Source organism: Siphateles boraxobius, unplaced genomic scaffold, assembly GCF_051911475.1.
Source record: "Siphateles boraxobius isolate OS27281-9 unplaced genomic scaffold, OSU_SipBor_1 66, whole genome shotgun sequence".
Lineage (NCBI taxonomy): Eukaryota > Metazoa > Chordata > Actinopteri > Cypriniformes > Leuciscidae > Siphateles > Siphateles boraxobius.
In genome coordinates, this window is record NW_027509193.1 from 24,752,501 (window position 1) to 24,865,578 (window position 113,078).

Genomic DNA, 113,078 nt, shown 5'->3' on the forward strand with positions numbered 1-113,078 from the left:
CATACCGTATGCCTCCATCAGTGTCTCACAAGGTGTTATTTCAACTGTTAATCACATACTTCTCACACACAGACACCCTTCAGAGAGATAAGTACTTGTTGCAGCCCTCCACAGAAATAGCATGGCAAGTGTTCCAAGCCATCAGACAAAAAATCATAAACTTTGTGTGTGTCTAATTTTGTCCTGATTACACACTTAATTTGTTACAGGAAATACATTTGATTGCGGGCGTGACTGGTTAAGACAAATGTAAATACACCATTCAGGGGTTTCGGAGGTGAGAGAGTGTCTGTGTGGGTTTCACTGTCGTGGTTCTCACCCACAGTAATAAGTGTCAGCATGGCACTCTCCTGTTCTCCTCCTCTCTTCCTTCATTACCATCCTATCAACCGTCCTTCACTCCCTAGGGAAGCACAGAGACAGAGCACACACACATACACGCACAACACTTAACAGCCATCTCCACGTCCCACTAATGTAACACTCAATACACAGTCTGCTTCATAATACAGCAGTAAATTACCACAAAACCTGTGCTATTTATTTTCCGCTGGAGAAATTGGTATTCACCATGCATCCTTTTTCTCAGATTTTTGTCTTCCCAAAATATCTTGGTTTTTTTTTTTTTTTTCAATTACATTTCAACTAGTTGTTATACAAAAATGTGTTGATTTGCTGCTCATTAAACATTTCTCATGTTTCTAATATCTCAACAAACAAAAAAATAATGTCGAAAACAGTGCAGCTTAATTTTGTGGAAACTGTGATATACGTTTTTTTTTTTTTTTTTTTTATTCTCATGAATAGAAAGTTCAAAAGAACAGCGTTTGTTTGAAATTGAAATCTTTTCAAACATTAAAAAATGTCTTTACTGTCACCTTTGATCAATTTAATACAACCATGCTAATCAAAATTATTAATTTCTTTAAAAAAAATTGTCACCATTATGTTCAGTTTATCTATAGTTTCATATTCATGTGATATATGAATTTCATCTCTTTGTTGCGTCTGCCTGTGTTCCTGTTTGCACGTCATTAATCAGTTGTCATGGTGATTCATTATGTTCCTAATTAGAGCACACCTGTTTATCATTTGAGTTCAATCACCCTGTGTATTTAAGTTCCTCCTTTTCATTCAGTTGTTGCCTGGTATTGTTTGTGTATCACACATGCTGTTACTGTGTCTTGCTATTGGATTACCTCAGTTGAGGAAACTTGTTTGAACCTTTTTCATCATCTTCATCTAAACCTGATCGAGACAGCAACCACTTCAGATTACAAGAAGTTGTTAAAAGTACCTGTGAATATGAACAAGCCTTCAGAACTTTACTCTTTACTCACCATCATGTGGCACAAAACATTCTCTCATGGTTCGCAAAGGTCTATGGCATTCACTCACAAATGAGTTAAACAAACTGACTCACAAGCGTTTTTTTACCTTCTATCATATAGCACACAAATAAAATGGACCACTTTTCTGAAGCATTTGTGTCGTATTTATTGTAATTGCATAGGCAGCCAGTACATTCTTAAAAATATCGTATCCACAGAAGAAAGCCATAGAGGTAAGTCAGACTACAACAACATGAGGGTGAGTAAATGATGACAAATTCTTCATTTTTGGATGAATGTTCCCTTTAAAAATGGAAATATGAGAACAAAAAAATGGAAATCCTTTTGTTTAATGACTGCAGTTCATAGTCAATACTCATCAGGCTGGCGTTGTATTTAATCAGAGAATGACACTGTTTCTCACTGTATGTGGTTTTTCTAATACATGAGAATCACATGGGTTAAACAGAACGACAGGATTCTTAAATCAACGTGTCACTAAATTTCAAACGGGTTTCCTGGGTGTATCAGATTGTAATTTCCTATAAGTCTCCTGTGTATAGCTCAATTCCAGTTCATGCATAAGTAGGAAGTGACAGGAAGTCCACAAACCTCTGCATTGTAAATTTCACATTTTTAAGATGTGCTCTTGTAATACATTAATCCAAATCCCAGAGGGTTACGTGCAGTACATTTGGTTCTCTCGACTCGCACACCATGTGATCTACAGTAATATCAATATTTACTTGATCTATAATCATCTAAAACATTATTACTGGAATAAATGCATGAAAAGACCTGCGCTCATGCACAATCACTCCCTTGGCGTGGCTAATTTGTTTGCCTGTCTTTGTCAACATGGCAATATTTCAGCAGAGTATACATGTGTGCGGCTGAATGTTAGTGTGCATCGGGTCTGTTTGAACACCTTTTAGATTAGAGTCATCGCACACACATGCACGTATTTGCAGATCCATGTGTACACACAAAACACAGTTTATCAGCCAACCAATTTTAGGAAACAAAGAAGAGACGGGATGTAATTTCAGTCCAGTCCATAAATCGACATTGTCGTGATTGGTTGACTGTCTGGAGCTCTGCCGCATGTTTAACTATAATGAAAGCCAGCTATAATTCAGCACGGAATAGCTGAGGTAATGCAGTTTAGTCTTTGATTATGATAATATATGTACATATTTCTGCAGCTGATTAAGAGAAGAAATGTGCGACGCCCGACACGGTCAAAAGCATTTAACATGGCTAATTTCCATGGAAAAGGGGGTTGTGTGTGTTGAGGGAAGGTTGCTTTGGTCTTCTACACAGGGGTGACAGGTTAAGATTCAGGATTTAGTAGCCTGAAGGTTGCTGGTTCGATTCTCAAAAGGAATCACCATTGTATCACTGCATACTTAAAGCCAGTTCATGATGCAGAAAACATTAGTGAGTGGTCATGTAGAGATAATAATGGAATTGTACCATCAGTCTAGAATAATACATTGGTATTAAACTTTGTGATGAAATTCAACACTTTTATACTATAACAGCTAATTGGCTAGTTGGTGATCATTGCTAATCATGCCCAAGTCAAAGTCTAAGTCAAAGAAACCCAAGGAAGAAAATGATAGTGAGTCTGAAGAGTTCAATCCTGCTACAAAGAAATCCAAGAGAGATGATGGGGTCAAATCAAAAGACCATGGTCCTGAAAATTGTATTTTACATGTACATGGCTTTGAGCATGCAGATTTCACACCACTTAGTAAGATTAAAGGGTCTGCTACTGACAGCTGGCTTTGCTACACAGCATTCGTGATAGACGTCTCCAAGAAGCTCTTGATTCGGCGTTTCGCATGGATCATGTCTGTAATCTCATTCCAGAGAGTCTTGTAGGTGCCAATTTAGAAACAACTGGCTATCATCGAGCTTGCTACCAAAAGTTTACAAAGAACCAGGGACGCTTACAGGAAAGACCTACTGTTACATCTCAGCAAGCTTCAACATCACGCTCACCACATAAATGTGGGTCCTCCTCAGCTAAGCAGCTGTTCCCCCCAGAGTGTATCTTCTGTGGAAAGCTGGAAGTGAAAGTATTGGGAAAGACCGAACGATGCATCAAGTTCCCAGTATATAAGGCTAAGGACAGAGCATTGAAGGAGCCTACATGGAAACAGATTACGCCTCAAGCCTATGAACTTGGACTTCACCGTCTACATCGCATGGTGCAAGGTGAGGACCTTTTTGCGAGAGAAGCAAATTACCATCAGTCATGTCGCAAGTCATTCAACCTGAAATATGCAAACCATATCACATCTCGAGGTAAAGCCCTTGCTTCCAACCCTGTCAGTGAAACAGAGCAGACTACCATGGCTGCTGCACATCAGATGTCATTTAATGCTGTACTTGATGTCATTAAAGATCAAGTGATAATACAGAACAAGATTGTGCGGCTTGCATCACTGCGTCTTGTCTACACCCAAGAGTTGGAGAGAAATGGCTTCCCCAATCCCGAGTACAGAAGTGAGAAACTGAAGAGAAAACTTGAGAAGTATGAGGGGATTGGCATTTCTATGGTCACAGCAGATTTGAAGGGTTGCATCACCCATAGCTTTATATTCAGTGCTAGCTTATCCATCTCAGATGCAGTGAAAATGCATATGAGATGGGGAGCACGGACAAGTATGAAGATGTGGCCCTTCTTCTTCGTGGTACAATCAAGAAGACATACAGAGAGTCAAATTCTCTTCCTTGGCCTCCCACAGCTGATGATCTGGTCATGTCCTTGGATGACCTCCTCCCATCTAATCTCATGAGGTTCCTGACCCTCATGATTTCTGGTGATGCTGACTTGGAGAAGAGTGAGAAGACAAGACGCCTTGTGCTGTCTATAAGTCAGGTACGACAACTCTCCACTTTGGTATATTTTTCAATATTGCATATGTTTTATTTTGTGTACACTATAGTTGCTTGAACACTTCAATGCTAATTGCTTTCTTTATTATTTCAGGACATCTGCCGTGCTGTGACAAAGGGAGAGTGGAAGTTGCCCAAGCATATCCTCCTCTGTACCACTATACGTCACCTTTATCGCAGTAAACTACTGACTACTATTCTTAGTAGGCTAGGTCACTGTGAAACTTACGACTTTGGCTTGGAACTTGAGACCGCTCTAATCACGGCCCTCAATGAGGTTTCCATCTCTCTCTGTCCACAAATTATTACTGGTGAGGGAAACTATGTGTTTCATCTCGAGTGGGACAATCTGAACAAAATAACGACAAACATTCATGGCTCAAATGTGGTGAACTGGACCGGTGGGATCATGATACAGGAGGTGAAACCTGGATTTGATGCCCCCAACTCTCTGGAAAATCCACGAATGCTCCCACTCTACGAGCGGAACATGACACGCTCTCTTAAGGTAGACATACCTGAGACCCTAAACACCGTCCATATCTATTGCCGAGTCGGCCCCAAATTTCCTGAGGGAGCAGTTTTTACTCCACCCACAGCAAACAACAAAATCTACTCAAACTGCATCCAAGAGTATCGTGTCTGGCTAATTGTCCGAGTGGTGGGAAGCAGTGGATCAAAGCAACTTGTTGCAGGGTTTGCTGGCTTTGTATCAGCCACTGGTTACAAGACCTCTCGAAGATCTACCATCGACTACTTCACCCCAATCAACCAACCTTTTACAGAGTACTCAGTCATAAAGGAGCTGCTAAAACAGTCTGAGGAGGCCACCATGGAGGTGGGTCAGGAGTACGTCCTCAACACCTTTGATCTCGGTGGTTGCATGAAGGCCCAGCCTCTCATTTGGAAATTTCCAGATGAGTATGAAAAGCATGTGGTCACCCCAGGACCCTTCCACACTGGGATGAACTACATGGGCATGGTGACAGCCCACAAATCCAAGGGCTCAGGCTACGCTGAAATCCTCATCGAGGCAGAACTTGTCACTAGTGGCTGTCTCGAAGGTGTCCTGAAGGGGAAGGCATATGCAAAAGCTCTGTTCAAATGATGAGAACAAGACACAACTCTGTAAACTGCTACTTGAGGTGTGGGGCAGCAAAGCATCTGCATCACGGCTGGAGAAATGTGGAACAGCAGTGGTAGTCGTTGAAGGCAAAGCATATCATTTGGAGTCATCGGGTGGCAATGTGACTATTTTGACAGTCTTTCTCACTATTCTTCTTTATTAGAAACTTTTGGAAAATATTTAGCCAAGCCCAGTTATACACGAGAAACTGATAAAATGGTGTCTTACTATATACTATCACACCTTACTCATAACTTGTTTCAGGTGACCACATGTGAGATACCTCAGCTGGAGTCAACCCAGGAAGAAACTGACACCCGGGTTGTTCTGTACCTGCTGTATGCTGCTCAACTGGGGCACAAGGTGGCTGTGGTGAGGACTCCAGACACAGACATTTTCTTGACATTTTCTTGACACAGACATCCTCCTGCACCACGCAAAATCCGTCCCGCTGACCATCTACGTCGACATTGGGACCGGAAAGCACAGGCGGATCCTAAATGTCAGCGAACTGTCAGAATGTAAGAGGCCAGACTACTGCACAACAATACTCGGCCTATACGTCTTCACAGGGGAAGACGTTACAAGTACCTTTAGAGGCAAAGGGAAGGTTGGGCCTCTGAAAAAGCTGCAGAGTAATCCAAAGTACCATGCAGCCTTCAAGTGAGTATTTTTTAGTCAGATATTCTGTAGCATCTAATGGCAATTAATGCTGAACATAGGTATTGATACAATGTGACTTTGTAATACTATAATTATTAATGTCCTCAGAAAACTTGGTGATCAGTGGTCTGTGGAGCCAGATATGGTGGAGGACATCGAGGCATTTACATGTGTAATGTATGGCCAGGCCCGTGAAAAATCTGTGAACAACGTGCGCAGCATCATGCTGAAAAAAATGATTGGAGAGGATAATACGCTTACCACCAGATCCAAGGTGGATCTGTCCCGGCTTCCGCCCTGCAAAGACAACCTGGTCCCACACATCAACCGTGTCAACCACCGTCTGGCCATCTACAAGAGAGCAGCCACACCAATATTCTGGTGTCCCAAGCCCCATGATCCTGGACAAGGCTGGGAAAAGACTGAAGAGGGTACCCTGGAACCAGTGTGGTCTTGTGGACCTATCCTCCCTACTTCACTCACTGACTTGCTGGAGGAAACAGTCGAGGAGATGGATGGAGATGGTGAAGAAGATGAAGAGCAAGAGATTGATTATGAAGACCTGCTGGATGATGAATAGACATCATTCCCCTTGACCTTTTGACCTTTGATTAGAATCACTTTTTTCTATTTCAGTTTATTCTAATGGGGATTTGTTATACCCTATATATACTGTACACATATTTGACTATATGAGTGGTTTTCTGTTTTGTTTCAATAAATATAATACCAATATAACGGTTTGAATAGTAACTCCTTATTATGGGAGATGTTCATTTGGACCAACATGTGACAATATTTCAGGTGGGGATCATCAACATTTGCTTCTTAAACATCTTAAAGACTGTAAAAATACAAAAGTTAGAAAACATATATCAATAGGGTCCATAGGGGAGGAGTTCCAGTGATCCAATGTCACAATTTTTTTACATTTTTTGGTGTTTATTTGAGTTTTTATGCACTATACATCATCTAATCATGACAATCCTCATATCAATCAATTCCTCATGCAAAGACGAAGAGAAAATGGGGTGGATTGTGTCTGTAGGATGTATTGTTCAGATTTTATGTGGATTTAAAGTTTTAATTTTCCGCAGTCGAAAATCAAGCACGGACACAAAAGATGTTACAAAAAATCACATATGGGACAATAATATGCGTGGGGAACATCAAAATTCCTTTTCTAGACACAATAAGGATTATAAAAAAATAGGTTAAAAAAATATACCTTTCGGGTGCAGGTGAACCCCCCCCCCCCCCCCTTCCTACCCTACTACAAGGACCCCCTTCCTAAAATATAAAGCTAGCTACATATATACTCATTTTATACTGAGAAAAATAAGTGCGATATTGTAAAGATAGCATTTTGTTTAAAAATGACATTACCATTCAAAATATTTTAATGTTTTGTTCAAGTCTGCATTTATATGATAAAACAGTAATATTACAATTCAAAATAACTGTTCTCTATTTTAATGGATTTAATTTATTTCTGTGATGGCAAAGCTTAATGTTTCACGATCCTTCCAAAATCATTCTAATATGCTAATGTGCAGCTCAAGAAAACTTTTTTGATAAATTTTTAAAACAGCTGTACTGCGTAATATTTTTGTGGAAACCAAATTTATGCTGCACATTAGCATTTTAGAATGATTAAAGCTGTCAAAAACAAAAAACAAAAAAAAAAAACACAGATTGGCCACTTTCAGGTGGACCAGCATCTCTGTAGGAAACTATTTTAGGAAGTGTTTAAGAAACTCCTGAAAGATGAGGTGTTGTGGTTATCTGTCCAATTCACACTTCACGAAGGTGAGAAGAGAAGAGGAAAAAACGTATGAGACAGACAAGCTATCACATGCACACCACCCCCCTCATCGGAGAGTAAGGGAAACAGTACGGTTGTCATAGGAACGCTGATGAGGCGTACCGATCCTAACAGGCACACAGTGCACCTTATCTCCAAAGCAACTAAGAGCGGACACACGTGTGAAGTGGGTGACAAGGCACTGGTGTGTGGATCTGCAGCCCTCCAGCAATGCCATCTGTCCACACACATCACACCAGCCCTAATGAGGCAGATAAAGGTCAGCTCAACACCGCTCCAGTCAGGAATGCCCTCGGCCAGCCCAAGGGACATACAGATGTCCTGATTACAAAGGGCCACTGGATTAGAAAAAGTGCTAACTGGTGCAATACCTGGATCAGTACCCTGTTGGAGAAAAAAAGTCGGAAAGAATATACTGGATATTTAAACCCTCATGTACTGGTTGACTGTTTTTAATATCTTAAAACCTGCTTAATCAACCCAAATTTCTCAGTTGACAGTTCCTGACCTTATGAGAACAAATCTTAAGCGAAAATGTACATTAAACATCCTCCATGAAAAAAAAGGAATCACAAAAACCCATGTATGAAACAAAAATAAATTGCTGCTTCTTTTTTTACACACATTTTAGATGTTCACTCCTGCTACTGGATTTATTTTGAAAACTATGGATATGTTCGAAATGGCATAACATCATACTATATTATTGTGGTATCATTTAGTTTACATTTGTCAATGTATAGCTAACATGAAAGAACAATGAGCAAAACATTTTTTACTGTATTTATTAATCTTTGTTAAAATTAGCCAGCTGTTCATTGATGGTTAATTTTCGTTCACAGAAAATTAACTAATATTAACAAATACAACTTTTTATTTGAATAATGTATTAGTAAATGTTGTCATTAACATTAAGATTAATAAATGCTGTAGAAGTACTGTTAGCAAAAATAACATAGCAAAATGACCCAACATGCTTGACCCTATTAAAAAACCCTGAGTTCCCATATGATCCCAAAATGCAGTTTACCTCTTTCTCTGCCCATTATTTGACTGGAAAGCCAGAAGTTTTAAAAAGACATGCACAATTACCTACTTTTAATACACAATTAAAAACTGCACAATAACCTTCCTCTCTCTGTCTCTGCATGCTTCCTTTCCTCAGTCATTCACAATTGAAAGTTCACAGTTGAACTCTCACACTTCACACATTCACACTTTCACAATTGAAAGTAATGCATGCTTCTAGAAGGATCAGTACAGGACTCAGATGAACCCTCCAGTAGAAAAGAATCCTGAGCACCAGACGTTGTGATGAAGACTTTAGGGATGAAAAAAACAAATGAAAAAAAAAACAATTTTCCTCCAGCACCAAGAGCCCCTGGGACCATGACAAATTGAAGTCTGTCGGTCATGAATCTTCAATTAAAGGGAGTATTTGGAAATATATTACTCTTCAACTTTGCAGCAGCTGTCACAAAGGGAGATCAGCCATGCTAATGACTTCGAGCCATCAGGAATAGAAATATTCATAAAATAATTGGATGTCAAATGAACTGGTTTCATTACTTTCATCACTTTCACGTCTCCAACTTCACTTGCCTCACATGGCCACAATGCATTATTATGCTCTACATGGAATTAAATTAACTAGAGAGAAAAAAATCCTTTAGCTGAACTGAATTTAATTTAATACAGTGGTTCCACAGATCGGAAATGGGTTTATTATTTTAACATTAAGTTAAACTGTGGACTTCAGTGAATTGATACAATATGATTGCATGTCAAAGTAAGCAAGAATATCTAATGAAGCTATAACTACTAGGGAACCACAGTACACATTAGTAGCCTATGCTAAATACATCAATTTCTATCCTATGGTGCTGGTGACAGGAAACATGGAGAGACAAAATGAGTCTCTCTCAGCATTTGCACAGTAATGCTTGCACAGAAACATACTCTTCAGCTATTCATCAATCTCCTGAACACAAGTTCCACTCTTCAACTCAATGATAATCCCCCCGAAAACCCCAATATAACAAAAATTATTCTCAATTCGAACATAGTAACACTTTAAACACTAACTGGTCTCCCCCATTCATCATTTTGGCATGGTGGGAATTGTAAATCAACTGCTCGAACCAAGGACACAAGGCTTGACTAGTTAGCACCACCCTGCTGGCATGTTGTAACCACACCATCTAGTTCCAGAGTTGTTATTGTTAAAGCTGCAGTCCGTAACTTTTTTTGTGTTCAAAATATACAAATATTATATAATGAGTGACTAAATCATGAATCCATTTTCCATTCTTATCCTTAATCACTACGGTACACCTATAATAATTGTTTATATCCAGACTATTTTAGAGTGGTATGGGTCGTACCACTGCGGAGTAGCTCAGTACCTGTGTGACTCGTCATCACGGCCGTCGCTAGTGGGGTGAAAGGTCGGGTACTGTCACTTTTCATTATCGGTGTGCACCACAGTCGACTGAATGATTACGTGTTCAAAATCCCTGTCTTTTTACACTATTGTAAATAGAGTTAAAAAATTGACAAGAGTCACGACGCATTGCATTATGCACATGACCTGCCGGCTGATTATGTATTTTATTACATCAAGAAAACACAAATACAACACACTGCACTTGGATGAATAAATGTGTTAGCTTTATTTAATAATATATTACCAGTTCCATATTATATTTATTTAAAATGAATAAAACAATAAATAATTTTATTTTTCAAATTTGACAACATTCTTGTCAATTTCTAAATGTTTACTTTTTGATTTATGAATTATAACAGACTGACGGGGAAAAAACAAATTATTTTGCTGTTACTTTTTTTAATTGGTTTTATTATTATTTAACAATTTCTTGCTTTTTGTTAGTTTTTATACTAACAAAAAGCAACCTTTTAAATAAAGGTTTTACAACAACATCACCATCTTCTGTGTTATGTGGGCCTCAATGTTGTACAGTGCGATATTGGTGGAGGGTGCTGGGGGCCCACATCAATATTTTTTCAGGGGGCCCCGAATCCTCTAGCTACGGCCCTGCTCGTCATAGACGTAAACAGGGAGAAGTAGCTCCGGCTACAATGTTCTTCCACAAGACGAATGCAGTTCTGTTTATTAACCACTAGAGCGCCAAAAGTTACGGACTGCAGCTTTAACTAAAACTATTAAAATACTGTACACATTTTCATTAATTGAAATAAAATGACAAACTTAAACTTAAAAAAAAAGCTTGACAAACTGAAATATTTTTTTTAATTTGATGTACTAATACTACTAAAAATAAAACTGAAATAAATATAAAATGAAAGCATACTAAATATATATATATATATATATATATATATATATATATATATATATATATATATATATAAATTCTATTGAAAATTACAAAAGCAAATATTGCTTAAACTTAACCTAAAATTAATATGAAAGCTGAAAAGAATTGTGCTCCATTAGGTCATAATAAAAAATTTAAAAAAACTGAGCAAGCAGAAAAAATATTTTCTGAGAGCACAGTCCATTACATTGTATCTTTATTTTACTCATAAGGCAAAGAGAGCAATAAAGCAACTTTATTTGACTTACAACTGTATTCGATAGCTCGCTCCATTATAAGCATTATAAGCTACCATTTTAAGTACTTGAAAACGACTCGGTTACTAACGTAACCTCGGTTCCCTGAGAGGAGGGAACGAGTATTGCGTAAGTAGCTTACGCTATGGGAAAACTCCTTTTCTCGAGAATACTGAAGTCTTTATGTAAAACGCATTGCAGCTGCACAGCTGACAGCAGTGAACGAAGGAAGCTCGGTCATTGGCTGTGCTGCGGCAACTTGCTCGAACCAATGACGGGGCGACTCTGAATGCGCGACCAATGAGCGCGCTTCGCGGCCGCGCGCGTCAGAGCCCGCCAAGATGGGCGTGGCCAAGAGCTATTTATTGGGCGCCCCGTCATGAGAGTTCTTTAGGTTAAAACGACTGAAGCGAACTAACCAAGCACAAGCACGGCAGCTTACGCAATACTCGTTCCCTCCTCTCAGGGAACCGAGGTTACGTTAGTAACCGAGTCGTTCCCTTTCGAGAGGTCTCTCCTATTGCGTGAGTAGCTTACGCTATGGGAACACCATGCAAAACGCCGTGCATGCTGAACTTCGCCTTATGATAGCCAGAGGCAGGTGCCTGAGCTGAAAAGCAAAGTTATCATCCAACTAGCCGGCAGAGGCGAGCTTTATACGTGGGAAAAAATACAGAGCGGCTAGAAGGCGCTCAGTGTGACACAAGCACATACATAATCTAGATACGAACTCGTAGTTCAACTAGCATCATGCTGATAGTACATTGGAATGCAATGTCGGGACCTGTAGGTTGTAGAACCTGATAAATGTGGACGGTGAGGCCCAGCCTGCCGCCGCACAAATATCCTCGATCGGTATCCCGCTCGACCATGCCCAGGAAGAAGCCACACTCCTGGTGGAGTGTGCTTTGACTCCCCAGGGGCATTGAAGTCCCTTAGCTTCATAAGCCAGTGCTATAGCCTCAACTATCCAGTGAGAGATTCTCTGCTTTGAAACGGCGGAACCTTTCGTACGGCCGCCAAAGCATACAAACAGTTGTTCTGTCTGTTTGAATAGGGCAGAACACTCCAAATACACTCTGAGAGCCCTAACGGGGCAGAGTAGATTAGCGTCGTGTTCGTCTGCTGGAGACGACAGCGCAGTTAGGGAGATAACCTGTGCTCTGAAGGGAGTGGTGAGCACTTTAGGAATATACCCGTGTTTCGGTCTAAGGACGACCCTGCAGTCGTTAGGTCCGAATTCTAGGCAGGCAGCGCTTGTCGAAAGCGTGTGCAGGTCGCCCACTCTCTTGACCGAGGCGAGTGCCAGCAAGAGCGCAGTCTTAAGCAAGAGCTGTTTAAGGTGCACGGTTCGGAGTGGTTCGAACGGGGCCCTTTAAGAGCGTCTAGGACAGTAGCTAGGTCCCAGATCGGCACTGAGGGGAGGCGTGAAGGGTTCATCCTCCTAGCGCCCCTTAGGAAACGAATAATTAGGTCGTTTCTTCCCAATGGACGTTCCATTACAGGGTCGTGTGACGCTGTGATGGCCGCCACATATACTTTGAGTGTGGAGGGGGTGCGGCCGGCCTCCAGAAGCCCTTGTAGAAAAGCGAGTACGTTCGTAATCTCGCGCGCTGAGCAGCTGAGTGAATGGGCGCGTGTGTGATTACAACAGCGCGCGCTGTGTCTGTAAAACTCACAGCCTGAGCTGGGGTTGTGTTTGACACTGTAAGGACAGTGTTTATAAGTGGGGGTGCATAAACATTGGTAGGCACACTCGTCACTTTTATAATGTTTCCCGCTTTTACTGGGGGTGAATTTATAACTGTGTGAACAGTGCTTGTGTGTAGTGGTGCGTACATGACCGTAGGCACGTGATCTACATTCATGGGGCGCGCAGCCTGAGCTGGGAATGAATTTGGCACTGTTTTGACAGTATCTGGGAATGCACACTTTGTGGACATGTGAACCCTTAGTGACACAGGCAGAAAAAAGACTCTTTTTGTGTTTTCTGTGCGTCGCCGTAAAAACGGCTTTTGTTTGCAGGTGAGCGAGCTCTTTGACTGGCCCATTGACTGCTGTATAGACATATCCAGCCGCCTGTAAGGGGACTGGGTAATGTTTGAGCTTTTGCAGAGAGAGTAGTCCGGCTTTTGAGAGACACGCACTCTCTCTTCTCATTCCTGTGGCTAGGACGGCTTTCGAGGCTCAGGGTTCAGCACAATCTTGGGCCGAGGACCCCGTCGCTCAGACGGCGGCTTGCGGTTGTGAGAGCGCGAGCGGCGTCGAGTGTCAGCCTGAGGCGCGGGCTGAGAGACGGTGGGAGCTGTTCTAGCCCGCTGCGGCTGTAGCGGTCTCTGTCTGCTCTGCGATGAGCTGGAGCGCTTGGGCAGGAAATGGCGCATAGCTTGTGAAGCGTTCTGGGCCTCAGTGAAGCGTTCGGCGAAACCCTTAACCGCCGGTCCAAACAGCCCGCTGGTGGAGATAGGCGCGTCGAGAAATGGCGCCTTATCCGCGTCCTTCATCTCCGTCAGAGTTAACCACAGATGGCGCTCGAGAACAGTCAAATTAGCCATGGCAAGGCCAATAGACTGGGCGGTGGCCGTCGTGGCTCGCAGAGCTATATCAGTTGCGCTGCGTAGGTCCCTGAAGGCTTCGGGTTCGGGGCCAGACTCGTCCATAGAGCGGAGAAGTTTGGCTTGGAACACTTGAAGTACCGCCACTGAGTGAAGCGCTGATGCAGCTTGGCCGGCGGCGGCGTAGGCGTGACCGGCGAGAGCAGAAGTAGTGCGGCAGGGCTTCGAGGGGTGGGAAGCTTTGGCTTTCCATCCGGTGGTGGAGGGCGGGCAGAGGGCGGGCATACAATTGATTGGCCACGGCCTCCTCGAGGGGCGGTGTTCCCTCGTAGCCTCTTTCCTTCGCGCCGTCCACAGAGGAGAGCGAAGAAGAAAAAGAAGGCTTTAAGCGCGCAGAGTGGGGGGCTTTCCACGACTTGGTGAGTTCGTCGTGAACTTCCGGGAAGAAGGGAGAAGGCCTTTGCCGAGGGGCCTGCTGGCGCCCCTGCAGAAACCACTCATCCAATCGGCTCCGGTTGGTTCTTCGGGAGAAGACCAATCGAGCCCGAGGTCTTCCACGGCCTTAGAGAGGACACGGATAATCTCGGTATCCATGGTGGAGCCCCTGCTCGTGCTAGCTAGCGTCGATGGGGCGGGGTCGAGAGTGGAGCCCGGCCAGTCGTCCGATGCAGCGTCGATGGACAAGCTGTCATCTATTCCCCCATCGTCCTCGGACGCGCCGAAAGTCACAAGGCCCACCGCTCTGCTAGAGGGGTGTAGGTCCGGCTGGGTGAACTGAACCGGCGGTGGGGAAGGCAAGAGCGGCGGTGAAGCACGCGGAGACTGGCTCGGCGTGACGTCACTGAGCTCAGGTTCAGGAAGCCTCTGTGAGCGGCGCTTTTTCTTAGTATGCGGCTCAAACAGAGGGGTGGCGGCGATGGAGAGACCCAGGTCATCACATTCCGGGCATCCGCCCTTGGTCAAAGCAGCTTCTGCGTGGTCCCGGCCCAGGCAGCGAGCGCAGATGATGTGACGATCCCCGTCCGGGAGAAGGTCTCTGCACGACGCGCAGGAAGGCATTTGAAACAACGCCTCAGAAATTTGCTCTTTTACAAGTGTCGCGGGGCGAACAGATGTAAAGATACTTGCGTGTGTGGCACGCCGGATGGCTCAGTAGGATGGCGTTCGAAGGCGGCTGAAGGTGCCGACGTCCTCGTAGCAATCCTACTGGTATGCTTTTCAACGGCGGCGAAGGCTTCAATAATCCGGAGGATCCAGCGAAGAAGGTCGCGCATTCAGAGTCGCCCCGTCATTGGTTCGAGCAAGTTGCCGCAGCACAGCCAATGACCGAGCTTCCTTCGTTCATTGCTGTCAGCTGTGCAGCTGCAATGCGTTTTACATAAAGACTTCAGTATTCTCGAGAAAAGGAGTTTTCCCATAGCGTAAGCTACTTACGCAATAGGAGAGACCTCTCGAAAGGGAACTGTATTTTATTTTTCAAAAGGCATTTATTTAAATTGCTTAAAATCAGCATGAATCTGTTATATGTGAAATCAGTTAAAAAGTATGAACAAAGTTTAAATGTGGCTAACTGTGGAACAAGATTCAATCAGTTAAAATATATGAGACTGAAACAAACTGGATTTGTATATAATAAATATATAAACCTGGTTGTTAAACCTGGTAGTTTATTAGCTTATTTTAAAAACTGATGGATTGATATATACTCTCAAAATACAAACAAATTTAGCCCTATTTTTTCAGTTATGTTTATTTAAAGGCGCAAAGCACATGCATCTTTACTCAAGTTTCACAATAACTATGGCACACTGTTTCCTTGCAACATTTCAGTGAGAAAGTAATGACAGGGAAGAGAAAGTAAATGGAAGAGATGAAAGCCTGCAGGAAAGTGTAAGGCACAGGTGAGATCCAATGAGAGTGATTATTGACCTCTGTCCCTCAGGACTCCGGTGGGGTGTAAGAATGAACTGAGACCCTCATCACGGATATATTAGCCTGCTCTTAGACAGAGAGATAGCAGGAGAGTGAGAGATGGACACTACTGATGAAGGTGGAAGAGGCAAAACCCTATTACAGCCCCGGACGACTGACACATGTTCCATAATCAAGTGAAAAATGTTGTGTGTGGCCATACAGCAAAATTACCTTCTGCTTCTGCCTGTGAAATATTACAGCATGTGTGAGACTGACAGATATGTAAGAGGTGTTAAGAGTAATAGCAAACAAACTTCACACACTCCAGACGTCATCCGCGCAGACATGCACATATACAACGTGAGACGCACTGAGAATGTCTAATCCTCTTCTTGACCTCAGATCTCCCTCACATGTGTGAAAAACCCAGTCCCACAGCGCCACAGTAAATGTTAGCATTAGCATTTTGGCATTTCAAGTGTGTTTGCAACACTGACTCTCTCTCTCTCTGTGTGTGTGTGTGTGTGTGTGTGTGTGTGTGTGTGTGTGTGTGTGTGTGTGTGTGTGTGTGTGTGTGTGTGTGTGTGTGTGTGTGTGTGTGTGTGTGTGTGTGTGTGTGTATCAACAAAGAACATTTTTTCCCATCGCCTTATTCACACTCGTTGACCTCTGTGACCCTAGCTCACTAAAGCACAAAGGGGTGTGTGGTCTGGGATGGGGTGGGGTGGGGTGGGGTGGGGTGGGGTTGGGGGGGGATGAGGGGAACAGTGTATTAATTTTTGGTTTCTGATGTGAATATACTGTAGGTGTGGTTTAGACTGGGGAGTGTTGTAACAGATTTAGTGTTGGTGACTGTGACTTCGTTTTGCTTTTCTCCGTATTGTGACTTTTTATCTCACAATAGTGCATTTTTCCTCACAACACAAGTGACTTTTTATCTCACAATAGTGCATTTTTCCTCACAACACAAGTGACTTTTTATCTCACAATAGTGACTTTTTATCTCACAATATCTTACAATTTGAGTTAGTTCTTATAATTGTGACTTTTTATCTCAAAATAGTGACTATATCTCACAATTTGACCTTTATGTCTTCTAATTGTGACTTAATATTTCACAGTACTGACATTATAGTATCTCCCAGTTAGAATTTATATCAATCAATCATGACTGTCTCTCATTAGAGTGACTTAATATCGCAAAATATAACTTTTTATCTTGTTCTGCAGCAATGTGACTATTCATTCATTTAAACCTTATCTCACTTCTTTTTTCTTTCTTTTTTGTTTTGCGAAAATGGGCTTCATTATTATTCCCATTTTTATCTGATACAATTTAATTTAATGTATTGATTACTTATCCCTAAATGGTGTAAATAATGCTAAAAACAAAAAGGACTGTTGTTACAACCCAATGTACCCCATTACAGGAGTGAGTTGTAATAGGTTAACATTAGTTCAAATTAATTGCGAATTTATCATGGTGATATACGTGGTCATTCTTTTTTTATTGTAAATGAGCACTTTAAGTTTCTAGATGTGCCTACAAGATGATCTTTAAATGCTGTCTTAAATTCTTGCAGAAAGAGATGTGACAGAATGAATGGAAAACAAGATAAATATCATAGCTTTTGGGGTTTTTTTTTTTTCCCTAACATAAAGGTCTATTCATAACATCACCCACACACAAAAAAGCATGCTGGGAATAACCTTTAACCGAGGTTGCTGCTATTGCCGTGTGTAAGTGTGAGTGCATATACATGTGTGTTATTGCGTAAACCAGTGTAGCAATTATTTCTATTAGAAATTTCTAACAATGTCAGTCTATCATGGTGGGATTTTCTCAATCTGACAATTCCACACAATGGAGGCTAAAGGTTTTATCACAGCACACGTCAGGGATATAATTAAACTGTCCTGTGTACACCCATCGCTTGGGCTAGCATATCAGCTGAAGTGGCACTTTAAGCAAGACAAGTACATAATGGCTAGTTTTATCATTTCATGGTTAATGTAGTATGGTTCCATGCCTTGTACACTACAGCACAATAAATTCATGTATCCGAGTGCAATTTGTTACTGAAGTGTAACATCAACTGATTGATTCGTTCTTAATGCTAAGCAGTGTGTGTGTATTTGTGTGAATGACGAAAGCGAAAACCCATTAAATGATTTGACGAATGCAGTTTTCTTCCCTATATTGACATATTTCCTATTGAAACAAGATGTTAAAGCAGGACATATCATACTTAAATAGCCATTAGACTTCAGTTTAACTTTTTGTCACTGTATGTACAATACTTGCAAATAGGGGGAGGGACATTCTTATAAGATAGCATTTGATTGGACAAAAATGTCAGTCCTCTAATTTGTTTGGCCGAGAGACATTCCAAGAAATCTGATGTTTAGTACGATAGCTGAATATTTTGGTAAAGTGTTCTGTGGACTGGACTTGTGTATACCTCCTCCCTTGTTTCGACTCAACTGCCTTTGTCTCTCTGTTTAGAACCAAATATGTCCTTGTGTGTATGTTTATCATTGTGTGCGAGTGCTCCAAATACGTTTCATCTGCCAGCTGTCGAGTCTATGACAGCCAAACTGGAAACTCTTTGAAGTGTGAAACGCCGGAGCTGAGCTGCATTCAATTATGTGTAAAATGACCTATACAAACACACACATATACAATAAAAACACCCAATTTCACTGTGTGCTGGGTTCATTGAAGAATAGGTTTCAAAATTAGTCATATAGCCTGCATCAGTGGTTCCCAACCTTTTTTTGTCTGAGACTCTTTTTCCCAAGAAAATATTTTAGGGCCCCCCTTCACATTTAATAATATTCTCGCTCTTGTCAGCTTGCAGCAAGGATGACTAAATGTTTTGTTTTTAAACAAACAATATGTTTATTACTATTACTAGATATGTTTATGCACAAATAATACTGTATAATATTGAAAATACTATAACAAAAACATCAGTAGGCCGTTTGTAATTTAAAAATGTAAGCCTGGGAGTAGCCTATTAATTGGCCCTATTTGAAATGCAATAACAAAAATATCAGTATTCAAAGTGGTGTTTAGGAAAAAAAGAATTAATATAGGCTATCATTAAATGACTGGTGTCTGAGACCTCAATACTTGCATGTTATTTGTGAGGCTTTATCAATCAGTGTGAGGATTGTGTCATTGTGTCTATGATGAGTCACGCAGGCACTGGGCTACACCGCAGTGGTACGACCCGAACCACTGTAAAATAGTCCCAATATAAACACTTATTATAGGTGTATCATAGTGAAAAAAACACGGTTTGGAAAATGGATTCATGATGTACTCGCTCATTATATAAATTTGGTAAATTTTGAAGATAAAAAAAGTTACGGACTGCTGCTTTAATGCTCACTTTTTAACTCTTTTCAAAATATGACACGACCCCCTAAAGAGCTCGCTGAGGCCCCCTTGTGGGCCGAGACCCCCCTGTTGGGAACCGATGGCCTACATCATAAACCCACAATTACTGATTAGGCTTATAAACTATGTTGAGTGAAACAAGCACTTAACATGAAACTGCACATACAGTGGGGTCTTAAAGTCTGAGACAAATACTGAACAATTCTGTATGCTTTTCTAAATTCTTAATGCTATTCTTTTGATCTGCACTGTAAAAAATAAATAAATAAATTTTATTTATTTAAACACCGGAAAATGTACTGGTCATTTTCTGCGAGTACATTATCCATTAATTTAAACGCTATCTCGCAACCAATTCGTACGAGTGATTAAAAGGTGGCTAATTCGTACGAATTTGTACGACCTTACTCGTACAAATTCATAACATTTCCATTGACCCTTAAAACATAACTTAATTCAATGAGTAATTCAAAATACAGGTAAAACACCTGTATAAAAAAAACAGTAATTTTAAATTGTTATAATATTTATAACAATTAATAATATAACTGTTTTACTGTATTGTAGATCAAATAAATACAATCGTGCTGAGCATATAAGACTTATCAAAAACCTTTAAAATTCTTACCGACCCAAAAACCTTTGTGCAGGATCACTTTTGACAGTAGTGTATATTATCAGCATCACACACGCACATACACCAGTGCAATACACATACACAGATTCATATAAATATGCAAAAATGTGTTTGTCTGTGTCCTGAGTTGCATGTATGATAAACAAACAAAAAACCCATTCGCCCTGACCCTCATCAGCTAATCGTCAGAGGAATGCAACACAACAACAGTCCAATCAGACGGTGAGGACGTAACGGTAGCACAGAGGTGAGAAAACAAATCAGCATTAAGAATCATCATGTTCTCCAACATACACATGCAGATGTGATTACAGGGTCTAAGGGCCAAACGACTGCATCGTCCTCGAATGGCTGAAAACAGTGAAACTGCACATTTTACTGCAGTCTCTACACTACAAAGACCAAACACACTGATTGGAGGGCAACATTGAATGTTTAATTATTTTTTGTATATTTAACATTATTGCAGCACCTCTCTTTCCTGTCAGTCAGTAACACAATTTAGTCCCGGTCTCTATGAAGCCCCTCCTTCCAAAATGCGTAATGTGCTCTGATTGGCCGACTTGACCAGTGTGCTGTAATTGGTCAACCACTTTGAGCATGTTTTGGAAATGCCACGCCCCTTACCATTAGAGAATTTCAACCACAATACTAACACAACTCAGGAATGGGCAGGAATTATTCAGAAAAGTAATATTGTGATGGAAACTGTGAGTTCAGAAATTATGCTTATGATATAGAGAATAACTCCCTTTGGAGTGATTTTGTAACTTTAAAGAACTTTTTCATGCTCTAACCGCAAGATTACACACTAAAGAAAGTTGAAAATGTAAAAAAGTATAATAGGTCCTCTTTAACTCTGTGCTTCTGCTGCAAACCCAGCCGCGAAGAGCAAGCTAAACAAGTCTTTTGCCCTGAAACGAAGTGTGTTGCAATACTTGTGATGTGCCTTATGAAAAGAAAACATTTAGCCCACTATGTAGGAAATATTGAGATATAAATTTTGTATCGTCATTCAGCCAAACAATACAGAGATAGGAATTAGTCTATTTTACCCAACCCTAATATCATGGTAGCCTACAGTACACTACATATCCAAAAAACAAGACCAATAGTATTTTTTGCTACTTATAGTAACAAATTGCTTTTTACTCACCCCTTAAGTTTTTTTTTTGTTTTTTGTTTTTATCTCTCTAGGTGTGTTAGCTTACTGTCCTTCACATACTGTGCAAAGTCACTGTTAGTTAAGATTAACTATTACATGTCTTATTTGATGTCTTCATCCTGCACCATCTGGCTTTCCATTTGATCCGAGTACTTTTTCTGTAAGACCCACTGTGGGGTCATTCGGATAGGGTCACGTTGCCTCATTTGGCTTAATTCGGTTTTAATAGGGTGCTGTCAAGCAGAATTCTATACCACATGAAACATACTGTATACTGCACCATCAAATAGCTGCACATGTATTTGAAGCTAAGCATCAAATACAGTCACAAGGAACACAACAAATGCTCACGAAATCATAGTAAGGTGGATCAAAACCAGCCTGGGGTATCTTGTGCGACTGTGTATCCCCTGGGTTTTGTTTCAGGCCTGTTTAAGCTAGCCAGCATCAGGAGAGCATGCATGAAGTGGTTAGCTTCTCTTCAGTAGATCCCCTCAGAGAGAGAGAGAGAGAGAGAGAGAGAGAGAGAGAGAGAGAGAGAGAGAGAGAGAGAGAGAGAGAGAGAGAGAGAAAGAGTGAGTGTGCATCTGGGGATCTGGCTTACTTATCACACACTGGCAGGACAGAACGCTCACCACAGGGACCTACAATCATTACGCTTAGTAACTCAGCATATCTCCAGCTATAAAAACAAATACTCACAAACTGAAGACACATACAAATACAGAAACACACTAGCATGATGATCATTTCAATATTACTCTACACTCTTAAATATCAAGGTTACGTATTGGCATCTGTGGTTCCTTTACCATAAATAGAACCTTTCCAATGCACAAAAGGTTCTTTATGCAGGTTATTCAGGTTATGGAAATATTCTTCACACTAAGAAAAACATGGTTCTTATAAGAACTGTTAACAGAAAGGTTCTTTAGGGAACCCAGAATGGTTCTTTTATTGCATCGCTACGAAAACCATCTTTTAGAATCTTTATCTTTAAGGCCTTTCTGTGAAAAGGTTATAATGAATTGCATTTATTGACGGGCAGCATCTTAAAGCGACAGTTCAAATTATAGCTGTTGTAATTATAATGGTGTATCACTGTTTCCACAAAATAAGCAGCACAACTGTTTTCAACATATGGGAAATATTTCTTAAGGATCAATTCAGCAATATTAGAATGGATTCTGAATGATCAGGCGACACTAAAATGCTGCTGAACAAAAAAATCAGCTTTGCTATGAGAGGAATAAATTATATATAAAAAAAAAAATATATATATATATATATATATATATATTTTTTTTTTTTTACAAATTACTGTTTTACTGTATTTTTGATCAGGTAAATACAGCTTAATGAGCACATGAGACATTTAAAAATCTTACAGACCCCAAACTTTTGAACAGTAGTATGTTTTTTTTTTAAATCCTGATTTTTTTTTTGCATTGGTCATTATAAAATGTTATTAAATTAAACATTTATATACATTTATATATGCAGCTATTTATTTTCTTAGAGTACAGCAAAATTGACTGAAAATTGGAAGTTCAGTAGACTCAGTGAGCTGCATTTTTTTAAACTATTTTTTCCATAATAAACACATTGCATTGACATAACTGTATCTTTTATAAATGTATATATAATTGTATCTGCTGTAAAACCTATTAAATAATAGTCCGTCCATGACACAAATCTAAAACATGGCCTCAGAAGACTTTAGCATTTCTCCTTTTGTGTTCATGGACAAATTAACAAACTAAATTTCGGAACGACCTGAGCAAATATATTCCTTTAAAACAGGCATCCAGACAAACACACAAATAGTGGCTCTCCAGAAGCAACAGCTGTTTGTAAATGCAAGGGCAGAGTGGACTGATTTAATACTGTATCCACAAGCTTATCAAATGACTGCGATAGTGTAGCAGAGGAACTTTACTGTAATCCAGCCCTGTAGATGCACACACTCACCTCTGAATGTGATTAGCATTGAACCAATGCACCACACAAGAAAAGTAATTAGTTTCTTTGAATAGAAGATTAATGGTTAGCGTTTAATCATTCTGGTACGGGTCAGGGCTTTTCATGTTGCTTAGTGCTGGAATCAGTATCAGTATCTTACTAATTGAGAAGCCATGTTGCGAATCTCTGTTGTGTAATAGATCTTCATCAGCCCAGCCTTGGACAGTCTCTCGTGACAGAGGAGACACAGAGAGAGAGAGATATTAATGCTCATGAAGAAACTGCTGACATGTGAAATTGGATTACACAATCTCTATTTGCTGTGATGTTGTGTGTGCGTAACTGAATAAAGTTCAGTTTTATATCTATACCTGTATGTGGCATGTCTTCTTAATTGCATGATTTGTGTGCATGTGTGTATGACTGCGAGTGAGAGTATGAGGGATTATATTTCTGAAACTAAATCAAACACCCTTGCCTGTGCTGTAGGCAACATCCCGCTGTGTGCAAATCATTGAGATAGACCTCTGAAAGTAAACCTAGAGAGTAACTCTAGACCTTTTGGAATGAGAAGTTTAACAAAAGCTAGAGAAATTTGCATAATTTACAGAATATTATTAAAAATCATACATAGAATATTAAATATTAAATTAGACTTTTACATGCAGTATACAGTTAATACTTGCTTTTACTCTATATCTTGCGAAATGGGTGAAAATAAACAGACACATTTCAGAATATATACAAAAACCCCAAGGTATTTTCTTAAAATATACACTTCATTAATTTGTATAAATGCCAACGTAAATGTGAAACAAACTAAGCAAACTAAGAAATTTTTACACTGGATTGCACACTTTGTGTAATTTCTAAAACTAATATGATGTTGCCATGAATCGAGTCTGATTCAGATACCACTGTGACTACATTCCTTTCTTGAAGGGGAGTGGAAATGAATGATCTCATCTCTCCGGTCCAGTGATCAAGACTGATCCTGCATGGGGAGTATTTCAGGGATATATCTGAATCACCATCTTCAGCCTGGACATCAGAGCTGAGTCAATGGGAAACGTCTCTTCCTTTAAGTCCAACATAGGTGTCAGTCTCGTCAAACTAAAATACATCAGTGAATAAATGGGAATATCAGAGAACATTAAAGGGATATGATTTAGTCTAGAGTGCTTGTGTCATGACCCTGTCAATCGCCAAAGTGTCATTATGACCAAAGCCTCAAGAGTTCAATCAATCCAGATTCTACATCTTATCAATTCATCAGTGTCAGTGAACTGCGATTTTCATGCACTTGGACATAAGTGATCTGTTGCGAAAATGTCCCGAATAATGGATATTTGCTCAGCAAAGATACTAGCTCACAGATTTTAGCCTTAAAATAAAGAGACAGAATTAGAGAAGCTTGTTTACATAAATATTACATCCATCCCTGTGTCCCTCTCCTCTCTTTTTTATGCTTTTTTCCATAGTTTTTCCATCTGTCTCATTGGCTTCATGCCTCTTTTTTACACTCTTGCCCTCATTCCTTCCTTCTTTCCCTCATCTTCACACCATCTATGGCTCCAGGGCACCGTCTACCAGAGGGAGGGACACGACTACAGGAAATTGGGAGGGTGACTCGATAAGGCTGGACATTAATCTCAAATAGGATTCCTAAGCAACCTACTCGCCCAGTAAAGAAATAAAAGTAAGATAAATAGTATGAGATTAGGGAGAAAAGGTGCAACCCAGGGGCGTCATGTTAACTAAATAAGTCTAAGATGTGTTGGTCTAATGCTAAAGGTTTTCTTTGGTGACTCAGGTACAATTCGTGACCTAATAACTTTTGTCACATGACATGAGTGTGTGTATGATGACAGAAGTTTCTCTGTCTTTTCTCACGCAGCATTTCAGATTAACACTTTTTTTCTAACAAGGTTTGATTCGTTAACATTAGTTAATGCATTAGATACATACAGTTCAAATTTCGGGCTCAGTAAGATTTGTGTTTATTAAAAGAAATTAATAATTTTATTAAGGAAGGATAGAATAAATTGATAAAAATGTTGCAGTAAATACATTATAATGTTACAAAAGATTTATAAATCAAATGCTGTTATTGTTTGTTCATCAAATAATCCTAAAAAATATAAAGCAGCACAAATGCTTTCAACATTGATTCTAATAACTATTGTTTATTGCGCATAAAAATAAAAGTCAATTACAGTTTTTCTCGATTGCTTAAACATATGTCTTGAATCTATGCCGCATATTCTCAACAGTAAACACAAATACACAACGCCTCGCCCAATTCCCCAAACATCCTATTTTCAGGTCAAAACGAAGCTCTACACTCAAAACCATACACTCTAGCTGAAAAACCAAACTTTTCCCTCAGACATCACACACAAGCCCTCACAAACACACAAAGAGTACAGCCTAATTTGAGCAGGTACACTGTAGCATCCACCAACCGGACTTTCCGAAATTAGAATAGGTAAGAAATCTACTCTCACTAGAAAATTGCAGTACTGCATATCAATACAGTACTCAATGAGTACAGTAGTACAGTATTGCCTCTGGACTGTTCTGTAGGACTGTAAAAATAAAGTATGTTTCAAGTATTTGGGAAACGTATTCCTACTTTTTATTCCTACTTAGTATTTACAGTATTTTACTATTTGTTTGGCAGAACAGAAAGATTACCAACACAAAGTGGTCGGGAACGTGTTCTGTCTCCTGAACAGGAAACTGAAATCATGAACATGGTCCTAGAAAATTACGCCATAACATTACGGCAAATACAAAGAAAAATAATAGAAAACAAAGAGATATTTCAAAATATTGATAGGGTAAGCTTATCAACACTGGACCGTGTCTTGCGCAGAAATAATCTGAGGATGAAGCAGGTCTACAGGGTGCCATTTGAACGCAATTCAGAAAGAGTCAAAGAATTGCGATATAACCATGTGCAAGTGAGTTCCATACAATCCCACACATGATGCATACTCTCAACACTGTATAAATTATACATATTTCAGTATTGTAATCACAATGATTGTGCTTCACAACAGTGACCACTCCATGTCTATTTCTGATATTGTCATGTGTGTTTCAGAGAGTCTTTGAGCAATAGGTCGCTGCAGTGGAGCACCAGTTCATCTTCATTGATGAGGTTGGATTCAACCTCACAAAAAGACGAAAGAGGGGAAGGAATATCATCAGCCAGCATGCCATTGTTGAAGTCCCTTGCCAACGCGGAAGGAACATCACAATGTGTGCAGCGATTACCCACCACGGCGTCAAAAAAAAAAAGTGTATGACCGAAATCCACAAACGCGTACACCCCTTCTCCAAGCTATGGAGGACGCATGTGGAGATATAGCAGCTGATGCTTTTCATGGCTGGAAACAATATGCTAGGTGATATTTCCCCCGCTGCTTGTCCAGGGAAAACATTGCTTGTGATGTGGATGAGGTGCTGTGGCCAGAACGAAACAGAAAAGAGGATGCAGCATAGTTTTTTTTTTTTTTTTGTATGTAGACCAATATGTGCAACTTTTTGTTGGTTGGGATGTACACTGTGTACATTGTATTGTTTTGTACACTGAGTATAAAAACAATATTCTCAAATATTTTATAACATACTTATGTACTGTCTGTAGTAAGTGTAAAACTGAACCAAAAAAGGCCTAAGTCATTATGATGAATGGAGAAGAAGTGGTTACCATTCATCACAGTGTTTTACATTGAGCACATCAGTGTTCAACTGGTTCTTATAAATGTCTATTCATATGATGGTTTGTGTGTCATTTGAAAACAAAATACCATTTTGAGAAGAAATAACATTTTGTTTTGAATGTAAAGTTTCATTTTGCAGGAGAATTGAGGGGTTTTGTCCTTTGTGTGTGTGTTTTTTTATTTGTGTGTAGAGTTCTGAGAGTATGAGGCATGCTTATAGAAAATGTTTGTAAACAATCAAAAGCCTGGTTACAGTGTTTAAGCAATCAAGAAAAACTGTAAAAAGAATAAAAAACTGGCTGTTCTTGACAGAACTTATTAATTTTATTAATTAATTAATTAATTCAATACCTATTTCAAGTTGTATCAATTAAGGAATGAATGTACATTACTCACCAAATAAATAATCAATAATTAAATAAATACGTGAACATGAAATGTGATATGATCATTTTTCCCTTATACTATCATAAAGCTTTCACGAAGAAAAAAAACAGTCTACAACTACGCACAAAGCAATCTGCCTAGCAACAAGATGAACACTGCAACAAAATTAAAGTTATAATACTGAAGTCCTCTGAGATCATTTTCACTACTGTAAAAAACTGAGATACAAGATGGCGGCAGTTGCATTTGAATAAAACAAAAGTAGCAGCACAAGTTTCATTACCCAGATGAGAAGACTGATATACGACATGGATGATGGTGATGGAGCCATGTAATAACATGAGCTTATGCATTATGAATGGACATAAATTAAAAATGAACATTAGAAAATTGATAAGTTAACCTAGATTAACCAAAATGTTGTTCGTTGTTAGCTGATGATTTCTGATGAATTCACTAATGTTCACAAATTGAACCTTATACCTTTACCTATTAATTGTGCAACTTAATTATCATAGATACCTTATGTCATGGAAGCCGCATTAAAAATCCACTTGGTTCAAAAATAGGCTATATTTATGTCATTTTAGTCAGCCTCCAAAAAACACACACACACACACACACACACACACACACACACACACACACACACACACACACACACACACACACACACACACACACACACACACACACATATTATTTTTACTGCACAAACTGTATATGCTGTACACTTACACATAAATCATACTATATTATATTTTCTGAAAATGTAAAAAGTACGTAGGTTTGAAGCTGTTTTCTTCATGGAGACTAAAAAATGTCCCCTCAAGGACAAGGATTTCGGATATTGCCATTTTTGTGGGGACATATTGTCCCCATAATCTAGCGTTTACCTGAAAAACACACAAAGCACATGATTTGAGAAATGGAAATGTATGATTTGACTAATGGAAAAGTAATGGTAGAGGAGAGATTATGTGAGGACAGTCTGTTTTGAAGCTCATTAACACAGAGAATCTGCTGGTTTTGGCATTTAAGTAGTCTCACACGCACACGCACACGCACGCACGCACGCACCAACACACACACACACACACAGAAATAAATACAGAATACAGAAAGAAATGGGGTTATAAATAAAAGTTCAGTTCCACCTTTTTTGCCCTGTTCTACATTTAAAAAACTGCATTAATTGATCATCCTCAAGCTCATCTGTTTAGCTTAATAACTCTCAAGGGTTCAAAATGAAAATGAAAATTCTGTCATCATTATGCAGTTTCTAACAAACAGGATCTTTTACAAAAGGAGAAATTCTGAAGACTGTTCTGGTCACAATTTTCTATATGGGGACTTTCAAGCTTCAAAAGCAGTGTGCAAAATGTAAAGTCTTCTAAAGTCATATGATACATTTGTGTGAGGAACAGATTGAAATTTAAATATATTACCATTCACTGGTAACCATTCCCTCCAGTGAGCTGTGAACTGCAGCAACATGATCCTTGAATCAATGAGTTTAACTGCACTGGATCTCAAGTTCAAGTCATTTAGATGGTTTGTGAACTAATTAGCAATGAAATAAAGATCCAAGTTCAAAGAACAAATTGAATTGTGCATTTGCCATCCTTACTTCTTTCATGAGAGTGATAAGAACAGCTAGGGTAAGAAATAAAAAATTACTGTAACACATTTTGGTCTGTTCCCCACACTAAGCCATCAAATGGTTTCAGAAGACTTTGAGTTGTGGAGTAATAGAGCACACATTTAAAGCTATTGTCTGTTGCACATTTTAATGCGTTCACTTCCTAAAATTCAGCTTAACATTTGCATGTGAATTTTGATGGCAAAACATTTAACACAAATGACTGTATTTGATTTAGTAAATATGTCATTTCATGGTTGGCCTGCAACTATTAAAAAAATAATTTCATAATTGTATTTGTATGTACTTCTAAGCTATTTATTATTTAGCTGTAAGGGAGTCGTATATTGTAGATATTGCAACTGAAAGAATCATTACTATTCGTCAGCATGAGGGAAACCAGGTATCATTTTTTGTTCAGATTAAGCCTCTGACGCAGAGGGTCTCTTATTCACACACATGTTACCACATCAAAGGGATCAGCTTGTCCAAGAGTGTAATCCCAAATACCGGCTGTGTGTGTGAATACTGAAGGTACCCACAGTGAGAATGCATATAAAAAAGATCCATTTCATTAAAGGATTTCATTTAACAAAGCACTCCTACTGTTTTCACATTACTATCTTTATGTGTAAAAGTCAAGCACATTCTTAATGTGCACTTACATAGACTCAGAAATGCCGTAGACGGGCTGGTATGGTCAAACAGACCCAGAGGAGTCTGATTCAAAAGGTCATTTAGCACCTTACGGAAATCGAATATGACTCTGCATTAAAGCAATGGGCCTTTGGATAGAGTTGGACATTCAGTATCAAGTTTGTGTGTGAGTGTGTGTGTTTTGTCTGTGATGTAAAAAAAAACCAACAACAACAAAAAAAACTGTGATCACTGTAAGAGATTATATTACACCTCATTAGTACAGATTCTACTAAGGGACAACAGCAGTACATACATATGAGATTAAGTAATGGTTACCGTTTGCTTAAGCATTTATTCATTTACTGCCCTTTGGCATTCAAAACCAGCGACCTTTAAGTTTCATATTTTCAAGATTTGCTTGAAGGCAACTACATTAGTCCTGTCAAACCTGCTTATCTGAGGAACGAATAGAAAAAGTCTGAGACACTGTCGTTGCTTGCAAATTTACTAAAGGACAAAGATCTTCACACATTTTAAAAACAGCATGGCCAATCTTGCTATTTAGAGTATAAATTGAACAATCATCATATTTAGGAAGTGAACATGTAAAGATGTGAAAAGCAGGTGGAACTGCTTCCAGGTGGAATTGCAAGACAGCAACAGCATTCTGTTGATATTATTGATATGCTTTTTGTAAATCGCTCAGCATTTGTTCAGCCGCTATGTTTGCCACATGCTACCCAGTAGGCAGTGCTGCACGTAGTGACAGTGCATGTGTCTTAATTAATATGCTGAGGCTCAAAAAAAAATTAACATACACACACAAACAACATCACTGAGAAAAAGAGAGAGGAGCTCATGGAGGAGCAAAGCCAATGATGATCTCGTCATGTCCAATCAGAAGCTCTTCCAGGCATAATAGGCCAGCTGACGTCTATGTCACATTTCCTGTTTCTGTGACGCAAGGAGTCAAGTTTTGATATATAATATAAAATAGTGTCAGTATGAAATATCAGTCTACATTTCCAAACATTCCTTTTGCCATTAATTGTAATATCAATATTTGGTGTGACTACTTGTACACAATTGTTCAGGTAGCTTTGCGGGCAAGTTTCTTCAAGCGTCTTGGAGATGTTGCCACAGTTCTGTCATGATAACTCTCTGAGAGTTTGGCATGGTAATGGATATGGCAATGTTAATGTATTTGGTCTTGGTGGAATAGATCATACATGATTTCATCCCATAGCAGATGTACAGGTGGAGCTGGGGAACGTGTAGGGTTTCTGAAAGTGCACTGCAGACTGTTAGCAGCAACACTACCGGTATTTGAATGTTCATCGCTCATTGGCCACTGATGCAATGGCAACCAATCAACTGCACTATGTAGATGACAATGTGATCACTACCAAATGAATTAAAGTCCTATTAGCCTGTGCCATCTAGAGTTTCATGCCATAATTTGGTATTTATTCTGGACTTTATCTGTCTCGTTTTTTCTTCTTCATGTAATCCCAGATGGACTCGATGATGGTGAAATCAGCCTACTGGCTGTTGTGGTGGGGGACGGCTTTGTACAGCCTTTATCAATCTTTTCCAGATTACTCACCCTCATGTTGTTCCAAAACCATAAAACCTTCGTTCATTTTCGGATCACAAATTAAGATATTTTTGATGAAATCCGAGAGCTTTCTGACCCCCAGTTGACTGCAATGTTATTCTATGTGACTAGTGGTTCAACCTTAATGTTATGAAGCGACGAGAATACTTTTTGTATTAAAGAAAATAAAACAAAAATAACGATTTTATTCATCAATTTGTTGATTTCAGATCAAAGCAACAACACTACTGGTATTTGTTAGAATGTTGAGCCGCAGCAGCTCATTGGCCACTGATGCTAAGGCAACCAATCAGCTGCACTGCACTATTTAGATGACGATGCGATCTCTACCAAATGAATTAAAGTCCTATCAGCCTGTGCCATCTAGAGTTTCATGCCATAATTTGGTATTTCTTCTGGATTTTATCTGTCTCGTTTTTTCTTCTTCATGTAATCCCAGATGGACTCGATGACGGTGAAATCAGCCTACTGGCTGTTGTCAGATTTTTGCGTATTGTTGTCAGTGCGATTGCATACAAAAATCTCACTGGATTATTACAATCAATGGCAAAAAGAATGTAAACTGATATTTCATGCTGACACAGCAAAAGATAGGCTTATAAATAACTGGCTTAAAACCATTTTGTTTTGGTGAAAATACTAACGTGCCTAAGACTTTTGCACATTACTGTGTGTATAGCCTATACACCACTCGTATTGAAGTTATACTAGTGAGTATTTATAAAATTTGTACAAATTTAATTTGTACACTTAAATTTGTAAGTGTCTCATTGTCACCCAGATTTTAACTTTTTATTGAACCAGAAATGTATTTAATATTACGTTTTCTGAGGCTGAACCTCCATGTGCTCCTCAGCTCTTGACCTTTGTTAAAAAGTGCAGAAAAATGTCTTCAAACCTGCATCAATTAGTCTAGACAGCTTAGTGGGAGGTGAGCCCCATCTGAGACACTTAAGAGAGCAGACATTAGAAACAACATAATCAGTGTATAAGAGGGACTTGACTTTGAACATATCCTTTGTTAATTCAGTAAATCCATGAAGACATGCATAATTAAGCATAAGAACACCAGAACAAAGATATGAAAAAATATGACGCGAATGGAATCAAAAGAGTTTCACAGGAACTGAACTGAATTCATGCATCCTCTTAAATGAATCAATACTCTAGCATAATTTGTCAGATATCGCTAGTTTTGATATTTTGTTATCTAATGCGAATATGCAAATTTATGCATTTTGAAGTGTGGCTTAAATGTCCTAAGCCGTTTATGGTCAATATTTAACAGTACTATGGTATAATATATACTCTCAGAAAAAAAAGGTACAAAAGCTGTCACTGGGATGATACCCTCTCAAAAAGTTCTAATATGTACCTTTAAGGTCTATATGCACCCTTTAGGGGTAAACAAGGTACAAATGTGCACCGTTTGAAAGGGTACCAACCCAGTGACAGCTTTTGTCTCCATTTTTCCGAGAGTGTCGTATATGCATGGATGAAACAGGACACAAAATAATTGTATTGTTTCTATGTCATAACCGCACATAGCTTGCATCTTCTTTTGTTTTGCATGGGAAAAGAAGAAGAGTCCTGTCTGTAAACATCCATCAGTAAAGAAAGCCCTAATGACTCAGCACAGAAAACAGCGACATCAGAGAAAGAATAGAGATGAAAGAAGCACACTTAAACTATTACATCCTGCTCTCTCGCATTATACATATATGAAATGGCTTATATGTCTACATTTGTCTTTGTTATGATATTTTGTATGCGAGAGACAACGAGAGAGGAAAAAAAAGATGTGTTGCTCATCATCATGAACACAGGTGCATGTTTGTGTGAGTCTTTTCTTGCAGCAAGAGGTGAGTAATCAGAAATCACAACATACCTTGGCTCTGTTCTCACTGATGGCAAGCTCATCCTGCTCTGAAATAAACTGTCAATCACACACACACACACACACACAGTTCCCCTCCAGACACACCTCCTGAAAATACCAGAAAAACACAACGTTAAGAAATCGGATTACTGGTAAATAAAGTCATTGTGATCCTTTTTAAACATCTAATATCCAAGAAGTGGCTGTAAATGACTATTTAACACCTAGGGTACCTTTTAACCCAGGACAACTATTAGGAAAATGGATGATAATGAGACAACTGAATGTACTAACGGCGGGAGAACAAAGCATGGAGCTCTATGAGAGGAGGGTTTTTTAAGCTTTCTTTCACTCTCTTTCTTTCTCTCTCTTTCACTGTATACACAAAAAAAGCAATGCATGCTCACATTTAGATAAATGCTGTGCATAGAAGATGCTTCAAAATGATTTTAGAAAGAGAATACACTTTTTACCATTGTATCATGTATGTCTTATCTCTCTTTATGCAAAGGCAAAATGAACAGAAATTGGTTTGAAACCTATGTTAAAATGACAGGCTGTTTCCTACCGCGGTAAGAATCCGTCAGATATAATATAATAAAATGGCTAAGATGTTCATTGGAATGGGATCAGAAAACAAATATGAACAAAGTACAGTTCTAAAGAAGAAGTGTGCTCAAGCACCTTATTCTTAAAATGACAAGTGACAATGTGCTTGACTTTTCAACAAAGCCCTGTCAATCCAGCTGAGCTGAAAACCCATGAACTCTGTGGGGAGCACCTCCAAAGATGCTGAAACTCCATGCCACTGTCACTCACAGCATTCTGCTTTCTAAACATCAGAGATGTGAAGCAATTGTTATTTTGCTGCTTCACATTGTGATATACAAAACAATAAAAGGGTCATATTACAGATTTTTATGAATTAGAAAGTAAAACTTAGAAATGTTATGAATTAGTTTAAAAACTCTTCTCTCAATTGTATTTGTTCATCTGGTACTATGCTTTACCATTATTTTTTCCATACTGTTGGGTAATTAATGCCAACATTAAAATCTTCCATTTTTTATTATGGTCATATTTAAAGAGCTACTGCCCCTGTGTGGTCACCAGCCCTTAACACAACTCTGCCTTACTGGAGAGCTGTCTGGAATTATGTTTATATGCTATAAATTCCTGTGCTATTCATATATTGGGAATATTACTAAACATTGAAATAATGTAGCCTCATCCAGTGACAATAAACACTGGTTTCTCAACCAATAACAATAAAATTCATAGAACATGTAATGGAGGCCAGGCAGTGCTGAACAGAACTGTGTAACTTTACTACAGCATACAGTCACTCCTTTCTTTGCAACACACCAGCTCTTGTATCATAACCCATTATCATAACAGAACAGAAATAGGGAAGGGTTGTTTATAAATTTTAAATTTTTATGGAGATCAGTGTCCAACGCTCCCCAATAGGGACACTGATTCCATTGGGAAACGCGGACGGCGCATTTTGCGGAAAACAGCTTGTGGTACGTATAAAAATGACTACCCCCATAAGACAACGCGAGCTCCGCTATGATAGACAGATAGCCGTTCAGCTCGCGGCGTCTATGGGGAAAAGACGAGCATATGATTTCTGATTAGCGGCTGAAGGCAATACAGAATTCGGCCTGTGAGTTATTTTTAAGAGTGACTGAAATGTCGCCGAAGTCTACTTGGCGATTGGACTCGGCTGGGGGAAACAGGGACAGGAGAGAACCCAAATCAACATCTGCACCTGCGAGGATTTGAGCTCTGATGTTGTTCGTCACCTGGAGGAGGTTCAGTTGCTACAGCATTCGGAGGGGCTGGTTGAGGAGTGGCTGAGAAGAGAGAGAAAGGAGAACGCACTTGGAGAGGGTTAAAGGGGTGGAAAATCGGGGCTGTGGCCGTTTGCGGAGGCATCCTCGCGCGGAGATCAGCCCCCGGTAAGAGCATAGTGTGGAAAGGGAAGGGGAAGGAAATGCCCCGGTGATTGACCGGCTAACGGAGGCATCCTCATGTTAGGGTGAGCACCTGACGCTTGGGAAGGAGGAAAACTGAAAGAAGTAGAAGGGAAGAGAAACGTTTGGGGATCGTGTAAGAAAGTGGAACTGCCGGGATCTAGAGTGTGAGGTACCACGAAGGGAGGGGCTGAGGAGGGGAGTTGACCTGAAGAAGGTTGGCGCCCTTCCGTGACTGGTTCCGGGGCGCGGCCCAGGCTAGCGGAAGGTCTGTGACACCGTGGCGCGGGGGCGGGGCCCGGCGTTGCAAGTGAGGAAGGAGGTACTGCGGGACGAGCGAACGGGGCCCTGCGAGCCTTGCTCGTTCGAGCCGAAGGAACTGGAGCTGAAACAGAAAGGTGAGAAGATTGTAAGGTGACATATAAATTAAATAATTCTGCTTTTCTCATCCTGCGAGAGAAATTTGCGTCAGAATTAATTAGGGCTTGTCTTAGCCCCTTAACTGTCCACTTCCCTATGGGAGGGATGTTTGGGGGAGCTGGAAGGTGGGAAGGCGCAGAGGAAGACGATGATGAAGATGATGAGTTCCTCGCTGGCGGTGGTGAGGGGAGTCTTCGGCGTCTTGAGTATGCGAAGGGGATCTGGAGGGCCGACGTCCCCTGGTTAAGGATGGAGGCTCAATATTGTCGTTGGCTGCTGGAGAAGGAAGAGTCGCTGGATCTGCATTTTGCGGTGGAGATGACTCCGTGATGAAAGATTCATCGTCGGAGGGGAAGAGCTCTATCTTGGACATGACTGCACGAAGGCGGAGTCAGATGCTGAGAAATTAGTCATGAGACAGGAGGTAAGGGAAGGCTTTATTTATACTGGCTTCTTCTTGTGCTGATTGGATGATTACCTGAACATGCTCCTCCCGAACTTTGTTACATAAAACTTCATTTGTTGAGCTTGATGTGACATTTGACAATCCAGACACCGATTTCTTTGTACAATGTCTCATTTTCTCTCTCTCTCTCTCTCTCTCTTTCTCTCTCTTTCTCTCTCTCTCTAGGATGAGGTGACATTTCATTTTCAAAGAGACACACCATCTCACAGCGATACAGTAGAAATATGACTTTAAATCATAATCTAGTACTGTTTGAAACTTCTGGTTCTTCCTGATGTAACTTTTTTTGCATTTTTATGCCTTCTGTTTTAACTCAACTTATCTAGTTTTTACCCTGTGCAATTACAATCTGTATGTGTACTTGTGTTTGTGTGTGTTAAGAATTTTCAAAAAGCCTTTTTGCTAATTTGTTGATTTAAAAGTAAACAATAAAACACCAGGTTGTATTCTGATCATGCTGCTATTAGGGTAGACTGAGTACATCTGAGACACTTTTTTGCGTTTTGATTTTTCACACTAAAATAGATACTGAAAAGAAGTAAATTTCTATATGACATGCCACATGACATTTCATTAGCTTGTAGACTAAGATATTATCAATCAATAATGCCCATAAGTAGTTTATATTTTCCACAATTAGCTCATAAAAATAAGGTGCTTATTGTCTCAACTTTGTCTCAACTGTATGCTACCCATATGTGGTACAGTTGAGAAAGTACCATGGTACAGTTGAGTCACCCATTTTTAATGATGTAAAGGTAACTAAATGTTTATTTCAAATATAATAAATAAAGACAAATAAAGAAAAAAAAACAATTGGGCAAGATGTTTATTTATTCATCCATTTAAATTCATTAATTGTGTTTAAATTAGCACTGGTTAAAATATATAAAACAGGAATAATATATTTAATATATTTATTAAGAATACACAGTTTAAGTATCAAAAATATAAAATTTTATTTTCATTTGCGTCCTATGCTGGCTAATCACGACGTTAAACCTGTTATCTTAACTCTGAACAACTAAACAGTGTGTTTCCTAATAGAAATCTATCGGGGGTACAGTTGATACACGTGTGTCTCAACCATACCCCGCTGGTCACCTTGCACATTCCTTTAGATTTTGCAATGATCTTGCATGACACAATACCCTGAAATATGACAGTTTTTTGGGCACAGAATAACGTTTGTGATGATACCAGTTACGTTTAACAGTCACATAAGGATAATAAGCTATTCATTGTAGAGTGTGCATGGTGAAGTGAAAGTCTTATCTTAGAAAAAACACTTTTGCTGATATCTTCGGATCGGATATGTTTACGTTGTTAAAATTTCCCATGATCAAAGAGGACACTAATACACATGTGCACAGCAAAAATCACAAGTTGTGCATGCTGCACACGCAAGTTATTTAAGGTGTCTCAACCGTACACAGTCTACCCTACTATATAAAGAGACAAACTATAACGAGATTTATACAGCCAGACTAAAACCAGTGTTTATGTGTTTATATGCTAAGTCATTATATAGGGAGTTATCGTACTTTTCACTGTTCCAAATAATTATATAGGCTAATTCCTTGTGTGACGAAAAGGCAGGGCGGAACCTTTCTTTGAGTGGGGTGTTTCAACCGGGCCGGTTCCGGTTTTACATGTGATGGCCGATCGCGGGGTAATGAAGGAAGAAACGAGTGTCAGCTGCGAGAGGTGAGGGAGGCGATCGGCGATTGGAACACGTGTCTCAACAATGGATACAACAAGGCATTTGGTGTGAAGAAAGTTAGAAAAACGGAGAAAGGGAAAGAAGTAGTGGTGGGCAGATCGAGGCTTCCTGAAACAATGAAACAGTTGTTTCATTGTTTCAGGAAGCCTCGATCTGCCCACCACTACTTCTTTCCCTTTCTCTGTTTTTCTCCGTTTTGTGGCCCCACAGTGAAAAACAGCAATGGGCCCTGCATGGGCTAACCCACTGGGGGCCCGTGTGGGTTTTATTTGGGCAAGCCCACTGTTTTATTTCACAGAAAGCCCACATGGGGCCCCAAAGGGTTTGCCCTTGCCCACACTGTCCCACAGAAAACCCACACTTCCCCACTGGCATGTTTGCTGGGTGTGCCATACTGTGTCGAGGCTTCGAAACAATCCGACACCCGTCTCAACGACGACACCTAGTGGTCACTTGTAGGTGTTGATCTGAAACAACCGTGACAACGAGCCATTAAAAAATGTGTTGTTTTTTAATTATTGTATTTTTCTACACTAGACACTCTGTGTGAATTGATTTTAATTACTGAATATTGGTTTGTGATAAAACACAATTATGAGCAAATATAAGCTCATGACCATAGGTTAGAGTAGGAACGTAGATCGACCGGAAAATCGAGAGCTTCGCCTTGCAACTCCTTCTTCACCGCGACAGACCGGTACATCAACCGCATCACTGCAGAAGCTGCACCGATCCGTCTTCAATCTCCCGTTCCATCCTTCCCTCACTCATGAACAAGACCCCAAGATACTTGAACTCCTCCACTTGAGGCAGGAACTCTCCACCAACCTGAAGTGGGCAAGCCACCCTTTTCCGACTGAGAACCATGGCCTCAGATTTGGAGGTGCTGATTCCCATCCCAGCCGCTTCACACTCGGCTGCAAACCATCCCAGTGCATGCTGAAGGTCCTGGCATGATGGGGCCAGCACGACAACATTATCCGCAAACAGCAGAGATGAAATCGTGTGATCCCCAAACCTGACACCCTCCGGCCCCTGGCTGCGCCTATAAATTCTGTCCATAAAAATTATGAACAGAACCGGCGACAAAGGGCAGCCCTGCCAGGAGTCCAACATGCACCGGGAACAAGTCTGACTTATTGCCGGCAATGCGAACCAAGCTCCTGCTCCGGTCGTACAGGGACTGGATAGCCCTTAGGAAAGGGCCCCGGACCCTGTACTCCCAGAGCACCCTCCACAAGATGCCAGTATCAGTACCTCAAGACAGAGATGTCTCTAAATAAATGTTCCTTGCAGTTTGTGCCTATAATAAATAAATGTTCCTTGCAGTTTGTGTGTGTTTGTGTCATATTTTTTTTAAAATTCACTCTAGGTAATTTATTTTACCCTAGACAGGCAAGTGCTCATATATGGTCACTTCATTGACCTTGATTTGCAATGCAAAGATGAAAAAAATTAAGAACATTTTTTTTGTTTAAATGTCCTTTAACATCCCCCATTAGCTTTCTGTGGTTAAAATTTAGCATTTCCAAATATTTCAATGAGTGCCTTATAAAGGGTTAACCATGACTTTGACCAGTTGACTTGCTACCCCCGTGGAACGCTGGGCTGTATTCGCGGTTATATGTGGAGTGGGTATTAAGCAGAAAAGAGCCATCTATCTCTCCGATGTGCTGATGTGATTTGAAAAGGATGGCTCACCCGAGTGCTGCACTTTGCTTGTTCTGTAGAGGGCCTCTTATCTGCATGTTGATCACTGCCTGGCTCGAAGAGGAGTTTCTATCTGAGTGCTGTTCGCTGTCTGTCTTGAAGATCCGCTGTGGAGTCCCCCACTCTACCGCTGCTTACCGTCTGTCCTGCAGATTCACTGGGAAGTCCCTTACCTGAGTGCTACTCACCGTCTGTCCTGAGGATTAGTTGTGAAGTCCCTTACCTGAGTGCTGCCCACTGTCTGCCCTGCAGATTCGTTGTGAAGTTCCAACCTCTCACTTGAGTGCTCTTCACTGTCTGTCCTGAAGATCCGCTATGGAGCCCCTCACCCTAGCGCTGCTTACCGTCTGTCCTGCAGATTCACTGGGAAGTTCCTTACCTGAGTGCTACTCACCGTCTGCCCTGAGGATCCGTTGTGAAGTTCTTATCTGAGTGCTGTTCACTGTTTTTTCTGGAGGATTCGTTGTGGGGTACATTACCATTGTCTACGCCAGCGAGAGCCCTTCTTCCTGCAGCCGCTATTTCCTTGGGACCTTCGAAGACAAAGAAGAGATCGATTAATTGATGCCTTGTTCTGAGAAACTATTTTAATCTAATAAAGCAACACAACTTTGTATCTTATAACGTTGTCCTGTCTGTGGTGTTCTCTGGTCAGGCTCCTCAGGGTGGTACACTTTGAAAAGGCCGGCGTTGAAGGTCTGGTTGCCGCCCCGGCCTGTGACACTTTTCTCTTTAGAATTAGTTAAATATAATGCATCATTCACATTAAGTATGAACCTGTAGGCTATATAATAGTTATTAGTAGTCCTCTGGGAGGTATGAAACATTATTTTTATTGTAAACTACCACATTCAGAGTGCTATTACTTACTAATTCATTAATCAGAGCTTCTTGTTAGTTAGTAGTTACTAGACCGTTAATATTGCATTACTCATGTGTTCCTGCAGTTATTCATTAATGACGGAACCGTATTCTAAAGTGTTAGCGTTGGTTTTGAAGTGGAGGAGCTGCCGCTATGGTGAAGAGGAAGCCCAGTGAAGTGCCAACACAGCACACTGTAGATGTTACTAAGTTTTCACACATCTCTGAGTCATTTTATCTGCATCTGGTTAGTTGTTAAGTAGTTAAGAATATGATCACCATAGCAGAGAGATGATGTAGTCATTTTTCACATAAAAATATCTACATATAGCTTATGCCAAAAATTATATAGTAATTATATACTGTATAGTATGAAATACTGTTGTGTTTAGATGGTATTGGGTAAATTATGAGATCTTGATCTGTTACAAGCAGCTGAAGCAGAGGCAAAAGCAGGATCCACGTGCAGCAGTGTTTTATTTAAATGAACTAGAAACTAAACAGACTTGGTTACCAGACTCAGGAACAGGACAGTGTGCCTACAGCATTACAACAATACAAGAACTCACAAAAGACTGGACTGAAACACAGGGCTTAAATACAGGGGCAAACGATCTAAACAGGATAACAAGGGGGCGTGGTTAACGGGAAACACCCGGGAAGACTTAAACAATCAACCAATGACACAACAGACAGGGGAACACAAGGCAAGATCACATGACTAGAACAGGGGATCACATGACAGACAAGAACCAGGAACAAGAAACAAAACCCAAACCGTGACATGATCTCTTGGCTTTGTCACAAAACATCTAAGCTGTTGTTCATGTGCTGTTACATAAATATTTGAGATGCAAAGACAATTTTCAAAAAAACCTATTGCTAATAAATTGATTTTTTTTTTAAGTAAACATTTTAAAACACTAGGTTGTATTCTGATCATACTGCTAATTCTACATAAAGAGACCAACAAACCAAAACCAATGTTTATGCACAAAGAATGTTAGTAGCATGTTCTTCATAATCTCTTTGGCAAGTTTCCTGTAAGTATTGCTACCCTAATTCAGCCATCAATTTTAGCAAAATCAGTAGTTTAAAAGTCATAAAACAGACAACATTGTGGATCATGATCTACTGACTAATGTAGATCATTTAACTATCTTAATGTTAAATCATGAGATGCAGTAGTGACATGAGAAGCGCTGATACACTGTAAAGAATGATTTTTTGGTAAGGTAAATACTACTGAAAAAAAAAATGTAATTTACAAGAAAAAGTTAGTTCAGGCAAGAATTAAAAAAAACTAAGTAAATTCCATATCAGTACTTAATTCAAGCGAGTAGAAATGAAAGCGTAAATATTAACTCAATAAAATTAAGTAAAAATTACTCAACATTTCTGATACTGGGGTTCCCATCATGCACTGGACCTTGCATAATTAATGAGGTTCATTTTTCAGTATTTACACTGTTTTATCATTGCTTTTGTTGTCAGGATTAGTAACTTGCCATTTTGTGGCATTTCGAGTAGATGTTCTGGCTCAAATGACACATTCAAACACAAAAACGATCCATCAAATGTTACCGTCATTGTGTTTTGTCTACCAAGTATTGAGGTTTTCGCAGTCACGACATGCTTAACATGTGACATGATGAAAAATAAATTACTTAAATACTCTAAGTGAAACACATACTATAAATGGCTGGTATAATTCAATAAAATTGTTTGAGTGAAACGTAATGCAAAGGAAATTTCTAAACTAAACTAAATCGATATTAATCAACCTTTTACTAGCCAAGTTAAAATTACTTATTTTCTTTGTTACTTTCACTGAACTAGGTTAAGTAAAGTTTACTAAATTCCATAGTCCAAGTAAATTTTAACTTAAAGATTTCTAATTAAAGCTACTGATAAATATGTTTAGGTTTTTACTTGTCAAATCTTTGTAAATTTACTAGCATTTTCTGAGTGGAAACATTTGCCTAGCTTTTTTCAAGTAAATCCTACTCCAAATTTTTTTCAGTGTATAATATCAAAGACAGCATGTTGTGTTGTGTTTTATTAGTGTCAGTGATGCAGGAAGAGAAACAAAATTACAGAGCTAAAGAGGAAATGGCGCAAAATGCAAAAAAAAAAAAAAGTTCCTGAAGACTTAAAGAAAACAAGACTCAGTTCACAACCGCTGATCAAGTGACGAGTGTGTAAGTTTGGACCATCAGTGAGTGAGTTCAGAGAATCAGTCATGAGGGAGTGTTTCTGTTTTTTCCTCTTTATGCTTCACTTTACTGAAGGTAAGCCCAGATTTATAAATACTTTTAATAATTTAGAGTGAAATGAATCAGTCATCAATGGTTGTGATTCTGTGATAGTGCTGAGTGATGTAGATCAGTGGTTCACAACTCTGGTCCTGGAGTGACAACACTGCACATTTTTGATATCTCTCTTGCCTGACAAAAGCTAAAATACAAAAGAATCGGCACACTGCTATTCATGCTCCCAAAGACATTTATTAACTTGCAACGTTTCAGCCACAAGGTCTTCGAGGCAAACTGGTTCTTTTGTGTTTTAGCTAAGCTTCTTTTTGATCGAGCACATGCCTGAGTTATTTTGGATGTGCGCATGAATTCTCTTATCTCACACACCCATCTGAGGTCTTGGAGTCTTTAATGAGCTGATGAGGTGAGTCAGGTGTGTTTTGATTAGGTGGACATCTACAATGTGCAGTGCTCCCGGACCAGGGTATCTTTACACCACAAGGATGTACTAAAAACGAAACGATCCCCGTTCACACAGATCTGCGAAAATATCTAAAAAGGCCGGATTAGCCTATACTAGACCAGTATTGAGATGTCACTTTGTCAAGTAACACCCCACAAACACGTAATACGCATGCGCTTTGAAACCCTTTTTCAAAAGCTTGCGTTTTTTGGCCCCCAAAACGCCATTGTCGTGTAAATGAACGGCCAAAATGCATAAAAGGTTTTTTTGTTTTCGGTTGAAAACGATGTCATATAAACATACCCTAGATGAGTAGAGTGAATTTTAATTTAAAATGAAGATTTCTCATACAGTTATACAGCCTTTGGCACCCTGAACAGAACTTAAAGCTCAGATTGAGTCTCATGTTCTGTTATCACGTGACTTGTGGAACTTTTTCATTTTCTTTTAAGCATGCTGCATTATTATTCAATGATGGTATACTAAACTCTTCTTCCTGATGTTAATCTCTAAGATCACATTGATCCATTCATGAAGAAACTCTCTCTGTCTGCAGGTTGTGATCTTTCAGATCATATAAAGTCTAAAGAAGTAACAGGTTACACAGGTGGATCAGTCCTGCTGCCCTGCTCCTGTGACCCTCAGACTACAGCCAAATTCACCTGGATAATACTAAACACAGGCCAACGAAATGAAGTATTCAAAAATGAGATTTACAAGGGCAGACTGAAGCTGTTTAATGAAAGTAATCCAGGAAATCTGTCTCTGCTCATTTCTGACCTGAGAAAGGAGGATGATGGGTTATATAGGTGTGAGATTTCAAGAACAACATATAGAGACATAACAGTGCAGATAAAAGGTAAATTGAATATTTTAGCATGAAACCTGTATCTCTCAAAATGCAGTAGATATTTTCTTCTTCCAGTAAAGTGTCTGTAAATGTCAGTCTAATGTGTTGTCAGGGTGTGATCTGGATCAGAACACACAGGCGGTTGAGGTGACGGGACAATCGGGAGAGTCTGTAGTTTTGCCCTGTTCCTGTACTGAACTACAGGCTAAACCTCCACAACTTACATGGACATATACTTCACCAAAACACACAACAAAACCTGAAGAAATTTACCCAACTGAACAGAGTAAGAGACGTAGAGTCAAACTGTTGAATGAATCCTCTCCAGGAAATCTGTCTCTACACATATCAGACGTGAGCACAGAAGATCAGGGAGAATATCATTGCTCTGTGCTTCATCAACCACACATCAACATCACACTCAGTGTTCAAGGTAATATTCCTCTGTGTTGTAGTTGTTGCTTCGTTACAATATTAATATTGTTCATTATAAACTGTTGAAGATGATTAAGTAGAATAATATATCCTCTGTTGTGTAGATGATGGCTGGCAGATTTTGAACTCATTACAGAAAAAACAAAAGGTCATGCAATAACCATATAACTTAACTAACCCTTACAGGAAAACAAAAGACAGAAGGCAAAATGTGTACGTAACAGCCTCTTTTGCTTTGAATATTGATCTAAAAAGAATCTTTAATGTATTTTTACCTGTTTTCTTGAAGTGTCTGCATATTACCAAGGGTGTGTGTGTGTGTGTGTGTGTGTGTGTGTGTGTGTGTTTGTGTGTTTGTGTGTGTGTGTGTCTTTGTGTGTGTGCTTTCTTTTTTTCAGCCTTCATTCTGCTGTCACTGCTTCCAGTATTAATGTTACTAGCAGTACTGGCATTGATCTACTGGAAATGCAGAGGTAAACACACACACACACACACACACACACACACACACGCACACACACTATTACCATGGTAATAGTACAAATTGAAATAAGACTGGCCTCTTTAACCTTTGATTTTTTTTTTTAAAAGAATGTTAAATAGATTTACTGACCATAACAAAGCATTTGATGTTATTCAGAATGAAATTAAAGTCAAAATCATACGTGCGTTTGATGATATAACACATCTTTGAACTATTACAAATAGGAAAAATACACGTCAAAAGGATGTCGAATGTTCAACTTTAAGTATTATAATTTCATTGCCACACCATTTGTCTGATGTTTTTTTCAATTTGACTGAGATTTTTTTAATTTCTAGGAAGAGATGTCAAAAAGATGACCAATGATGGACTTGTGCTAGTGAGTAGTGAAAATAAGAAACAGGTGAGCACAAAATGCCTCAAACCCATTCAGATAAATATTTAATATGTTGATACAGTACATGCGTGCACTTCCAGTGTATGTATTTACTATTTACTGAAATAAAGATCAGTGTATATGTGTGTTCTGATCATGATGTCTCTTTCTTTAGGCTGATGTAAACCCTGATAGCTTAACTCAAGGACAAAACTTAAAACAAGATGAAAATGAGGTCAGACAGAGTATGCTATACATAAATGTATAGCTACATGTCGGTATTTTTAACAAAATCTGTCTTTTTCTCTCTCTCAAGGACGAGGTGACATATTCTTCTGTTGTCCATGTTAAGACTGCCGCCAAACCAGCTCACAAACAGAGCGTCATGGCAGAGTACTCTGAGTATGCCAGCCTCAAATGAAGTTAAACTTGCGGCAGTGGCTCAGTAGTTCATGTAGGTTGTGTTGTAAACTTCTTCCTTCTTCAGTGTAGAAAAACTCAGAAGCGAAAACCAGGAGACTTATTTAAGCAGGATTCTTTATTTGCTGTAGTCTGCTTAGTACCCAAGTCAAGTCAAGTCTAGTCTAACCTAAGGCAGTATACATTGAGTTCATATATACATTTCAAGGGGGAGGGATTACATTGTGATGTAAATGAGCTGAGACAACGAGAACAGGAAAAGGCATAGACTTCTCGTACTGAGATGAGACAAATGGTCTCAGTAATAAAATAACAGGTGTTCAAACTTGCTCAGCATGACTCTTCACCCGGTAAACAACGAGAACAGGAAAAGCCTAGCCTTCTCGTACTGAGATGGGACAGTCAGGAATATCCCGCTGAGAACCCCTACCGTTTGCAGAGATTTCCTGGTCTCATCATTTCTAAACTTTCTCAATATAAAATACTATTGTATTGGAAATCTAAATTAAACATTTAAATAAATTTGTAATCCTACATTTCCCCCTTTGAGAGTTCTAAATAACTCTCACAAAATACAAATTTAGACACTTAAAAGTTAAATTCTTGTAACTTGTGATCATTACAGGCTCATGCTTCTGTGTTGCTGTTTCTGGAATTGCATGCTGACACAGAAACAAACATGCAAATTTAGGGTCTGTGAAGTTCTTAAGGGTAATAGTCTTTTCTGTTTGGAACTGTCATTTCTTTGTGAGGGGCGTGAGTCATTTGTTGAATGAAACACTTGATACTGTGGACGCATAGATAGTACGCTATTAGAAGAAATAACAGCAGAATTGCTATTTCCTTTATCCACAGTTTACCTAACAATTTTCCGAACCATGAAGAATTATCTTCAGTCATCTGGTGTAATTTTGCTGAAAGATCAAGAATGTCTTGTTGGATTTTGTTCAAGTTCTCTGTTGGATCCATTAAAACCCGGTGCAGCACTCAGGTCCGATGATGGTGCAGGCTCCTTGCGTTGCTAGAATGTAATCTAAGGCCACTCTGTTCTGTAAGATCATTATCTTGTGCGAAGCGAGAGTGTCTGTGATGTTACTGGTACGACAATCTTGATCATGTTGATGGATGACTGAAGGTTTCGTATGTGAGTCTATGCGTTGTGTATTTTTTTCTTTTTCTTTTCTTTATCCTTTAGTGATAGTTGGCTCGGAAGAGGGTCAAGTTGTTTCCGGAGGTTTTCTTGTGGCTTCATACGCAGATGACGAGGTCAGTGCGTATGGGTCTCGGGAAGTCATCAGTGGTATCTGCACAGAGTAAGAAAGAAAACAAAAGACAGGAGAGCAGTATTTGTTCAAACACTAGGATTGTAAACTTTTCCGAGTCTGCTAAGCAGTAGAGCAGTATTTGTTCAAACACTAGGGTTGTAAACTTTTTCTGGGTCTGCTATTGTCGTTCCATCTTTCCCTATTTCTTAAACCTTTGACACCTAAGGAACAGTGAGGTAAGGATGGACTAGGATAGGGCCTATGAGGGAGTCTTCACCGCAGAGTTTGCCCCTCGAAGCCTGTTGCATTCGGTTCTTCTCCGGGCTCCCCACTGGTTCCGTGTCCTAACCTATCCCTGTTGGTGGGGGAACAACCTTACAGTGTGTACAATGAGTCCAGGTTTTCCTTCCCTGACACAATACTGCAGCTGCTGTAATCAACATCACTTGATGTGGCACATGCCACTTTGGTTCTAATGGAGGAAAACGTCTTTGTACAGATCAATTATTGATTCAGGAGGCATCATTTTCTTCTGTGCTGCACTACCTGAACACACTTGTACAGTTGCATAGAAACAAGCTTGTTTAGCTGCCATATCAGCAAGAGCATTACCTTTAGCTTCCGTAGTATTAGTTGTGAGATGTGCTTTCACTTTGATCACTGCTAATTTCTTTGGAAGTTTCATGGAAAACATTAGATCTTTCACTAATTCAGCATGCTTAATGGGGGATCCAGCAGAAGTTAGAAACTGTCTGGTTTGCCAAATGACACCAAAATCATGAATTACCCCAAAAGCATATCTGGAATCTGTGTAGATATTAGCAACTGATCCTGAAGCTAGCGTGCATGCTCTCGTTAGGGCTACTAGTTCTGCAGCTTGAGCTGAAAAATTATCTGGAAGACGTCCTGAAGCTAACACTTCCGGGGTGGACGTTACTGCATAAACTGCTCGTCTGTTACCTTTTTCTTTTACTTCACTCATAGGTGTATATGGAAGCGTAACACAATTGTGAGTAATTTCTCCTTCATCCTCTAACAAAACTTCAGTCATAACAGACATCATACATGAGGACGGATTCGTGACAGGTGCACGCTGTAAAACAAGATTCGGCATTATTGTGGACACTGCATGAGGGCTTTTTTTACGTTTACAGTCTGACCTAACACTATTAATGATGAAAGCCCTGTGCTGTAAAATAACATTTAAGGCTGTGAGTCTACTTTAACCAGTGTCCCCCAAAGAAAAAAACTGAGATAGTCACTTTCCTTTTGTTCTATTAATCAAAAACAGAAGTTTTTTTATCTCTGTTGCAAGTTAGTGGGGAAATAAAGCACTCACAGCCCAAATGGTTAACGCGTCAACCAGCTGCCCCAGTTTAATGACGAGGGGACGGGCTGCTTCAGAGTAGCAAGCAGACTGAGTAGGAGCTAAGTAACATTGTTAACTTGTTTAAAGTTCTTTTTGTTTTTCCTACACACTTTTCCCCAATGTCCATGTTTACCACAATAATAACAACTACTGCCCTCTCTCTTAGGACATTTGCGTTTCTGTTGATTCTCTGTGTTGACCTTAAAGGATGCTGTTGCAATTTTTACTCTTTCCTTGACATCAGAGTCTCTTTCCCATGCAGCCAAACTGTCTAAGTTGTTTTGTATGGTTCTAGTGGACCATGTTAAGTCTAAGAAAGGCAATGCTTTTCTATGTTCTGACAACAGACCATCAAACCATGTGCGAACTAGGGGACCATTATCTTCTAGCACCTTCTCTGAAGTGTCAGCTATACCACTGTATGCAGCTGCTGACTGGCAAAATCTTTGAGTGTACTCACTAACAGTTTCACCCTTTTTCTGTAAACAACTAGTGATCTTCGACCAGTCAATTTTAGGTCCAACAATGTTCTTCAACGCTTTCAGAACTCCCTCTCTCAATTCATCTTTTCTGGCATGTTGTAGTTCAGAAGTAACAGCAGACTCAAAACTGTTGAATTCAGATTCAGTTAGAATTTGTGACATCAGCTGTGTGACTTCTGCCAACGACATGTCGTAAAGACGCATTTTACTGATCAATGCCCTTCTAAATTCAGAAACATCAGTGCGTACTGAAGGTAAGCTTTGGGATAGTCTTTCTATGTCTCTAGGTCCGAGTGCTTTGGCAACAGTTTGGTTTTGGACCACGGAAGAGTTGGGAGGAACACTTTCAGTTCCCTCAATTCCCTGAGATCTTCTTGCAACACAAACCTTTACTGAATCTACAGGCTTATCAGTTACTGATGGGATGTCTACATCTGTTTCAAAGAATGCTTTTAAGTCAGGATAAGTTTCATCTGACTGTTGGTCTTCTGAGTCACATTTGGTTGAGGCCTTGTTATGGCCCACCTTAGTGTGCATTTGTTTGTTCTGTTCTTTTAATTTAGCTATACACCTAGATTGTTCTTGTGCAATGGATAAGCTAAATTCCCTATGGCAACAGATTATGCCTTTCATGTTTTTCTTTCTGATACATGCACCTAACACCTTCTTGCATTCTTCAATAGACCAAATCTTATCTGGATGAATCTCATATTTCTGTGTTAGTTCTTGTCTAACTTTTTCAGTGACTATTAGATCCATCTGTTCTCCTAACAGTGTTTTAAATTCGCTATCTGACCACAAAGGATTAGCAAGAACACCTTTTTTAGTTGTGGACATTAGTCTAGCATTTTTCTTAATCATTTTGTGGATTTCTTTGTTACCACACAAACAAACACTAAAAGTTCTCTGATCCACAGAAGGGTACACTCGTTAACACAGATTACTGTTGTTAATGCTAACCTTCTCTGCCTAAAGCAAAGGATAAACAAATTACTAGCAATTTATGCTAAAATCTTCCCTGCCTGAAAAAAGCATTTGCCACTTCCCTGGCAAAGCAGAGGATAAAACAATATTAACATGTACGTTAATCTTCCCTGCCTGAAAACAGAGGGTACAATATATTAGCACTTGATGCTAATCTTCCCTAATTTTATAAGATTAAAACAAACAAAAACACTAAATCTTCTCTGATCAAAAGAGGCTACACTCGATAACACAGTTAACCTTCCTTGCCCAGAGCAAAGGGTAACACACAAAATATTAGTACGTTACACTAATCTTCTCTAAAAGGAAATGCAAAGGATCTTTCACCTTCCTAACTTTTAGAGGATAAACACATCCCTGTTTGAACAGAGGTTCACCAATATTAACACGTAATGTTAACCTTCCCTGCCTGAAAACAGAGGGTACAATATATTAGCACTTGATGCTAATCTTCCCTAATTTTATAGAGGATAAATCACTTCCCTGGCAAAGCAGAGGATAAACAGTATTAACATGTATGTTAATCTTCCCTGCCTGAAAAACAGAGGATACATTTCATCTCTAAAGCAACTTTAGAGGATAACTTTAGTTAACAAACCCTACAGCTGTCTGTTAACTTCTTCTCTGATGGCACAGAGGATAATTTTTACTGGTTTTTCAACGGTTCTTTGAATGGAGTGAAACTCACCAAATTTTTGTTGTATGGAAGAATTCCGTCTGGAAACTCAGTCAGAGATCTTTGTTGAGCTTGGTTCTGGAACTCAGTTAGCTTTGTTGAGATCTTTGTTGAGATTCAGTTCTGGAACACAGTCAGCTTTGTTGAGATCTTTGTTGAGATTCAGTTCGCGAACTCAGGCAGGTTTGTTGAGATCTTTCTGGATTCAAAAGATTCAGTCTGGAACTGGAAAGTCAGATCTTTGTTGAGATCTTTGAGCTTTGAAGTTTCAAAAGTTCATTCTTTGTTGAGTTTCAGTTTCTCCATCCGGGTCACAGGCACCATCTGTTGTAAACTTCTTCCTTCTTCAGTGTAGAAAAACTCAGAAGCGAAAACCAGGAGACTTATTTAAGCAGGATTCTTTATTTGCTGTAGTCTGCTTAGTACCCAAGTCAAGTCAAGTCTAGTCTAACCTAAGGCAGTATACATTGAGTTCATATATACATTTCAAGGGGGAGGGATTACATTGTGATGTAAATGAGCTGAGACAACGAGAACAGGAAAAGGCATAGACTTCTCGTACTGAGATGAGACAAATGGTCTCAGTAATAAAATAACAGGTGTTCAAACTTGCTCAGCATGACTCTTCACCCGGTAAACAACGAGAACAGGAAAAGCCTAGCCTTCTCGTACTGAGATGGGACAGTCAGGAATATCCCGCTGAGAACCCCTACCGTTTGCAGAGATTTCCTGGTCTCATCATTTCTAAACTTTCTCAATATAAAATACTATTGTATTGGAAATCTAAATTAAACATTTAAATAAATTTGTAATCCTACAGTTGTCTACCGAAAGGTTGGTGGTTCGATCCCCAGTTCCACCTCTCCATGAGCAAGACACCTAACCCCAGCTGCTCCCGACGAGCTGGATGGCGCCTTGCATGGCTGACACCGTCGTTGGTGTATGAATGGGTGAATGTGAGGCAACATGTAAAGCGCTTTGGTGGCCATTGGGTCTGTGAAAGTGCTATATAAATGCAGTCCATTTCCTTTCATTGCTTTTCATTTTATTATTCTCAATATTCTTTTAATATAGCTTTGTGACTAATGTGAAATTTTACTAAATGTTTATTTTGAGGGATAATATAATCACTTTCAGTTATGGGATGGATTAATGGTGTGGATTTAACTTCCACACAAAAGTCCTTCACACGAATTTGGACCTATATGACTGTTAAAAATCTTACACAAAATGTTGCATACATTGTGAAATTCTAATATCTTATGTTCTCATATTATAAACATGCAGCTTGCACATGAGAGAAAGAAAAAATAAATATATACATAACCTTAAAGTGCTAACTTTAAAGTTTGTGGTTAGCTTCAAATGCTTTCTAAATGTGGAGATAAAACTAGCATCTCCTAGAAGAGCTATGAAAAGACATAGTTATGTTCGGCTTGCTTGGACCCTGCTTATTGTTGGACTGTATTTAAAAATTTAGTGTTTCTGTTGTATATTCAAAATGTCCATTTACAGAGCAAATTACTGCGGAATCTTTTTTTAATAAAAGTCGAATGATTACTTAGTAGTCACTGTCTTTTTTCAGTAGTCATGCTTTAAAAACTGAATAAGAACCCACGTACCTGCGTGCACGTGAGTCGAACTGCCACAAGTTATTTGCACATGCGCAATATGGAAAAACCGGAAGGGCTCCACAACACATGGCTCGGGAGTGACACCTGGTATTTAAGCGCGCGCGCGCGCGCCTCTTGCAGGAGCGAAGTTCACAGCGCTGCTTTACTGCGCGCTCCCGCGCTGGAGATCTCCGTGCCGTCTCCGCCTTTCTAGCCCAAACTCGCTTTGTTTCGTGGGACAAACGCCATAAAATGGAAAAGATATCTAGGTAAGAAGATATTAAAATTCAACTAATTTGACCAATGACTGTTTAATTGACCTATTTGTTCACTTGAGAGATTTGTAACTTACTGTGATAATGCAAAAAAAAAAAAGCCTCTGAAGTACAATTGTAAATGTGACAGACAGAAAACACATTTTATTTTGCTTGAATTTAATGATAAGATATTTAAATTAAATAATGCTAACTTTTAAACAGACCCACTGATTTGGTTAGAACAGAGCTTTCTTTGTTTCAGTGCAGCCTATTAAAGTTGTGAATATACAGTATAGCCTTGAAAGTCTGTAGCCTATTCATATGCCGGATATATGCATCATCATGCCATAAACATCGAATCCTTTTAAAATTTAAGAGTAAAATGGAGGAGAGCAGCTGCGTTTAGTCCAATAACAGTGCACATATTTCTGTATTTTGTTAATGCTTTAGTAACACTTTATAATAATAACTTTAATAAGTCGTTACCCGTTAACTTATACAATGTTCAATAAATAGTGTGCACAATCATACAGTGGGGTCCAAAAGTGACCATTAGTCAAAATGCTTTTCTATATTGCTTTCTCTTCTAATTTGGTACAAGTTTCATTAGAAATTATATTATCAACATTAAATGAGTGAGTAGGCTACGATGTGTGTGTGTGTGTGTGTACAGTTCTGGTAGTTCTGATTATGTGTAATCTGGATTGCGTAATCATATTTCAAAAATGAAATACTTGTAATTAGATTATACCTTTTAAAACACTCACAATCAGACTAGGCTACTCTATTTTATTGATTACGTGATTACATAGTATTCACAAAATGGCCCTATTATATTCATAATTTAATGATTCTACATAATTCTTTTTTTAACTTAGATTTTTTTTAATGCATTTCAAGTTCTTGATAACAAAAATATGGAATATCATTTCTTTCTCTTTGCATTTTTATATCAATATGGTACAAGATATTCCTATTCAAATCAATGTGATAAACAAGGGTCAAAAGTAATGAGTAGTCCAATTATATTACCTAAAATATCTGATGTTATTATGACTGTTACTAACTACAATTTTCTTCATGTAATTTGAAATTAGTAACAGGCTACAATTTGTGAGTAATCTACCCAGCACTTCTTTGTGTTAATTTCTGTATTAATTGTTTACACAGGCTGCATGAACTCACGTCTGCATGGATATCAAATGAATGACTGTGTAACTAAAGACCAGCTTCCTTAGCAAGACAATGTTTCAAAATGCAAAGGCTTGACATTTTTTTCTCTGTTTACTTTCACATGGTGTAGAATTTGTGATAACATAACTGTTTTTGTGTCCCCATATACATTGTATTTATAATTAAATACTAATCAAGGTTAATCCAGTGTCTCTGAATGCCAGGATAAATTTGAAAAAATGCCTATAGTGCACAGTATGAAAAGGCTAGGGGAATTCAAATTAATCCGATTAGGGAATTACAGCATTCCAAAACTCTATTTCATCATCTTGATCGAAATTCTACTTCTCATATGTTGTAACTGCTTCCCATGTTGAATAAGCATTGCATCGCTGCAAAGACTAAATGTTTTAAATGGATAATTATAATTTCTCGGTTTGTTGTTTTTGTGATTAGAAGTGAAATAGAAAGTAAGTTGTAAATTCTTACTTGTTAACATTAAATGAAAGAATTTTGGGGAAATTAAGTGATAAAGGCCCAATTGTAACCCTAAAACCTTATGGGCCCTATCATATAGGCTACTCAATGCAATGCAGTGGCAGGCGCTGCACAAGTTTTTTTGCTATAGTTTCAGCCCAACGCGGTTTTAATTTTCATGTCCTGTGACACGTTGTTTAAATAGCAAATGCATTTTCGCCCATCTGTGCCATTCTAGGCGCATTGTTGGCGCATTGTAGGCGCATTGTTGGTGCATTACCATTTTGAGGCAACTGAAGTAAACTGCGCCATTGACCAACTGAAACCTGGTCTAAAGTCAATGGCGTTGTTAAAGTTTTATTTTTTTTTGTTATTTAAAGAGCGCGTTTAATGTGCAACTAGGGGACAAGGACGCGCAGCGGCACACAAACATGACAAATATTAAAATTAAAAGTATTACAATGTACAGTAGAAGATGGTCTGCTTGCGTGCTTTAATCTCGCGCACGAGCAGATCCGTTTGCGCTCTGGAGATGCATTCAGTTTTTTCCGCTTGCAAATTCCGCCATGTAGCCTAAATAGCAACCCGCCATGGCATGAGCACAACTGGCTTTTAAAGGGAATGGGAGATGAGACTCTGATTGATTTATTGCACATAAAGCCCAAAATAGGGACAACCTTTTTAGACCATGACCATCTTTTTCCTGTTGTTAAACTAGCAAAAGTGGATTCGGACATGCCCTAAGTGCACTTGCGCCGTGCGCTTAAGACCATGCGCTTAGATCATTAAAATAGGGCCCAATATGTTCAAAAACATGTTTAAACAAACAGTTATATACATATTTAAATATTATATATGTCTTGCTTGTTTTTTACCAAAAGTGCAAGGCAAACACATGGTGCCAGACTGACTCATATATACACTGTGAGCAGGTTACTGACTGACTGATCAAAGGTCTGATGGGTGTGACCCTTACAAAGACACAATTAGACACACTCCTGCATTCATTTTACATTCATATACTCATAAAAAACAGCTCTTAATCTGCTGTAAGCAAATGGATGAATGAAGCTTTACATATTCAATTGTAAAAGAATGTAATGATCAAGATAGGTGTATAAATCAAGTTGTTATCTCTGTATTTAGTAAAGCGTAAGGAGAGTAAAAGGGAGGAAATTAAATGATTTACTCAACATGTTACAATAATACTGAAGTCTCATTATGATAGTTTTTCTTTGCTCCTTTAAGAAACACAAAGATAAAACCAAATCTTTATTAACTTGACGGCTCTATACTAGAAACAAGGTTTAATATAGATAGATAGATAGATATATAGATAGATAGACAGACAGACAGACAGAAAGATAGACAGATAGAGACAGACAGACAGATATATAGATAGACAGACAGACAGACAAACAGATAGATGGATAGAGTTGTAGTTATTTTTTATAATAAAGAGATATTATTTTAATATAAACAAGTCTTATTATCTTTATTTCCTCAGAAACGTCTAGCTTTTGCAAACTCCAATCCCAGACAAGCAACTTTTTGCCAATCGTTCATCCTCCTCCTCATCACAGCCATGGAGACGGTGGTGATCGTGGCCATCGGTGTACTCGCCACCATCTTCTTGGCATCATTTGTGGCGCTGGTGGTTGTGTGCCGCCATCGTTACTGCCACCCTCCAGACTTTCTGCACCAGTTTGATTCCAAGTATGTACCTGAGTGTACACTTCAGAATAAGACATGGCCTCACTCATTCCCACACTCAGGACAATCCCACAATCACCATTTTGCATTCCAACATTCTGAGCTATGAAAATACCTCTTCTCTTCTTTTTTATATTTTAGACCTACGGTGGATTTGATCGGAGCGATGGAGACTCAGAGTGAACCATCAGAGCTGGAGCTGGATGATGTTGTCATCACCAATCCTCATATTGAGGCCATACTGGAGAACGAAGACTGGATCGAAGATGCCTCGTATGCCTTCTCTCTACATTCACGTTCACAACCATAGTATTTTTATTGATATTATATTCTGTTATTAACACTTCACTGATATCTTTCTCTCAGTGGTCTTGTGTCTCACTGCATTGCAATTCTGAAGGTAAATTTTGTGCTCAAATTTCAAGACCAAATACATGTAATCTTATACTATCATGTAATTAATGTTTAAAGACATGGGAAATTTGGGGTTGGTAAGATTTTTAAATGTATTTGAAAGAAGTCTCTTATGTTCACCAAGGCTGCATTTATTTGATCAAATAAAATAAAAACAGTAATATTGTGAAATGATAACAATTTCCAAATTACAGTTTTCTATTTTATTCCTGTGATGGTAAAGCTGAATTTTCAGCATCATTCCTTTAGTCTTCAGTGTCACATGATCCTTCAGAAATCATTCTAATTATTATCAATGTTGAAAACAGATGTGCTGCTTAAAGTTTTTCTGAAAACAGTTTTTTAAGATTATTTGATGAATATAAAGTTCAAAAGAACAGCATTTATTTGAAAAGGAAATCTTTTGTAACATTATAAATGCTTTACTGTCACGTTCAATCAAATTAATGCATCCTTGCTGAATAAAATGACCACAAACATGACTGTACTGTAGTGTAAGTATAATAATACACAGCATTGTCTGGTTGAATAAAATGAGCGTCCTGGTTCCGTACAGATATGCCACACTCTCACCGAAAAGCTAGTCGCCATGACAATGGGCTCTGGGGCAAAGGTCAAAGCACCTGCCAGCCTGAATGACATCATCACCGTGGCCAAACGCATCAGCCCAAGGTAAACAGTTTGAAGAGTTGATATGACGCATATGAGAGTGTTGATACTGACTTTGTGCCATCACAGGGTGGATGACGTGGTTCGATCCATGTACCCTCCGCTGGACCCCATTCTTCTGGATGCCAGGTAACTTCATTTGCTAGCATGGTCTATTGTACTGCATGTTTATGTTTCTGCAATTTACATTGTTTTTTTGGACCAGGGCCACAGCATTATTATTGTCGGTCAGTCACTTGGTTCTGGTGACACGAAACGCCTGTCACATGTCTGGCAGCCTGGACTGGATCGACCAATCACTGCATGCAGCCGAGGATCACATGGTGGTGTTGAGAGAGGCAGCTTTAGCGTCTGAACCAGAGAGAGGTTTGCCAGAGAGAGAGCAGTCAATCTAAATCACACACAAGACGTTGGCAGGCATACTGTATGCACTGTACATACACTATTATGAATACGCCTGTAAAGAATCTGCTATTTAGTGGGCAGTACCTTAACACATCCATGGTATGAAAGAGACAGGCACCTTAGCTTAGCCTTGCTTCCAAACATTGTTTCTTTCTATCTTTCTTTCATTTTATCTGTTACATTCCAGTTTAATCTGTGGTCATACTGTCTGATATTTCCTCATCCTGGATTCATATGTAGATATAAGTGCTAAACAATGCCTGAGACAATCAAAAACATGAATGTATAAACCAAATGCAAAATGTGCTAAATGGTATTGCTAAGTTTGTTAGCTAAACCTTTTATAAGCATAATAAGATTTACCTTTTCTTTCTTGTGTCTCATATTTAAGTTTACATGGTGTGTTGTTTTAAAACATTACATGTAATGTTTTCATGCATCAATTACAAATTTTCATTATTAGCAGCAATAGTCATTTGTATTTTTTCTAAAATATACAATTTCTGGTTCATTTTCTTATTTCCAGTTCAGTCTCATTTGCAGATTAGTTTGTATATAGTACATAGTATATATTCACAATTTGAAAAGACATTTGCATAATATAATCACATGTTAAGTTGATATAGTACTTTTGTATTAGATTTCTCTTATTTAGTCGGTCCAAAAGTTTTTAGATTTTTTAAATATTTTTCTTAAATAAGTCTCTTATTCTCACCAAGGCTGATGACCATTTAAAAATAACTATAATATGGCCATTTAAAATAACTGTTTTCTATTTGAATATACAATGTAATATAATTTATTCCTGTGATTTTTCAGGATTCAAAGTTCAAAAAGTTCAAAAGAAGCATTCATTTGAAATAGAAATGTTTTGTAATAGTAGCCTATGCTTGTTTTTACAGTCAATTTTATCAACTTAATGCATCCTTGCTGAATTTATACATTTTTCAGGAAAAAAAATCTTACTGACTCCAAACTTGAACAAGTGTAACTAGCTGGATGTGAACAGTTACGCAGCAAGCAAAACTCGCATTCTTTTTGTCAATCTGCTATCTAGATGTTGCCTGTAATTTTTCACCAGTCACATGAGTCTAAATCCACACTAATTCCCTCCCTCAACCCCCCACTACACTTTACACTTTCAGCAGCTACACACACACACATGCGGGCACACACACACACACACCCACGCACGCACGCACACACACAAACACACACGCACGCACGCACGCACACACACACACACACACACGCCCACACATATACACACATAGGCCTACAGTACTCTATAATTCATGTATTAAATAAAGATATCAATCATTTAAGAATACATTTCAGCATTCTGTTGTTGACAGTATTTCCCCTTTTATTTCCTATTGCTGTGGTTTGGGATTTTTTTTTTTTTTTTGATGAGCAATCTTGTTACTGACATTTCTTGTTTGTTCCTCTATTTGTTTTTCCATTCTTGCTCTGTTTATGTATTTGAGATTTGTAAAGTTGAATAAAAGTTTCACAGTGAAAAGATTTCATTTTGTTTTATTTTAAAATAAACATTACTAAATTCAACTGTAAGTTCAGTAAAACAACCTGATCTTTATTCACATGTGCTGCTTTGTATTGAGAGGAGAGATAAAAGGCAGACAGGAAGAGATAAAGAAAGCGGGAAGAGAAACAACTGCAATGGAGGATGGGAAGAAAAACATGGAAGCTATTTCTCAAAGTCACAGTTAACAGTTCTGTCTAGCTTTGAACAAAGCTTTTGGCCAAAATGAGCGCTGGGCATTAGACATTATAAGAAGCAGCAGACTGAAAAGAAGCAGACCGAAAGACACACTCACACTTACAGTTACACTGTACACATGACCGCCATCAAGAACATGTCATCTTACAAACACATCTTTTTTAAAATATTGCTTCACGTTGACCCTAGGTCACAGGTCTGCTGACACTCAGTAAAATCCTTTCCTTTTCTTCAGTTCCATTTTTTGTAAATCTGACAGGCAGTTGTAGTCATTCCATGTCATTCCTAAAGCAGCCTAAAACAAATAAACAGGGCAGTTACTTCAACCTCTCCTGATGTATTTATTTATTTTTCAAGAAGATGGTAAGATAACCTATCAGACTTAATAGTTTACTTGATATTAGCCTCTATTTTCTTAATCAGGTGAGCTGTAATTTGATTGGCTGACTTTGAAAGCCAGACTTTTTTTTTCATTCTTCCTGGAAACCAAATTGTTTTTATAAGATTTTAGTTTTATAAGACTTTAGTTTGTAGTTAACTAGACATCCACAAATTCTTCTTTATTTTCAAAAAATATATACTATACTATTGTTCAAACGTTTGGGGTCAGTAAGTTGTTGTTTTTTTATGAAATGTTTTAAAAGGGTAGGTCTACTTTTATTCATTAAGGACATATTAGAAAAATCAAAAGTGACAGAAAAGACATTTATAATGTTACAAAAGATTTATATTTTAAATAAATGCTGTTATTTTGAACTTTATATTCATCAATGAATCCTGAAAAAAAATTAATCAAGGTTTCCACAATAATATTAAGCAGCACAACTGTTTTAACATTGATAATACATTTTTGAACAATATTTCACAATATTACTGTTTTTACTGTATTTTTCAGCAAATAAATGTAGCCTTAGTGAGCGTAAAATACTTTCAATGCATAAAAAACTTACTGAGTCCATCATTTTCAATGTAAGTGTATGTCTGTAAAATTATTTATTAAATTATTAAAATAACTAAATATATATTTTTAATTATTATTTATCAAATATCTAAACAAAAAAACTATTTAAAATAAAACCACCCTTAAACAACATGTAAAAACAAAAATAAAAATGTTTTTGCTTTACATGTCAGTAAGTCATGTCAGTTTCGCTATGCAAGACTCAACTGAAATAAATGAAGTATCTACATAAAATACAATTTTAGATTCAAAATACAGTGTAAAAATAACTGACGACAATAAAAAGCTGCTATTGCTGTACTTTGTATTTATATTCCCCCAGAAGGTTTAAACTAATCCCAGACTAAAATGCATGTTTGAGCTTTTTTAACTGACCGTAACTTGTACTGATACATATTAAAATATGTCACTGCAATTGTTTTGTCTCAAGGTACACAGCAGTATTGTTTTTTTTTTCTAAGGCACATTTATAAAAGCTACTTAAATATCCTACTTGAACTAAAACCTAATCCTGGCTTAATCTAAGCCCTATCTGTGAAACCAGGCCATTATGTTTCAGCGTTAGACCTTGAAATCATGCTGAGAAAGGTAGTTCTCCAGGTGTAAAGGATCCACTCCCTCAGGTAAAGGTCTCTTTAGCAGATCCTTAAGGGGAAACTGGGTCTTATTAAGGGAAGCTAGAGCATCCTGCACCAAAGTCAGCTTTTTACACACTGTGCAGTCCTGGAAGAAAACACAAACAAACATTACAATGAGACTTCAGTCTAAATTATGTAAGCACTCACTCATGCATGTGATGATGATGATGATATGTCCTCACTCACTTGTACTCCCTGTGTCAGTCTCATTTCCCATGAAGGGAATATATTAGTAAAGGTGAGAGGCTCTGCCCCTTCATCAATAAGGTATGCCATGGGAGGCCGTCTAGGATTTCTCTCTGAACACAAAACACCAAACAGAACCTTACAAAACAGAAACAGGAGGCTTCTGAACAGCATCTGTGCTCTTTTGGCCGAATCCAAACGCACCTTTGCAGTACTCTAAGGCAGTCTCCATAGCGCACTTCTTCTCTTTGTCCCAGTGGGGGCGCTGTGAGACTGAAGCTACACAACTTTGCCATAAATACACCTCCAGATAGTTATCCAGCAGGAATAGTGCTGCCGAGAGAATGTTACAAGACCACAGCAGAATGAGGAAAACAAATTTTACATTTTGCATATTACAACTATGCATATTACATTTTAACTTGATCTAATTGTATCTGTTTGTCCGAGAACACCAAAGTTATGTATCTTGTATTGGGAGGTTCACACTTGTTAATCCACGTCTAAAATGACCAACTTAATCCTGCGTGATCTTGTTTCATCTTTCACGATTTGGAATGAATTCTGGGTAGTGAGGTTTCAGATTTGGACAAGTATGATTTGATTGGACACACATGGCATGCAACGAGCAGACAATTTATTTTAAAGTGCTCCTATTATGCTATTTTAAAGGCTTCTAATTTGGATGTTGTAACTTGTTTTGGATGTATCCTACAACAGATTTAAATGCATCCAAGGTCAAAAAACACTTGAGTTCCACATCACCTCTTTTCTCCAGTGTCTGAAACGGTTCGATAAAGGACTCGGTCTGTCTAAACCCCTCCCTTCCGAGAGCCGACTCTGCTCTGATTGGTCAGATGGCCCAGGCTGTTGTGAATGTCCTAACGTTATAGCTTGTGTCAGAAACAAAACGCTCATTACCATAGCTGAATTTCAGCACCGAAGGCTTCCTCAGCACTTGTTACAAACAGTAGTGATGGTGTCAGTCATATCAGTTGAAGACCAAGCGCATTTCCTCCTTTGAAAATTCATGCAAAGTGGATTTGCTTTTGATTTTAACAGTGTCTTCTCGACATGTCGACAACACGAATCAAACTCCTCCAGGCCTCAGCTACAACAACAGTTTTTCAGGGCGGGTCAAAGTAGTCGTTGTTCACGGGCAGCCAATAAAATCCATATGCAAATTTGTTACAATCCTTGGTATATTTGACCAGGAAGTAAGGCTGGAATTACTGAAGGCTCGTTTCAGGCAGCTCAGAATCGGTTCTTTCTTTTGGAAGATAATAACTCCATTTAATGTGCACTTTAATTTTTGAAACTTTGCAGACCCTTTACAATCACACACAGCTATAATACACACTACATGAAAGCTGATATCCGAAAAAGCATAATAGGGGCACTTTAATAAATGCTTGTCCATCTGATCAATATTTCAGTAAGTCAACACTTTCATGTACCAAACGTTGCTTCGGCGTAGAAAGTTAACCTGTGGTTAAGTGTAGAGTGAAAAGCCTTTATGTCCACTTGTGTTTCTGTGTATGTGAACTTGCTTGCTCTCACCTGAATGTGGCACAGAATATAACTTATCCTGGAGGAAAGGCATTGCCGTAATTACTCCACTAACATGGGAGGGGCTAATGAGCTCCGCCCCTTCAAATGTTCCTGATTGGGCACTCAGGTAAAAAAGGCGGGGGGTAAAGTTAAATTTACCAGGATCTGAGAGGAATGCAAAACATAGAGCATTTCTTGTAAAAAACGATCGCAAACATTCATTGCACGACAGAGAAAGTTCACAGTTTGTTAAACATCACACCTTGTAGCATGCAGTCATATGACTTCTTGTCCTGTGGTCCAATAGCATTCCAGAATTCTGCAGGCTCTTTCCCCTCCTCCACTTCCTGGACATTCATAAAGCTGCCAGTTCTCAGACTCAGCTCAGGTGGGCACCTAACCATTACAATCAATCACATGAAATCGATCACAATCTCGCAATGTTCATTATTCATCATGTTTCAAGGATTGAATATAATGTTAAAGGTGTGGCTCACATCTGTGTGAGGCGTTGGACGGTCTGCTTGGCCACCTGGCGTGCTTTGCTGTGGGCTTTGCAGCCATGCCACAGGTAGATCGCCCCCTGCTGGCTGTTCAGCAAGACCAATGAGCCACGAGACCTCAGACTGGAGCAGGAGCATAGGACCTCTAACAGACTGCCCTCTACAGACACATCACCCCTCACACAGAACAGATGCCAGCCTCCTGAAACACATACCAAACCTATATTGTCAGATGTAATAAGTGGATCCATAGTAGAGAAGAGGACTCGATTTTTCAATGACCAGACCTGTGTCTCTGCTGTGTTGTCTATAAATGACCATTCCTCCCTGGAACAGCTGCAGAAAACAGGGCGGCTCCTCCCCTTCTGTTATAAACACCTGAGAACTACACTGATTGGTCAGCGCTGGAGACAAGTCCCGCCCACTGGCATTGGAATGCCGCCCCTTCCAGATGAAAAGAACAGATCGTTCCTGACCTCTTGCCATCTGATCCCCTGTTAAATAATAGGAGAATAAATATACAAAGTATTTAAATTTTAAAAACATACTAATTTTCAAAAATGTATAAATAATATACACTACTGTTCAAAAGTTTAAGATTGGTAAGATTTTTTAATGCTTTTAAAAGAAGTCTCTTATGTTCATCAAGGCTACCTTTATTTTGTCCAAAATTTTATTATTTTGTCCAAATTATTTTGTCAGTAATACAGTATAAATTAAAGAAATTAATACCTTTATTCAGAAAGGATGCATTAAATTGGTCAAAAGTGACAGTAATTACATTTATAAAGACATTTATAATGATATGTACCCTGGAAAATATATCCAGGGAATAAGTTTCTGTGGCTACGTCCATACAAAGTTACCTCATGTATTGTAACCGAAAGTTGAGGTTATCAGCTTACTCTGAGTAAACTTAGCCAGGTTAGTCGTCGCATAACCTGCATTCTGGAATGCCCCCCTGTTTGTCTGTTATTTTGTTTATATTGTTAATAAACATTACTGCAGAAGGTTGATCCTGCCTTAACAGCTCTCATTGCTGACACTGACTGTGACAACAAGGTTGCAAGAGCGAGGAGCAGACTAAATGTTTGGATAAGTCCTGCATATGTCACTAGAGGGAAGTCGTTTTCACCAGATGGTAAAGTTATGACATTTCGGTTGAACATTACGGGATCAAAACACGCAAAATGAAACATATGCAACATATGCAAAATCTATAACATGCACATAGAAAACAGAGTAAATTTTCATCTCATGCCGACTTAAATCAAATATATATGCGTGCATTATCTCACCTAACGCTGTGAGGCTGTAAGTCCAGCGTGTAGCATATGTGCAGTCCTCACTAAACTGTCCCAAGCTCTCTGGGGCAACCTCAAACTCTTCACTCTCTGAAATGAGCCATGATTTCACTGCAAGTGTGCATAACTCCACCTGCCGACCATCACTCAGAGTGACCATGCCTCGTCCCCTCCGTACATCCACACCATCCAGAACGATTTGTGTCACCGCTGAGAGACAGACTCCACCGAAGAGAGCTCTGGCATCACATGACCACTGCTCAGCTGACACTGGCTGAGCAGATGATATGAGTGAGGGGGTCTGTAGAAAAGACGGAAACGATTATAGAGCTAGAAAGAACATAAAATGGTTTAAAAGTGAAACCTGATCACTAGAGGGCTGTAATAATATTTAAAAAAATATGAAACTGTTTCAGGGCCGGTTCACACAGAATGTTTTTTTTTCCCATTCCACTGCGCCACTTGCCCATTGTTTTTCTATGTAAACACATGCTAGACGGACGTGTTTGCGCTCGAGTCTTTGCAGCGTCTCGTGCATGACATGGCGTTCTAAGAAAGCGGTGCTCGCGTTTTTCAAATCAAAAAACGTGTTCTGTGTGAATGGCCCCTAAGGATGATGGAAGTCATAGGTAGGGCTGCACGATATTGAAGAAAAGTGCGATATGCAATAGCTCGTTAAATAATGGGATATGCGATACGATAATGTACAAAACAGAAATTGAATAAACCAATGTAAAAATAAAACTGCTTAGTCTTCACTGTATGAATTAAATAAACACTGATTCTTATTAAAGCTATAAAAGTTATTCAGTCAAGAGCAGTGAGTGATTTTCTCTTCGTCTTTTGTTGTTTGATTAATAATAAAAACACAAACAACAGCAAGTTTATCAGGCTGCTGTCACTTTAAGAGCTAAGGCACGGCTCCAATATACTGTTTTACTGTGTTTTATTCCCCAACTGTTTATGTTAACTTAAGACATAACTGACTGATTACGTGAATACTCACCAAGATGGCATTTTGACATCATTTTGTGTGTATTGGTCATATACAGTAAGCTACGGAAGAGAACTGATTTCAGGATTGCACGCTGTCTGAGATGTACGTGCGAGTACGCCTCTGTGGCTTAACTCTTTTTAACATTATGCATATCATGCGTATGTAACAGGCACGTGTCCAGTCTATTCTCTGCTATCTGCGTCAAGCTAAAATTCAGACTTTCCGTAACTTTTTGAAGTATTAAAATCATTTATTTGTTATTTAGTGGTCATCATAGCATATCGCAAGCCATTGCGATATGCATATTGCAATATGTACATTTGCAATATTTTGATTATTTAGATATATCGTGCAGCCCTAGTCATAGGTATAAAAGAGGAACCTGAGATATGTTTGTTAATATAACATGTATATAAGCCTCCTCACCTGCTCCTCCTCTTGTATGAAAGGTTCGATGTGATTTTTGTTCACTTTTGTCTGCTCAAATGAGTTAGCAAACTTCTCTTTGAACAGTACCGTCTCATTTTGGTCAAACACACGGCCAAAAAGTGCCCAGTCTGGCCGTCCAGTTCCCTGCCTGAACACAAGTACATTTGTTGGTGAATTACAAGCAATAAGCTTGGATTTCTCTTTCTGCTTGTATCCTAAAATGCAATTATTTATCTTTATTCCTTCAGTGGAACAAAAAAAAAAAATTTATATATACTGTATATAAAATAGCATTAACATAACTGTCATATACGGTTTACATCATTTATACATTCATACACACTTACGTTGTTCATGCAGCTTAAGTGCTGCAGTCATTAAAACAAAGGAGACAGAGCAAATGCTGAGACGTTCTGATATTCATATTAACGTTAATTCAAGTTGTTATACTGCTAATATACTTCTTACTCATGAAAAGGAATGCAAAACAGAAGCATTTTCACTAATGGACTTTTGGACCACACTGTAGCTGGATATATGAAGAATCCCCCATTACAGTGAGCCTACTTGGGTATGTGGGCACTGCCACCAGAGGGATCCAGAGGGTTGATCCTGCAGTTACTGTAGTCATACGCTCCGTCCCAAACCTGCTGAGCCAGCTGAAGGGCCAGTTTCCTCTCACTGGGGCCGACGTCTTTCCCATGCCACAAATAGAGCTCGCTGCCGAAGTCAAACAGCAGAGTCTGAAATGGAAAAAGCACTGTCAATAAATGTAACCAACCACCTTAAATACAGTTTTGTCATATGTGATCACAAGCGGGTATAAAGTGCATTAGAAAGTGCATGCCATTTATTCTTTAATAGTATATGGCTTGAGATCAGGACCTGAGAAGAGTTCAGTAGAGAGAGGTGTGGTACGGCAGCCCAGGCCTGCTCATGGGGGCTGAGTCTGTCCCCCTGCAGCCTAAAAATACAGTTTGACTCTGATATGGCTCTCTCATAGTGCTCATCATCATCTGTACTGTCTGGACCTGCAAAGTCATACGCCTCCATTAACATACAAATGTAATTTGAACAGTTTTGGGAAATAAAAGTGTGGTTTTGATGGTATATTTCCTGTGGGGTACACAGTACGGCTCTTGCCTTTACACTGGGTCTGTCCCCCGAGAAGGTTCCAGAACTCTGCTGCCTGCAGGCTGTCTGTATTGACACCTTCATCCAGGTGAACGACGCCCGTTGCTTGACAACCCATATCCCTCTGGGTCACAATCAACGAGGCCATTTCAGACGCCTAGAACACACCATTAGTCAACATCCAGGAACTAAATCCCAAAAACTGACACCAAAAACACTTCATAATTATTAGAAATGCATTTTAATTAAATGTAATACTTGAGTCTTATCTGAGCTGAATAATAATACATTTATATCTAATTAAAATGTATTATTTAAGTTTAATTTATTACAATTATTTAAATAAAATTAAATGTATTAATAAATAACAATATTCCCAAGTATTTCATATTTTATTCTACACCCAAAATACACTGTTGAGGATGCGACAATACTTGCACTGGCTTTAACAGGAATGACTTCTGTGTGATCTGATGGTACCTTTTCTCTCTCGATGGTGTTGGAGAGTTTGCCGGTCCAGAGGAAGCAGTTTGAGGGTGTGACCAGCAGAAAGCAGTCGCCACTGTTAAGAGAGTGTGAGACAGGCTCCACCAACCGCACCTGCACCTGCCTCCAACCTGGATAAACACAAACATGCATAGAAAACATTACCTGCATTGCTCTCGCAAGACACTCTCAGGATCTTATGGAACATCCAACCATGGAAACTTGAAAGATCAAGTTTGCTTCCATGACTATTACAAACAATGTAGAATTTTACAATGTATACTACCACTGAAAAAGTTCAGGGTATGATTTTTTTGTAAATATTTTTATTTAGCAAGGATGCCTTCATTTTAACAACATGAACATGAAAACATTAAGAAATGTTTCTTAAGCAGCAAATCATAATTTTAGAGTGATTGCTGAAGGATCATGTGACACTGACTGAAGGAATTATGCTGAAAATTCAGCTTTGACATCACAGGAGTAAATTACATTTTAAAATATCTTCAAATAGAAAACAGTATTGTAATAATATTTCTCAGTATGTCTGTTTTTACTGTATTTTTGATTAAACAAATGCTGCCTTGGCAAACATAAAATACTTTCTATAATGTTTAATAAACTATAATGTTTATATTTCATAAACATTAAAAAATCAACTCTAGTGTAAATATATAATATTCTGAAGAACATTAGATGAATATTAGAAAAATTATCATACCTTTAACCTGGATGAGCATGAGTTTGTTATATGGCACTATGGGTCTGCTCACTTTTCCAGAGGAAGTGACATCAGCTGGGGTGCAGTTAGAATTTTTCATAGCTTTAGGAAAAATAAAGATATCAAAATAAAAAAAAATTGTGATTGAAAGAAGTATGATGATGCTAAATATTTTTAAGACGTTTGATTAATTAAGATGAAATATTTGAATTATTTCACTCTAAAAAATGAAAGCACTGGCTGAAAAGTAAAAGACTAGGAAGATAAAACGGTTTAAAAAAAATAATTTTAACCTTTATTATTCTCCATTTCGCTGTTTTCCTCAGGCTGCATGTAATCCTGCTGGATATCCTCTCGAGCAGCAAGAGCACGTAATGGATTCCTCGAACCCTGAGTCCTGCGGGACGGCCGTACTGAGCGCCTGTGTTCAGCTACAGCTGAGCTCAAACTAAACACACACATAGAGCATTAAACCTGTATCTAATCACATTGAGAAATCCTTCAACATTGGCGTGTTGGTCTGACAGAGTGTGCTGAGGTCTGGCTCTGTGTCTCCTCCAGTGGTAGAACACGCTGGCAGTGAGCAGGGGTCAGAGGTCATGACCTCTTTAGCCATCTCAGTACCAAACATCTGACTCTCTTGGACTTCATTGGTGCAAATGGTTTGTGTCTCTGTAAAGATGAGTTTGGGAGAGTCTTCCTCCTCACAGATTTCCTGAAATAACAGAAAGAAATGAATTAGTTGATATTCTAATATCAAATATAATATTTTAATGTGACTGCAAAGCTGTCTTTAGTGTCACACGATCCTTCATAAACCAATGTAATATGCTGATTTGTTGCTCAAGAAACATTTTTATTATTATCAATGTTGAAAACAGTTGCACTGCTTAATATTTTTGTGGAAACTGATACTATTTTTTTTAGGATTATTTGATGAATATAAAGTTCAAAAGAACAGCATTTATTTGAAATAGAAATCTTTTGTAACAATTTTACAACAGTCTTTACTTTCACTTTTGATCAATTTAATGTGTCCTTGCAACAACAACAAAAAATCTTTTAAACAGTAGTGTATGTCATCTGGAAAAACACATTAAGATTCTTTATAACCCCCAATATAAAAAAGTCACAGACTAATAATCCTGAACATGGTCAGTGTTGGAAAATGTGTGGTATAATGTCGGCTGGTCATTTTCATATCCTTTGGGAGTGTCCTATTATTTCTTTGCATTGGGTAGAGGTGGTGATGGCAATTAGGTCAATAATCAGCTCAGAGCTTGAGTTTAATTTCAGCGTTATGTATTTAGGAAATCTACCAACAGGGCTGAGAAAGGCAGATAGGTATTTGTTACAAATACTTTTAGCAGGTAGCAAGAAAGCAATAACTAGGAAACAATTGCTGAATGGATAGAAATAGTTCGGGAAATTTATGTTATGGAACATTTGACTTTCTCTCTGAGACATGCCAGGAGTAAATGTGAAGCATATTGGAAAAAATGGATATCTTATCTGAATACAAATTGAGATGTATATGTCTTCTTTTTTTCCCTGTTTTACATGATGTTGAGCATTTCTGTTAATCTATGACATATTTGCCTGCTGTTCCTTGGTCTGTCTGACTGTTTTTCTTTCCTTTTTTTGTCAAAAAACAAAAAAATAAAGTTTAAAGGGTAACTAAACACTAAAACAACTTTTTCTAGTTAATTATCTGTAAGAATGGAGCTTCATAAATGCTGTTCATTGATTCGAGTAAATTTTTTGACATTTGGGTATAAAGTGTTTTAATTTTCAAATATATGGTGTAAAAATGTCTGAGTGCTGCCCTCTTCAAGTTAAACGGAAAGCTCCTGCAGTAGGGGTACTCTCTGACGTAGAATACTCTCTGATGTCACTCGGTCACGCCCTTGGTGCGAGCTCACCACGCCCTTGGCAGCCCCTGGTATAAAAGCATTTGGTCCCGTCAAAACTACTGTAGCGAGCCAGGAGTTGGAATTACAAGTATTGAAAACGATCAGGATAGATACTGTATATATTAGCATCTAGTTAGCATAGCATTTATATAGTTATTTAGATTATTTCGTGTAGCCTAGGTAGTTAATCTCGCCTATCGCTCCAGTGTGCAACCTGCATTTTACGTGGGATTGCTTCTCCAACGCAATGGAGGTGGAAATGGGCTTCTCCACACAGCTTGCGCTGCCAAACGCTGCTCTTCATACCTGCATGAACTCCACCACCGCAGCGGCGTCATGATGTGAGTGAGCATATATTTTTAATCACAATTTATGTTCCTTCTTATTAGGCTAAAGTTAATCCTCTGGTGTCGACAAACGCGCCGGCGCGATTTGCTGATTATTTTTTTCACATAGCAGCAAAATATATTGAACGTAATAGTAATAATAATCCTGGAAAAATTTACCTCAAAATGACTGAATATAAGAATAATGCCGGATGCCGATCGCGATGCGGGAGTCAAGACCGCAGTTTGAGCTGGTGTCCACAGACAATTCACCCTCCTCCACTTCAGGTGAAGGTAGGGGAGAAAAGTTCTCGACTTCAAATGACCACTCTGTTGCAAAGCTACTTGCGTCACTCCATTTTAGCTAGTTTGAAAGCAGCTGTCACTGCGGGTCTCAGGTGCACGCCCCCAACCCCCCCCCCCCCCCCCCCGCTCAGCCCCGCCCTCGGTTCGTCGCCTCTATCTCCGCTGGGCTCTGCCCACTTTTCCAGCATTTTTCAAATATTGGCAGTGGGTGGAGTCAGGCTTTGACCAGGGTTTTAGTTACCCTTTAAAAAAAAAACAGTAGTGTATGAATAGCTTAAAACTACCTTGTCTCTTCCCATCACCTGTGGTTGGCTTTGAGTGGATGTGGAAACCTCTTGAGCTTCATAAGAAAGACTCCTCTAGAGAGGGCGAGAGAAAGATGATGATAATTTTTTAGGTCTGCTGGTCGAAGTCAAATCAAATAATTGACATGCCATTATTGACAGTAAAGTCACTCAAACATTTTCTGCAGACAAAACAAAATGGATCTTAAAAGGACAAGGCAGCCAAATTAACACATTCAGGACACACTATACAGGAAAACAGAAAAACAAATGTTTTGTTGAAAAGCACATGCTTAGAGCAATAACAGTTTATAGACACATTCATCACATTAATAAAATTCTCACCTCATTGAAAAACATCACATATTGAGGGGTGCTTGAATGAGAGTATACAGAGGAAAACACAGGCTCCTGAGAGGAGAGGAGAGGAGAGGAGAGGAGAGGAGAGGAGAGGAGAGGAGAGGAGAGGAGAGGAGAGGAGGAAAGGAGGAGAGGTGGAAAGGAGTAGAGTAGGAGAGGAGAGGAGAGGAGGAAAGGAGGAGAGGAGGGGTGGAAAGGAGTAGAGGAGGAGAGGAGAGAAGGAAAGGAGGAGAGGAGAGGTGGAAAGGAGTAGAGGAGGAGAGGAGAGGTGGAAAGGAGGAGAGGAGAGGCGGAAAGGAGTAGAGGAGGAGAGGAGAGGTGGAAAGGAGTAGAGGAGGAGAGGAGAGAAGGAAAGGAGGAGAGGAGAGGAGTAGAGGAGAGAGAGAGAGAGGAGAGAGGGGAGAAGAGGAGAGGAGGAGAGGGGATGAGAGAAGAGGAGAGGAAAGGAGTAGAGGAGGAGAGGAGATGAAAGGGGAGGAGGAAAGGAGGAGAGGAGAGAGGAAAGAAGGAGATGAGAGAGGAGAGGAGGAGAGAGGAGAGAGAGGAGGAGAGGAGATGAGAGAAGAGGAGAGGAGATGAGAGGAGAGAGAGGAGGAGAGGAGAGAAGGAAAGGAGGAGAGGAGAGGTGGAAAGGAGTAGAGGAGGAGAGGAGAGGTGGAAAGGAGGAGAGGAGAGGCGGAAAGGAGTAGAGGAGGAGAGGAGAGGAGAGGAGAGGTGGAAAGGAGTAGAGGAGGAGAGGAGAGAAGGAAAGGAGGAGAGGAGAGGAGTAGAGGAGAGAGAGAGAGAGGAGAGAGGGGAGAAGAGGAGAGGAGGAGAGGGGATGAGAGAAGAGGAGAGGAAAGGAGGAGAGGAGGAGAGGAGATGAAAGGGGAGGAGGAAAGGAGGAGAGGAGAGAGGAAAGAAGGAGATGAGAGAGGAGAGGAGGAGAGAGGAGGAGAGGAGATGAGAGAAGAGGAGATGAGAGGAGAGAGAGGAGGAGAGGAGAGGAGAGAGGAGGAGGGGGAGGAGAGGAGTTGAGAGAAGAGAGGAGGGAAGAGAGGAGATAAGAGAGGAGGAGAGGAGAGATATGAGAGGAGGGAGAGATGAGAGGAGAGAGAGGAGGAGAGGAGAGGAGGGGGAGGAGAGGAGATGAGAGGAGAGAGGAGAGAGGGGGAGAGGAGAGAAGAAGAGGGGGAGGAGAGGAGAGGAGATGAGAGAGGAGGGAAGAGAAGAAATAAGAGAGGAGGAGAGGATATGAGAGAGAGAGGAGGAGAGGAGAGGAGAGAGGAGGAGAGGAGATGAGAGTAGAGGAGATGAGAGGAGAGAGAGGAGGAGAGGAGAGGTGAGAGGAGAGAGGAGGAGGGGGGAGGAGAGGAGATGAGAGGAGAGAGGAGGGAAGAGAGGAGGAGAGGAGAGAGATGAGAGAAGAGGAGAGATGAGAGGAGAGAGAGGAGGAGAGGAGATGAGAGGAGAGAGGAGATGAGAGGAGAGAGGAGGAGGGGGAGGAGAGGAGATGAGAGGAGGGGAGGGAGGAGATAAGAGAGGAGGAGAGGAGATGAGAGAGAGGAGAAGAGGAGAGGAGATGAGAGGAGAGAGGAGATGAGAGGAGAGAGGAGGAGAGGAGAGAGGAGGAGGGGGGAGGAGAGGAGATGAGAGGAGGGGAGAGAGGAGATAATAGAGGAGGAGAGGAGATGAGAGAGAGAGGAGGAGAGGAGATAAGAGGAGAGAGGAGATGAGAGGAGAGAGGAGGAGAGGAGCGAGGAGGAGGGGGAGGAGAGGAGATGAGAGGAGAGATGAGGAGAGGAAAGAGGAGGAGAGGAGATGAGAGGAGAGAGGAGGGGAGAGAGGAGATAAGAGAGGAGGAGAGGAGATGAGAGAGAGAGAGGAGGAGAGGAGAGAGAGGAGGAGAGGAGAGGGTGATTGACTAATACAATCTCATACAACAACAACAACAACAACAACAATATATGCTCAGTCAAACAGAACTAACACAGAGAGACAATGACTAATGAAATCTCACTTTTTAACACATAAAGTAATAAGCAACAATGTATGATCATTAAGTCAGTTAAAGTAACTGAAACACATTATGTATGAACTCACATAGCAATCTTACCCAGCATTGAGTTTGGGGAGTAGATTCAGCTGTACTCACAGTCTCATCCTACAGGGAGCAGTTTGGAAATCAGGGAGAACAAAGATATTGAGTTGTGACTCACATACTGCATGCTAGCATAGATTTGACCACAAACACACATGCTGATGTATTTATTTACACACAGAAATACAAATAAACCTCCTAGTCAATATAGCCTAGCTAAATATGCTTTGATATTTCAGGTGTCTGTAAAAACACAATTCAATTAGCATCTCATACACACACCTGTGGCTCACTGTTTACACTGATATTGCACCTTGCCTTAGCACTTTGCTCCTCCTCTTCTTTTTTTGTTACTCTTGAGTCTGTCAGCCTGTGAAAAAGACTTTCTCATTTAATAGGAGCCAAACAGTGATGAATTTTGTCAAAAACATACCATTTCATACCATAAATTAAAATAATATGATAACAAATACAAGTTTGCAATATAAAGCAGCACAACAGACTGTTTTTGGTAGAAATAAAAACAGCCTTGTGTGTAACAAATGGCCGTGCCTGCACTTATGTTAAAAATAACATCTAATTTGAGGTACATAATCCTCATACTATGTTGTTTAAAAGTAGCACATCAGCTACTTTTATGGTGAGTACACAAATCAGGAAATAAGGCAGTATCGTAGCAATGCTTTGGGGTATTAACATTAGACTCTCTATGTATTATTACCACAATGCCATGAGTATACAGCTTTGGTACAGGAGCACTTTGGTGACAGTGCCAGCAACTGGTAAGAATCCCAAAAAAAGGCACAAACAACATAACTTTAGAATAGCTTTTTGTCAGGGTTCTGTCAATCCTGTCTAGTCTATTTCTTGGTTTTGTGACAGAGCCCTGACACTCCTGTTTTGTCTTGTACTGTGTAGCACACAGCTTGTGTTTAACACTAGCTGTGTGCTTTCTTGTTGTCATGTTTCGTGTGAACACGTGGCTTATGAGTGTTTCATTGGTTGCATGTTCATTTCTGTTTTGTGTTAGCACATGGCTTGTGATTTGTTTTACTGGTCATGTGCTTGTGTTCAAGTCATGTTTGGTGTGAACACATGGCTTGTCATGTATGTTTCCTTGTGCCATGTGCTCTCCTGTCCATTGTCTATCCCCACCCATCTTGTTACCTGATTAATGATTCATTTGCCCCACCTGTCCTCCCCCGTTACCCTCTTTTGTTTGCTTCCCTATTTATTCTCCTTGGGTGCTTCTCATTTCTTATTTGTGCATCCTCGTTTCCTTTCCTCGCTTCCTTTCCTAGCACCTCAGCTCCACCCCCTGTAGGTTGTGAGGGAAGGACGCAAGGACAGAAAGTGAGGACGGAGGAATCGAATGAAAGTTTTTTTTTATACATTGGAATACTTGATCACTCGAGCGTCACTTCACAAGCGTCAGCAGCAGCGCTCAAAGCATCTGCCCTTATGTTGTTGAAGTTTGTTTATTTAAGAAATTCATAATGAATAATAATAAAGCAAGATACCCTGGTGAGATGTGTGGTTTATATAAACTGCAAGGGTAAATTATAAATTAAAAAGATTGTGACCGATGTGAAGGGGAGGAGAATGTATACGTGCGTCACGTTTAGTCAATAAAACACTTGCGCATAGGATACACCTGTGTATCCTCGCTCATGACTCCTCTGAAAGCCTCCTCACTCCTCGATCCTCGATTCCTCGCGGTGCAATTAGAGAATTGAGATGTCCTTCAAGATGGCTGTGCTTGATTGGTTTCCGGGTCATAGGATGGAGGACAGAGGAGCGAGGAGACGAGGAGGGATATTGAGAAGCACCCCTTGTGTTTTCAGTCCTGTGCTGGTTCATGGTACCCTCATGTTTCTAGTCCAGTTGGAAAATCTTGCTGCCTGTCTTGTTTCCCCATGGGGTAGTTTTTGTTTTAATTCACTACTTAATAAATACCCATTGTCCTGCACTTGAGTCTTATCTCCTTTCACCATCCCCACACCTGACAGATTTTGGTTTAAACTCATGATTTATCCTTTACTAAAAAAGATTTAAGCATTTTAATTGCATGAACAATTATCATTAGATTGAATTGTAATCTTCAAATGCTGTACATATTGTGAATTCTGAATAAACAAATAGTATTTAATAAAAAAACAACTAAATTTTTGACATACTGAAATAACACCACCATCATAATTAATCACTATAATTTAATTACTTTTCCCTTGAAAAAGTAACAAAGGATTGCTCTTAATTATTTTGTCATTTAGTCAGTTACATCTGATGTAATTGCATTGAATACTTTATGGATTATAGAAAAATTCTATTTAAAACAATAGTGGCTTTAACCTCAAAATTTAACGTCTAATGATAACTTTAAACGTCTACTTCTCCCTTTAAATACTTTGGTCAGCTCAAGAATAACTTCTGCAATTTTATTGTATTCATTTGAAATAATTAAATGAGCGGTCTCATGTCTATCCTTGTGTTGTTCAACTGGTCGAGGTTGGTGTGGGATTTAGAAAGTAATAAGTAATGTAATACTTTATAGAGAGAGTAATTAGTAGAGTAATCTAATCACACTGTTGAAGATGTAATTTACTTTTTTAGAGTAACTACCCAACACTGGCCACCATACCGGTATTGGATTTGCAAAGTTTCAAGCCAGCAATGAACCAATTTTCTACCTTATGAGTTAATAATATATATATATATATATATATATATATATATATATATATATATATATATATATATATATATATATACACACTGTATATCTGACAACAAACAAAAAGAGCAAGAGAGTGAAAGTGAGAGAACCTGTCACTGATGTCTGATTCTCTGCTCTGGAGGTCTTCTGACAGGGATGGACATTCCTCAGGCTTGGGCGCAGATCTCCGTGTTCTCCCGGAGGACGTAGCGTCTTCCTTCCTTCCCCTATGCCTCCAGGGAGCGCTGGAGAGACGGGCTGGAGATGGACCCACAGCTGACATATGTCTCTCCTCTTTCACCTCCCTCTCCCTCCTCTCACCCCCATTCTTCTCCAGGCCGTGTCCATTCAGGTCATCCCTATCTCTGGTTCCACTCCTCCACACCACTCCCTCCGAAGAGCTCTTTTTCAAGATGCCTTTAATCTGCACTGCATTCTGGGAGTTGCTGCCTGCTGCAGGCTTCAGATGGGGTGATGAGGTGAGTTCGGCGGAGAAACCACTCTCCTGTGAAGAGCTCGGCCCAGAGAGACGCACTTCACTGGGCTTCAGGTTGATGGACTCAGCTTGCTGTCGGTCAGAGAGGTGAGGCATCAGATGAAGACGAGGAAGCTGAACAGGCTCTTTCTGAAGCTAAAGTGGAAGAAAGGCTTATAAACATCTCTGGAAAAGACAGAGAAGGTACTCTAGAAGTTAAAGTGACAAGAAAAATGGCTTGAGTTGTGTTTTTGGATGCTGGTGTGATCATCAGGTTGCTTAAGCATGACTTCTGTGTTCAATGAAAGTTTTGCTGGTGAGCAGCATTACTGCAAAAGGCTTCATCCCAATATCCAAAATATCTAAACATCCTTCACACAAGAATGATTTGACAGAGCAAAATGATTAAGGTAATTAGATTTAATTTTTAGAAAATATATTGTGAATGAAATGTGTCGTTTATTGCTTAAATTAACTGTTTTAAACAAACTGACAATAGGGTAAAACAAGCAACTTTAAAATAATAAAAAATATGATATATAATAAATAATAATGAAACAAATATACCATAAAAAAGTCTAAAATGCTGAAAAACAAACCAACTATCGGAAGTTCCAATTATCTGAAAAATGCATAAAACTCATGAACATATATTTAAAAAAAATGTTTTTGTGTGTTTTTCCTTTTTAATTTTATTTTAATTTTTTTCCTTTTTTTATACATATTTGTTTTATTTATTTATTTTGCTGTGATGGCTATGCCATTATTTTTTAAGATAATATAATTTTAAAAAATTAGAAAATGTATAATGAATTAAACTCTTACCTTGTTTTAATCATAAAACTTACTAAACATTGATACATTTAACCTCAAACAAGAAAAATGGCTAGCACTAACCAGCATAAGCATGAAAATTCATCGGAATGTTTTATCATGGTCACCAGATCTGAGGCTGACACACACTGATTAAAACAACATGATGACTGGACAAGTGGCAAATAGAGACTATGCCAAGTAATCACAGACAAGCAGAGCTATATGTTCATGCACGCCAAATATACTTACCAAATTGACCTCATCCACAGTGATGGGCTGTGTGCGGTAGCGCGCACCCTTCTGTCTGCGTCTCTCAGAGGCCTCTAGTGGGCTGCCGTCTCTCACGGGACTCCCCACAGCACCCAATATGGGCTGAGACAGTTTGTTGAAGAGAGCCAGTTTCTCACTCATAGACAGTTTAGTGCCAGCATCATCCTCCACCTCTGCCTCAGGCTCACCTGCCTCACCCGACTGAGGACTGAAGGAGGAACAATAGAGAGTGAATTAGGTCATTCATTTGTTTTTAACCACAGAATTACTTCATAAATTGGCAGTGGCACTGATGCTGTAAGCGTAGAGAGAGATTTTTTAAGATATGAGCATGTTGTATAATGAAGTCCTGCCCACCTCGCTGCCATCACTGTTTCCTCAAAGGTGATTGGCTGAGTGAGGGCTCGAGGATCGTTGTTACGACGAACTCTGCGCTCATGGAAACTATTACTGGAGCGAGGTTTGAGAAATAAGGACGCCTCGGGGGAAGCTGTCTTCTCCAATTCCTGATAGCAAAACAACAATGTAATAAAAATATTTAAATGGTGGAATTAAAAGAGAGAGAGCGACAAATGTAAATAATTCACCAAGAGATACAGTTGACCAAAAAATGCTTTTTTTGATAAGTAAGACTTTTTTTAAAATAAATTAATGATTTTATTAAGGAACAAAGAATTAAATTGATTAACAGTGACAGTAAGACATTTAAAATGTTACAAAATATTTATATTTAAAAAAAGAAATGCTGTTCTTTTGAACTTTCTTTTTTCTAAATAATCCTGAACAATGTATCATGTTTTCCACAAAAATATTAAGCACCACAATTTTTTTTCAACATTAATAATAATAAGAATTTTTTTGGGGGCAGAAAATCATCATATTAGACAGATTTCTGAAGAATCATGTGACACTGAAGACTGGAGTAATGATGCTGAAAATACAGCTTTACCAGCACAGGAATAAATTACATTTGTAAAATAATTAATTTATAAAACAGTAATTCTAAATAAATACAAATATTTCACATTATTACTGTTTTTATTGTATTTTTGATTAAATATGTGCAGCCTTGGTGAACATAAGATACTTCTTTCAAAAACATTCAAAAATCTCCCTCACTCCAAATTTTTTAATGGTATTGTTGAAATGTGTCGATTCAAAACATAATTTTAACTGCGTAGAGAAACTTAATTACTTTAAATTCCTTTTCATTTACACAAATACTGCTTCACCAAATCTGTTTGATTTTCTTTCTTCCATGGATCACAACAGGAGATGTTTAAAAGAATGTTCACGCTGCTCTTTTCCATACAATGAAAGTGAATGGTGACTAGCCATCAAACTCAAAAACTGACCAAAAAGTAAACTCATAAACTCATTTATGTTAGAAGTCATTGCATATTTGATATAGACTTTTTTGGTATATTGCACATACTTTGAATATGATAATAATGTATGCTGTATGAAGACGTGTCACCCCATATTTAGTCACAATTCACTTTCATTGTACATAAAAAGAATTACTTGTGTGTTCCATGTAAGAATGAATATCATTTGTCACATCAACATGTGAGTGAGTTAATGGCCTAATTGTCATTGTTAGGAGAACATTCCCTGTATTTTCTGTATCACCGAGAAAATGCAATTGCAATGCAATTTTTAAATATCTCTGTCTCTGGTGAAATGGGTCAGTGGCAGGATGAATTAAATAGATCCTGCGCTGATAGTCTAGGTAAGGAAGTCACAGTAACAAATGAAACCCAGTGGGTCATACGGTAACCAAACACTCCAGGTGTCCTATTACCACCTACGGCCCAACAGAGAGGAACAGAGAGGAAAAAACATACTGGAGAAGAAAGAGAAAGAGAGAGACTACTCCAAAATTATTAGAAATACCTAGTAAAATAAATGACAGTGCATTCAAAATTCATTTTCAGCATCACATTGCTTTTTAAAATTTATAAATATACTTTTTTTTTTTTTTTTTTTTTACATTTTTGTATGTGAGAATGAGTTCTATGTGTGTAATTTCTGATACATGAGAAATGCCTGGTCATAAAAGTGCAGATACGAATTAAAAGGTGTATTTTATGTTAATTGTAAGTGTAGTCTAAAGTAATTATAATTAGCTTTTATTACAGTAAATTGGGAAGCCCCCAAAGGGGTAAATATATACAAGGTGTGTGTGTCTCTGTGTTTTCCATCCATGGCAATGACCTTTTTCTGTTCAGGCAGGGGCAGTTGCTAAAGAGATACGGTGGGCTCTTGTTTCACCTACTTTAAACAGAGACATCTTGGCAGCTACACTCATCTTGGCTCTGTCATCTGTCTTTACATCCACTGCAAGAAAAACAGCAAGCACAACATTACAAGCAGAAAAGTATCTCCAAGTCACACACATGCATTTCAGAGCTAATCGAAACTGACACATCATAACAGACTGCATTACTTGTGGCACAGTCTGAACGGATCCTGCTGATACACACACACACACACACACATACACACACACACACACAAACACACACTCACTCACACACACACACACACACACACACACACACACACACACACACACACACACACACACACTCACACACACACACACACACACACACACACACACACACAAACACACACTCACACTCACACACACACACACACACACACACACACACACACTCTAATTGAGGACATAACATACTGTTTTATATAGTAAACAGTTACGTGACTGCTTTTCTCACGCTACCGCTAAAAGACATTTTGCTTTTTCAGAACGATTTTTACAATTAAGGACATCCCTAAAAAAGGTTGTCAGATTTAGCTTAGTTCCGGGGACTAATTAATTTGTCCACAAACTATAGCTATCAAAACCTATACGCATTTGATTCCCCTTAGATCACAATGGTGAAATTTCTGTGTGAGATCACTAAATGACTAACAAATATATAATACATATTCTCTCACACACTCATAAACTCATTGCTCTGTGTTTGGCCAAATGCACAAACAGTCTGGCAGATGTATTCTTCACCTGTGTGTATACTTCTCTTGACTGGCAGATTTATAGCTGATCTCAAACACACACACACACACACACACACACACACGTTGCGAGAATGAAGGATCATTTTATGGGGACTTTCCATAGACATGGTTTTTATACTGTACAAACTATATTCTATCCCCTAGCCCTAAACCTAATACACATATCATTCCTCCTTTTCCTATGTTAAGTATTAAACTAAATGTGTTTTTAAGGAATTAGATTATTATTTGAGTGTCCCTAAATTACTGATCTAAGAAGCATGGCTTATATTTATAACACTATAGCTTTCTCTAATACAGTCTTGTAATATTTGTCCAGTAATAAAACAGAGGTCATTAACTGTTTATGACAGTATCCACTTACTCAGAATATATGCATGAGTAAAACTGTATAAGAGTGTGTTTATGTTTTGGTTTACTATGTGTATTGCATTGCAATGGTACTATGTAGAGGTAGAGTTGCAAATTTTGACTGCTCAGACTACAGTTAAACAACCATTTATAACAACAACAAAAACTCCTCTATATACGCCTATCAATACACACACTACCATTCAAAGGTTTGAGGTCAGTAAGATTTTTTTATTTTATTTTTTTGGAAAAAAGCAAGAATGCATTAAATTGATCGGTAAATGTTATTATAAACTCTTGAGCAGAAAATCAGCATATTATTATGATTTCTGAAGGATCATGTGACACTGAAGACTGGAGTAATTATGCTGAAAATCTTTCTGACCCCTAACTTTTAAACGGTACAGTGTATCATACACATACACTGTGTATGAATACTGAATTTCATATAAATCTGAAATACTTTATAAAAATGCTTCAAAATTATAACATCATATCTGTTTTCATCAATTTAGCTTGTCACAATAATGTCTACTCGATTTAATGAGTTTTCAGAGTTTCTCACTTGCAGGTTTTTACTTTGGCACCACTTTTTTTAACTTAAATTAAAAAGCAGCAAATGACTTAATGTTGACTTTTAGTTGATTTTTTACAGTGTAAAATTGTAGGTTAAGCACTTACTTTGCGAGGTGTCCTGATTTTCATCGTCCATTGTTCTGTGAAATGAAGAACTTTATGTGAAGTCTCAAAGTAAAAGGAAGGACCACAAAATCAAACTCACATTCAACTGCTCACTCAGTCTTTCTCATGCAAAGTAAGTGATACACATACATGTTATACAGAAAAAAGTAAGGTGACTTAAACACCAGATCTGATTTAACAAGCCTCTCCTGCACTACAGGCATTGTGGTACACACTCACTCAGACACATCTGTGCAGGTTATATGCATGACATAATGCTAACTATTAAAACTATGAGCTCTTACGCACACCCTGTTTGATGATCCTATCAAGCACATGAGATACATGCTGAACTCATTTCCTGACTCAAAGGAAAGGACTGTGCTGAGTATGATATCTGCCATCTGTTAATTTATTCCAGCTATTTGTGATAATGAAACGATTTTACTCTTAAATGACTAAATATCAACAAACATACACAACACTTTCTTAAACATTTATTTGTTGCTATGCAGTGTGTAATTTTCCTGATCCCACAACGTTTAAACCTAGTTTTTAAAATATTTAATTGTAAAATATAGTGAGTGAAAGAAAGTGCTGAAAAGTTCCTTAAGATATGTCAATATATAATGAGCTCAAAATACAGTAAAAAACGTAATATTGTGGAATATTATTACAATTTAAAATATCTGTTTTCGATTTTAATGTCTATTTACACCAAGTTCAAGTAGCCCGCATTGTTGGCAGAGGCTATTTACACTGACTCTGCCCACCATTATCTGATTGAGCTAGACAAAATAACAAAAGAAATCCTGCATGGAGAGTAAGACGTGCACTGTTAGCTTTTGACGCGATCGACCCAAGTTCCAATCCGCTTTTGGTCCCACTTTATATTATTAAGTGGCTTTAACTACTATGTACTTACACTGAAATCAATAATTTGATACAATGGACTTATGTGTATACCATTTTTTACATTGTACTTATATTTTGAAAATACCTGCGTGTAATTGCAGCTGTAATTAATGTATGTTATTACATTTGTAATTACACTGTTGACCCTTCCCTTACACCTTAACCCCCCCTTAAACCGACCCATACCCCCACACCAGACCCTAACCTTACCCGTATCACACCTCAATAGCAAACAAAAGTGTTTTACAATACCATATCAACACAATAAGTACTTTGTACTTTGATGTAAGTACATAGTACTTAAAGCCACTTAATATAAAGTGGGACCCCGCTTTTTACCGAACTCTTTCTTTTCCCTTTTCTCATTGCAAATCAACTTGGAGTAGCGTTTATTATAAATATAAATATATATATATATCATCAGAAACGATCTTAAAACAGGGCTTTACTTGTAAAACGCCGAACTTACCCTTTAAAAGATCAGCATTTATTCGAAATAGAAATCTTTTGTAAGTGTAAATGTATTAACTGTCTCTTTTGATATGTGTCCTTGCTGAATAAAAGCATTAATTTCTGACTTCTGAATGGCAGTGTATACAGTATATAACACCCAACTAAGTTAGTGTGTCTAGGTAGTAAGCAACTGCTGTGAGTACACCGCATGCCTGTGTGGAGATCAGAGACAGTCTCCATACCCACAACTCTCCTTTATCTCACAAGCTGTGATGGGTTGAGTACGGAAACGTTCACTGTGTTTGCGACTCCCTGCAGGATCCCCTGGCATGTATCGACGGGTACGCCGACGACTTCCCTCAGCACCTGGTTGAACCGCTAGGTCAAGAGTCAAGGCCACCACGCCACCATCAGTGGCGCTAATGTTGGAGTACACATACCAGAACAGATGGCGGAAAGGAAGAATGTGTGTTTGCGAGGGAAACAGAAACAGAGAAAGAAGGATTGAGTCAAAGGAAAAGATTAGAAAAGGACACTACTACTTCTCACAGCACATTGAAGATGGTAGGATGTTAGACAGCATCAATCACACTGTCACCATGATGCCAAAAATTACAGGTACACATTAGCATTATGTTAGCACCACAAAATGTGCACATAATACAATTTATTACATAAAGAGATACCCTAAAACTGATATGAAATGCAAGGGCACAAATCCAGCCAACAAAGAGAAGCTAAAACACTGTTAAACACATTAGAAACTTAATTTAAAAACTACTTTAAAATTTTTTTTTTATATGGTGTGACTCCTAGATGTGTGAATAAATGACATGACGTGTATCTCTCTAATTTAAGTGTATTTTTGCAGCAAATTAGAAATAGGTGGATACTTAAAGGTACACCATGAACATTTTTTTATTCAGAATTTAAATAACGAGTCAGTACATCATCAATCCCCCTTCCAAAACGTATATTTATAATTTAGACGGGCGGGATGGTTTTCACAGGAAATTGCGGCCGTCTCATATAGAGAAAAGTTGCTCTGGCTACTCTGACGTGTGTATGGTGCAGGAGTAGCATAGGTTAGTTGTCTTTCACAACGACTGGGAAAGATTGACATGAAGCAGCTAAAATTACTTGTTTTAAAAAAAACGCTGAACAGAGGAGAGTCTGCAGGCAAAAGAGAACACGACGGAGCTCGTAATAAAACAAGAATTAACATAGGCTTGACTTTTTGGATATGGCGAGAACTGAGGGATTTGAAATGTGGTAAACGCGTAAAGCCTTATAGCTTTATGAGCAGTAGGATAACAATATTCATCCGCACAGCCGAAGCACAACCAAAACAATGTTGTACCACTAAATGCAGTTTGGTTTTTTAACCGCAAAAGGGCCAAAAGTTACATAGTGTACCTTTCATGAAATACTATTACTATGCAGAATAGTGGTGTTAGGCCGTGTGTCCACCAAAGCGTTTTTTCACGCAGCTGGCGTAAAATTCCAATTGTTTTCAATGGGAGCGCCGCGTTTTTTAAACGCCATGAGCGTATCGAGGCGCTGAGCGTGTATTTAACGCTCAAGCGCTGAGCGCCCGGCGTTTTTTACTGGTGGCCGAGAGTTGAAAAATGTTCAACTTTTGGTAAAACGCTGCGCTCATCACTGTCACTCTTTACACAGCCGTCCAATCACAGTGGAGGAGGGGCGGGACAAATACCAAACAACCAACTGTCACAACATTCTTTCTGTACAACGACGTCAACCAGCGGAGCTAACCAAACAAAATGGATGAAAAAAATGTTTTTTGTATGAACCAAAATTATCTGCGAAATCAGTTACAAGTAAACTGTGCTGCGGATATTCTGTATCATAGCAACGAATCGTCTCAACTGAAAAAACGCAGCGCTGCCAAAACGCTCTCAAGCGCCCACAGCTAGGCGTTTTCAGCAGAGCGTCCAGCGTTTTCAGCCGGCTAAAAACGCTTTGGTGGACACACAGCCTTAGAGATAACTGAAAATGTCTTTGCCTGTGGCAATACAAACAGAATGAAGCAGGAAATGAACAAACACACTGAGACACACTCCCTACACTCTATTAGACGAAGCAGGGCTCGAGGTTTGCTGTAGAAGAGCGCTCTTCAGCTGGCCTACGGATACATGAGTGTGTAACTGGCGTGTGCCAGGGGATGAGGGCCCATGGGAGTCTGGAGGGTTTTCCCCATCCACTGTACCAGACGAGCCCAACAAACATTCCCTGGAGAGGGTGATTGAGAGAGACAGAGGACTTCAACTGGAGGAAATAAAGTGTGCAAGGCAGGGACAGCTGAGAGACATGCACAGGAGGGATGGCGTAGATATAGAGAATGATGAAAATGTAACTTGCAAAAAATAAAAAAATTATTACACTAAAAAAAAATTTTTAGGTCTAAATTTGAGATTTATTTATTTGACTTGCATAGGGCTGCAACAACTAATCGATAAAATCGATTATAATCGATTATGAAAATCGTTGTCAACGAATGTCATTATCGATTAGTTGGTCTGCTTACGTCACGGGGAGCGTTTACTGGTACGCACACACACGCAAGGTCTCTCTCCCTCAGGCGCTCTGCCGAGCGCGCGCGCTTGCGCGCTCTAGATTTCGGGAGTTTGAACTAATTCGCGGGCATCAGGGAGCCGCAATCAATATGCGGGAGACTCCCGGGACTTCCGGGATGTCTGTATTTTGTCTCGAGCATCAGGTTGTGCAATCAGTTCGCTCGCAACGTAAGTGATGGATTAAAATAGCGCTACCGCAGAAATAGGTTAAATTAAAACGGTGTTTACAAAGTGAAGCATTAAATACAAAGGCAGTTAATAACAGCAGCAGTAAAATATTGTTTTTTAGTCACTGTACTCAGTGGTTTTCAGCGAATGCTTGTGCACTAATGCATAATTTCTCCTGTCCTTTACTCAAGCCTGTTAGCTTGCTGGGTAACGTTACCTCCATTCCGTTCTCTTTTTATAGCATTTGTCTACTAAGTTTTAATTGTTTTTCAAACGCGATCTACTGCGGCTCTACATTCACACAATTGTTTTCAGTCTTTCTATATTTATTTAATCAATTTATCCTTATATTATATTATTTTATATATTATATATATAATATATATTATATTCTTTATCCTTATATTCCTTATATATAATTAATTTTAAATAAAAATTAAATGAATTATATATTTTAGATGTTTTTAGTTTGTTTTAGGTTCAGATATTCACATCTGAACAACATGTCTGTGTAAATTTGTTTTAACAAAAATTGTGTTAAAACATAATATGTTGGATATCATTTTTTTAACAATAATCATGTTTGTCAACTTGCCATCAGCAATTATCATTAAAAACAATGCAAATATTGATATTAGTAAAACTCAATGTGTGGCTTTTGCACTTTTTAAAGTACACTTTTACACATAAATACCATGATTTACGGTTTTATTTAGTTATAATAAAAAAAAAAATCTAATTTAATTTCTATCCGATTAATCGAAAAAATAATCGTCCCATTAATCGATTATCAAAATAATCGTTAGTTGCAGCCCTAGACTTGCATATCATTTTTGCATCCATTTGGAATACGGAGCTTTGACAAAGAAACTAATGAACTGAATGTGATGCATAAAGTATGAAACAGGTAAGATTTCTGTATAAACTGAATGTGTACACAATGACCAGCTGTATACTGTATATTTATCAATAAATCCAGTTTGTTTCAATCTCATACATTCTGACTAATTTAATATGGCTTGTTCCACAGCTAGCCATATTTTAACTATAGTTTTTAACTGAATAAATGTAATCATTTTCACAATGAATAGATTTGTGCTGATTCTAAGCAGTTAGACAGTTTGATTATTTAAGTAAAATTAAATTAAAATAAAATAGATAATTTAATAATAAACTATGCCATTCTTTTTTGAGTGTAAATCTTACCTGTTTCTTTTATGCATGACTGACAAATATGCATCACATTAACGTTATTAGATGGTTTGTGCTAAAACAGTGTAAATAGAGTTAAATAGATCAATCTTAAATGTAGGCCTGTTTTTGTTTTTGTTTTTTTTGTACAGGGAAATTTAGCAGAAATTTTATTTTGTGAGGATTAGAATATATCCCAAGCTGGAAGTCCTGTGTAATCTAGTGAACATTTGCAGAGGATGTAACTCCCTCACAATACATAATGCCTAATTTATGTCCACAATAAACCCAGCAATGAGTTTTAAGAAATAATCAGGATGAATTTCGAGAGGAATGATACAAATCTTTCATGCGCAAAAGCCTCAAGAAAGCTCACCTGTCTTGGTGTGTGTTCTCTCCACGGGTGTTCACCTTACATCCATTGGAGATCATTGCAGGAGCAGGCCGTTCCTCTAATGGTGTTCGTCCATTCCTCCCCATCCCTCTATTCATTCCTCCTGAAACAGACTTTTCCACATAGTTAGAGTCACGGACACCGCGTCCTTCCCTGTCTCTTCTCGACCACTTAGATGGAAGCTCCTCTTCCTGGCTGCCATAACGTTCAGCCAGCTCTCGCCGTCTCTCTGATTTGTAGCGAGCTATGCGTTCAGCTCTGGACTCCTGGGCTACATTTTCCATTTTGTCCATATCATCAACTCCAGTTTTGTCACTCTGGACGTTTGAAGTAGGCAGAATAATTCCTGGTGTATGATCAAGATGATATCAAGGCCTCAATTTGGAAAACAAGGGTGGAGTCCCAACCGAAGAAATGTTTGATTGATCAGAAGAACAAATTACAGCAGGTTCCTCGAATAATATGTTTGTGTATCATCCTGATCACTTCCCCGAGGACATGGCACTGTCGGAAAAAGCAAATAAAAGAGTTCTAAGATCATGCGCTCGACACACTGAGGTGTCAGATATCTATAGATAAATGGAAGGACAAGAAAATGCTTACAATCAACACCTATACATTTAGACCCCGTTTAATTATTATTTTTGAGTTCATATCCAAAGCTCAAACCTACCTGCAAACCTACACAATTAGCATTTACCTTTCCTATTCATCAGTGTAAGCGTACTCCATGACCTGCTTTAGTGAGCTCCTGAATTTGGGAAACTCCTCTTGCACTGACACTCTACACCTCTGAAGTGCAGCTCATCTCAGCAGTCTTTTTGGGGCAAGCCATTTATTAGACAAGCTGATCCATCAACACCAACACAGGTGTATTTGAGTATATTTAGTCTCAGCAGGTTTATTAGTATTGGCATACTACAACACATTTTAAGTAAATAACACAAGTCAGAAACAGCAATACAAATAACTATTGCCAAACTCACAAAAATGATTAGACCAGCTTAAATTTGCCAGATTGTTTTGCTATAATGAGTAAACTGAATAATGCTTGTTTATTGCGCATCGGATATTTTCATCAGTCAAATGTTTGCTGTTGGTAAGATTTTTAGTGTCACATGTGCCAGCCTTCAGTGTCACATGATCCTTCAGAAATCATTCTAGTGTGACGAGTTGGCCTCAACAAACATGTCTTACTATTATCAGTGTTGAAAACAGTGCTGCAATATATTTTTATTTAGTAATTATAATATTTTACTACTAATTATCTTTTGGGATTTTTGCAGTTTGATTTGGCAAGAATAACACCAAAACAAAAATGTACTTTATTGGATATTGTTGATGATACAGTACTATCTGTCAAATATATATTGATGGTCAGAGGAACCTATTTTAAGGGAAAACTATAATTCCGTTTAGAAATTAGTATTATTGTTCATTGTATGCATCTCTGGGAACCCACAGAAACAGTAAAGACAGTCATTTCTTCAATAGCATGAAGAACCTGAAGAACAAGTGGAGCTACTGCACCTGGTCTGATACAGACACAGACTGTAAGCCATCATCGTGTTAGTCACACTCAGCTGTAATACATGAAATTACCCAAACAAGACCGGTCAGAACATGCCTTCTCAAATTATCATTCATGACTCTACAGATGTAGTTACCTTGTCACCAAGCTGCCACAACAACACAATCACAGCTTTACCCAATACATAAATAATGACATCATCATCTTATCACCCATATACAACATGGACCTGGCATGTGGTCGATGGCCTACCGATGGGAGCTGCACCAAAGAGTGTGTGTGTGTGTGTGTGTGTGTGTGTGTGTGTGTGTGTGTGTGTGTGTGTGTGTGTGTGTGTGTGTGTGTGTGTGTGTGTGTGTGTGTAGGGGCTCCTCTCCTCCTAAATAAGCAAACTGTAAGCATCAGCATTCTGCCAGATCCGCTCACAACTGAAACACAATAGCCCAGATATAACAACAGAGCAAAGATCCAGCAGTACCACAGCAGAGAGAGGGGTACAACTTCCCTCAGTGAGCCTTATATGGTGTTTCTGGAGCCCAAAGCAGAGCTCTCAAATCTACAGCAATCATATCATGACGAATGGAACTTACAAAATGGACCTACCAAGTTTATCCAAGAACTCTAAGTAAAGTCATCTATCAATACTGGAAATCATAGGCTGATACAGTTAACTCTGTAATGTCTCAAAGTTCAGAACGAGTCATTTCTGCAACTCAAGATTACCTCATTTTGGGTTCCTCAGACTGTTACACTATTACTAAACAGTTGGCCAATATAGAAATGAAGATAAATTATATACAAGTCAGATTAATATAAGGTCTTAATAGACTTTTAATGCAACAGTGAACAGGATCTTCAGCAGCAATGTCCTCTCTATAGGGAGCATGAGAGTCGTGTCTCATCTGAGAGAGACTTTCCTGAGAGATTTAACAAGCTTAGACATGTCATGATCCCGATAAGAGTCTCAAATCAGGAGATAAACAGTACGTGACAAAATCAAAATGTGTGTGCTGATTTTAAACATCTTAATAAAAAACCTATTCAAATTTTTGTAAAACATAATAAAAAAATTTGAATGTGCATGTAGCAACATCTTTGCGGTAAATAAAGCGGTTATAAAAGTGAACTTATCGCTGCAGGCTGTCAGTTTGGCACCACTTTGAATTTACTTAAAACTTACATTTTATTTAGGCCTTTTTATGTTTGCTTAATATTTTGAAGACAAAACCTACACAGCACCCAGCAGTAATAAACCAAACACAGTGGAGTCGGAGAGATGGAGCGAGTACGTGAAAGGGAGTTTGGGGATACGGGATGGAAAGGCACTGTAGTAGCTGGTTGACGTTTGGGATCAGTTAGACTCATCAGTCCTTAATCCAGTAACCCTATCTGACATGGGACATGTGCTGAGCACAGATATATCCAAACAACCACACACACACATAGACGGCAACATTCACGGTTCACTAGTCATGACTGAGGTATTCTCAGCACACGCTACTTATCTTGCTTAATAGCCGTTGGATTAATTGTACTACAGTAAGCTTATGGCAGGTGTGTTTTCTTGTGGCTGATTTACAACAATCCAGCTGCATTTAAATTAAGTCTCATAGGCTTGTGCCTGGAATAACAAGTAATACAAGATTCATTTGAGATACACCAATTAAATCGTTTATCAATTGCCAAAGGAACTGTACTCATGTTAAAAAGAAAAACAGGAGCATGTGAAATGCATGCAGTATGGTACACATCTTCAGATGTGCTTTTTAAATTATTGTTTTACTCCTGTTTTTTGTCGCAATAATTAATCAGTCTACAAAAATGATTATTTATGAATATCTATTATAATAATACTAATAATAATAATGGTTGCAATTTGGTTTAATATTGTTATTGCTATTATTAATAACAATAATTGTAATTATTTTGTTTGAGCAGACTAACTGTTAAATTCAGCATGAAACGAACAAGAAGAAATGTAGGGTGAGACTTGATGTTGTCCACCAGGCGGGGAATAGATTGTATCGGATGTTTGTGATGTCATGTGAGTTACAGATTGTCCCGGCCTCACACCAGTTGACACGTACAGCAGAAGACGAGGCAGAAGAGATATTGCTGCAAGAGGGAGGGGAAGTTATTTTGATAAAAAATTATGAGAGTAGCCTACATGAACTCAAAAAAAAATAAAAATTTGTACAGATAATATTAATAGAAAAGCCATTACATTCTAAAGTAAGAAAGAAATTACAGTAATAACAGAGAATTATCCATTTTTCTGAAATGAGACAGCTTCAATGACATATGTGGTCGACACGAGCCTTCAAAATGAGTCACAGCATCAGTGTTTGTGAACAAATCGGTTGAGTAAATGATTCAATGACTCATTCATGAAAAATAGAAAATTATACATTTACTCATTACTGTCACTTTTAACTACTAACCTAAAGATAGCAAAACATGCAAAACCAGGTATGCTTGAGCATTTTAGGGTTGCAGTTTGTGACGCATCTTGTTTCTGGTTTGTTTAGATGTCTTTGGTGCAGGTGAGTTCATATTTCAGTCGAACTGCACCAGAGTTTGTTTGGAGTTTGTTTTGTTTGGTGCACAGTGCACACCAAGGTTCGAATGGCAGCATTCACACTTAATTCAAATGAACCACACTAACGGAGCGATCACACCAGAGTTCGTTTAATTTGAAAGAAACCTGCCAAGTGTGAACGCACCATTAAAATCTCCACCACTAATATACAGACTGACAGTTTGTCTGAAGAGAGCAACACAGACAAGCAGATACATACTTAGAGTCTCAATATTTGCATGATTCTATTATAAAGACTCTGTTCGCTATAAGACACTCTTCTGCAAGACACGTCCTATTAGGCTACATGTCATTTAGCTCCGTTACATCACGTTCATGGACTTACAGTTATAACCATTATGGGATTCCAGGACTTCTAGCCCCCATCCTGCGCTATGATCAGGTAATGCAATGTCAAGGTTATATTTAACACAGGCATGGTAATAGTCTTAAGACAAGAAGGTAAACAGTACAACAGCAAGATCTTTAAGACACTAATCAGGAACAGTCTGCATAAACATAATAAATAAACAAATAAATGGTAGCGGCTGACAAATATGGTCTAGCTTTTGACCTTGGTTATACTCACATAACCCACGGGTCACACAAGCTAGACAAGTCATAACCCTCACACACACACACACACACACACACACACACACACACACACACAATCTCAAGGCAGGGCACAAGGAAAAATTTCCAAGACACAATTAATGTCCATTTTCTTTTACCATTATAATCATTATCCTTCACTGATAATTATCATGCACGCAACTTCAATAATAAGCTGTAACCCTTTACCTGAAGCCTGTACATGTATTACTGATATTCAAAAGATTGTAAAAGACACATTATAATGGAATGCATTTTTATAAATAGCTGCAAACACTGTAATAACGTTGCTGAATGCTGATGACATGCTATAATTAAAGGTATCAATAATAAAATATTAAAATGTACTGTACTACTGTAAACTATGTCTTTGAATACATTTATTCACAAGAATAAACAACTCGTCTAATTAAGATATTTAGCATTATGTATAAAACATACATATAAAACATTATGGCATTATGAATGCAGAATACATATATGCATATATACCTTTATTCGCATTTTAAAACCTCAAATGTGGTACCATACTGCTCATCATACACGCTCTGATAAGAAAACGCAGGTGACCACAATATGAAAATAATGTGCGACATGGACAATTGATTTTTCTATATCAACAAATGGCAAAGTCATTTGAATTTGCAGTAGAATACATTTAGGCTATAGTTCGTGCTATTAGAAACTTTTGAGTTGTTTAATTTGAGGTGTACAGGTGCGTTTGCTGCTCTGAAAATAGGTGCAAGCACGGTTGCAGATGTAGGATAGTAGAGCAGATATCATATTTCACTCACTTTATACAGTTTATAGATTCACACAATGAAGCTCATTTGGACTGCTGCAAGCAAAATCCAGCGCGACAGCTCATTACACAAGAAAGAAGACACTGTTAAAATGTTTAGCATGAAGTTCCAAAACAACGTTGCTTTTAAGTAGCTACTTTACGATATGAACTGAAAAAGTTCGTTTTGTTGTTTAGTTTCACAACGAGGAAAATCTGACTGTTGTTATTCTTAAAACTCGTGATAAATGTAACGGCAAAATGAATGACGGTACTTACTCGATCTGTGGATGGATCAGCTGTGCGTTTGGATCAACACTGACAGCTACACACAGACACACACACACTGCCCTAATGGCCAATGAGAGAGTGTGAAATGCCTTTTAGGGTGTGTGTGGATGAGGAGGGGGGATGAGGCGGGGCTGGGTTAAGAAGAGAGAGAGAGAGAGAGAGAGAGAGAGAGAGAGAGAGAGAGAGAGAGAGAGAGAGAGAGAGAGAGATAAAAATACCCCCATGACTAGGGGGCAACATTCCATTGCAAGGGGGCACAGCTAAATTTATTTAAAAAGCTACTTGGGCGAACTCATTTTTTGCTCATTTAAAGTCTTACAAAAAACATTTTTAAGATATATCATTAAACTGATTTATAACGTTACTCGCAAGTGATCAGTAGCTTAGAAAAAGGCTTTGCGGTCCACATGGCGGGTCGCCCCCTCATCGCCCCCTAATGTTTACATCATCCAATCGACGGGACAAAAAAATAGAAATGCTGTGGATTTGTTTAGAATGAGACAGAAAAAGGAACAAAAACAAAACACCTTTTGTTAGTAAATAAACTCCAAGATCCAGACCAACAGGTTTCATTAAGTGGCACCAGTAGCAGGATGTACCAACGGGAGCGAACATGAACAAATTTTGCACTTATAATTTTGTACATGGAAAACAAATCAGTGTAATTAATTCATGGACTTGCTGATCCCTCTGCATTACATTTCATGGGGATGGCAGATGTCATTATATGGGACGGACAGACTATAAAAAAATAGGAAGTAAAAAAAAAGGAAGTTCCAATGATCCAGTCATTTGTTAATGTAAAAGAAAAACAATGACACTGTGGCATGACTGCCTCCCAGTGGCCACCTTTCATAGCTGTAGTCATCTTAGCTCTACTTTGCAGGTTTGGGGAGCATGGAATACATGCAACAGCGTTAAGTAATCAGTATACAATAATAGCCTACTGGTAACTGAAATTGGTTACAGTTACTTTAAAAACAAATTTGCAATCAGATTACAGTTAGATTTTGTAAAAGAAAAAAAAAATTGGAATACTACCAGGATTCAAATGGTTTTATTTGGACAGTCGGGTTGAGATGCAGACAGCTGCCAATGCCAAATGCTGCCAACAGACTAACTGCAATATTTTGTGGTCATTTTGAATCCTATTTGAAAAAAAGATTTTTTTTGGTAGCTTTGTTTAATGTTGACCTAATTCAGTGCATCTGTTATTATTATATGATTGAAAAAATGCAAACGTGTATTCTGTATTTTTCTGTTGCAGAAACAGAATTTTATATTAGGTTGGTTTTATATTAGCAGAGCTTTTAGTTAAAGCAGAGTTACAGCTACATATCATTTTCTTAAATATTTTATATTTTGCATCAAATCCATAATAAATAAAAAATTGAAGACTACTTTTAATTTACATGTTTTTTGTATTTATTTCCTTGACTTTATTTGCACATGTGACCTTGAGTTTATTTGCACATGTGACCTTGAAGGAATCCAAAAGTAATCAGATTACATTACTTTCATATTGTGGTGCTCAGATTACATTACTGAATACTTTTTATAAAGTCATTTCTAACTGTAAGGGAATACATGTTCAAAGTAACCCTCTCAACTCTGACTATTTGCATTAGATATTCTTGGCTGCTGAAAAAAGGTGGCAAACAATGTTGAAATTGCTGTTTTATTACTGAAGTGTCAGTATAAAGAAAATGGGTAAAATGTGCATTCAATTACATATTTAATTGATTTGTAGTCATAATAAAATCATAATGTCAACTAAGCTTAAATATCACTCTCAGCCTGTTCAACAACAAACAGGCACTGTTGGCTCTTGTTTGTGTTTACCTCAAATTCATCATGAACAAAAAACACAAAATTTCAAACAATTTGCTTAGAACCTAAAACATTGTATGCCTTTAAAATTAAAGCAAAACAAAAAAAGGTATAAAAACATTACTATGAAAAAAAAGTCAACCTTCAAAAACAACTTTAAAGTAGCACATTGAACTTACCTGTTAAACAACAAATTGTGCTGCAACATACACAAAATTTCATTATTAGAGAGTTGTCACAAGTGAAAAAGACAAATTCTCATTCCTCACCTCCGTAAACACGTGAACAAGGTGGTGATATTTATATATAAAAGAAAAAATCAGGGCATGAGAGCTCCAAAAATAGCTGAATGTTTCATAAGGGCATTTGTTTCTTTTTAAACATCATCATTACAGAGTATAAGTAACATTTTCCATTTCCACCAAGAAGTTTTCATTTGAGAAATATATATAAAAAAATAAAATTAAATAAAAAAAAAGTTATCCAATGGTTAAGGTGTTGCACTTTAATCCATTATTTAAAAATCAATCTAATCGCTCTTAATAATTCTTGGTGCAGCTCAGACTGGATGGGAGGAGCCAGGCAAATTATGTGACTCCGCCCATCTGTCACTCATCTTCAGTGTTGCGGTTAGCCAGGAAAGGATGAGCCAAAGCTCTGCAGGCAGAAATGCGATGCGCTGGATTGAAAGCCAAAAATTGCTGCATGGGAAGAGGGAAGTTTCAGACAAGAAAAGAGTTATTTAAATGTGTATTCTGAGTACCAGTCACTAACCATATAGGAATCAATGAGTAACCCTTACAGACAACAGGTCATTCTCTTCATGGGCTAGGCTGGGCAGCAGTTGTGTTGTTGGCTTTGTCTCAACCCAGGCAGGAGTGTAGCAGACAGGGCTTTCAATGGGCCAGTCCTCCTCACCCGGCAAACCAATTACCCTGTGAGAGAGGGAACATACAATTATTACAAAAATGTGTAGTTCTTGTTTGCAATTAATTTTAACTGGGAAAAGTATTTTCACTCACTCAAAGATCTTTTGCAGCTGCTGGATTTCTGTGAATCCACAAAACAACGGCCTGTAGAAAAGTTGAGAGAAAAAGTTAAACCATCTCACAAATCTCTGAAATTGACAAGCAAGCTGTTTGTATTGTGTGCAAATTCATCTGTCACGTGGTTAAAGATTTATATTAGGCCTTATATTAGTGATTATTTGACATCCTCAAAACCATAAGCAAGACTGCAGCATAAGGCCAAATTAAATATGACCTTGTATATTTACAAGGCCACACATGTTATTCAAAGTTTTAGTTTGGGTGCAAAAAAATACATTAAATACAGGTTCACAAGTTGTGCTGAATTATTGGGGAGAGAGGCTATTAAACCATCACAAAATAAACACTGTAAAGTTATCAACTATAAGGAAATAAAACCTATTGACCTTGACACAGTTCATGGTAATATTAAAACTTTTCATTTTTGGTAAAACTTTTGTTTAGGGTCCAATTCTCACCATATTGACTAGTTGCTTATTAGCAAGCATGTTATTAGGATATCGGCTGTTTATTAGTACTTATAAAGCACATATTAATGCCTTATTCTGCATGACCATATTCTACAATCCTAATCCTACCCAAAACCTAAACTTCACAACTTCCTTACTAACTATTAACTATTTTGAGTTTACTGAGGCAAAAGTCGTAGTTAATAGTTGGTTAAAGGGATAGTTCACCCAAAAATGAAAATTCTGTCAGTATTTACTCACCCTCATGTTGTTCCAACCCCATAAGACCTTCGTTCATCTTCTGGACACGAATTAAGATATTTTTTATGAAATCTGAGAGCTGGATCACTCCTCCATAGGCTTCTTCAGGGATTGAACTTGCAGGCCCCGAAAAGTTATTACAGACATCGTTAAAATAGTCCAAGTGACTACAGTGGCTCAATCTGAAGTTTGTCAAATGACGAGAATACTTTTTTTGCGCAAAAAAACAAAAATAACGACTTTAATTCAACTATTCATGTCCTTCTCTGTGGGCCTCGAGCCAGTTCACTAGTGTAAAAGCGTAGAGCTTCTGTTGTTATACGTCACACGCATCACACAGATGACCAGAGTCGGCCAATGGTGAGCCTACGTGTGACGTAGCTCTACGCTATTACACTAAGTTAACTGACTAGAGGCCTAGAAGGAGTCTGACTAGAAGGAAATGTATAGTTGAAATAAAGTCGTTATTTTTGTTTGTTTTTGCGCACAAAAAGTATTCTCGTCGCTTCATAAACTAAAGATTGAGCCACTGTAGTTACTTGGACTATTTTAACGTTGTCTTTAATAACTTTTCGGCGCCGGCAAGTTTCAATCCTTTTGAAGCCTATGGAGGAGTGATCCAGCTCTCAGATTTCATCAAAAATATCTTAATTCGTGTTCCGAAGATGAACGAAGGTCTTACGGGGTTGGAACAACATGAGGGTGAGTAATTACTGACAGAATTTTCATTTTTGGGTGAACTATCCCTTTAATAGTGAGAAGTGGACCCTAAGCTAAAGTGTGACCTCATTTTTATTCAGGATTCTTTGATAAATAGAAAGTTCAAAAGACCAGCCTTTTAGTTTGAAATACAAATCTTTTCTAGTGTCACTTTTGATCAACTTAATGTATCCTTGCTGAATAAAAGCATAAAAACTGACCCCAAACTTGAATGGTAGTGTATGACAGGTGGCGACTTGACATCCTTTGTAAAAGAATCTCTCTCTGAACTGTTTTGCTCTCACCTTAACAGAAAGAGCTCTGCAAAGATGCAGCCGGCACTCCACATATCCACTGAAGACATGTAACTGGACTGCAACAGGACCTCTGGAGCCCTGTACCACAGAGTAGCAACCTGCACAAAACACACACAATTACAAATCACATGCAAGAGCTCCCGACCACTCCACATATTACTGTGAATCTGAGGTCCATACACATGGGGTGAGGGCGATATGGCATGTGTATATCCTGGCTAAACCAAAGTCTGCGATCTTGACCACCCCTAGACTGCTCACAAGCACATTGTCTGGCTTCAGGTCCCGGTGAATGACAGTGTTGGTATGGAGGAAGTCAAGTCCGCTGAGCAGCTGACGCATCACATCCTACATAAAGAGAGAGAGAAAAAAAAACATCAATCTAAAGCAGGGGTGTCCAATTCTCAAAACCAGCTAATCAAGTTCTTACTAGGCATACTAATAACTTCCAGGCGTTTTGAGGCAAGACGGAGCTAAACTTTGCGGGAACTCCAGGACCGAGTTTGGACACCCCTGATCTAAAGGCCCATTCACACAAAGAACTGTAACTATGAAGATAAAAAGAACAATAACTATATTAATGTCCACACCAACACACAATATCATTCTGTTTATTCTAAGCTGCAGTTTTGTATTCTGGCACTTTAAATGCCCTTTAAAACTGAGCTCTGATTGGCAATCAATGTTTATTTTTTTTGTTTATCAGCTGGGAAAAAATAATTCTGAAAGTTATAACTATGGATATGTTTCTTATAAAAACGCATCGATTCACTTTAGAGGTTCTTTATTAACCACCTGGAGCCATGGATTACTTTTATGATGGATGGATGTGTTTTTTGGGGCTTCAAAATCTAAGGTACCATTTACTCCCATTATAAAGCTTGGAAAAGCCAGGATATTTTTTAATATAACTCCGATTGTGTTTGGCTGGATAATTTTTGGGTGAACTATCCCTTTAAGCTCTAATCTCTATGTGCAGCAATATCATAGCAGCATTGGGGAATGTTGTATGTTCATTGAACTGTATCTTTTTTCCTGGGCAATAATGGCCGAAGTGTTCAAAAACGTTTTTGTAGCAATACAAAAACTAATTTTCACAAAGAAATATTTCTGCAGTAAATATTTACTGCAGTAAAACTGTGTGTCAACTAGGCCTATTACTAATTTATACTATTGAATATGAAAAATTGTCACTGCAAAATGAAAGGAGCAAAGTTCAAACCTTGATTTTGTCCTTGGCCAGGCCTTTCGCTGATGCTTTGCTGAGAAATGTGGTAAGATCTTGGTCGATATATTCAAACACCAACATCAGGTCAAACTTCTGGTTCTGCCATCCGGCTGAAACATTCAGCAACCTAAAGAGAGAGACAGGTCACAATGCTCAAACTGAAAACTCACTATACTCCTCAAACATTCTTTGACCGAGCGTTTCCATTCTCACTTGACTATGTTGGGGTGGTTGAAGTGCTCAATTTTTCGCAGAAGAGCCACTTCTCGTATGACGAACTGAGGGATGCCACACTCTGGGTCCTCGGGGAGGTTCAGCCTCTTCACCGCTATGAGACGCTGCTTGTCGCGCCTCTCTCTGGCTTTGTACACTTTCCCGTAGGAGCCCTGGCCGATTTCTGCCAGGAATTCATAATCTGATTCTGAGCTCTCCCAACAACTGTCATCCATGTTTGGATCAGCAATCTGTCTATCCGTGTTACTGCAATAACAAAAGGCATTAAGTCAAGAAAGTCGGACCGAGCTTTGTTAGGACTTTTGAGTTCAAGCGATTCAAATTATTCGGCCTGTTAGTTAACCGTTTAAAATTAAATTAATAAACGAATGAATTAACAATAATTACATAAATAGGCATATTAATGTTTATGAATATAATTGATTTAATTACGGAGGGGGGGGGGGGGGGGGGCGACAACATTTCAATGAATTAAATTTGTTTGTAAAATTAAATAAGTTTGTAAATTGACTTATTTGAGATTAAAATAAATTAGATTATACTTGACTTATTAATTGGTATCTGTATTTGGACTTTTCCAGTTCCCACCATCGTGTCGAATGAAATGCCATCAGCGGTGAGGCGATCTAATTTCTCCACAAATCGTGATAAAATGGTGTTTATTGAAAATTCTCTATATTGTTTAATACGCGGTAAACGTGCACGTTGTGTTGTTTATTCATTTGAAAACTGTACATAAAACGTAATAATTGACGTTACGGACTTACCTTTTCTGTCAATGGCATCCAAAACCTTAAGCAGGAGAATCTACTTTTATGGATCACTGAAACTGATCAATATGTGTTGTTGTTTGCCATGATTTTAATAAAACCTCGCGACATGCAGGGGTGTGAGATTTATATCGGGACCACCAGCCAATGAACAGCTGTAGATTTCTGCTGGATTTCCCCATTTCACTTAACTATTTAAGAAAACCGATTTTCTCAGGTGAAAAGATATTCACATTTATGCACTGAATGTCTGCAAAAATATATTGTAGGCTATAAATAATATATATATATATATATATATATATATATATATATATATATATATATATATATATATATATAACTACATATAATACCTTTACCTATTATACAATGCAAATGACTTTGGACACATAAACACAATTTAGTTAGTAATGGTTGAGTTTAGGCTTCTTAAAGATAATCTCTTTTTTTTCTTGCAGGGTCCTGATGATTAATCTGATGATACAACAAATTAAGAAAAAATGCATTTATCAAAACCTGCCATTTTGAGACTTGCAGCCACACTGCCCCCTTGATGTAAAAACCACATCCAGTCCAGTCCACAGTTATTTGTTGTTCAAATCAACATATTTATTCTGGATGCACCAGCATCCATTATATATTAATTAGCACATTTATAGGCAGATTTATACAAGTCTATCACTGGAACTTGATATGCAAAGTTCCAATCATATCACTGGAATATCACTGGAACTTAAAAGGTAGCAAAACACACAGGTAAATGTACAGATGCCATCATCAGACAGCTTCTCATATTACATCATTTGCATTAAAAAAAACCTTTAAACAGACCTAGAGGTCTAGATCCACAATAATTAATTAAATCTAAGTGCAACTAAGACTTCAGTTTACAGTTAGTTACAAAAACCCAAATTACAGAGTGCAAAGCATGTGTCTTCTGCTTTTCACACACACACAAAAAGGTTAATGGGTTTAGTAAAATTTCATTATAACAGCAGCACTGTTTTTACAAAACCCTTGATTAAGTGCATTATTTTACAGGTTACAGTAAAACCATTTGACTGAATCTGATTTGTTTCCCTTTAAAAGTAGATTTGAAATTATAGTCATGTTTTAAAGCAGTAAGGCACTTGGTTAACTGCATTATTGTTAGGTTGTGCAGTGGTTAATTTTTTAATATTCACACAGATCCTCCCTCTGTTCTTCTCCGGAGCCATATCTGGTAAATATCTGATATATATCTGATATATATATATATATCAGATACACAACCACACAAATAATTATGTAGATTATGTTACAGACACTTATTCTTTCTTCTTGTTGTTGCAATTCCTGGCTTTTCTGGCGAGACTCATGGCATCCAGATGAAGATTACGTTTCAGGATTACAGAACCACACGTCAGCGCTCCTGCCAACGCTCCAGCAAAACCACACATCATCATATCCTGACCTGTAAGCGAAATGCAGATTTGAAAGAGAAAGGGGACAAACCAGATATCTCAGAAACTTCACAGAAAATGCACCTTACATATTCTTAATTTTAAACAGCAAATACAAAAATGCAAAGCATGGCCCATGTCTTAAAATGTACTTCTGGATGGTACACACATATGGACTAGCATGTATTAAGGCAGGGTTTCCCAAACAAGGGTTCGTGAGTTCATGAAAAGCTAAGCAATATGATTTAGAGTGATGATTATCAAGTAAAAGCCTGTAATTTAATTAAATAACTGTAATGTCTGATGCACTGAGTCTACCTGTATTTAATTCTTATAGATTTATAATTTAATAATACTAATATTCTTTTTTTACAGTACAAATAAAACTCATTATTTTAGTTAGCATTAAAACATACTACTACTTATGAAAGTTTGTTTCTACCACAGAATCAAAAAAAACAACTGAGAGTTTATATCTCACAAATCTGAGTAAAAAGTCAGGATTGCAAGTTATAAACACAATCACAATTAATACAGTCAGAATCGCGAGATATGCACTTGCAATTGTGAGGAAAAAAAGGTCAGAATTGTGAGTTATAAACACAATTGCGAGAAAAAAGTCAGAATTGTGAGTTTTCTATTCTGACTGTTTATCTCAGAATTGTGAGATATAAACTCGGAATTGTTAAAGTCAGAATTGGAGATGAAAAAAAAACACACAATTGCCTTATTTATTTTTTATAACATTATTATTATCAACATCAGAGAATCATGAACATGACAATTCTTTAATCAGTAATTAAAGTATTAACTTAAATCTCAAGGGGTACTTCAAGTAAATATTTCACAGCTAAGCAGTTCGGCTGACAAAAAGGTCTATGAAACCCTGCATTAAGCCAAACAAGGCAGAATCAGACAAACCCACCTGTGAGGAAGAGGTTTTTAACGGGTGTCTGTGGTCTGATGATGGCATTTAGTTCAGGGCTGAAGCGAGGAATTCCATGATCAGCACCATAGATCTCCCCTTTAGGAGCGCCTATGTAATGCTGATTTGTGATTGGGGTGCCTGCATCCACAAATTCAATCTGTAGATAGAGACAGACAAAAACAGTGAAATCAAAAAAGTAAATAAAATGAAATCAATAAAGACAAAGACTGTATTTGTAGAGTTCATACCCTGTCCTTGATCTTAGGAAAGATCTCAATCACTGCTTCTAATATGTTATTGATGAACGCCTGCTTCAGCTCCTTATAATCTGTGCTTCTGTTCTTGATTTTGTCATCTTTCCACTCTTCGAACCATTCATAGTTAGCAAAGCTAACAACAGTCAAGGTGGATTTACCTGTAGGCGAAACATATTTGGATTTTGATGATGCATCAAGTAGAACTGTCAGTTATTTTATTGGAGGACCTGTAGTAACTGATTTGATTACATCACTGTGGCGAACAGGACGGCCGAGGGACGTGAGAGAACGGCGCGAGGCCGGTGGTGCGATTGCTAATGAGCAACACCTGTGAAGCACACCGGTCTCGCATCTCTCACGGAGGAGCGGAAGCATAAAGGAGGAGCGACGACGTTGATGATCGAGAGAGGAACAGGCCTGTATTTTAGTTGAGTTTTGTTTTTTGTATTTGTGTTTTATTTTAGCCAGCAGTCGTCCGCGAGGGGCTGCTGGCGGTATTTTATTTTGGTTTGTTTTATTTTAATAAAGTTTATTTGAATGTTCGCCGGTTCCCGCCTCCTTCTTCCCTGAACATTGCTACACTGGTGCCAAAACCGGGAAGAGGGAGGAACGCGCTGTCAGAGAGTCCTCGCCGCTGTGGGGAATCCGCGGTGCCATCGAGCATGGTGCGCGAGTCGCCGCCGCTCGCCGTGGGCCGGAGCCTGCTGCCATCCGCCGAACGAGGGGAGGAGCAGGGAGCGGGGGACTCGCGGCCATGGACGCTCGAGGCGGTGCGCTGGAGTGAGTTGCAGGTGGGACGGTCGAGCTCGCTGCCGGCCGCCTGGGAGTTGGAGGGGCGGCTGCCGTCCGGGAGGGAGCGGGGAAGTCGCCGCCGCTCGCCGTGGGCCGGAGCCTGCTGCCGTCCACCAGGAGAAGGGGAGGAGCAGGGAGCGGGGGACTATTACCGTCTGCCCTAGAGCCCAAGGAGCCGTCGCCGTCCACCGGGCGGCGGAGGAGCGTCGACCCGTCCACCGAGGGCTACCCAGCGTCACCGCCAGGCACCGCGGAGGAGATCACCCAGCTGGTGGGGGACCAGATGGCAGCGCGTTGTGGGAACCGGACCAACTTTTTATTTATTTTTCCTCTCTCCCCTCTCTCGATCTGTCGCTCCTCATGCTTCCGTCTCCGTTTCCCTCGGCTTGTCGGTCCATACCCCCCAGGGATCGCCGCCGCCGGGGGGGGGGAGTATGGGGGTATGTGGCGAACAGGACGGCCGAGGGACGTGAGAGAAAGGCGCGAGGCCGGTGGTGCGATTGCTAATGAGCAACACATGTGAAGCACACCGGTCTCGCATCTCTCACGGAGGAGTGGAAGCATAAAGGAGGAGCGACGACGTTGATGATCGAGAGAGGAACAGGCCTGTATTTTAGTTGAGTTTTGCTTTTTTGTATTTGTGTTTTATTTTAGCCAGCAGTCGTCCGCAAGGGGCTGCTGGCGGTATTTTAGCTTGTTTGGTTTTATTTTAATAAAGTATGTTTAAATGTTCGCCGGTTCCCGCCTCCTTCTTCCCTGAACATTGCTACAATCACAATTGTACGCTCGTGTGGTAAAATGTGGACAAGCTCAAAACACTTTGCATCCCATGTATGTACTGTAGCTTTGTCCGCTTGTGATCAGATCAACAAAAATATTAATTCCAGATGTGAACTTTTTCTCTCTACCTGGTTTTCTTTCTGGCCAGGTTGGGTCTTTGGCTGAAGGCGAGGCCACAAAAATCATAGGGCTACTTTTAGAAGATTCTTCCCTGTTCCCTTTCATGTAACCCTCCATCCTGGAAGAACAGCAGACATTGGCACATAACGTGAGCAGTGCTGATTTTACAGTAGACAATGATTGAGGAATACACAAAATTTTGATTGCATCCTTTTTAGGATAGGTAGGTCCACACTCACAGCTCATCCAAATTGTTCTCTGGGAAGATAAGGAAATTGTCTGCTTTTAGGTCTAGCTCCTCCTTTGTCCCATCCACGCCAATAAAAATACTGAGACCCCCATCTCCGTGCTGCACCATACTCAGCTGTTTCTGGATCGCTGTGCAGTACCAACACAAAAAGATTACACAGTACACTCACATTAAAAGGAATACTGTAAAAACATCACAGCAAAGAGGTTTCAACTTTGCTGATGTCATAGCATTAGGTCTCATGTTTTAATTTCAAATATATGCCTTATTTTATTTGAAAGAATTTTAGCATTGCTAATAATAATGTTGTTGATGGGTTTTTTTGTTGAGACTGTACTGCAATGCTAACATTGATGAATCTTTCCCATAAATAAAGCATGTTTAAAATATGTTAAACAAAATGTATTAATACATTGATTTAATAATAATACAATTCTCTATTGCTTACTCAATGTAATACTTACATTGAGGAGACTTTCAAATAAATGTATCTTATTTATTTGAATGTTCAAGCATTACAGTACAACAACAACAACCACAACATATTATTATTAATTAATAATATAATATTATTTTATAGATATACCGTACTTTATAATTTAAACTTAAAATTGATCTGATAAATGTTGTTTTTGTTGTTGTACTGCAATGCTAACATTGATGGATCTTTCACATAAATAAAATATAAAGTTTTAACAATTTAATACAAAGAGGTATTGTGATACTGATTGATTAAATAATAATGATGATAATAATTATGATGATGGTAATAATATTAATAACAATCTACAATGTGCAGTACATCCAGTAGCTCTCTGAGAACCTTCATCTTTAATAACAGAATAAACTCTCTCTCACCAGGCATAGTCTGCACATCTTTAGGCAGGAGATGCTCGTATGTATTGAAGATTCCAGCATCTGAAATGACCATGGGAGCGTGTATATGCACCTCCTCCTCCCCCTTCAGAACACTCACACCTGCAGAGATGCCAACAGAACAATACAGTCATTAAATCCACAGAAAACACCTTTAAACATGCATGGCTTGCAAATGTCTCATTTAAATTGAATCAATTGTAAAACGTATAATTCACAGCCAGGGGAAATGTACAATACAAAACAATTCTGCAAGAAGCTAAAAGCCACTGTATAATTTCATAAAAGAGTAGTGTGGGAAGTGGGACGTGTTACCAATAGCCTCTTTAGCGTCATTGAGGAGTATGCGGTTGACAGGTGCTCTAACAAGCACAGCACCTCCTGCCTTCTCAATGATGGGGATCATGTGGTAGGCGATCTCACTAGCACCACCCTTTGGGTACCAGGCACCATTCATGAAGTGGCACACAAGCAAACTGTGCATGGAAAAGCTTGCTTCTTTGGGCATTTTACCTGTTTACCAAACACAAAAACCAAAGAAGGTCAGTAGCTGTGAGCTTTATGCACCCAGAACAACAAACTGATATCTTAATTTCCCATCCCATCAGGCTTGATTTTCTTACCGTAGGTCCCAAAGATATAGCACAACACAGCTCTAAGGTCCTTATTCTGTGTGAGCTCATTCACCACATCTGTCAGGCTGCGGGACGCATAGCAGAAAAAGGTAGAGAGGCGTTTGGCCAGGCCTGTGTACACCAGGAACTTTGCAAGAGGAATTGGGAGGAACTTCAGCAGACCCACGAACCATACACCATCCCCAACTTTCTGACAGGAGCATTAAGAATCAGGGTTACAGTTTGTGTTTTAGTCTTCATGAAGCTTAATGAAGTCTAATCAATTACTAAGTCTAGCCTTTCTAACAAACGACATGTAGTATAGTGTATTAAGAATCACTAGTGCCTGCCTGTGGCTATGATTGTGGGGTAAAGGTCATGCAAACTGATACATACAGTCATAAAGACATTTCTTCTTTAACACCTAAGAGCATTAAAATACCCTGTAATATTAGAGCACTGAATGGCTTCAACTAAAAGTTTGGGGTCAGTAAGATCTTTCTTTCTTTTTTTTGGGAAAGAAATTAATACTTTTATTCAGCAAGTATGCTTAAAATTGATCAAAAAGATACTGTAAAGCATTTATAATGTAACAAAAGATTTCTATTTTAAATAAATGATTTTCTTTTGAACTTTCTATTCAAATTTTTTATATTACGGTTTACACCAATGTAGAGTATGAGCGCAGAATCATGGAGTCAGCATTCCTTAACACAATAAACACACGTTAACAGGGGTTTCTAAAGCCCCAACCTATGACTCTTCCAATTCTAAATCTTCCGTTAGCGCCAGCCAGTCTGGAGGGTAGATTAGTTTGTGACACCTTTACAGCGTAATGAGTCCCCACAGAGATCCTCGCGCGATCCTGATTTGTTCGCGAGCCAACATCCAAGAAGACCGTTATCTCCAAACCCCCCCCAGCGAGGAAGGAATGCCAGATGCGCAAATGGACAACACACACACACACACACACATATATGCATCTATAACATTAAAACCCAGAAATGAGTGATTATGAAATGTAAACATGATGTATTCCTGTATGTTTGAAGTTTATACCGTATCCTGTCTATCTAGGACTGTTAGTTATGTAGTTGAACCTTGCAGACTTCTATAAAGGTCTAAGAGTTTATATATATCCTTGTATGCGTAACAAACACGGAGTGATTGGTATTAAACGAAATCGCTCAACTTGCTCGAGCCAAATATATTTAAGAAGTTAATGAAAAAAATATTCTACTATGTTTTTCCCATCTTTGTAAGTGAAAGGCCAAACGCTCGTCCTCATAAAACACGCGAATGAGGTCATCAGATTAAGACAAAGGGAATATCGGGCGCCAAAAATCTGTGAGTTGCTATTGGACTGTGCTTCCACAGAAAGGGGCGTTTAGTTTCATTTTAAAAGACCGCGACACGGCTCAACTCTCTCTCTTCTTCGTGCTATTCTTCCTGTGTATGTCCTGCGACCTAGTCGCTTTATTTTATCTTCGGTTTTATTTTACGTTTAACTCAGTCTTTTATTTGATGCTCAGTTCTTGTCGGCAGACCGAACACAGCATTTTACGTTTTGATAGAAGTCCTATATCCTCCGGGTGAAAGGACTCCTCCACAGCATACCTTTAAGACTTTCGAATTTCCCGCGAGCAAAACACGCCCTCGAAACACCGAAAGGACGCTTCCAGCTCACCAACTACGAGGACATCCACACCCACACACGCCGGCTTGTCCAGCGACATAAAGGTCCAGTGCAAGTATAATTCAATCCAGATTCCAGCGCGTTAAAGTGTGTATTTTCCTTGTTGGTTCTTAAGGTTCAACTGTGGTAACAATCTTTGTTTTCCTGTCTTCTTCTTTTCTTTCTTACTGTTTTTGTTTTTATTGTTCGATATATTTATTTTACATGTAGTTATATTGTCTAGTTCATTTTTATTAAACCCATTATACTCTTGATTGTCTCTGTTTGTTGGTCACGGAACAAAGCCTCTTTAATGTACGATCTAAAGCTACGAGCTGATACTGATAAAGTTAACTAATTTGATTAGTAAACTGATACTAAGGATAAACCTTTTTGAGAATTGGTAACGCATATCGAACAAGCAGCTCGGTGGACGAACTGATTAGTTGGGATAACAGTTGCAGTAACTCTATTAAGGTATAATAAAAATTAATATAGCCCGCCTGCATATGAATTATATACTTAATTAATTACAATTCGTTGTGTTAATTAACTATATATCTCTGAAGCAGACGCGTGAGCTATATAATCCCTATTTGGGTGAATTTTATGTATGATGATCTAGTTCAGGCCCGTATTCAATCACTGTTGATTCCAAATTAATAATTGTTGAATATTTGTTCCCCAAACCTGAGCTAAGATTCTTTACACCAAAATACGAAGCATCGATAATAATAAGAAATGTTTCTTGAGCACCAAATCTACATATTGAATGATTTCTGATGGATCATGTGACACTGAAGAGTAATTATGCTGAAAATTCAGCTTTTAAATCACAGGAATACTACTGTTTTTACTGTTTGTTTGTTTGTTTTTTGACCAAATAAATGCAGTCATGGTAGCCTTTGAACAGTAGTGTATATATTTGAATAAAAAAACAGCTTCCATATGACCGGCATATCCACTGATACCTGATAGACAACCCCTGTATTTTAATATCTAAACCACCTAACTAAACACTATACTTGTTTCTCACCTTGGAAAGTCTCACATATTCCTCAATGGCCTTTTCCTCCCCTGGGAAGCACTTCTTCAGTTCGTCCATATAGCGTTTCCGTCCACTGTAGATGGGGTATATGCGCCGATTTTCTGGTGGACCCAGGACCACTTTATCATAGGGGTTATCCAGCGGCTCCCACTGCAGCTGCCCATTGGTCAACTGGTCTGTCACACAGCGAAGTTGCCTGTGTTCCTGCATTTCCCCAATATAGTGGATACCTGAGGCAAGGGAAAGGCATTCAGATCACCACAAACTGACCATTAGGAAAACAATGTACGCAATTTTGAAGGTGAAGTATATATGGCTATGATAATTGGTTTAATAAGACTTGATAAATGTGCTTATCTTTGACAAAGCAAGACTTTATTCGGTTTATCAGGATGAGATTGATGAGGTATAAAATTCATTCTCACCAACATCAAACTCAAAGCCTTTCTCTGTGAAGGTGTGACAGCATCCTCCAGCCCGGTCATGTTGCTCCAAAACCAGAACCTTCTTACCAACTTTAGCCAACAGGACAGCAATTGCCAATCCACCAATCCCACTGCCAACCACTATTGCATCCAAATCCTGTGGGACCTTACTGGCCAGGAAGCCTGGATGTGGAAACAAATGTGGAGTTAGACTATTGTAAGGTGTTAAGTGATAAGCTAAAGCAAATAATTTAATGAAAAAAAAGTTTTGTTAAGCTGTCATAATCAGATAGATAGATAGATAGATAGATAGATAGATAGATAGATAGATAGATAGATAGATAGATAGATAGATAGAAGTAGTCAATAAAAGGTAGGCTAATTAGTTTAAAGTACACACTTAAGACTTCATTTTACAATACTGTTAAGCACAATTCGTATGGACGTATTGTCAATCAAAACGTATTATCTAGTTAGCAATATTAACACTACAAGAGAGTGAAGTATTGCGTAAGATGATATTTGTAACTGACCTTGTTTCAGGACTTTGTTCTTCAGCTTGCGGTCAAACACCATGGGCTTCAACGGCTCGCGCGTATCGATACCAAAAGGGTTCGGCCCAGACGCTCTCAACAAATATTTGAAGACAATGGCCACTAAAGCCAAAGAAATTAAAACGACAGCAATCCACATGTTGTGAGGTGCGAAATGTTGTTAGTAGGGTGACCAGAAGTCCCGAAATCTTAGCTGTTGTCCCGAACCTGGAATCTGTACCTGATTGTCCCGAAAATTATACTAAAGCAAAATCTTGAGTAGTTACTGTCTGCTCAAACATTAAAAACTGTCCGTCGAGGTTGAGTCGTGAAGCAGAGGCGTGTCTAGAAGGGGGAGACGGGGTGGCACTGAGATGGTGCTCGATGCAGCGCGGCCCCGCCCACTAAATCCAGTGAGGTGAAGCTGGAGCTCCAGCTCCTCCCATTTGGCTCTGCGTACATATAATGGAGGCACTGGCCTCTAACTAACCACTTGGAGGCACTGGCCCCTTTGGAATATGATTGGCCCCCTCTGGTGCCACCCCCCCCCCCCCCCCCCAACATCATTGGACTAGATTTACTGTCAACCTGACAATGCCCAACGCCATTGGATCAGAGCACTGTCAATCACTGCTTGATTTGCGATTCACAAAGCTGAATCACTGGTCCGCGTTTTTCAAACAATAGAGAGACACCTCGACACGTCACTGTTTATGGTATATACATACACTCAATTACAGTATATATTTTGAAATATCACACAGTATGTTAGTCTGATTACTTTCATGTGTGACTGATCAAGCCAGTAACGTTAGATTAGCTAACGATGACTTGTCAATGTTATTCAGCGGCAGCGCACACGACCACATATAAAATAGATAAACATTACTTTATCTGTTGTCTTAAAGACTATAGGCTCAATAACCTTTTTCCAAAAAGCCGTGCCGTGATAAACATTAAAATGTGAGAACGTTTATTATGGGTTTTTGTTTATTTTTACACAGCAACAGGACATCCAAGGTTTCTTTAAGAAACCATGTCAGAGACAGATTTCATGCAGAACGTCCGCCGACACACACACACACACACACACACACATTCAGCGTCTGTGTTGAGAAAGCATGTTAAATTACTAATTAATGCCTAGGTGATGTTTTCTATTTATTAGAAAAAAACTGTGTGGTCCAATCCATGTAAAATACAAAATGATTTGTAGGCTCTTTTTCAGTGCCACATTTAATACCATCTATATATTATATACTTTAAACTGGGCATTGCAAAGATTTTTTAAATCTTGCTTAATATTTTCCAAAGAAGTATTTATTTCCAGTTGAATTTTCTGATTTCCCATGGGCCCCTCCTGATTGGTTCTTGGTCCACCTTGTGCCTACCGACGGAGTGACCCACACATGCAAACCAATCAACAATGCACACCAGATATCCACACATGCAAAGCAATCCACAGGTGCACGCGACAGATCCACACACACATAGCAATCCACATCTACACGCGAGAAACACACACACACAGCAATCATGCATTATTGTCCTAACTCGCATTGCTTTGCTCACAAACCACAAATGTTTTATCATTAAATGTAATTTCATGCACAGCAAATCACGTGACTTTTGAGAATGTTGTTCCGCGGGCTTGATTCACAAATGCACACAAGTCTGTCTGTCCACATTACCTGCAAGGATGCGATATGGTGTCTCCCTCCAGAGGGCGCTAACCGGCCTTCGAGCTGAATCTGAATCAAAGGGCTGCATTTATTTCTTTTACTGACTTGCGAGACAACTGAAGACTTAACATTTTTCAATAAATATCATATACATGAATGCAAATATAGAGTAAAACCGAACCTTTTTTTTATTCTTCAACGTATAGTCAGAATATATAGCCTAGCCTATTAAGAAAACCATTCGGATAAAAGGACAGCTTTAAAGTCTTTAAATTATTTCTGTAACTGTTACAGTAGTATTTATGAGGGATATTGTGTCAAAAAGTAATTTATGACCCTGATTTATTGTTTGATGACATGTTTATGACAGGATGTGCAGATGGGAGGGGTTTTATGACCAAAAGGTGGTATTAGACGGTGGGCCGAACGCGTTTTTCGTGTTGTTGATCGATCTCCATCGATAGAGTATAGGCTTCTTTTATGTACGATAGTAAGTCATTATATGTAGTCAAATAAAATTTGTTGGCAATTCTGGTTTGATCATATATTTTCACAAACGTATGTTTTGATTGTCAATCTTCTTAGGCAAATCGTGAGACAGCTCTAGTAGCTGAACCAATCGGATTCTAGTTTTTAACGTCATTAAAAATACTAACCAATCACAGACTGCCAGGCTAGGACCCCGAAAGGGGCGGGAGTTATATAGCGGTAATGTTGTATTGTGGGCCTATATTTATATATCTAACATAAAGAAACTTTATCTTGGATATGGAGTGTTGTGTGCATGTTACTAGCTGTACATCAAATAAAATCATACCCTTTTCACTAACAAGTTGGATCAAGTTTGTACAATACTCTAAAGAGCATTGTACAAACGTGATCCAACTTGTTAGTGAAAAGGGTATGATGTTTGTTGATGTACAGCTAGTAACATGAACACAACACTCCAGATCCAAGATAAAGTTTCTTATTTTTGGGGGATCCCAAAAATAAGACAAGTGACAAATAAGACAAGACAAAAATAAGTGTCTTATTTTAAGTGTCCCTTTTTGGGGGATTTGTATTGTAAAAAAGCTTTTGTATTTAAATTCAAAAGCTTTTTTACAATACAAATCCCCCAAAAAGCTGTGGAAAAATATGAAGTCACAGAAGGCCACATTCCAGATGTGTCAATTCATGTTGGCTACCATAGAGAATGCTAAATGCAGTACGCTAACAAAATTAATATTGAGAGAGCCAGCAAGAAGAAATAAGACAGTACAGGAAGTTGAAGGTTTGTAAGGCAGCTTTATAGTGGTTAAGTGTAGTTGTTTGACCTCATACGTTTGGATAAATCATGGTATAAATGCTTAGAATCCTTTTTAACCCCAAACATAAATTATTGATATTTACATCTCAGAAATAGTAAAAAAACATACATATATAATTATATAATCAAATTTAATAACATATTTATTAAGTTAATTATTATATATTTATTCTTATAAAAGTTGAATATGTATTATCTTAGCATGACTATCTTTATAACTTAATGACAATTCAACTATTTTGGTCAAGCAGGCTTTAGTAGTAATATATGGCAGTAATATATATAATGGTAGAACATTTAACATATTAACAACATTAAATAGATCCCTCTGAAACTATGTACACAAAAAATAAACCCTGCCCATGTAAACCCTGCCAGGCCAGACCATGGATGTATTAAGAGAAAGGCCAGACATAGCCCTGTGTCTTAATTGGCATTTTAGTCAAGGTAAACTAATAAAAGGGTTCTATAGACACAGCAACATCTAGTACAAACATTTTTCAACATATAGCGACTGAAAATGTGCTCCAATCAGATGAGCAAAACACACTCATCTGACCCAACATACTCTCATCTGACCCAACACACACTGATTGTATTTATTATGTCTATGCGTGGTAATGGCACTATATTTTGAACGAATACTATTGGCAGACGTTAGTCACGTGACGATAGAATTAGTTTTTTCATTGGTTAGATGTATAGTGCTCGCTCGCGTTTGCCTAATCCGTTTATTAAACGTAAAATTAGTTTTCAAAAAAATATGATCGACTTGACACTGCCAACAAGCGG

General features: G+C 38.7%; 5 protein-coding genes across 19 annotated transcripts; 2 read left to right on the forward strand and 3 right to left on the reverse strand.

Annotated features, from left to right (window-relative positions):
- The first annotated feature begins 42,315 nt into the window (after positions 1-42,315).
- On the forward strand, positions 42,316-51,763 carry LOC143722471 (polymeric immunoglobulin receptor). Its single transcript, XM_077213863.1, has 9 exons — positions 42,316-42,435; positions 43,419-43,721; positions 43,825-44,145; positions 44,334-44,360; positions 44,546-44,620; positions 44,970-45,034; positions 45,183-45,242; positions 45,324-45,461; positions 51,024-51,763. The coding sequence occupies exons 1-8, from the start codon at positions 42,387-42,389 to the stop codon at positions 45,426-45,428; spliced, it is 1,005 nt and encodes a 334-aa protein (XP_077069978.1). The 5' UTR covers positions 42,316-42,386; the 3' UTR covers positions 45,429-45,461; positions 51,024-51,763.
- A 183-nt stretch (positions 51,764-51,946) lies between these two features.
- Positions 51,947-58,446, forward strand: tmem98 (transmembrane protein 98). The gene is made up of 7 exons (XM_077213241.1): positions 51,947-52,085; positions 55,231-55,439; positions 55,578-55,709; positions 55,803-55,836; positions 56,407-56,522; positions 56,589-56,648; positions 56,725-58,446. The coding sequence occupies exons 2-7, from the start codon at positions 55,309-55,311 to the stop codon at positions 56,912-56,914; spliced, it is 663 nt and encodes a 220-aa protein (XP_077069356.1). The 5' UTR covers positions 51,947-52,085; positions 55,231-55,308; the 3' UTR covers positions 56,915-58,446.
- On the reverse strand, positions 58,444-92,784 carry svilc (supervillin c). Of its 15 annotated transcripts, none has more exons than XM_077213225.1 (30): positions 92,704-92,784; positions 86,902-87,423; positions 84,658-84,822; positions 82,812-82,988; positions 81,202-81,236; positions 79,400-79,461; positions 77,479-77,627; positions 77,101-77,329; positions 75,671-76,191; positions 73,163-73,214; positions 72,860-72,907; positions 70,750-70,815; positions 70,405-70,479; positions 68,082-68,290; positions 67,869-68,023; positions 67,576-67,677; positions 66,849-66,985; positions 66,378-66,525; positions 66,120-66,265; positions 65,802-65,977; positions 65,232-65,382; positions 63,803-64,109; positions 62,792-62,998; positions 62,499-62,706; positions 62,264-62,397; positions 62,011-62,166; positions 60,655-60,783; positions 60,451-60,563; positions 60,194-60,349; positions 58,444-58,960 (listed from the first exon to the last, which is right to left on the reverse strand). In XM_077213225.1, exons 2-30 carry the CDS (start codon positions 87,210-87,212, stop codon positions 58,874-58,876), a joined length of 4,611 nt encoding a protein of 1,536 aa, XP_077069340.1. In that variant the 5' UTR covers positions 87,213-87,423; positions 92,704-92,784; the 3' UTR covers positions 58,444-58,873. The 15 variants fall into 15 exon arrangements, with proteins under 15 accessions (XP_077069340.1, XP_077069341.1, XP_077069339.1 ...); XM_077213226.1 differs by having other exon boundaries at positions 70,423-70,479; positions 92,704-92,781; XM_077213224.1 differs by having other exon boundaries at positions 70,423-70,479; positions 73,127-73,214; positions 92,704-92,781.
- Positions 92,785-94,379: 1,595 nt separating this feature from the next.
- Positions 94,380-99,683, reverse strand: cdk21 (cyclin-dependent kinase 21). Its single transcript, XM_077213864.1, has 8 exons — positions 99,550-99,683; positions 98,762-99,028; positions 98,543-98,675; positions 97,501-97,668; positions 97,309-97,418; positions 95,568-95,618; positions 95,348-95,480; positions 94,380-95,246 (listed from the first exon to the last, which is right to left on the reverse strand). The coding sequence occupies exons 2-8, from the start codon at positions 98,995-98,997 to the stop codon at positions 95,154-95,156; spliced, it is 924 nt and encodes a 307-aa protein (XP_077069979.1). The 5' UTR covers positions 98,998-99,028; positions 99,550-99,683; the 3' UTR covers positions 94,380-95,153.
- A 459-nt stretch (positions 99,684-100,142) lies between these two features.
- On the reverse strand, positions 100,143-109,729 carry retsat.2 (retinol saturase, tandem duplicate 2). Its single transcript, XM_077213206.1, has 11 exons — positions 109,296-109,729; positions 108,763-108,945; positions 108,326-108,567; positions 105,624-105,825; positions 105,316-105,513; positions 104,983-105,102; positions 104,114-104,252; positions 103,883-103,992; positions 102,174-102,340; positions 101,923-102,082; positions 100,143-101,008 (listed from the first exon to the last, which is right to left on the reverse strand). The coding sequence occupies exons 1-11, from the start codon at positions 109,453-109,455 to the stop codon at positions 100,863-100,865; spliced, it is 1,827 nt and encodes a 608-aa protein (XP_077069321.1). The 5' UTR covers positions 109,456-109,729; the 3' UTR covers positions 100,143-100,862.
- Positions 109,730-113,078: the final 3,349 nt, after the last annotated feature.

Bases quoted from the DNA above. Each gene is read 5' to 3' on its own strand.
- LOC143722471 (XM_077213863.1), top strand. From the start codon at position 42,387: ATGAGGGAGTGTTTCTGTTTTTTCCTCTTTATGCTTCACTTTACTGAA. The intron at 44,361-44,545 runs GTACGTAACAGC...TCTTTTTTTCAG, and splicing joins AAAGACAGAAGGCAAAATGT to CCTTCATTCTGCTGTCACTG. The intron at 44,621-44,969 runs GTAAACACACAC...TTTAATTTCTAG, and splicing joins GATCTACTGGAAATGCAGAG to GAAGAGATGTCAAAAAGATG.
- retsat.2 (XM_077213206.1), bottom strand. From the start codon at position 109,455: ATGTGGATTGCTGTCGTTTTAATTTCTTTGGCTTTAGTGGCCATTGTC. The intron at 103,993-104,113 runs GTGAGTGTGGAC...CTGTTCTTCCAG, and splicing joins GAGAACAATTTGGATGAGCT to GATGGAGGGTTACATGAAAG. The intron at 102,083-102,173 runs GTATGAACTCTA...CTCTATCTACAG, and splicing joins TTCCTAAGATCAAGGACAGG to ATTGAATTTGTGGATGCAGG.
- tmem98 (XM_077213241.1), top strand. From the start codon at position 55,309: ATGGAGACGGTGGTGATCGTGGCCATCGGTGTACTCGCCACCATCTTC. The intron at 55,710-55,802 runs GTATGCCTTCTC...TCTTTCTCTCAG, and splicing joins GACTGGATCGAAGATGCCTC to TGGTCTTGTGTCTCACTGCA. The intron at 55,837-56,406 runs GTAAATTTTGTG...GGTTCCGTACAG, and splicing joins ACTGCATTGCAATTCTGAAG to ATATGCCACACTCTCACCGA.
- cdk21 (XM_077213864.1), bottom strand. From the start codon at position 98,997: ATGGATGACAGTTGTTGGGAGAGCTCAGAATCAGATTATGAATTCCTG. The intron at 97,669-98,542 runs GTTTGAACTTTG...CTCTTTATGTAG, and splicing joins TGGCCAAGGACAAAATCAAG to GATGTGATGCGTCAGCTGCT. The intron at 95,481-95,567 runs GTGAGTGAAAAT...CCTCTCTCACAG, and splicing joins CAGCTGCAAAAGATCTTTGA to GGTAATTGGTTTGCCGGGTG.
- svilc (XM_077213223.1), bottom strand. From the start codon at position 87,212: ATGGACAAAATGGAAAATGTAGCCCAGGAGTCCAGAGCTGAACGCATA. The intron at 77,628-79,399 runs GTAGGTGAAACA...TTTTGCTATCAG, and splicing joins CCAAGATGTCTCTGTTTAAA to GAATTGGAGAAGACAGCTTC. The intron at 62,398-62,498 runs GTGAGCCACACC...TGTAATGGTTAG, and splicing joins GTCCAACGCCTCACACAGAT to GTGCCCACCTGAGCTGAGTC.